Source organism: Phyllobates terribilis, unplaced genomic scaffold, assembly GCF_046119375.1.
Source record: "Phyllobates terribilis strain yellow unplaced genomic scaffold, ASM4611937v1 Scaffold_10__3_contigs__length_209671492, whole genome shotgun sequence".
NCBI lineage: Eukaryota > Metazoa > Chordata > Amphibia > Anura > Dendrobatidae > Phyllobates > Phyllobates terribilis.
The window spans coordinates 175,536,540-175,659,818 of NW_027362770.1; the positions used below are offsets into that span (position 1 = coordinate 175,536,540).

Here is a 123,279-nt window from a genome sequence, read left to right on the forward strand (position 1 = left end):
TCTGACTGATTAATTGAGTTTGTGGACAGGAGTCTTTTATACAGGTGACTATGTAAGACAGATGTCTTTAATGCAGGTAACGAGTTGATTAGGAGCGTCTTACTGGTCCTGTAGGAGCCAGAACTCATAATGGTTTGTAGGGGATCAAATACTTATTTCTCACTGCAAAATGCAAAAAAAATTATCTAGTTTATATAATGTGATTTCTTGATTTTTTGGGGATATTCTGTCTCTCAATGTTATAATTAACCTACTCTTAAAATTATAGACTGTTCCTGTCTTTGTCAGTGGGGACACTTACAAAAACAGCAAGGGGTCAAATACTTATTTCCTTCACTGTATATGGTTGTTTTGGCTTGTAATAAATATTACATGAATTGGATGGATTATTATTATTATCACACATTTGTGAAAGTTTTGCAAAAGAAATCACGCCGTACATACAGCCCGGAGGGCTCCTGGAGGCAGATAGGAGCCTGTGGCCTCTGTAGCCTCACACAAATCCCCGCAGGACAACATTTAACCCCTGCAGGTAAATAATTCATGAAATCAGTCTATTTCCCTCCGCAGGGAATCCTGAAAATGAGAGAAGTCAAGTGAAGGTGGAACGGGAACATTTTGTGGGGCGTTTATCGGTTTTGTGAGCAGAAATCATTCTGTTATCTCTATTCTGTACTTTATAGAAAGTTTCCACCTGGTAGAAAATTCTCAGTAATTGTAGGGTCTCGTGTCGTCCCCTCCGTGGTCTTGGATTTGCACATTTATATATATATAATAGAGGCAAAGACGTAATGAAAATTAATAATGCTGCCTATTTATATTTAAGAAATGCTTCCATAGAGGAACCATATAATCTGAACATACCGTACACATAACTAATGCTGCAATGTAGTAATTATAAGTTGTGCATACAATACACTAGTGCTACCGTACAGTACATATAAATAATGCCGCTATACTAAGCAGTATTGCCACCATGCAGTTGATATAGATAATATTGTCATTCTATATATATACAGCACACATAGATAATACTGCAATATAGTAAATATTAGTTGTGTATACAATACACTAGTCCCACCATACAGTACATATAAATAATGCTGTGATACTATACACTAATCCCACCACACAGTACATATAAATAATGCTGTGATACTATACACTAGTGCCACCATGCAGTACACATAGAAAATGTTGTCTTTTCATACATATAGTTAATGCCACCATGTAGTACACGCAGATAATGCCGCTCTATAATGCACATACCTAATGCCATCATGCAGTACACATAGATAATACCGCTCTATAATGCTCATACCTAATGCCACTATGCAGTACACATAGATAATGCCGCTATATAATGCACATACCTAATGCCACCATGCAGTACACATAGATAATGCTGCTCTATAATGCTCATACCTAATGCCACTATGCAGTACACATAGATAATGCCGCTATATAATGCACATACCTAATGCCACCATGCAGTACACATAGATAATGCCGCTCTATAATGCTCATACCTAATGCCACTATGCAGTAGACATAGATAATGCCGCTATATAATGCTCATACCTAATGCCACTATGCAGTACACATAGATAATGCCGCTATATAATGCTCATACCTAATGCCACTATGCAGTACACATAGATAATGCCGCTATATAATGCACATACCTAATGCCACCATGTAGTACACGCAGATAATGCTGCTCTATAATGCACATACCTAATGCCACCGTGTAGTACACGTAGATAATGCTGCTCTATAATGTACATACCTAATGCCACCATGCAGTACACGTAGATAATGCTGCTCTATAATGTACATACCTAATGCCACCATGCAGTACACGTAGATAATGCTGCTCTATAATATACATACCTAATGCCACCATGCAGTACACATAGATAATGCTGCTCTATAATGTACATACCTAATGCCACCATGCAGTACACATAGATAATGCTGCTCTATAATATACATACCTAATGCCACCATGCAGTACGCATAGATAATGCTGCTCTATAATGTACATACCTAATGCCACCATGCAGTACACGTAGATAATGCTGCTCTATAATATACATACCTAATGCCACCATGCAGTACACATAGATAATGCCGCTCTATAATGCACATACCTAATGCCATCATTCAGTACACATAGATAATGCCGCTCTATAATGCTCATACCTAATGCCACCATGCAGTACACATAGATAATGCTGCTCTATAATGTACATACCTAATGCCACCATGCAGTACACATAGATAATGCCGCTCTATAATGCACATACCTAATGCCATCATTCAGTACACATAGATAATGCCGCTCTATAATGCACATACCTAATGCCACCATGCAGTACACATAGATAATGCTGCTCTATAATGTACATACCTAATGCCACCATGCAGTACACATAGATAATGCCGCTCTATAATGCACATACCTAATGCCACTATGCAGTACACATAGATAATGCCGCTATATAATGCTCATACCTAATGCCACTATGCAGTACACATAGATAATGCCGCTATATAATGTACATACCTAATGCCACCATGTAGTACACGTAGATAATGCTGCTCTATAATGTACATACCTAATGCCACCATGCAGTACACGTAGATAATGCCGCTCTATAATGCACATACCTAATGCCATCATTCAGTACACATAGATAATGCCGCTCTAAAATGCACATACCTAATGCCACCATGTAGTACACGTAGATAATGCTGCTCTATAATGTACATACCTAATGCCACCATGCAGTACACGTAGATAATGCTGCTCTATAATGCACATACCTAATGCCATCATTCAGTACACATAGATAATGCCGCTCTAAAATGCACATACCTAATGCCACCATGTAGTACACGTAGATAATGCTGCTCTATAATATACATACCTAATGCCACCATGCAGTACGCATAGATAATGCCGCTCTATAATGCACATACCTAATGCCATCATTCAGTACACATAGATAATGCCGCTCTAAAATGCACATACCTAATGCCACCATGTAGTACACATAGATAATGCTGCTCTATAATGTACATACCTAATGCCACCATGCAGTACACGTAGATAATGCTGCTCTATAATGCACATACCTAATGCCATCATTCAGTACACATAGATAATGCCGCTCTAAAATGCACATACCTAATGCCACCATGTAGTACACGTAGATAATGCTGCTCTATAATATACATACCTAATGCCACCATGCAGTACGCATAGATAATGCCGCTCTATAATGCACATACCTAATGCCATCATTCAGTACACATAGATAATGCCGCTCTAAAATGCACATACCTAATGCCACCATGTAGTACACGTAGATAATGCTGCTCTATAATGTACATACCTAATGCCACCATGCAGTACACGTAGATAATGCTGCTCTATAATGCACATACCTAATGCCATCATTCAGTACACATAGATAATGCCGCTCTAAAATGCACATACCTAATGCCACTATGCAGTACACATAGATAATGCTGCTCTATAATATACATACCTAATGCCACCATGCAGTACGCATAGATAATGCCGCTCTATAATGTACATACCTAATGCCACCATGCAGTACACATAGATAATGCCGCTCTATAATATACATACCTAATGCCACTATGCAGTACGCATAGATAATGCCGCTCTATAATATACATACCTAATGCCACTATGCAGTACGCATAGATAATGCCGCTCTATAATGCACATACCTAAAGCCACCATGCAGTACGCATAGATAATGCCGCTCTATAATGCACATACCTAATGCCACCATACAGTACACATAGATAATGCCGCTCTATAATGCACATACCTAATGCCACCGTGCAGTACATATAGATAACGCCGCTATATAATGCACATACTTAATGCCACCATGCAGTACACATAGATAATGCCGCTCTATAATGCACATACCTAATGCCACCGTGCAGTACATATAGATAACGCCGCTATATAATGCACATACTTAATGCCACCATGCAGTACACAAAGATAATGCCACTATATAATGCACATACCTAATGCCAACATGTAGTACACGCAGATAATGCCGCTATATAATGCACATACCTAATGCCACTATATAGTACACGCAGATAATGCCGCTCTAAAATGCACATACCTAATGCCACCAGGCAGTACACATAGATAATGCTGCAATATAGTAAATATAAGTTTTGCTGTCACTGTATGCAACACACTGGTCCCACCCTGCAGTACATATAAATAATGCCGCTATACTATGCTCTAGTTTCAACATGCAGTTGATATAGATAATGCTATCATTCTGTACATATAGATAATGCCACCATGCAGTACATATAGATCATGCCACTATACTATGCACATACCTAATGACAAAATGCAGTACACATCGATTATGGCGCTATATAATGCACATACATAATGCCACTATGCATTACACATAGATAATGCTTCAATATAGTGCATAGAAGTTGTGCTGTCACTAATGCCAATATATAGTACATATATAAGTAATATGCCATACTTTACACATAACTAATGCCTCCTTACACATAGATAGCACACTTACATAATAGCCGTTTTATCAACACTATTAGCTGCTACCGAGTATTGCCATCTGAGTCGGCTAAAAATCATATGGCGCCATACTATACACAAAAACTAATATCCATAGATAATGCTGCCATACCGTAAACATACATGTTACTGCCATACTAAACACATAACTAATGGCACCATACAGTATAAGTAAATAATGCTGCTATACCGTTAACATAGGTAATACTGTCATATTGTGCACATAACTAGTGACACCATGCAGTACATATTAATAATGGTGTCATACGTTACATAAAACTATTGTCACTGCACTTTTACAGTTAAGTAATGTCATACATTATATATAATAATAAATCTGCCATACTGTACACTTTACTAATGCTACCATACACCTAAATAACAAACTCCTATAAGGATAGCCCCTCCATTTATAGCACTGACAGAGTAGTCACATTAATAGTGCCGTCATAGCAGGTAGTGTCTGCTAGTACAGAATAGTGCAGCCATTGAGGTGGGAGTCTCACTGAAGTGAATGGAGCTGAGCTGCAGTACCATACACAACCTGTGGACAGGTGTGGCGCTGTTATTGAAAAAAAAGGCAGGCATGTTTTTTTGAGAATGCATTCTGGGAGTTGTAGTTCTACATCAGCCTGAGGGGGGGGGGTTGATTCTGCCATTGCCCACTATCTGGAGGTAAAATATGGAGAAAAAAACGGAATCACTGTATGATTTGTGATCGGTATCACTGTGACACCTACAGGTAACAAGCGGTACTGCAAGACGTGTCTACACAAAGTGTCGCCATTCATCTGCACCCGCTTAGTGCCTCTCCTCACTGGGAAACTCCTCAGATGCCTCAATACACATGTGTCGGTCACCGATAATTCTTCTTTTCCACACTGGAGGTTTAATTACTTGTATCGTTCCCTGGTCTATACTGTGGTGGGAAACAGCATTTCAAAAGAGGAACTGCAGTGTAAAGAATGGAGGAGAGACAGCGTCTCTGATGTGAGCATTGTTATGAGGATCATATGCAATGCATCTTTTAACAATCGAGACTTACTGGCATAATCTTATTGCAGGAACCCATGGGGATGAGGTCTATTGTGCTATCTATCTTGACCACTAGTGGGAGCTCATGAGCAGCATTATGTATTATGGTGTTTTATCTCTACACAGTATGCAGTGAGCCCAAGTGGTGGCTGTATAAATCTGTATGTAGTGAGCTCCCCCTAGTGGTGATTGCAGAGTTGTATTATGTATCTACATCCATGCAGTGGATTTGGAGCTCTGTATTAGAAATACGGAGATACATCCTCCATGCAGAAATATTAACAAACTGATAAATGAAAACGCATCAGCTCTTTGATCTCTTTATCCATAAAGGGTGTCAGGAACGATATCGGGGAGATCACACAATATCCCACCGCTGCGGTCACTTTGTCAGGATTGTCAGGGATTCGCGCGCACACGATCCCGATTACTCACTACATAGCTATCGGCAAGCGAGCAGAAAGTGTATGGCGTACACACCTCCGGATTCCAATGCATGGAATATGTGTATATGCCCCCGTAAGGTCACTGCCAGCTACACGATAGCCCAATTAAGATTATTCGCTGCCACCACCGATCAGATTTGAAATACAATACAGGCCTGATCGGACGCCTGCTTTCTGGTAGCGTATGGCTTCGGGGATGGAAGAATTACAGGACAGAAGGAACAGACTATTACATTTTATATTTAATCCAAAAGGGAGGCAGTGTTTATGAAAAATATACAAAAGTTTTTACAAAAGGAGACAATACAACACAAGGGTATACAGTTACACAAAATAAAAAGGATTAATAGAAGATTACTAGACCGATCGCAGAGATGATTCAGTTTAGCTGGATGGGAGGCGCTTCAATTGATTTGACTGTTATCAAACGGGACCCCTTGCTTATAGAATATATACCATCTGGCAAGGAATATAGATCAATCTTCAGCTAGATCTTTTATGCCGAAGGGGGGACCTGCCCACACACTCCCCTGTGATGACCTCACATGGGGTGGGCTCTACCCTTCATGGTTTTATTAAAATATCTAACTTCTGCGATAACTCCTCGCTGGTTGATCGCAGAAGCTCGCAGGTGATGCTATATTTTTTATCACGAATTTACCTTTTTTTAGAGACTACACATGGCATAGCTGCTCTGTTCTTTTGGTACTTTTGCATTACAGCTCACGGGAAGGGCATACAGATTCAGAAAATATGCGTAATGTTCCTTAGCTGACCCTGCCACTAAAAATATGTGTCCCATTATTATCAGAAGTATAGAACTTCCGATATTCCATATTTCGTGTCGGTGCCGGCGAGACTGCAGATTTCTGTTGAGCAAATGGGGGGGGGGGGGGGAATTCTTTTGAAGCTAGGAACTTCATCCACTACATTCGTATGGTAATGACTTTGCCACCTCTGGCCTGTACTGCTATTTGCATAGAAGTATCAGGCCAAAGTGTCAGCTCTTCTTCCCTTGACAAATAGTATAGAAGGGGGGGATGAGGGGGTTTGGAGAAATTCTTAATATTTTGTATGACAGAGGGGTACACAAGGGGTGCTCCGTATTGCGGCTTGTATGATATTGGGGTCACACGTGCCGCTTTACTTCTCCCTAGATACCACGCAGCGGACCTCTCATTTCTTGCAGACCCAGATGTTATGGAGTTCGTTCGCTCTACTTGTCTCTGCTCAGCAACCAAGGGATTAAGATATTACTTGTGATCCCGGTTATTCTGGTAAGTACGCGGCTTAGCCTCAGTTTCCAAGAATTCAGAAATGCCTTCACAGCTTCTAGAATGCAAGATACGGAGTTTTGCGGAGAGATCTCGGAGCAGAGGCTTTTATTACGAGATTGATGAGGATGCAGAAGATACCGGGGGATTTCTGCTCCATACAATGACGCTCTATCTGGGCCATAAATGGGGCAATTATGTGTTATTCCTGCACAGACGTGTGATAATGGCTTTGTATCAGCGCCCCCGGCCGGTGTACATTGTGCTGCCTCAGCTCCTCCACATAAGACCTGTCCCCTATTGTCCTGTTCTCCATGTTTTATGGAGGAACGTGCAGCGGAGCTTTCTGCACACACACCGCACGACATGCATGGAGAGACGACTGACATCCTTAAAAGTTCCCGGCGAGCCCCAAAGAGCCAGGAACATACTGCCCTGTAGTCAGTGGGCCGCTCTGCTAGTGGCAGGGGTCCAGTGTGAGTGACAAGCTTGTACCATGTGTCCAGTGTGAGTGACAAGCTTGTACCATGTGTCCAGTGTGAGTGACAAGCGTGCACCATGTGTCCGGTGTGAGTGACAAGCGTGCACCATGTGTCTGGTGTGAGTGACAAGCGTGCACCATGTGTCCGGTGTGAGTGACAAGTGTGCGCCATGTGCCCGGTGTGAGTGACAAGTGTGCACCATGTGTCCGGTGTGAGTGACAAGTGTGCACCATGTGTCCGGTGTGAGTGACAAGAGTGCACCATGTGCCCGGTGTGAGTGACAAGAGTGCACCATGTGTCCGGTGTGAGTGACAAGAGTGCACCATGTGTCCGGCGTGAGTGACAAGTGTGCACCATGTGCCCGGTGTGAGTGACAAGTGTGCACCATGTGCCCGGTGTGAGTGACAAGTGTGCGCCATGTGCCCGGTGTGAGAGACAAGAGTGCACCATGTGCCCGGTGTGAGTGACAAGTGTGCGCAATGTGTCCGGTGTGAATGACAAGTGTGCACCATGTGCCCGGTGTGAGTAACAAGCATGCACCATGTGTCCGGTGTGAGTGACAAGCGTGCACCATGTGTCCGGTGTGAGTGACAAGCGTGCACCATGTGTCCGGTGTGAGTGACAAGCGTGCACCATGTGTCCGGTGTGAGTGACAAGCGTGCACCATGTGTCCGGTGTGAGTGACAAGCGTGCACCATGTGCCATGTGTCCGGTGTGAGTGACAAGCGTGCACCATGTGTCCGGTGTGAGTGACAAGAGTGCACCATGTGTCCGGTGTGAGTGACAAGAGTGCACCATGTGTCCGGTGTGAGTGACAAGCGTGCACCATGTGTCCGGTGTGAGTGACAAGCGTGCACCATGTGTCCGGTGTGAGTGACAAGCGTGCACCATGTGCCCGGTGTGAGTGACAAGCGTGCACCATGTGTCCGGTGTGAGTGACAAGTGTGCACCATGTGTCCGGTGTGAGTGACAAGTGTGCACCATGTGCCCGGTGTAAGTGACAAGTGTGCACCATGTGTCCGGTGTAAGTGACAAGTGTGCACCATCTGTCCGGTGTGAGAGACAAGTGTGCGCCATGTGCCCGGTGTGAGAGACAAGAGTGCGCCATGTGCCCGGTGTGAGTGACAAGTGTGCGCCATGTGCCCGGTGTGAGTGACAAGTGTGCACCATGTGTCCGGTGTGAGTGACAAGTGTGCACCATGTGTCCGGTGTGAGTGACAAGTGTGCACCATGTGCCCGGTGTGAGTGACAAGTGTGCACCATGTGCTAGGTGTGAGTGACAACTGTGCACCATGTGTCCGGTGTGAGTGACAAGTGTGCACCATGTGTCCGGTGTGAGTGACAAGTGTGCACCATGTGCCCGGTGTGAGTGACAAGAGTGCACCATGTGCCCGGTGTGAGTGACAAGTGTGCACCATGTGTCCGGTGTGAGTGACAAGTGTGCACCATGTGTCTGGTGTGAGTGACAAGTGTGCACCATGTGCCCGGTGTGAGTGACAAGTGTGCACCATGTGCCCGGTGTGAGTGACAAGTGTGCACCATGTGTCCGGCGTGAGTGACAAGTGTGCGCAATGTGTCCGGTGTGAGTGACAAGTGTGCACCATGTGTCTGGTGTGAGTGACAACTGTGCACCATGTGTCCGGTATGAGGGGCCCCTTCGGATGGCAGCAGTTTGTTGGGGGAGCAGGCAGGAGAGACCTGAAAATAGGGGGTTGCAGGCAGCAGAGACCCGATAATAGGGGGTTGCAGGCAGCAGAGACCCGATAATAGGGGGGTGCAGGCAGCAGAGACCCGATAATAGGGGGCTGCAGGCAGCAGAGACCTGATAATAGGGGGGTACAGGCAGGAGAGACCCGATAATAGGGGGGTGCAGGCAGGAGAGACCCAATGATAGGGTGGTGCAAGCAGCAGAGACCAGATAATAGGGGGGTGCAGGCAGGAGAGACCCGATAATAGGGGGTGCAGGCAGGAGAGACCCGATAATAGAGGAGTGCAGGCAGCAGAGACCCGATAATAGGGGGGTGCAGGCAGCAGAGACCCGATAATAGGGAGGTGCAGGCAGCAGAGACCCGATAATAGGGGGTGCAGGCAGGAGAGATCTGATAATAGGGGGTGCAGGCAGGAGAGATCTGATAATAGGGGGTGCAGGCAGCAGAGACCCGATAATAGGGGGTGCAGGCAGGAGAGATCTGATAATAGGGGGTGCAGGCAGGAGAGATCTGATAATAAGGGGGTGCAGGCAGCAGAGACCCGATAATAGGGAGGTGCAGGCAGCAGAGACCCGATAATAGGGGGTGCAGGCAGGAGAGATCTGATAATAGGGGGTGCAGGGAGGAGAGATCTGATAATAGGGGGGTGCAGGCAGCAGAGACCCGATAATAGGAGGGTGCAGGCAGCAGAGACCCGATAATAGGGGGTGCAGGCAGGATAGATCTGATAATAGGGGGGTGCAGGCAGCAGAGACCCCATAATAGGGGGGTGCAGGCAGCAGAGACCCGATAATAGGGGGGTGCAGGCAGCAGAGACCCGATAATAGGTGGGTGCAGGCAGCAGAGACCCGATAATAGAGGGGCGCAGGCAGCAGAGACTCGATAATAGGGGTGTGCAGGCAGGAGAAACCCGATAATAGGGGGGTGCAGGCAGGAGAGATCTGATAATAGGGGGCTGCTGGCAGCAGAGACCCGATAATAGGGGGTGCAGGCAGCAGAGACCCGATAATAGGGGGTTGCAGGCAGCAGAGACCCGATTATAGGGTGGTGCAGGCAGCAGAGACCCGATAATAGGGGGCTGCAGGCAGCAGAGACCTGATAATAGGGGGGTACAGGCAGGAGAGACCTGATAATAGGGGGGTGCAGGCAGGAGAGACCCAATGATAGGGTGGTGCAAGCAGCAGAGACCAGATAATAGGGGGTGCAGGCAGGAGAGACCCGATAATAGAGGAGTGCAGGCAGCAGAGACCCGATAATAGGGGGGTGCAGGCAGCAGAGACCCGATAATAGGGAGGTGCAGGCAGCAGAGACCCGATAATAGGGGGTGCAGGCAGGAGAGATCTGATAATAGGGGGTGCAGGCAGGAGAGATCTGATAATAGGGGGGTGCAGGCAGCAGAGACCCGATAATAGGGGGTGCAGGCAGGAGAGATCTGATAATAGGGGGTGCAGGCAGGAGAGATCTGATAATAGGGGGGTGCAGGCAGCAGAGACCCGATAATAGGGAGGTGAAGGCAGCAGAGACCCGATAATAGGGGGTGCAGGCAGGAGAGATCTGATAATAGGGGGTGCAGGGAGGAGAGATCTGATAATAGGGGGGTGCAGGCAGCAGAGACCCGATAATAGGAGGGTGCAGGCAGCAGAGACCCGATAATAGGGGGTGCAGGCAGGATAGATCTGATAATAGGGGGGTGCAGGCAGCAGAGACCCGATAATAGGGGGGTGCAGGCAGCAGAGACCCGATAATAGGGGGGTGCAGGCAGCAGAGACCCGATAATAGAGGGGCGCAGGCAGCAGAGACCCGATAATAGGGGTGTGCAGGCAGGAGAAACCCGATAATAGGGGGGTGCAGGCAGGAGAGATCTGATAATAGGGGGCTGCTGGCAGCAGAGACCCAATAATAGGTGGTGCAGGCAGGAGAGACCCGATAATAGGGGGGTGCAGGCAGGAGAGACCCGATAATAGTGGAGTGCAGGCAGGAGAGACCCGATAATAGGGGAGTGCAGGCAGGAGAGACCCGATAATAGGGGGGTGCAGGCAGGAGAGACCCGATAATAGGGGGGTGCAGGCAGCAGAGACCCGATAATAGGGGGGTGCAGGCAGGAGAGACCCAATAATAGGGTTCTGCAGGCAGGAGAGACCTGATAATAGGGGGGTGTAGGCAGGAGAGACATGATAATATGGGGGTGCAGGCAGGAGAGACCCGATAATAGGGGGAGCAGGCAGCAGAGACCCGATAATAGGGGGGTGCAGGCAGGAGAGACCCGATAATAGGGTTCTGCAGGCAGGAGAGACCTGATAATAGGGGGGTGCAGGCAGGAGAGACATGATAATATGGGGGTGCAGGCAGGAGAGACCCGATAATAGGGGGGTGCAGGCAGGAGAGACCCGATAATAGGGGGTGCAGGCAGGAGAGACCCGATAATAGGAGGCTGCAGGCAGGAGAGACCCGATAATAGGGGGGTGCAGGCAGGAGAGACATGATAATAGGGGGGTGCAGGCAGGAGAGACCCGATAATAGAGGGGTGCAGGCAGCAGAGACCCCATAATAGGGGGGTGCAGGCAGCAGAGACCCCATAATAGGGGGGTGCAGGCAGGAGAGACATGATAATAGGGGGGTGCAGGCAGGAGAGATCTCATAATAGAGGGGTGCAGGCAGCAGAGACCCGATAATAGGGGGTGCAGGCAGCAGAGACCCGATAATAGAGGGTACAGGCACGAGAGACCCGATAATAGGGGGTACAGGCATGAGAGACCCGATAATAGGGGGTGCAGGCAGGAGAGACCCAATAATAGGGGGTGCTGGCACGAGAGACCCGGTAATAGGGGGGTGCAGGCACGAGAGACCCAGTAATAGGCGGGTGCAGGCAGCAGAGACCCGATAATAGGCGGGTGCAGGCAGCAGAGACCCGATAATAGGGGGGTGCAGGCAGCAGAGACCCGATAATAGGGGGGTGCAGACAGGAGAGACCCGATAATAGGGGGTTGCAAGCAGCAGACACCCGATAATAGGGGGGTGCAGGCAGGAGAGACCCGATAATAGGGGGTTGCAAGCAGCAGACACCCGATAATAGGGGGTGCAGGCAGGAGAGACCCGATAATAGGGGGTGCAGGCACGAGAGACCCGATAATAGGGGGGTGCAGGCAGCAGAGACCCGATAATAGGGGGGTGCAGGCAGCAGAGACCCGATAATAGGGGGTGCAGGCACGAGAGACCCGATAATAGGGGGGTGCAGGCAGCAGAGACCCAATAATAGGGGGTGCAGGCATGAGAGACCCGTGCGCCGCCTCCCTGTCGTCCCCCCGCTGTACCCCCTCATTCTGTATTCCTTCTCTTCCTTCTGTTCTCTGACTTCTCTCATTTTACCCTTCATATTTCCCCGCACATTAATCCTCGGTTATGTGGCGACGTCCCGCTGATATAGGCGTCCTACTCTCATACGGTGGGTGTGCGAGGAACAATGGCGTAATGCGCTAAGTGGCGGTGGCGTTCCCCGGCGCGGTCTAAGTGGGCGATGGTGACAGAAGGGTACTGCCCCTTTAATTAAATTAATCCTGTTATAAAATGCTGCGGTAATTAATGCTTCCCCAGGTGACTGCGGGCGCAGACTCATTACACAGACATTAACCCCTTCATCCACCTGTCAGGGCTGGAAGACATCTGCTGACAGCGAGAGCCGCCCCAGGTGCAGCCCGGTGCTCACTAGCATCACAGGACGCCTAAAATACTCTGTGCTGCTCAGAGACCCTGCTCCTCTCACTGTGCAACCCCCAGTCTACCAGTGTGCTACCTACTGTGTGATCACCTGACACTACCACTGTGCGGTGCCACCTACTGTGTGATCACCTGACACTACCACTGTGCGGTGCCACCTACTGTGTGATCACCTGACACTACCACTATGAGGTGCCACCTACTGTGTGATAACCTGACACTACCACTGTGCTGCGCCACCTACTATGTGAAAACCTGACACTACCACTGTGCGGTGCCACCTACTGTGTGATAACCTGACACTACCACTGTGCGGCGCCACCTACTGTGTGATAACCTGACTCTACCACTGTCCTGCGCCACCTACTATGTGAAAACCTGACACTACCACTGTGCGGCGCCACCTACTGTGTGATAACCTGACTCTACCACTGTGCTGCGCCACCTACTATGTGATAACCTGACACTACCACTGTGCGGTGCCACCTACTGTATAATAACCTGACACTACCACTGTGCGGCGCCACCTACTGTGTGATAACCTGACTCTACCACTGTCCTGCGCCACCTACTATGTGAAAACCTGACACTACCACTGTGCGGCGCCACCTACTGTGTGATAACCTGACTCTACCACTGTGCTGCGCCACCTACTATGTGAAAACCTGACACTACCACTGTGCGGTGCCACCTACTGTGTGATAACCTGACACTACCACTGTGCGGTGCCACCTACTATGTGATAACCTGACACTACCACTGTGCGGCGCCACCTACTATGTGATAACCTGACACTACCACTGTGCGGTGCCACCTACTATGTGATAACCTGACACTACCACTGTGCTGCGCCACCTACTATGTGATTACCTGACACTGCCACTGCGCAGCGCTACCTACCACATAATAGCTTGACACTACCACTGTGTGGCGCCACCTACCACATAATAACCTGACACTACCACTGTGTGGCGCTACCTACTGTGTGATAACCTGACACTACCACTGTGCGGTGCCACCTACTGTATAATAACTTGACACTACCACTGTGTGGCGCCACCTACTGTGTGGTAACCTGACACTACCACTGTGCGGTGCCACCTACTGTATGATAACCTGACACTACCACTGTGCGGTGCCACCTACTATATAATAACCTGACACTACCACTGTGCGGTGCCACCTACTGTATGATAACCTGACACTACCACTGTGCGGTGCCACCTACTATATAATAACCTGACACTACCACTGTGCGGTGCCACCTACTGTATAATAACCTGACACTACTACTGTGCGGTGCCACCTACTGTGTGATAACCTGACACTACCACTGTGCGGTGCCACCTACTATGTGATAACCTGACACTACCACTGTGCGGCGCCACCTACTATGTGATAACCTGACACTACCACTGTGCTGCGCCACCTACTATGTGATTACCTGACACTGCCACTGCGCAGCGCTACCTACCACATAATAGCTTGACACTACCACTGTGTGGCGCCACCTACCACATAATAACCTGACACTACCACTGTGCGGCACCACCTACCACATAATAGCTTGACACTACCACTGTGTGGCGCCACCTACCACATAATAACCTGACACTACCACTGTGCGGCACCACCTACCACATAATAGCCTGACACTACCACTGTGTGGTGCCACCTACTGTGTGATAACCTGACACTACCACTGTGTGGCGCCACCTACTGTGTGATAACCTGACACTACCACTGTGTGGCGCCACCTACTATGTGATAACCTGACACTACCACTGTGCGGCGCCATCTGTGATAAACTGGTACTACCCCGGTGCCATTGAACAGAAGAGGCGTCTGGGATCAGGGAGTGTTACCAGACACTGGGGCCTTGTTGTTTTCTGCTGTTTGTGAATATTTGTGCCGCCGGGTGCATTATTCGGCTGCAGTGCCCTCAGCGCCCTCAGTGTCATCTCACTTATCCAAATTGTCCCATAATCTAACAATAAATCTGCTGATCAGAGATAAGGGGCCGCACAGTCTCACAAGGAGGAGAGGAAACTTTCCTGGAGAGAACTTGTGCACTTTGTCAGGTGCAGGGGCTCCACCTGCTGGTAGAGATGCAGATCTACATGGTCTCAGTTCCTGTTATATCTGTGTCTGGGAAATTGGCAATTGCCTCCCACAGATGCAGTTTGCTACAATGTATTAGTGTAGATATATTCTAGCATCCATGGCTCTCTGAGACTGAGTGGTTTACGCTCCAAGCAGTGGAGGACTTCTCAATAGTCATAATATATGAGCTGGGGCATTCGTAGAAATTATAGGGCCCCATAGTACGTAGCACATAGAGCTTCACCACATGCACTACCCTTCATGAAGATTATTATCCTCCAAGCCAAAAAATTATGTTTTTAAAACCTGAAAAATAATAAAATTCATACTGCATGCAGCCACCACTAGGGGGAGCTCACTGCATAGTTATGTATACTGCTTGTATGCATCCACCACTAGAGGGAACTCACTGCATAGGGATTAGGAATGTATACAGCTTGCCTGCATCCACCACTAGGGGGAGCTTACTACATAGGGATGTACTGCTCGGATGTAGCCACCACTGGGAGGATCTCAGTGCATTGAGTTGTACTGTATATAGCTTGCTAGAGGGAAGGCACTGCATAATGATGTATACTGCTTGTATGCAGCCACCACTAGGGGGAACTCACTGCGTAATGTTGTATACTGCTTGTATGCAGCCACCACTAGAGGGAGCTCACTGCATAATGATGTCTACTGTTTGTTCACAGCCACCACTAGGGGGAGCTCACTGCATAGGGATGTATACAGCTTGCATGTAGCCACCACTAGGGGGAGCCCAATGCATAATGATATATACTGCTTGTGTGCAGCCACCACAAGGGGGAGCTCACTACATAGGGACGTATACTGTTTGTATGTAACCAACACTATTAGGAGCTCACTGCATAATGATGTATACTGCTTGTATGCAGCCACCACTAGAGGGAGCTCACTGCATAGGGATGTATATAACATGCATGCAGCCACCACTAGAGAGAGCTCACTGCATAGGAATATATACAGCTTGCATGCAGCCACCACTAGGGGGAGCTCACTACATAGGGACGTATACTGTTTGTATGTAGCCAACACTAGGGGGAGCTCACTGCTTAATGATGTATACTGCTTGTATGCAGCCACCACTAGAGGGAGCTCACTGCATAGGGAAGTATACAACGTGCATGCAGCCACCACTAGAGAGAGCTCACTGCATAGGAATATATACAGCTTGCATGCAGCCACCACAAGGGGGAGCTCACTACATAGGGACGTATACTGTTTGGATGTAGCCACCACTGGGAGGATCTCAGTGCATTGGGATGTACTGTATGTGTGTTGCATGCAACCACGACTAGGGGAGGTCACTGCATAGTGATGTATACTGCATTGTCATGACAGGAAGCATTAAAGCAGTTTAATACCAAGGGCACTTATGTGCATCAGCAGTGATTCTTCCTTCTCAAAGTTGTTCTGTAGCAGCTGTGGTGCAGGACTGGTGAAAAGTAATTTTCCCTACTTTGACCACCAGGGGGAGCCCTTGTCAGGGCTCATAGTGTTCTCTCTCTGGCAGCAGAAGCAGAGGAGCTTCCATGCGTCCTGAGGATGGAGGAGCTGTCCAGGGCTGGAGGAGAAGCTGCTTTTCTGGAAGCTCTTCTGGGCTCACACGTCTGGTGCTGGCAGAGATCAGTGCCAGGATAAGATAATGCTGAGAGTCACAGCCAGGATTGTCCTGTCCCTGCAAACACCTGCCTGCCCCCAAATCATGACACAGACATCTATATGCACAAAGGTATAAAGCCAAAAATATACCCCTAGAGCCAGTACCCAGTGAACCACCGGTACCAGGATTCTAGAGCCAGTACCCAGTGAACCACCGGTACCAGGATACCAGAGCCAGTACCCAGCGAACCTCCAGTACCAGGATACCAGGGCCAGTACCCAGCGAACCACCAGTATCAGGATACCAGAGCCAGTACCCAGCAAACCACCGGTACCTGGATACCAGAGCCAGTACCCAGCGAACCACCAGTACCCAGCAATCCAACAGTACCAGGATACCAGAGCCAGCACCCAGCGAACCACCAGTGCCAGGATACCAGAGCCAGTATCCAGCGAACCACCAGTGCCAGGATGCCAGAGCCAGTACCCAGCGATCCACCGGTACCAGGATACAAGAGCCAGTACCCATTGATCCACCAGTACCCAGCAATCCACCAGTACCAGGATACCAGAGCCCGTACCCAGCGAACCACCAGTGCCAGGATACCAGAGCCAGTACCCAGCGAACCACCAGTGCCAGTATACCAGAGCCAGTACCCAGTGAACCACCAGTACCAGGATACCAGAGCCAGTAGCCAGAGATCCACCAGTACCAGGATACCAGAGCCAGTACCTAGTGATCCACCGGTACCAGGATACAAGAGCCAGTACCCATTGATCCACCAGTACCCAGCGAATCACCAGTGCCAGGATACCAGAGCCAGTACCCAGCGATCCACCAGTACCAGGATACCAGAGCCAGTACTCAGCGATCCACCAATACCAGGATACCAGAGCCAGTACCAACAGATCCCCCAGTACCAGGATACCAGAGCCAGTATCCAGTGAACCACCAGTGCCAGTATACCAGAGCCAGTACCCAGTGAACCACCAGTACCAGGATACCAGAGCCAGTACCAACAGATCCCCCAGTACCAGGATACCAGAGCCAGTACCTAGCGAACCACCAGTACCAGGATACCAGAGCCAGTACCTAGCGATCCACCAGTACCAAGATACAAGAGCCATTACCCATTGATCCACCAGTACCCAACAAACCACCAGTACCAGGATACCAGAGCCAGTACCCAGCGATCCACCGGTACCAGGATACAAGAGTCAGTACCCATTGATCCACCAGTAGCCAGCAATTCACCAGTACCAGGATACCAGAGCCAGTGGCCAGAGATCCACCAGTACAAGGATACCAGAGCCAGTACCCAGCAAACCACCAATGCCAGGATACCAGAGCCAGTACCCAGCAAACCACCAATGCCAGGATACCAGAGCCAGTACCCAGCGAACCACCAGTACCAGGATACCAGAGCCAGGGGCCAGAGATCCACCAGTGCAAGGATACCAGAGCCAGTACCCAGCAAACCACCAATGCCAGGATATCAGAGCCAGTACCCAGCGAACCACCAGTACCAGGATAGCAGAGCCAGTACCCAGAGATCCACCAGTACCAGGATACCAGAGCCAGTATCCAGCAAACCACCAATGCCAGGATATCAGAGCCAGCACCCAGCGAACCACTAATGCCAGGATACCAGAGCCAGTACCCAGAAAACCACCAGTACCAGGATACCAGAGCCAGTACCCAGAGAGCCACCAGTACCAGGATACCAGGGCCAGTACCCAGCGAACCACCAGTGCCAGTATACCAGAGCCAGTACCCAGCAAACCACCAGTACCAGGATACCAGGGCCAGTACCCAGCGAACCACCAGTACCAGGATACCAGAGCCAGTACCCAGCGATCCACCAGTACCAGGATACCAGAGCCAGTACGCAGTGATCCACCAGTACCCAGCGATCCACTAGTACCAGGATACCAGAGCCAGTGGCCAGAGATCCACCAGTACCAGGATACCAGAGCCAGTGGCAACAGATCCACCAGTACCAGGATACCAGAGCCAGTACACAGCGATCCACCAGTACCAGGATAACAGAGCCAGTACCCAGTGAACCACCAGTACCAGGATACCAGAGCCACTACCCAGCGATCCACCAGTACCATGATACCAGAGCCAGTGTCCAGTGAACCACTAGTACCCAGAGATCCATCAGTACCAGGATACCAGAGACAGTACCCAGCAAACCACCAATGCCATGATACCAGAGCCAGTATCCAGCGAACCACCAGTACCAGGATACCAGAGCCAGCACCCAGAGATCCTCCAGTACCAGGATACCAGAGCCAGTACCCAGCGAACCACCAGTGCCAGTATACCAGAGCCAGTACCCAGCGAACCACCAGTACCAGGATACCAGAGACAGTACCCAGCGATCCACCAGTTCCAGGATACCAGAGCCAGTACCCAGTAATCCACCAGTACCCAGCGAACCACCCGTAACAGTATTCCAGAGCCAGTACCCAGCGATCCATCAGTACCATGATACCAGAGCCAGTGTCCAGTGAACCACTAGTACCCAGAGATCCCCCAGTACCAGGATACCGGCGCCAGTACCCAGCGAACCACTAATGCCAGGATACCAGAGCCAGTACCCAGCGAACCACCAGTGCCAGTATACCAGAGCCAGTACCAAGCGAACCACCAGTACCCGGACACAAGGGCCAGTACCCAGCAAACCACCAGTACCAGGATACCAGAGCCAGTACCCAAAGATCCCCCAGTACCAGGATACCAGAGCCAGTACCCAGCGATCCACCAGTACCAGGATACCAGAGCCAGTACCCAGCAAACCACCAGTACCAGGATACCAGAGCCAGTACCCAGCGAACCACCAGTGCCAGTATACCAGAGCCAGTACCCAGAGATCCCCCAGTACCAGTATACCAGAGCCAGTACCCAGAGATCCCCCAGTACCAGGATACCAGAGCCAGTACCCAGCGAACCACCAGTGGCAGTATACCAGAGCCAGTACCCAGCGAACCACCAGTACCAGTATACCAGAGCCAGTACCCAGTAATCCACCAGTACCCAGCAAACCACCCGTACCAGTATACCAGTACCCAGCGATCCCCCAGTACCATGATACCAGAGCCTGTGTCCAGTGAACCTCTAGTACCCAGATATCCACCAGTACCAGGATACCAGAGCCAGTACCCAGCGAACCACCAGTACCAGGATACCAGAGCCAGTACCCAGCGAACCACCAGTGCCAGTATACCAGAGCCAGTACCCAGCGAACCACCAGTACCAGGATACCGGAGCCAGTACCCAGCAAACCACCAGTGCCAGTATACCAGAGCCAGTACCAAGCGAACCACCAGTTCCAGGATACCAGAGCCAGTACCCAGCGAACCACCAGTACCAGGATACCAGAGCCAGTACTCAGCGAACCACCAGTACCAGGATACCAGAGCCAGTACCCAGCGAACCACCAATACCAGGATACCAGAGCCAGTACCCAGAGTTCCCCCAGTACCTTGATACCAGAGCCAATACCCAGCGAACCACAAGTGTCAGTATACCAGAGCCAGTACCCAGCGAACCACAAGTACCAGGATACCAGAGCCAGTACCCAGCGAACCACCAGTACCAGGATGCCAGAGCCAGTACCCAGTGATCTACCAGTACCCAGCGAACCACCCGTACCAGTGTACCAGAGCCAGTACCCAGCAATCCACCAGTACCATGATACCAGAACCAGTGTCCAGTGAACCACTAGTACCCAGAGATCCACCAGTACCAGGATACCAGAGACAGTACCCAGCAAACCATTAATGCCAGGATACCAGAGCCAGTACCCAGCGAACCACCAGTGCCAGTATACCAGAGCCAGTACCCAGCGAACCACCAGTACCAGTATACCAGAGCCAGTACCCAGTAATCCACCAGTACCCAGCAAACCACCCGTACCAGTATACCAGTACCCAGCGATCCACCAGTACCATGATACCAGAGCCAGTGTCCAGTGAACCTCTAGTACCCAGATATCCACCAGTACCAGGATACCAGAGCCAGTACCCAGCGAACCACCAGTACCAGGATACCTGAGCCAGTACCCAGCGAACCACCAGTGCCAGTATACCAGAGCCAGTACCCAGCGAACCACCAGTACCAGGATACCAGAGCCAGTACCCAGCAAACCACCAGTGCCAGTATACCAGAGCCAGTACCAAGCGAACCACCAGTTCCAGGATACCAGAGCCAGTACCCAGTGAACCACCAGTACCAGGATACCAGAGCCAGTACCCAGCAAACCACCAGTACCAGGATACCAGAGCCAGTACCCAGGGAACCACCAGTACCAGGATACCAGAGCCAGTACCCAGAGATCCCCCAGTACCTTGATACCAGAGCCAGTACCCAGCGAACCACAAGTGTCAGTATGCCAGAGCCAGTACCCAGCGAACCACCAGTACCAGGATACCAGAGCCAGTACCCAGCGAACCACCAGTACCAGGATGCCAGAGCCAGTACCCAGTGATCTATCAGTACCCAGCGAACCACCCGTACCAGTGTACCAGAGCCAGTACCCAGCAATCCACCAGTACCATGATACCAGAGCCAGTGTCCAGTGAACCACTAGTACCCAGAGATCCACCAGTACCAGGATACCAGAGCCAGTACCCAGCGAACCACCAATGCCAGGATACCAGAGCCTGTATCCAGCGAACCACCAGTACCAGAATACCAGAGCCAGTACCCAGCGAACCACCAGTGCCAGTATACCAGAGCCAGTACCCAGCGAACCACCAGTACCAGGATACCGGAGCCAGTACCCAGCAAACCACCAGTGCCAGTATACCAGAGCCAGTACCAAGCGAACCACCAGTTCCAGGATACCAGAGCCAGTACCCAGCGAACCACCAGTACCAGGATACCAGAGCCAGTACTCAGCGAACCACCAGTACCAGGATACCAGAGCCAGTACCCAGCGAACCACCAATACCAGGATACCAGAGCCAGTACCCAGAGTTCCCCCAGTACCTTGATACCAGAGCCAGTACCCAGCGAACCACAAGTGTCAGTATACCAGAGCCAGTACCCAGCGAACCACCAGTACCAGGATACCAGAGCCAGTACCCAGCGAACCACCAGTACCAGGATGCCAGAGCCAGTACCCAGTGATCTACCAGTACCCAGCGAACCACCCGTACCAGTGTACCAGAGCCAGTACCCAGCAATCCACCAGTACCATGATACCAGAACCAGTGTCCAGTGAACCACTAGTACCCAGAGATCCACCAGTACCAGGATACCAGAGACAGTACCCAGCAAACCACCAATGCCAGGATACCAGAGCCAGTACCCAGCAAACCACCAGTACCAGAATACCAGAGCCAGTACCCAGCGAACCACCAGTGCCAATATACCAGAGCCAGTACCCAGCGAACCACCAGTACCAGTATACCAGAGCCAGTACCCAGTAATCCACCAGTACCCAGCAAACCACCCGTACCAGTATACCAGTACCCAGCGATCCACCAGTACCATGATACCAGAGCCAGTGTCCAGTGAACCTCTAGTACCCAGATATCCACCAGTACCAGGATACCAGAGCCAGTACCCAGCGAACCACCAGTACCAGGATACCAGAGCCAGTACCCAGCGAACCACCAGTGCCAGTATACCAGAGCCAGTACCCAGCGAACCACCAGTACCAGGATACTAGAGCCAGTACCCAGCAAACCACCAGTGCCAGTATACCAGAGCCAGTACCAAGCGAACCACCAGTTCCAGGATACCAGAGCCAGTACCCAGTGAACCACCAGTACCAGGATACCAGAGCCAGTACCCAGCAAACCACCAGTACCAGGATACCAGAGCCAGTACCCAGGGAACCACCAGTACCAGGATACCAGAGCCAGTACCCAGAGATCCCCCAGTACCTTGATACCAGAGCCAGTACCCAGCGAACCACAAGTGTCAGTATGCCAGAGCCAGTACCCAGCGAACCACCAGTACCAGGATACCAGAGCCAGTACCCAGCGAACCACCAGTACCAGGATGCCAGAGCCAGTACCCAGTGATCTATCAGTACCCAGCGAACCACCCGTACCAGTGTACCAGAGCCAGTACCCAGCAATCCACCAGTACCATGATACCAGAGCCAGTGTCCAGTGAACCACTAGTACCCAGAGATCCACCAGTACCAGGATACCAGAGCCAGTACCCAGCGAACCACCAATGCCAGGATACCAGAGCCTGTATCCAGCGAACCACCAGTACCAGAATACCAGAGCCAGTACCCAGCGAACCACCAGTGCCAGTATACCAGAGCCAGTACCCAGCGAACCACCAGTACCAGGATACCAGAGCCAGTACCCAGTGAACCACCAGTACCAGGATACCAGAGCCACTACCCAGCGATCCACCAGTACCATGATACCAGAGCCAGTGTCCAGTGAACCACTAGTACCCAGAGATCCATCAGTACCAGGATACCAGAGACAGTACCCAGCAAACCACCAATGCCATGATACCAGAGCCAGTATCCAGCGAACCACCAGTACCAGGATACCAGAGCCAGCACCCAGAGATCCTCCAGTACCAGGATACCAGAGCCAGTACCCAGCGAACCACCAGTGCCAGTATACCAGAGCCAGTACCCAGCGAACCACCAGTACCAGGATACCAGAGACAGTACCCAGCGATCCACCAGTTCCAGGATACCAGAGCCAGTACCCAGTAATCCACCAGTACCCAGCGAACCACCCGTAACAGTATTCCAGAGCCAGTACCCAGCGATCCATCAGTACCATGATACCAGAGCCAGTGTCCAGTGAACCACTAGTACCCAGAGATCCCCCAGTACCAGGATACCGGCGCCAGTACCCAGCGAACCACTAATGCCAGGATACCAGAGCCAGTACCCAGCGAACCACCAGTGCCAGTATACCAGAGCCAGTACCAAGCGAACCACCAGTACCCGGACACAAGGGCCAGTACCCAGCAAACCACCAGTACCAGGATACCAGAGCCAGTACCCAAAGATCCCCCAGTACCAGGATACCAGAGCCAGTACCCAGCGATCCACCAGTACCAGGATACCAGAGCCAGTACCCAGCAAACCACCAGTACCAGGATACCAGAGCCAGTACCCAGCGAACCACCAGTGCCAGTATACCAGAGCCAGTACCCAGAGATCCCCCAGTACCAGTATACCAGAGCCAGTACCCAGAGATCCCCCAGTACCAGGATACCAGAGCCAGTACCCAGCGAACCACCAGTGGCAGTATACCAGAGCCAGTACCCAGCGAACCACCAGTACCAGGATACCAGAGCCAGTACCCAGCGAACCACCAGTACCAGTATACCAGAGCCAGTACCCAGTAATCCACCAGTACCCAGCAAACCACCCGTACCAGTATACCAGTACCCAGCGATCCCCCAGTACCATGATACCAGAGCCTGTGTCCAGTGAACCTCTAGTACCCAGATATCCACCAGTACCAGGATACCAGAGCCAGTACCCAGCGAACCACCAGTACCAGGATACCAGAGCCAGTACCCAGCGAACCACCAGTGCCAGTATACCAGAGCCAGTACCCAGCGAACCACCAGTACCAGGATACCGGAGCCAGTACCCAGCAAACCACCAGTGCCAGTATACCAGAGCCAGTACCAAGCGAACCACCAGTTCCAGGATACCAGAGCCAGTACCCAGCGAACCACCAGTACCAGGATACCAGAGCCAGTACTCAGCGAACCACCAGTACCAGGATACCAGAGCCAGTACCCAGCGAACCACCAATACCAGGATACCAGAGCCAGTACCCAGAGTTCCCCCAGTACCTTGATACCAGAGCCAATACCCAGCGAACCACAAGTGTCAGTATACCAGAGCCAGTACCCAGCGAACCACAAGTACCAGGATACCAGAGCCAGTACCCAGCGAACCACCAGTACCAGGATGCCAGAGCCAGTACCCAGTGATCTACCAGTACCCAGCGAACCACCCGTACCAGTGTACCAGAGCCAGTACCCAGCAATCCACCAGTACCATGATACCAGAACCAGTGTCCAGTGAACCACTAGTACCCAGAGATCCACCAGTACCAGGATACCAGAGACAGTACCCAGCAAACCATTAATGCCAGGATACCAGAGCCAGTACCCAGCGAACCACCAGTGCCAGTATACCAGAGCCAGTACCCAGCGAACCACCAGTACCAGTATACCAGAGCCAGTACCCAGTAATCCACCAGTACCCAGCAAACCACCCGTACCAGTATACCAGTACCCAGCGATCCACCAGTACCATGATACCAGAGCCAGTGTCCAGTGAACCTCTAGTACCCAGATATCCACCAGTACCAGGATACCAGAGCCAGTACCCAGCGAACCACCAGTACCAGGATACCTGAGCCAGTACCCAGCGAACCACCAGTGCCAGTATACCAGAGCCAGTACCCAGCGAACCACCAGTACCAGGATACCAGAGCCAGTACCCAGCAAACCACCAGTGCCAGTATACCAGAGCCAGTACCAAGCGAACCACCAGTTCCAGGATACCAGAGCCAGTACCCAGTGAACCACCAGTACCAGGATACCAGAGCCAGTACCCAGCAAACTACCAGTACCAGGATACCAGAGCCAGTACCCAGGGAACCACCAGTACCAGGATACCAGAGCCAGTACCCAGAGATCCCCCAGTACCTTGATACCAGAGCCAGTACCCAGCGAACCACAAGTGTCAGTATGCCAGAGCCAGTACCCAGCGAACCACCAGTACCAGGATACCAGAGCCAGTACCCAGCGAACCACCAGTACCAGGATGCCAGAGCCAGTACCCAGTGATCTATCAGTACCCAGCGAACCACCCGTACCAGTGTACCAGAGCCAGTACCCAGCAATCCACCAGTACCATGATACCAGAGCCAGTGTCCAGTGAACCACTAGTACCCAGAGATCCACCAGTACCAGGATACCAGAGCCAGTACCCAGCGAACCACCAATGCCAGGATACCAGAGCCTGTATCCAGCGAACCACCAGTACCAGAATACCAGAGCCAGTACCCAGCGAACCACCAGTGCCAGTATACCAGAGCCAGTACCCAGCGAACCACCAGTACCAGGATACCGGAGCCAGTACCCAGCAAACCACCAGTGCCAGTATACCAGAGCCAGTACCAAGCGAACCACCAGTTCCAGGATACCAGAGCCAGTACCCAGCGAACCACCAGTACCAGGATACCAGAGCCAGTACTCAGCGAACCACCAGTACCAGGATACCAGAGCCAGTACCCAGCGAACCACCAATACCAGGATACCAGAGCCAGTACCCAGAGTTCCCCCAGTACCTTGATACCAGAGCCAGTACCCAGCGAACCACAAGTGTCAGTATACCAGAGCCAGTACCCAGCGAACCACCAGTACCAGGATACCAGAGCCAGTACCCAGCGAACCACCAGTACCAGGATGCCAGAGCCAGTACCCAGTGATCTACCAGTACCCAGCGAACCACCCGTACCAGTGTACCAGAGCCAGTACCCAGCAATCCACCAGTACCATGATACCAGAACCAGTGTCCAGTGAACCACTAGTACCCAGAGATCCACCAGTACCAGGATACCAGAGACAGTACCCAGCAAACCACCAATGCCAGGATACCAGAGCCAGTACCCAGCAAACCACCAGTACCAGAATACCAGAGCCAGTACCCAGCGAACCACCAGTGCCAATATACCAGAGCCAGTACCCAGCGAACCACCAGTACCAGTATACCAGAGCCAGTACCCAGTAATCCACCAGTACCCAGCAAACCACCCGTACCAGTATACCAGTACCCAGCGATCCACCAGTACCATGATACCAGAGCCAGTGTCCAGTGAACCTCTAGTACCCAGATATCCACCAGTACCAGGATACCAGAGCCAGTACCCAGCGAACCACCAGTACCAGGATACCAGAGCCAGTACCCAGCGAACCACCAGTGCCAGTATACCAGAGCCAGTACCCAGCGAACCACCAGTACCAGGATACTAGAGCCAGTACCCAGCAAACCACCAGTGCCAGTATACCAGAGCCAGTACCAAGCGAACCACCAGTTCCAGGATACCAGAGCCAGTACCCAGTGAACCACCAGTACCAGGATACCAGAGCCAGTACCCAGCAAACCACCAGTACCAGGATACCAGAGCCAGTACCCAGGGAACCACCAGTACCAGGATACCAGAGCCAGTACCCAGAGATCCCCCAGTACCTTGATACCAGAGCCAGTACCCAGCGAACCACAAGTGTCAGTATGCCAGAGCCAGTACCCAGCGAACCACCAGTACCAGGATACCAGAGCCAGTACCCAGCGAACCACCAGTACCAGGATGCCAGAGCCAGTACCCAGTGATCTATCAGTACCCAGCGAACCACCCGTACCAGTGTACCAGAGCCAGTACCCAGCAATCCACCAGTACCATGATACCAGAGCCAGTGTCCAGTGAACCACTAGTACCCAGAGATCCACCAGTACCAGGATACCAGAGCCAGTACCCAGCGAACCACCAATGCCAGGATACCAGAGCCAGTACCCAGCGAACCACCAGTACCAGAATACCAGAGCCAGTACCCAGCGAACCACCAGTGCCAGTATACCAGAGCCAGTACCCAGCGAACCACCAGTACCAGGATACCAGAGCCAGTACCCAGTGATCCACCCCTGCTGGTATTCCCCCAGTACCAGTATATAGTGCCATTATATAGAGACCTACCATAATTATTTGTCCCAAAACTGCCACAGTGCCAGTACACGGTGACCATATGTAGTGCCGGTATACAGTGACCTTCTGCCCCAGTGCCAGTAACTCAATATACAGTGACCCACCTGTACTGGCATTTTCCCAATTAGTCTTCACCTATACCAGTATATTTGTGCCCCAGTGCAAGCACAAGATGAAGAATTTATACTGGAATCTCTCAAATCCCAGTAGTGTTTGCCCCAGTACCAGTACAGCTTTCCCCGCTGTACTAATATTTGGTATCTACCCCATTACCAGTTACACATTTTCTGTAGAACCAGTATACCCACAGCTGTAGCTGAGGAAGTGACCCCCGGACACAGTGCAGACATATACAGTAGTGTATACAGATGTCAGGGTCAGACGTATGACACCGGAAACCTTAGTGTACACAGTCCTCTACTGGGACAACCTCATACTTCTATACACGTGAACTGCTCATCCTGACCCTCCTGGTTCATATGTGAGCAGAACAAGGTCAGGGGTGATTTCAGTCTCTTGAAGGAGATGTGGAAACTTTCCAATTCACTGACAGCAATCAGAGATGTTGAAAAGGCCTGTACAGCTGCTCAGCCTGGTCTCCCTGTTTCATGAATAGAATGCTAGATTTTCAGTGAAGACTGACACTGCAGAGAGAAGATGCATCAGGAGGGTTTTCTCAGGGAAGGTAGTGAGTGGGGGGGGGTATAAGGAGTAGCCCCAATTATAACACCGGGGTCATTCTTCCTCCACCGCCGGACTGATGGGAAACACTTCACATTTATCCCTAATGGCTGGAATTCCAGAGAAGCAGATAAACCGACGGAAGAAGGAGAAGATAATAAGAGCCAAAGTTATGGGAAGAATTTCCTGCATTTTCTTAAGTCGCTTTCAAAACCCAAATCATAATAATATGATGGAGAAGATCGTAGTTTATAACTTAAAGTGACAGTGTAATATTTAAAAAATAATAATAATAACAAGGGTTCTTAAAGGGGTTGTCTGCTGCGGATAATCCCTTTGTGATAGAAGAGTCTGATCAGCGGTTTTCCTATTGCTGGGATCACTAATGATCAGTTAAATCCTATGGGGAAACCAAACTGGAAGCGTTTGATCATTCTGCAGCACCCCCGATGGAGAAGTGAAGAATTACACCCCTGGGTCCTCCAGAGGGAATTTTTTTTTTTTTTGTTAAATATGGGTTTCATAACTTTCATCCCATGATTTTGGGTGTGGACCTCCGTAATCGCGCACATTCTGCCTTGTGGACTGATTATAAAGGGATTATAATGGATTATACTGGAACCCCGTCCAGAAGTGGAATTATTTATTATGGCTCAGAATTAAGGTCACTCGTTAACACCAAAAAATGGAGGGAAACTGTAAACAAGATATGACACTAGCCCACCAGGGATAGAACATCAGATCGATCACCGGACCACCAGGATGTGGGCATTGTATGGATCCCCAGGGACAGAACTATATACATACTAATGGCCAACAAGGACTAGGCTGTGTATAGCATTCAATGGCCGGTTGGTCTTGGAGTCACCAGAATACAGCTTATTTACCACTAGATCACCAGGCACCATGTATAGTATATAACATTCGAGCCGCAGGCATCGGGAACAGCACATGGCTTAAGATCATGATTGATGAAGCATGAAATATACCGCTGGCTAACTGGACACATTATATTTCCCACTAGACAACCAGGGCTAAAGCAAAAATACATAAAACTCTGGGCACATCATATTGCAGTGGGCCACCAGGACCTGAGTATGTAATATATCAATGGCTGATTAGGAAGTAAGCATAATATATCTTTCACTGGACAACCACTGGCCCACCAGGAGTAAATAGAGTTTGTACCACTGGATCATACAGTGTATATAATAGGTGCTGAGCATAGCACATGACCTTGGACCACTATAGACTAAGCATGTAGTATACCACTAGCTCACCAGGAACCAGGCACCTTATTTACCACCCGATTACCAGGTATAAAGCACAGTATTGATCATCGGACATTGTGTGTCTTATAGGAAAATCACTTCCAGTCACTGGTTACCACTTATGGCAATGGCTCACAAGGGAAAGGGCATATTTATTACCACTAGACCACCAGATCACATATAGTATTTACCCGTGAATCATTATGCACACTGAATACTTTGCAATGTGTAATTAGCAAAAAATGGACACCCCGGGGACTAGACATAAAATCTACTCCTGGTTCATCAGGGGCTGGGCATATTGTTTACCACTGTACTACCAGGGCTAAGACATTGTATATATCACAGGGTCACTACCATATGATATAATATTAAATTGTTAGGATTTGGCAAATAGCAATGAATCATATAAACTGGGCAGGGGACATTGCATTGATTCACCAAGATCTAGGCACATTACTTTCCACTGTACCACCAGGGATAAAAACCCAATATTCAATATTAAGACATATGTAGTATATACATTCAGTCACTAAGCACTGGGCAAAGCATATGGCAGTGGATCACTGGGGACTGTGCATTGAATATGTCACTGGCATAATAAACACCACTGTACCACCAGGATATAGTAAAACCCACAGAATCACTGGGCACTGTGTATAGTGTATAATATTAAATTACTAAGGTTTGGCTTATGGCAGTGCATGACAGGAACTGGGCAATGAATATAGTATTGGGCACATTATATTCCACTGTGCCACCAGGGATATAGCATACTATATACCACTGGGCACTGTGTATAGTATAGAATATTAAATTACTATGGTTTGGCACATTGCAGTGGAGCACAGGAACTTAGCAAGGAATATAGCATTGGTTCACCAATAATTTGGAAAATTACCTTCCACTGTACCACCAGGGATAAAACATGCTAGATGCCACAGAGTCTTTGGGCACGGTGTATAGTATATAATATTAAATTACTATGGTTTGGCACTTGACAATTGACAGAAACTTGGCAAGGAATATAGTATTGGTTCACCAGGGCCTGGGTACATTATATTCCACTGTACCACCAGGGATAAAATATACTAGATACTATAGAGCTGATGGGCATTATATATAGTATATAATATTAAATTACTGTGATATGGATCCAAGAAAATTGAAAAGGAATATAGTGTTGGTTTACAAAAAAAACTGGGCAAATAATGTTCCACTATACCACCAGGGATAAAACATACTAGATACTATAGTCACTTGGGCTCTGTGTATAGTATATAATATTAAATTAATATTATTTGGCATATGGCAATGGATCACAGGAACTGAGCAAGGAATATAGTATTCAACACATTATATTCCACTACACCACCAGGGATAAAAACATACTAGATACCACAGAGTCTCTGGGCATTGTGTATAACATGTTATATTAAATTACTATGACTTTACACATGACAATGGATCCAAGAAACTTGAAAAGGAATATAGTATTGGGCAAATGATGTTCCACTGTACCACCAGGGATAAAACATACTAGACACTATAGTCACCTGGGCTCTGTGTATAGTATATAATATTAAATTACTATTATTTGGCATATGACAATGGAGCACAGGAACTTGGAAAGGAATATAGTATTGGGCAAATGATGTTCCACTGTACCACCAGGGATAAAACATACTAGACACTATAGTCACCTGGGCTCTGTGTATAGTATATAATATTAAATTACTATTATTTGGCATATGACAATGGAGCACAGGAACTTGGAAAGGAATATAGTATTGGGCAAATGATGTTCCACTACACCACCAGGGATAAAATATTCAATCACCAAGGAGTTAGCACAGCATTTGATAGTGGATCCATTGGGACTATATATCAGTGGTACACCATGCATTGGGCACAATATATACCACTAGCCCACCAGGGGACACCGCAGTATATACTGAGGTGTATATAGTATGAACTCAGGTACAGAATCATGTATATAAGTGATGGTAAGCGAGTGGGCACAAGTGCAGGATACTGTATGTACCACTGACCACCAGGGACATTGGGAATTTGCTATGATGGGGGGGTGGTTTATTTTTGGGGGGATATATGGGATGGTGTCTGGGATCCTCCGGCTGTGGAGTTTTCACGTGCTGCATTCCTGACTCATTCCAGATGTATGAGGGGAAAAAAAAAAAATCTCCAGTCATAAGTCAAGACAAGTACAAGGAGCCTCAGAGATCCCAGAAGCCGACTACTGGAGAGAGGAGCTGCGCCCAGGAGGAAAGGGGAGAAGCCTCAGCCCAGAAGCTGCCCAGGTTATACCAGCACAGGTCATGTTCATCCAGAGCTGCCTGCTACTGCTGCTCTACAACTATGTAGATGCCAACTTCACCAGCAAGTGGCACCGAGGTGAGCGGGCGCGGGGTACCTATATGTTACCATTCACTGACAGCAAGCAGGAGAAATCAAAATATTAGTTACTGTACTTGCAGTCCTATGTAAATCCTGTGGCAAACTGCAAACTCAGTACCACTACGACACACAACAAACTCAGCTCTGCTATACCGTCCTTTGTGTTTAATGCATTGCCACCTAACAAGGCGGATTTATCCATCAGTAAAAGTTTGATGACTTTCCTGCTTTTTTTTTTTTTTCGAGATGTAGCAGAGCTGAGTTTGTAAAATGTTACCGAACTGTAGCAGTGATATTAAATTATGTCACCATTGGGGTTTTTTTTCCTTAGAGTTGCAGAAAAAACACTGTTACATATATTAGTACAAAGTGACTGATTCAGCTCTGCTACATCTGCTCATACTGGGCCTCCTGGTTCATGAACCACAATGCCAGAGCTGCTTTTTTTTGCTGGGTGCAGTAATGTCTTATCCATTAGACCAAGGAAACCCAGAATTATATTAGATGGGTAACTCTTAGTTTTCAATGACAAAGTCGGCTCTGCTATATCTGCTCATACTGGGCCTCCTGGTTCAGCAACCACAATGCCATAGCTGCTGAGCAGAGAAATGTCTTAGACCGATCTTAATTATCCATTAGACCAACGAAACCCAAAATAATATTAGACAGGTGACTTTTTGGTGCTCAATGACAAAGTCAGCTCTGCTACATCTGATCATACTGGGCCTCCTGGTTCATGAACCACAATGCTACAGCTGCTTTTTTTAGATGTTAATGATCTATTAGACCAAGGAAGCCCAAAATAATATTAGACATGTGACTTTCGGTGCTCAATGACAAAGTCAGCTCTGCTACATCTGCTCATACTGGGCCTCCTGGTTCATGAACACAATGACAAAGTCAGCTCTGCTACATCTGCTCATACTGGGCCACCTGGTTCATGAACCACAATGCCAGAGCTGCTTTTTTTTGCTGGGTGCAGTAATGTCTTATCCATTAGACCAAGGAAACCCAAAATAATATTAGACGAGTAACTCCTGGTGCTCAATGACAAAGTCGGCTCTGCTATATCTGCTCATACTGGGCCTCCTGGTTCAGCAACCACAATACCAGAGCTGCTGGGCGCAGTAATGTTTTAGATGTTAATTATCCATTAGACCAAGGAAACTCAGAAATATATTAGACGGGTAACTCCAAGTCGGCTCTGCTACTTCCGCTCATACTGAGCCTCCTGATTCATGAACACAATGCCAGAGTTGCTTTTCTTTGCTGGGTGCAGTAATGTCTTATCCATTAGACCAGGGAAACCCCAAATAATATTAGACAGGTGACTTTTGGTGTTCGATGACAAAGTCGGCTCTGCTACATCAACACAAAAAAAAAGAAACCCAAACCCATGGATTCACTTTGCAGATTTTTCTCATTTCCAGGCGGCGTCAGCTGGAATGTCGGGTTCATATAACTCACATCTAGCGCTGACATAAACTTGTGGCCGACGTCTATAATTAGTTTTTCAGAGAGAATATCGGGAAGAAACAAATCCATATTTCTGACAACCGTCCCATCCACCCCTCTAAATGGGTTCCGTCACTTTAAATGGGAGGACTGAAAAAAAATGAAAAACTGAAGAAAAAAAAAAAATTGTCCCTAAATATTCTTTTATCGTCTTGAATTAAAGGGACACTACACCTTTTTTTTTTCCAAATTCAGGTCCATGGTCTTAAATTAAAGGGACTCTACGCCTTTAATTCATATGCTGCGTATAGTCCGTGCAGGTCAAGTCCAGCCGCCTCTACTTCTGCTTCTTTTACTTTTTACAATGCATAAAACTTATATTGCTAAGTGGAAACTGTCAGCATGCTGCCTATGACAGCCAGGTGTTATTATTTAGTAGATTGAATGTATAGTGCGGTAAATTGGGGTGTATTTCTTTAATTAAAGGGGCAATTTTGACTTAATAGTCAATAATAATGCAAAATTGCCATATCGTACCTGTCAACAGCAACCTGCTGACGGTTTCCAGTCAGTTTATGAAAAAGAATTTAGGGGTAATTTTTTTTTGTTTTGTTTTGGGGGGTCCTACCTTTTTGGAAGACTCTATACATTACACAGAAAGCCCATTGATTTCAATTGTAAAGGTGCAATACCTGACTCGGCCTGTGGAGGCACTGTAGGAAAGTTGAGCACTTTTATGCAGTTAACTGAGCTTGTACGATCCCTTTAAGTAAAAATCCATCAATACTACCTGGCAGTCAGACATTTAATGCTTTCAATCACGGTCGTCCAACTGGCGGCCGTACAAGTCTTCACGCCGTCCCTCACTTGCACATGACATCACTGGATTCATAGGATCGGGGCTGGAAATGTTTATGTATGTATGTAAGAAGAAAATGAGATTTTCCATCTAATTCTTTAATATGTTCTTCTACCACTTTCCTCCAAACCTCTGCAAAGACATGATAAAATTCTGACTACCTGCAGTCACCACTAGAGGGAGCTCACTGCAGACTGATTATGCTCTTAAGCTCCCTCTAGTGGCGGCCAGCTGGAAGACAGAATGTTATCATTTGGAGCTATGAACCAAACTTAGTCACTTCTTTCTCCATGCTGCCATACAAGATACATAAATAACCCATACCATACACATACAGCAACCCACCATACAGTACCCCGGCCGTACACATATAAGGCTCATGCAGATCCAGCTCACTACAGCACCCGCGTAACAAGTGATGCCATTCACATGCCCACATCTACATCCCGGCCTCCAGGTACGATCACATCAGTCCTAAATACAACCATGTAGATGAGCACAATAAGTACTGGCGCCGCGGAGAACCAGTTGTGAGGAGAACCGGTGAAGAACATAATAAAGTCTCATAAGATTTCGCGTGGCAGAGATTTTCCAGCTCTAAATTGGTTTCAAAACTCTCTCTCCAGTCCAGAGTTTATCTACAGTTTCTTCCAACAATCGTGTTTTTCTCTCTTTGACTCCAGAATTGTGTTTTTTTTGCAGAAGTAACAGTATGGGGAGATGTCCTAGAACATCAGGAATCTTTTACAGGACATTTATTGTCACGGATTTAGACTTGAGTTGTAGAAGTCATTTGAGGACAACCCTACTGGGGAGGGTTAGTGGGACATATAGGGCTTTGCTAGTTCATTCTTTTGCTGCCTTTGACTACAATGAGGGTCATAGACTTAGGATTGAGCTTCTACCCATGCTTACATGGCTATAACTATGTGCATCATAAAGAACTATTTCTCAACTCTAGTCTTTAAACGCATTGAAAGGTTCTTCAGCAGTATCAAAAGATTGAACTTGATGGAGCACAACTGGGAGCTAAGTAAAAAAAAAAAGACCTCTAAGGACTTACAAAGATTACATAGCCTTGAAGAAAGTTAGTTTGATACTTGAGCATCGAAGAAAAGAAGAGCTGTGTCACCCTTGAGACTTAAAGAAGGGTGGTGTGACCTTCAAGTCTTGAAGAAGAGTGTTTGACCCAAGGTTATTAAACCTTGAAGAAAAATGATGTGATCTTCGAGCCTTAAAGAAGAATGGTGTGACACTCAGACTTTAAGAAGGGTGATGTGACTCTTGAATTTTGAAGAAGAATGGTGTGACCCTTGAGCCTGGAAGAAAAATAGTGTGGAACTCGAACCTTGAATAAAAATGTGTTGTGACCCTCGATCATTGAAGAACAGTGATGTGAACCCTGAACCTGCAACAAAGGTGGTATGACTCTTGAGCCTTGAAGAGGAGTGGTGTCACCCTCAAGTGTTAAAGAAGAGTGGTGTGAACAAGAGTGGTGGAACCCTCAGACATTGAAGAAGAGTGGCTTGACCCTCAGACATTGAAGAAGAGTGGCATGACCCTCAGATATTGGAGAAGAGTGGCGGAACCCTCAGACATTAAAGAAGAGTGGCGGAACCCTCTTACATTCAAGAAGAGTGGCATGACCCTCAGACATTGAAGTAGAGTGGCGGAACCCTCAGACATTGAAGTAGAGTGGCGGAACCCTCAGACATTGAAGTAGAGTGGCGGAACCCTCTTACATTCAAGAAGAGTGGCATGACCCTCAGATATTGAAGTAGAGTGGCGGAACCCTCAGACATTGAAGTAGAGTGGCGAAACCCTCAGACATTGAAGAAGAGTGGCGGAACCCTCAAACATTGAAGAAGAGTGGCGGAACCCTCAGACATTGAAGAAGAGTGGCGGAACCCTCAAACATTGAAGAAGAGTGGCGGAACCCTCAGACATTGAAGAAGAGTGGCGGAACCCTCAAACATTGAAGAAGAGTGGCGGAACCCTCAGACATTGAAGTAGAGTGGCGGAACCCTCAGACATTGAAGAAGAGTGGCGGAACCCTCAAACATTGAAGAAGAGTGGCGGAACCCTCAAACATTGAAGAAGAGTGGCGGAACCATCAAACATTGAAGAAGAGTGGCGGAACCCTCAAACATTGAAGAAGAGTGGTGGAACCCTCAGACATTGAAGAAAAGTGGCGGAACCTAAATTGAATAAGAGTGGCGTGGCACTTGGGCCTTAAAGAAGACAATAGTGGCGTGACCCACAAACCTTGACTTAAAGTGATGTTGCCCTCAATCCTTGAAGGAAAAAATGGTATAACTCTCATACAATGAAATAAAAAAAACAACCATCTGATGGGAGTGGACTGGTCCTTACCAGCATAATCTTCCATCATCCTATGACAGGAAGGTGTTATGTACAGTATGTTCATTATGGTGTTGCTAAGCTTCAAAAAAGAGAAGAGTGGTATGGTCCTTAAATCTTGAAGGAAAGTGAGTTGGATCTAAATCTTGAAGAAAAAAAAAAGAGTAGTGCAGTCCTCAAACCTAGAAGATAGAAAATATTGTTTGACCCTTCGAACTTTGAAGAGAAAATGGAAAAAGAGGTGTAACCATTGAGACTGAGAAGTTTTTTAATCTTAAGATTTGATGAAGTGAGAAGAGAACGGTGGGATGACCCATGAGCTTTGAAAAAGAGAAAGTAGTGATTCTAGCTCTTGAGTCTTGGAGAAAAAAGTGGTGTGATCTTTTACCCTAGAAGAAGAAAAGAATGATGGGACCTTCTCATCTTATTGAAGAACCTTTAGATGATGAAGAAAAGAACAACATTGTGACCCGTCAAGGAACTTGAGGCCAACTGGGGTGAATTGCCTTTTTTCATGCCCCATAGTGGCTGGAAAAGTTGCTTGGTCACAGTTGTATTACTTTGAAGTTTCGAGGCATGATACAAAAGCTAGAACAGGTCTTCCACCCATTAACCTATGACTTCACCTGGACAACACATGATTTACATCTCAGTTTATACAGTATTTTTTCCTATTTTGACATGGGTTCATCTGTTTGATGACTAGTGGCATGCTGTCATCACACCATTGTTCCCTCGACTTGAAGCACCACCACTGGACTGCGTCCTAGGAGGTCTGTAGGCCACCAAGACTGTTGGGTCCCATTGCAATTACTATCTTGGCAGTTCTTATAGTTACACCATCGCCATATCGGATATATATTATATTACAAGGAAATGCATCTGTGCTTTTGATATATTGTGTGTTTCTACCACATGTGCTGTATACAGATGTGGACTCGGATACAATCCAAACTTCACAGTTATCATGGTTGCCCCTGGTCACAACAACCTGTCGAAAAACCCATTAATGTGCAGATGTCATGTGACTCCATTCCTGGTATATTGGACAAAACCACCGCAGGTGTCCATATGGAACGTGTTCCCTCCACACTTGTGAAGTCTTCTGATCAAAGGCTACGTATGACGGCAGATTTATGTAATGGGCTATGATGACCGTGGACCCTGTCAATCCATATGCTGGGCACATGTGCTGACCTGTCCAACACACACGGTGTTAAGCTGCTGCCTTTTTGACGTCGTAGAGCTTCCGGCTGAAGCACATATGGGCCAATGATTACAAAACTACAACTTCCAGCATGCTTTACTGTTGACAGGGCATGCTGGTAGGCAGAGTCTTGAAACAGCTAGAAAGCCTAAGGTTGAGGAAAACAGCCACACATTATGAGAAGGGCTTGACTTCTTGGAGGTCGAATGACAGCTGCAGTGATCTCCAACCTGTAGTTCCAAAGCTGTTGTGAGACTACAACTCCCATCATGCCCTGAAACAACTTATAGTGCAGAGGGTGAGAGGTGTGCCTTCTATAGGGCCTGCGCTATGGGGTTGCTCATTGGATAGCTGCTCAGAACTAAACTATCATAGGGGTTACATGTAGTCTCCACTAGAGGAAGCTCACTGCGTACAGAGTTCAATGCCAGCTGTAAAAAAGACATATGCATTGAGCTCCCCCTAGTGGTGGCTGCATGCAGGCAGAATTGTATCTTCCATACATTGTGAAAATCAATGTGGCAGGAATTTGGTTGCAAAGTGAAGTAAAAATGCTATAAATCAGTTTATTCATTGGTCTGGTGCTCAGTAGAATCAGAAAGTCAGATATATTTACTCTTACATATTACTAATACTAGGGAACAGGAGAATATACCGGGAAATGCGAGCCCTTTGATCAACATGTGGCTTTGATTATCAGAGGCAATGTTCAAGTAGATCTAAGCTGCAGTGAATTAAATACAGAGCCGCATCAAAGACGCTTATAATAGAGGAGCGTGGAGGTCAGCACTAAATAAAGCATAACCCCTGTAATATGACAACCGTAGCGATCAGACACGGAGAAGGCAGGATCACTGCCTATGAAAAACTTTCTTATAAACTATGTGTTTCAGTTACTTATAATTTTCAAGATCTCTGCTTGCTGTCAGTGAATAATTAAACCCAGAGTTTCAAACTCTTTAAAGAACTAATATTTCTCACAGTAAGGGAGTTGTCACAATTGTATCCGGTCTGGACTTATCAGTAGCACAAATCAGTGTCCTGTGCTTAAAGTTTGCAACAAAGTATCATAAAACTGCAAAAGGAAGACAAAATCAACCTTTATATGTCCCCAAGATCTCCAGCAGAAGGAGCATTTATTTATTCACATGATTGGGTGATTCACGTGCCCATGGCGGTGCCCAAAGTTAGTAAACTTCCTGTAACATTATAGGTGTCTTTGCATTGTGACATGCCAGGGTTTGGGTAAATATACTATTAAGAAAATGATTAAAAAAGACTTATATGTAAGGGGAACTTTGTTGGTGCCCTCCCACTTCCTGACAGCTGGATCAATAGAGGGGAGCAAACTCCAAAGGACAGGATTCAAGCAGGTATGGGAGTGCAGGCATAAAAACATCTGCAATGGCTGCTACTACATTCGAGGGGGTTTGAAATGGGGTCTTGCACTTCCCAGAGTCGTACCCCTAATTAGGTTGCTGTGAAGACATAGGGTGCCTAATAGAAACTTTTCCCAATTCTTGTAGCTGCGCCCCCTGGTGTTCTGTATGATGTGATGCCCCATTACAGGAGGTGCCCTCACATTGTTGGCATGATCCTGTTCAATGGGTGAAGCTGTTAGATACCTGTGTAACTCCAAACCGGGAATCTGGCAGGACAAACTGAAGACAATGACCTGAAATGAACCAGAGAAGACAAGAAGTACACTGCTGAGGAGGTGGTAGATGGCGGTGAGATGTGCGGCACTCACGGGGTCTGGGCAAAAAGAGGTTAATAACAGGCCAGCCGGACTTTTTCCATGGAATCATGTGGGGAGACCCCTGGCAGGGAGCGTACAATGACCCCAGTTAGCTGCGTCTCCACCCAGTAACACACTGACCGGCTTCTTTCAGGACGTGGTCGTGCCTGTGGTCGCTGCCAGGATCCGTAAATGTATTTATAACACACTGGCACCAGTCACAGCTCTCTGGGTGAGGTTTGGAAATGTGACATTTGCTCGCTGACTCACACCTCCTTTTTATGGACTCTAGTAGTAATTTTAGGATTGCCATTTATAGGTTAGTGAATCGACAACTTTTTACAGCGAATCGACCACTCCTGACATCATAAAGGGGGACCCCTGATCAGGACTCCCATCTATAAACCAAAACCAAAGTAGTGGACAGCTGTAAAGACAGACATCCCGAGCTGGAGACTCGGTGAAATATGTACTATATGGCCTGCTATTTATGTGAATGGCCACGGTGTAATACCACATTTTCTCTAGCAGTGGCCACTGTTAGGAAAATAGACAGTAGTCTGCAGCCTCTCTCAGTGATTGCAGCTGATCAGGGTTACAATTGGCTGATTGAAAGTGGCTCAAGGAATAGAAGGAACTAGATGGGACAATCCCTTTAATTATCACTATCTTGTCCATTATAGAAAATTATCAGAATGGCAGGTCGCAGCTGACAGTGGTAACACCCCTTGAGAAAGAGATAACATACTACGTGAAACGCGCGTCGGGGTACTGTCTTAGCCACCACTGTCAGCTGCTACCTGCCACTCACCCTTGGTAAGGATAAAATCCTCCTTTTTATGCCTTTTGTTTATGGTCTATTTTGACCCTACATGGTGTAGTAGCACCTTTACTATGGGCTTTGGCTTACCTGCCTTGATCTGTGGGATCCTCCTTACCTGCCCTGCACTTTGCTTTTTACTTCTATTAATTGGTGGGAGTGTGGTGTGTTAAGTTTGACACCTGTTCATTAGACTGTCATGCTATTTACTAAACAAATGTTTCTGTAACTTTCTAATTTTTTCAAGAACTAATAAAGATGTGTTTTTATACCTGTTTAACTCCGTTTCCTCCCAGTTTATTAATGACTTATAGGAGTTGGTACTATCTGGTGATTTATGGCACTCCTTGGTCCTTTCTCACCGCATTTTGAGTACGTTATTGGCCTATCCTGTACTCATTATACAGTGTATACACACTCAAGTTTTACATGTCCAATATACACAGCCAAAATACATAGTAGTTACACCGCCCGCTCCACCCCCGCGACACATTCCAAGACCCTCGCCAGGACGCCGCTATATGGAGTCAGGATGTGATACATTTATATAACTCCATACAACGCCTATAATAGTTCTACATTTCCTTCTATATAGTGATGGAGCATGATGGTATAACCTGGGTATCTCCTGTATATAATTATACATGTACAGCTGGTATAACCTGGGTATCTCCTGTATATAATTATATATGTACAGCTGGTATAACCTGGGCATCTCCTGTGTATAATTATATATGTACAGCTGGTATAACCTGGGTATCTCCTGTATATAATTATATATGTACAGCTGGTATAACCTGGGCATCTTCTGTATATAATTATATATGTACAGCTGGTATAACCTGGGCATCTCCTGTATATAATTTTATATGTACAGCTGATATAACCTGGGTATTTCCTGTCTATAATTATATATGTACAGCTGGTATAACCTGGGCATCTCCTGTATATAATTATATATGTACAGCTGGTATAACCTGGTCATCTCCTGTATATAATTCTATATGTACAGCTGGTATAACCTGGGCATCTCCGGTATATAATTATATATGTACAGCTGGTATAACCTGGGTATTTCCTGTCTATAATTATATATGTACAGCTGGTATAACCTGGGCATCTCCTGTATATAATTATATATGTACAGCTGGTATAACCTGGTCATCTCCTGTATATAATTCTATATGTACAGCTGGTATAACCTGGGCATCTCCGGTATATAATTATATATGTACAGCTGGTATAACCTGGGCATCTCCTGTATATAATTATATATGTACAGCTGGTATAACCTGGGTATCTCCTGTATATAATTATATATGTACAGCTGGTATAACCTGGTCATCTCCTGTATATAATTCTATATGTACAGCTGGTATAACCTGGGCATCTCCTGTATATAATTATACATGTACCGCTGGTATAACCTGGGCATCTCCTGTATATAATTATATATGTATAGCTGGTATAACCTGGTCATCTCCTGTATATAATTCTATATGTACAGCTGGTATAACCTGGGCATCTCCTGTATATAATTATATATGTACAGCTGGTACAACCTGGGCATCTCCTGTATATAATTCTATATGTACAGCTGGTATAACCTGGGCATCTCCTGTATATAATTATATATGTATAGCTGGTATAACCTGGGCATCTCCTGTATATAATTATATATGTGCAGCTGGTATAACCTGGGCATCTCCTGTATATAATTATATATGTACAGCTGGTATAACCTGGGCATCTCCTGTATATAATTCTATATGTACAGCTGGTATAACCTGGGTATCTCCTGTATATAATTATATATGTACAGCTGGTATAACCTGGGCATCTCCTGCATATAATTCTATATGTACAGCTGGTATAACCTGGGTATCTCCTGTATATAATTATATATGTACAGCTGGTATAACCTGGGCATCTCCTGTATATAATTATATATGTGTACAGCTGGTATAACCTGGGCGTCTTCTGTATATAATTATACATGTACAGCTGGTATAACCTGGGCATCTTCTGTATATAATTATATATGTACAGCTGGTATAACCTGGGCATCTCCTGTATATAATTATATATGTATAGCCGGTATAACCTGGGCATCTCCTGTATATAATTATAAATGTACAGCTGGTATAACCTGGGTATCTCTTGTATGTAATTATATATGTACAGCTGGTATAACCTGGGTACCCCGTGTATATAATTATATATGTACAGCTGGTATAACCTGGGTATCCTCTGTATATAATTATATATGTACAGCTGGTATAACCTGGGTATCTCCTGTATATAATTATATATGTACAGCTGGTATAACCTGGGTATCTCCTGTATATATATATATATATATATATGTGTACAGCTGGTATAACCTGGGTATCTCCTGTATATAATTATACATGTACAGCTGGTATAACCTGGGTACCTCCTGTATGTAATTATATATGTACAGCTGGTATAACCTGGGTACCTCCTGTATATAATTATATATGCATAGCTGGTATAACCTGGGTATCTCCTGTATATAATTATATATGTACAGCTGGCATAACCTGGATATCTCCTGTATATAATAATATATGTACAGCTGGTATAACCTGGGTATCTCCTGTATATAATTATATATGTACAGCTGGCATAACCTGGATATCTCCTGTATATAATAATATATGTACAGCTGGTATAACCTGGGTATCTCCTGTATATAATTATATATGTATAGCTGGTATAACCTGGGCATCTCCTGTATATAATTATATATGTATAGCTGGTATAACCTGGGTACCCCCTGTATGTAATTATATATGTACAGCTAGTATAACCTGGGTACCTCCTGTATATAATTATATATGTATAGCTGGTATAACCTGGGCATCTCCTGTATGTAATTATATATGTATAGCTGGTATAACCTGGGCATCTCCTGTATATAATTATATATGTACAGCTGGTATAACCTGCGTACCTACTGTACGTGCAAAAGGTATAAGTTGTATATAGAGGTATGTATTTTGCTGGTATAACCTGGGTATCTCCTGTATATAATTATATATGTACAGCTGGTATACCCTGGGTATCTCCTGTATATAATTATATATGTACAGCTGGTATAACCTGGGTATCTCCTGTATATAATTATACATGTACAGCTGGTATAACCTGGGTACCTCCTGTATGTAATTATATATGTACAGCTGGTATAACCTGGGTACCTCCTGTATTTAATTATATATGTATAGCTGGTATAACCTGGGTATCTCCTGTATATAATTATATATGTACAGCTGGCATAACCTGGATATCTCCTGTATATAATAATATATGTACAGCTGGTATAACCTGGGTATCTCCTGTATATAATTATATATGTATAGCTGGTATAACCTGGGCATCTCCTGTATATAATTATATATGTATAGCTGGTATAACCTGGGTACCCCCTGTATGTAATTATATATGTACAGCTAGTATAACCTGGGTACCTCCTGTATATAATTATATATGTATAGCTGGTATAACCTGGGCATCTCCTGTATATAATTATATATGTACAGCTGGTATAACCTGGGTACCTCCTGTATATAATTATATATGTATAGCTGGTATAACCTGGGTACCCCCTGTATGTAATTATATATGTACAGCTAGTATAACCTGGGTACCTCCTGTATATAATTATATATGTATAGCTGGTATAACCTGGGCATCTCCTGTATATAATTATATATGTACAGCTGGTATAACCTGGGTACCTCCTGTATATAATTATATATGTATAGCTGGTATAACCTGGGTATCTCCTGTATATAATTATATATGTACAGCTGGCATAACCTGGATATCTCCTGTATATAATAATATATGTACAGCTGGTATAACCTGGGTATCTCCTGTATATAATTATATATGTATAGCTGGTATAACCTGGGCATCTCCTGTATATAATTATATATGTATAGCTGGTATAACCTGGGTACCCCCTGTATGTAATTATATATGTACAGCTAGTATAACCTGGGTACCTCCTGTATATAATTATATATGTATAGCTGGTATAACCTGGGCATCTCCTGTATATAATTATATATGTACAGCTGGTATAACCTGGGTACCTCCTGTATATAATTATATATGTATAGCTGGTATAACCTGGGTATCTCCTGTATATAATTATATATGTACAGCTGGCATAACCTGGATATCTCCTGTATATAATAATATATGTACAGCTGGTATAACCTGGGTATCTCCTGTATATAATTATATATGTACAGCTGGCATAACCTGTATATCTCCTGTATATAATAATATATGTACAGCTGGTATAACCTGGGTATCTCCTGTATATAATTATATATGTATAGCTGGTATAACCTGGGTATCTCCTGTATATAATTATATATGTATAGCTGGTATAACCTGGGCATCTCCTGTATATAATTATATATGTATAGCTGGTATAACCTGGGTATCTCCTGTATATAATTATATATGTATAGCTGGTATAACCTGGGCATCTCCTGTATATAATTATATATGTATAGCTGGTATAACCTGGGCATCTCCTGTATATAATTATATATGTATAGCTGGTATAACCTGGGCATCTCCTATATAATTATATATGTACAGCTGGTATAACCTGGGTATCTCCTGTATATAATTATATATGTACAGCTGGTATAACCTGGGTATCTCCTGTATATAATTATATATGTACAGCTGGTATAACCTGGGTATCTCCAGTATATAATTATATATGTACAGCTGGTATAACCTTGGCATCTCCTGTATATAATTATATATGTACAGCTGGTATAACCTGGGTACCTCCTGTATATAATTATATATGTATAGCTGGTATAACCTGGGCATCTCCTGTATATAATTATATATGTACAGCTGGTATAACCTGGGCATCTCCTGTATATAATTATATATGTACAGCTGGTATAACCTGGGCATCTCCTGTATATAATTATATATGTACAGCTGGTATAACCTGGGCATCTCCTGTATATAATTATATATGTACAGCTGGTATAACCTGGGTACCTCCTGTATATAATTATATATGTATAGCTGGTATAACCTGGGCATCTCCTGTATATAATTATATATGTACAGCTGGTATAACCTGGGCATCTCCTGTATATAATTATATATGTACAGCTGGTATAACCTGGGTACCTCCTGTATATAATTATATATGTATAGCTGGTATAACCTGGGCATCTCCTGTATATAATTATATATGTACAGCTGGTATAACCTGGGCATCTCCTGTATATAATTATATATGTACAGCTGGTATAACCTGCGTACCTACTGTACGTGCAAAAGGTATAAGTTGTATATAGAGGTATGTATTTTGCTGGTATAACTTGGGTATAAGCGCCAGGAACAATATATACACTGCACAACCTGTTCTTTTGTACCCACAGCTGTGTTTTTTCCATCCGCCCATCGTGTGCGTCGTTCTTCGGCTGAGTTCCTGGACCCCGTTTTTCAGATGTCCCTGCCGGAGGTGGAGCTGCTGTATGAGGTCAGTGGAAAATCTATAGATTCTTTCCAGGATGGGCCAATGACAGGGAACGTCTTATTATACGCATTGCTGGGGCAGCGCAGGCTGATCGGGCTCAGAGGAAGACCTTCTCCGAGGAGATGCTGCAGTTTACATTACATATGTAGTACAGCGGCCTCCAGGATAGTCACTCAGCTTTCCCAGACACCGGATGGGTAAATATGTCTATCTGTGTAGTGAGCTGGCAGCGTGGTGCATAAGTAGCCCAACCAGGCCAGGTAATGTACCAAAAAATGAGAACAATCCAGCCCATGTGGATAAAAACTTCTTCACTGTTTTATTTCAGCAGCATTTTTAAAAATCAGAATACATGAGCAATATAAAACATGTTCAGAAAAAAATCAATGCATTAACAACATATTTGGGACATTTACTTGTTGTCCACCTTTGGGTGTCATTTTTTTTTACTTAAGTCCATGTAATTGAGGCTAACAATAATTTTTTAAATTGGGTTTTATTAAATATTTTGCACGGTTTGTCTTCTATAGCCTGTGCTGCACTGTCTATTGCTGACTGCAGAATGAGTTAACTAACAATCTGTCAGTGAGCTCAGTTTGACGGGCTGACAGTTGAGTTTGTAGCTCTTTAGTCTATTTTTTTCTGAGCTCCTCTCATCTGTTTTATGATCACGGACCATTAATGCATCAAGAGAACCACCATCAGTACATGAATACATCACCAAAATCATCAGTACATGAATATATCACCAGAACCACCATCAGTACATTCATACATCACCAGAATCATCAGCACATGAATATATCACCAGAACCACCAACAGTACATGAATATTTCACCAGACTATGACCTAGTTTAATTACTGTCAGATAGCAGAGGTGAATCTAGGTTTTCCTGCACCTGGGGCAAAAATTTAGTTTAGCACCCTGTCCTATATACATCTTAAGCAGTTTGAGTAGTTGTCATGTGACTGAGCATATGTGATTTTCACACTTACAGTCACATGCCGAATAGTTGCTTTTCCTAATTCTCTCAATTTTCCGTGAAGAACTATAGCCCCTGCTTCATTGAGAGAAGCAGGTAGAGAAGCTAGGTGACATGTGACCATAAGTATGAAAATTACATATCAGTGGTCATGTGAAGACCGCTGGAACCAGCAAGCAGAGCCAAATCCTAAAACTGACTGTATTACATGCTGTTGGGATTTGGCTACAGTGCTGAATTTTATAATTAATGAACACAACACGACACAATACTTTATTAATGTAGCCATGTATCATGCTATCTGACAAGTTATGGATTGCTACATGTGCACAGAATCAGAACTAACAGTACATGAATGCATCACCAGAATCACCATCAGTACATGAATATATCATCAGAACCTCCCGTCAGTACAGGAAAAATCACCAGAACCACTAACAGTATATCAATATATCACCAGAACCACCATCAGTACATGAATATATCACCACAATCACCTCAGTATATGAATATATCATCAGAATCAGAATTACTATCAGTACATCAAAATATCAACAGAACAACCATGAGTACAGGAATACAACCAACAGTACAGACATACAGCATCACAACCACCATGAGTACATGAATACAGCACCAGAACCTCCAACAGTGCATAAATTCATTACCAGAACCACTAGCAGTACAGCAATACATCACCAGAACCACCAACAGTACAGAAACACAGCATCAGAAACACCATCAGTGCATGAATATATAACCCAGAACCACCAGCAGAAAATGAATACATTCCCAGAACCATCATCAGTATAGAGATACAACACCAGAACCACCATCAGTACATGAATACATCACAAGAACCACCATCAGAACTGGAATATATCAACAAACTTAGTATAGCTTTAACGCTGGTGAGTGTGGATCCACTGCGCCAAGGGCCGGGCTTACTCTGGAGGGGGGTGACAAAATGTATACTGGGTCTTCACTAGGGCCTCTGATTGTGAGGATAGGCAGGGCTGCTGTGGACCATACAGGAACCACAGTACGGATGAGATGTACTGTAGTCGGGATCACAAATAAACATTTACCTCCAGATGCCTTATAGGTGACATCTTCTCTAATTGTAGTCATTCACTTTTTTTTCTTCTCTATCTTGTCCAGATGTCATGAGGATTTTTCATATCCACAGCTCTCCTCTGCAGACTTCTCCAGTTTTGTGCAGCACATCCCGATACATTGCCCTTAAAAATAAGTGTCATTATAATGTCCCTGCATAGAATTATCTGCCCTACGCTGTGCCCCTGAATAATTACTCCCTGCACAAAATATGACCCCCACACTGTCCTTCCCATTGTACATGGTCTCCACGCTGTCCTCTCCTATAAAATATTACCTCCACACTGTATGCCCTTATGAACTATAACCACAACACTTAGCGCCCTTATTAGCTATAACTACCACACTGTCCCAACCTTAAGTGTCCCCCACCACGCTGCCCCCTTTCTATACTTGGCCCCCTATTCACACTGTCTTATAACACTAAGTCCCCCTTATACTGCCCTTTCTCTATACTGTGCACCCTCCTCACACACACCCTCCTGCTCTGCATATTGTCTGTCCCTTGCTGTGCCCTCACACTGTCTCCTCACATTTCCCCTCTCTATACTGCTCCCCTACACTACCCATTTTCTATACTGTGCCCCCTCACACTCTCCTCGCATACTGTCCCCTTACAATCCCCCATATTGTCACCTGACTCTTTACTCCCCATACTGCCCCTCTCACTTTCTTTCATACTGTCGCCTTACACTTCCCCCCATACTGGGTCCCTTTACACTGTTTATATTGATACTGTGCCCTCACACTTTTCACCCCCTTACTGTCCCCTTACACTTTTCACCCCCATACTTCCCCCCATACTGCACCTTCATACTGTTCTCCCCCTTATACTGTCCCATCACACTTTTCTCCCCCCATACTGTCTCCTCACACTTTTTTCCCCCATACGGAAAAGAGCCGAGTCCCACTCCCAGAGGGCGGCAAAATGCCGCCACATTAGGAGGCCGAACGACATCCCTTGCCAGCTGCGCCAGGGGAAAATGCCCCATCTGCCCACCCAGATGCGCCCCTTGCGATAAATATTGAGATGGGTAAATAAATATTAGATAGATAGATGCGTAGATGCATAAAAAGATAGACATATCGATATATTTTTAAAAAATAAAGTAAATCCTATCCTTCTTCTAGTTCCTATCTACTGGAGTCCACATTGACCAGGATGACCGGCTGACTCTCCTGGACCCGGAGTTGTCTTCTCTAAGGAAGGCCTCCACCTTTGATGTTGTGTGCAATGATGTAATTCCAAAGTCGATATCTGAGATCCTCCGATTGGGAGATAAATTATCTCAAGTTCCTGGACCCCTAAAGATTGAGGACTTTGAGAGGACACTCCTGACCATGGCCTACGGGGCCCTGAAGACATCCCAGACAGAAAATAGACATCAGCAGAAGTTCTGGATGCAGAGCCTCACCAAGCTCTTCGTAGCCCTGAGGAGAGACTTGATGTTTCCATACAATAGGGGGAGTCATCGCTGAGTCGGGGGGTCTTCACCATCCTCCCCACTGAGCCCTGCATGTTATCATACCCCCACCAGTATATCAGAGAATGTTATTTATTGTACTTAATGCAATGCAGATAGATCCACAGACTGCAGAGAAGTGTCCAAAATGGTCCATGGTCACATCAATGACTGATGACAAAACACTGAAACCAAAGGCATTTAAGGGGACTAAACGGCCTTGTACAATTACGGCACTGTATATGAAATGCCACCTGCTACCACTCTATCTGCACAGCGTGGGAAGCGCAGGAACATCCCAAAATTTTAATAAGAGACCCACACCCAGAGCTGTATTCGCAGTTCTGCAGGCTTCAGAAGCAAATAGCTTGTCCTGGTGTTTTTCATTCTGAGAAGTTTCATCTATACACCTGGTATTGTACAGACCTGATGACTAGCTTAGAAAAACAACTAGCGGAATAGGGAGTACTGCTCTGGAGTATAATACAGGATGTAACTCAGGATCAGTACAGGATCAGTAATGTAATGTATGTACACAGTGACTGCACCAGCAGAATAGTGAGTGCAGCTCTGGAGTATAATACAGGATGTAACTCAGGATCAGTACAGGATAAGTAATGTAATGTATGTACACAGTGACTGCACCAGCAGAATAGTGAGTGCAGCTCTGGAGTAAAATACAGGATGTAACTCAGGATCAGTAATGTAAAGTATGTACACAGTGACTGCACCAGCAGAATAGTGAGTGCAGCTCTGGAGTATAATGCAGGATGTAACTCAGGATCAGTAATGTAATGTATGTACACAGTGACTGCACCAGCAGAATAGTGAGCGCAGCTCTGGAGTATAATGCAGGATGTAACTCAGGATCAGTACAGGATCAGTAATGTAATGTATGTACACAGTGACTGCACCAGCAGAACAGTGAGTGCAGCTCTGGAGTATAATACAGGATGTAACTCAGAATCAGTACAGGATCAGTAATGTAATGTATGTACACAGTGACTCCAACAGCAGAATAGTGAGTGCAGCTCTGGAGTATAATACAGGATATAACTCAGGATCAGTAATGTAATGTATGTACACAGTGACTCCACCAGCAGAATAGTGAGTACAGCTCTGGAGTATAATACAGGATGTAACTCAGGATCAGTAATGTAATGTATGTACACTGTGACTGCACCAGCAGAATAGTGAGTGCAGCTCTGGAGTATACTAAAGGATGTAACTCAGGATCAGTAATGTAATGTATGTACACAGTGACTGCTCCAGCAGAATAGTGAGTGCAGCTCTGGGGTATAATACAGGATGTAACTCAGGATCAGTACAGGATCAGTAATGTAATGTATGTACACAGTGACTCCAACAGCAGAATAGTGAGTGCAGCTCTGGAGTATAATACAGGATGTAACTCAGGATCAGTAATGTAATGTATGTACATAGTGACTGCACCAGCAGAATAGTGAGTGCAGCTCTGGAGTATAATACAGGAGGTAACTCAGGATCAGTACAGGATCAGTAATGTAATGTATGTACACAGTGACTGCACCAGCAGAATAGTGAGTGCAGCTCTGGAGTATAATACAGGATGTAACCCAGGATCAGTAATGTATGTACACAGTGACTGCACCAGCAGAATAGTGAGTGCAGCTCTGGAGTATAATACAGGATGTAACTAAGGATCAGTAATGTAATGTATGTACACTTTGACTGCACCAGCAGAATAGTGAGGGCAGCTCTGGAGTATAATACAGGATGTAATTCAGGATCAGTACAGGATCAGTAATGTAATGTATGTACACAGTGACTGCACCAGCAGAATAGTGAGTGCAGCTCTGGGGTATAATACAGGATGTAACTCAGGATCAGTAATGTAATGTATGTACACAGTGACTGCAGCAGCAGAATAGTGAGTGCAGCTCTGGGGTATAATACAGGTTGTAACTCAGGATCAGTAATGTAATGTATGTACACAGTGACTGCACCAGCAGAATAGTGAGTGCAGCTCTGGAGTATAATACAGGATGTAACCCAGGATCAGTAATGTATGTACACAGTGACTGCACCAGCAGAATAGTGAGTGCAGCTCTGGAGTATAATACAGGATGTAACTAAGGATCAGTAATGTAATGTATGTACACTTTGACTGCACCAGCAGAATAGTGAGGGCAGCTCTGGAGTATAATACAGGATGTAATTCAGGATCAGTACAGGATCAGTAATGTAATGTATGTACACAGTGACTGCACCAGCAGAATAGTGAGTGCAGCTCTGGGGTATAATACAGGATGTAACTCAGGATCAGTAATGTAATGTATGTACACAGTGACTGCAGCAGCAGAATAGTGAGTGCAGCTCTGGGGTATAATACAGGTTGTAACTCAGGATCAGTAATGTAATGTATGTACACAGTGACTGCACCAGCAGAATAGTGAGTGCAGCTCTGGAGTATATCAAATTCTCAAAAATCAACCTTCCCTTTAATTGGAATTCATTCATTATCTACTCAGTATTTGTGTCGCTGATAAACATTTGGATGAAGCCTTATACTGTGGCTACTCGCAGACTTCAGTCCCATCACATGACACAAGATGCATCTGGATAAGATCCTATGATTTGCTTATTCCTTATTTTAGGCTTGTTAATCGAGTGAATGAAAAGTTGTCGATTTATGGAAACATCAGTCTCTTAACTGCCGGACTATTGCAGCACAGACGTCTCGTGTGGCCCACAGCCTTGTTCTGCATTGTTTTATCCTTTTAATAAAATTTTTCTAGCTGTTGCCTCCATCTTTTCTTGTGATCCCAGGTTTTCTAAGCAGGCTGTCCAGAAGCAGATGTATAGAGGAGAGCGTTCACTTTGTGGTGACTAATGTAGGGGAACATTGCATTGTGACACTGAGAAGTGTCAGAAAGGAGTTTCGGGTTCATTTTACCCCCATTATACAAATGGTCACTTATTTCCTTTTTCTCATCCAGTTATTGGATGATATTATAATAATAAGTAAGTGTAGAGTGCCCCCTGGTGGGTGTTGGCTGCAATCATACTAACTAGGCCTCATTTATCAAAACTGTTGTCCATAGCAACCAATCACAGCACAGCTTCCATTTTTTAAACAGCTCAGTTAAAATGAAACCTGCTCTGTGATTGGTTGCTATGGGAAATGAAAGTAAAATGAAACCTGCACTGGTTGCTATGGAAAATAAAGACCGTTTTGATAAATCTGCCTCATTGCAACTAAAAATCTAGAGTCGTGAACATGATCGTATTCTCCAAAAAAATAATCAATAATATGGAATCCTATTTTTTACTTTAAAGCAGTTGTCTGCTACTTTCATATCATCCATATAGAGTGGACAACCCCTTTAAGCATTGTTATGGGGTACCTCCATCCCTATTAACACCCCTCTCTAGTCAGAACTAAAGCTAGAATTCTGCTAGGTTAGGCTATGCCCACGTAATCGGGGCTATTGTTAGTCAATGGGGTTCGTCCAGTGGATCCCCATTCTTGGGTCCCAGAAGCGAGACCCCCATCTATCAAACTGCACACCCTGTGAATAGTCTAATTCAGGTCCCTTCAGCGGGATTTTTAACTCATCGAGAGGTTTTTTGTTTTTTATCCATTTTTTAAGAGTTTTTTTTTTTTTTTTCTGTTTATCTTTTAATAATTTGTTTTGCAGTACTTTTTTTTCTCTCTCGTTTTCTTAGGCTTTTTTGGTTGTTCATTTTATATTTTTTTTTAATTTTTTTAGTTATTTTTCAATTATCTGTTTTAGGTTGTCCATTTTTACTTTTTATTCTTTTGCTTTCTTAGGTTATTATAGTTTCGTTTGCCCATTTAGTTTGTTTTTTTTTTTTAGGTTTTTAAGGATTTTTTCTTATTACTTTTTATTACTTTTTTAAGGTTGTTACATTTATTTCTCCTTTTTTTTATTTTTCACTTTCTTATTTTTAAGGTTATTCATTTCCTTTTAGTTTTTTCTTCTTTTGCTTTTTTTTTTAGGTTGTGTTTTTCGACGTCTATTTTATTTCAATTTTGGTTTTGTTTGTTTTTTTCCTCTTCTGTATTTTTACATCTTTTATAGGTTTATCGCTTTTTTTTATTGTTGTAGATTTATTTTGTTTATTTTTTCCTCTTTTACATTTTTACATCTTTTATAGTTTTATTGTTTTTTTATTTTTGTAAGTTTATTGTTTTTAAGTTGTCCATTGCTTTAGTTTTTTTCCTGTTTTCTTAGGTTGTATCTTTTAGGTTGCACATTTTTTTATTTTATTTTAGGTATTTTTCCCTCTTTATTCTTTTGTTTTCTTAGGTATTGTTTTGGTTGTCCATTTTTTTAGGCTTTCCCTTTCTTTCTATTTCCTATCATTTACACTTATTAAGTTGTAACTTAATATTCTGAAAAACTAAATGGCAAGATCCAAAGTCCATTATATATAGTTTTTGTTTTCATTTTTTTCCTCTTATGTGTATTTTTAATTTTTTTAGGTATACCACTGTATTTTATTTTACTTATTCTTTTTACTTTTTTTAGGTTACTAATTTTTTTAGGGTTTTCTTTTATTATTTTTCTTCTTTTTTAGATTGCCCTTTTATTGCATTTTTTGTTTAGAATTTCCACTTTACTATTATTTACATTACATTATTTATTATTATTTAATTACTTGTTGTAAATTGTCCATTTTTACAGGTTTTACTTCTTTTGGGTTTTTATTATTATTTAAGGTTATTTTTTTACTTTTTTTACTTTTTCTCTTTTTTATTTTAATATAAAATATAAACTTATAAAAAGTTGTAAAGTAATATACTAAATCTGCCACGAAGCTAGAAAACTCAAAGTCCAGACCGCCACGCCACGTTCCTTTCCATACATTAAGGGAGCACTTAATTTAGGATTATGGGATTTTTTTTTTGTTTTTTAATCCCTAAGAATAGTAACCTTGACAATGTATTTAGCGAAATACTAACAAGTGCCACCTAAGTCACAGAGTTTGTGGGGGAGAAATGAGTGAAGGATTAATGGGCGTCACAGGATTTCTGGAAGAGGGAGACTTTAGAAGAAAATCCATCAGCAAACCTTCATGAGTTTGGACAGACGCCTGTTCTGCTACCACCGGACCAGGATGGCAGGGGTGTGGACCCAATTAATGCAATCCAAGAACCTGGTCCTGGTCATCTCCATCCCCCTTCTACTGCTTCCCCTTCCCCTTCTGCACCCCAGCAGTGTAAGTATCACAGGACTTAATACCAATTTTTGCTACGAGGGATCACGACCTCTGCACCCCCAAACCATGACAGCAATAAGGGGGCACATAATCAGGTGCTTCACCAAAACAAAGAACGGGACAACAATGGGGACAACATTCTTCTAGGGACACTTTGGTCAACACTGATATGAGGCCATCCTGATGGAACTGTTATGCGGGTATTATAGATGGTACCATTATAGGGGTATTGCGGATGGCACTGTAATGGGGGTATTGTGGATGGCACTTTTATGAAGGTGTTATAGATGATACTGTTATGATGGTATTGTGGATGCCACTATTATGGGGATATTACGGATGGCACTGTTATGAAGGTATTATAGATGGCATTATTAGGAGGATATTATGCTTGCCACTGTTTTAAGAGAATTGTGGATGGCACTGTTATGACGTTTTTGTGAATGGCACAGTTATGGAGACTCTGTGGATGGCACCGTTATGGGGACCCTGTGAATGGTACAGTTATGGGGACATTATTTATGGCACTGTTATGGGGACATTGTAGATGGCACTGTTATGGGGACATTGTGGATGGCACTGTAATGGGGACATTGTGGATGGCACTGTTATGGGGAAATTGTGAAAGGCACTGTTATGGGGACATTGTGGATGGCACTGTTATGAGGAAATTGTGAATGGCACTGTTATGGGGACATTGTGGATGGCACTGTAATGGGGACATTGTGGATGGTACTGTAATGGGGGCATCGTGGATGGTACTGTAATGGGGGCATCATGGATGGTACTGTAATGTCGCATTGTGGATGGCACAGTAATGGAGGTGTTGTGGATGGAACTGTAATGGGGCCATTGTGGATGTAACTGTTATGGGGACATTGTGGATGGCACCGTAATGGGGGCATTGTGAATGGCACTGTAATGAGGGCATTGTGAATGGCACTGTAATGGGGGCATAGTGAATGGCACTGTAATGGGGCATTGTGAATGGCACTGTAATGGGGGCATAGTGAATGGCACTGTAATGGGGCATTGTGAATGGCCCTGTAATGGGGCATTCTGAATGGCACTGTAATGGGGGCATAGTGAATGGCACTGTAATGGGGCCATTGTGAATGGTACTGTAATGTGGCCATTGTGAATGGCACTGTAATGGGGGCATATTGGATGCCACTGTAATGGTAACACTGTAACTACTACTGTAATGGGTAGCATATTGAATGCCACTTTAATGGCGACATTGTGGATGGCACTGTAATAGGGGCATATTGGATGGCACTGTAATGGGGGCATATTGGATGGCACTGTAATGGGGGCATATTGGATGGCACAGTAATGGGGGCATAGTGAATGACACTGTAATGGGGGCATAGTGAATGGCACTGTAATGAGGGCATTGTGAATGGCACTGTAATGGGGACATATTGGATGGCACTGTAATGGGGCATATTGGATTGCACTGTAATGGGGGTATAGTGAATGGCACTGTAATGCAGGCATTGTGACTGGCACTGTAAAGGGGGTGTACTGGATGCTCTTGTGGATAGAACAGTAATGGAGGCATTGTGGATGTCACTGTAATGGGGGCATTGTAGATATTGTAAATAGCCCTGTAATGGGGACATTGTGGATGTCACTGTATTGAGGGCATTGTGAATGGCACTGTAATAGGGGCATATTGGATGCCACTGTAATAGGGACATTGTGGATGGCACTGTAATGGTTACATTGCAGTTGGCACTGTAATGGGGCATAGTGGATGGCACTATAATGGGGGCATATTGGATGGCATTGTAATCGGGGCATATTGGATGGCACTGTAATGGGGGCATATTGGATGGCACTGTAATGGGGCATAGTGAATGGCACTGTAATGGGACATATTGGATGGCACTGTAATGGGGACATAGTGGATGGTACTGCAATGAGGGCATAGTGGATAGCACTGTAATTGGGGCATATTGGATGGCACTGTAATGGGGCATAGTGAATGGCACTGTAATGGGGGCATAGTGGTTGGCACTGTTAACACTGATTCCCTTTCGGCTGACCATACATGGCCATTTATAATGACCCAATATTACAACTAAGTGAGAATTGGTTATGCCTCATTGATATTACAGTCCTGAATGGTGATACATCTCATCTCCCGTCCATGGTTGTCCATATATCATCATTAACTCCTTATGTTTTTGACCCGTAATTGTGTATTTTTCAGTCTCCCAAAAAAGTTTTTTTCATCTTTTTTAGGAATCTTCCTGCGCCTACGTCCTCATAGTCACCGCCGTCTATTGGGTGTCGGAGGCCGTTCCCCTTGGAGCTGCTGCCTTGGTTCCTGCTTTCCTCTTCCCACTTTTTGGAGTCCTAAAATCTAGTGAGGTCAGATATATTCAGTGCACTGATTATGTCATGTTTAATCATATTTCTTAGGCGTTTTTTTTCCTCTCGCAGTGTAAAGAGTGACCCCCTCTCTGGAGGACTCAACATGACCTTCTATGACATAATCCCCATATGTTTGAATGGACACTGTGTAATACCACACCTCTCCAGTAGAGGCCACTGCAGAAGAAAGTATTATACACTGCTCAAAAAAATAAAGGGAACACTTAAACAACACAATGTAACTCCAAGTCAATCACACTTCTGTGAAATCTACCTGTCCAGTTATGAAGCAACACTGATTGTGAATCAATTCCTCCTGCTGTTGTGCAAATGGAACAGACAACTGGTAGAAATGATCGGCAATTAGCAAGATACCCCCTATAAAGGAGCGGTTCTGCAGGTGGTGACCACAGACCATTTCTCTGTTCTCATCCTTTTTGGCTGTTGTTTTGGTCACTTTTTCATTTTGCCATTGCTCTCACCCCTAGAGGTACAGTAGCATGAGGCGGTGTTTGCAGTACAACCCACAGAAGTTGCTCAGGTAGTGCAGTTCATCCAGGATGGCACATCAATGCGAGCTGTGGCAAGAAGGTTTGCTGTGTCTGTCAGCATAGTGTCCAGAGCATGGAGCAGATACCAGGAGACGTGGAGGGGGCCGTAGGAGGGCAACAACCCAGCAGCAGGACCGCTACCTCCGCCTTTGTGCAAGGAGGAACAGGAGGAACACTGCCAGAGCCCTGCAAAATGACCTCCAACAGACCACAAATGTGCATGTGTCTGCACAAACGGTTAGAAACCGACTCCATGAGGGTGGTATGAGGGCCCGACGTCCACAGATGGGGGTTGTGGTCACAGCCCAACACCGTGCAGGACGCTTGGCCTTTGCCACAGAACACCAGGATTGGCAAAGTCGCCACTGGCGCCCTGTGCTCTTCACAGATGAAAGCAGGTTCACACTGAGCACATGTGACAGACGTGACAGAGTCTGGAGACGCCGTGGAGAGCGATCTGCTGCCTGCAACATCCTTCAGCATGACCAGTTTGGCAGTGGGTCAGTAATGGTGTGGGGTGGCATTTCTTTGGTGGGCCACACAGCCCTCCATGTGCTCGCCAGAGGTAGCCTGACTGCCATTAGGTACCGAGATGAGATCCTCGGACCCCTTGTGAGACCATATGCTGGTGCGGTTGGCCCTGGGTTCTTCCTAATGCAGGACAATGCCAGACCTCATGTGGCTGGAGTGTGTCAGCAGTTCCTGCAAGAAGAAGGCATTGAAGCTATGGACTGGCCCGCCCGTTCCCCAGACCTGAATCCGATTGAGCACATCTGGGACATCATGTCTCGCTCCATCCACCAACGTCACGTTGCACCACAGACTGTCCAGTAGTTGGCGGATGCTTTAGTCCAGATGTGGGAGGAGATCCCACAGGAGACCATCCGCAACCTCATCAGGAGCATGCCCAGGCGTTGTAGGGAGGTCATACAGGCACGTGGAGGCCACACACAATACTCAGCCTCATCAGGAGCATGCCCAGGCGTTGTAGGGAGGTCATACAGGCACGTGGAGGCCACACACAATACTGAGCCTCATCAGGAGCATGCCCAGGCGTTGTAGGGAGGTCATACAGGCACGTGGAGGCCACACACAATACTCAGCCTCATCAGGAGCATGCTCAGGCGTTGTAGGGAGGTCATACAGGCACATGGAGGCCACACACAATACTCAGCCTCATCAGGAGCATGCCCAGGCGTTGTAGGGAGGTCATACAGGCACGTGGAGGCCACACACAATACTCAGCCTCATCAGGAGCATGCCCAGGCGTTGTAGGGAGGTCATACAGGCACATGGAGGCCACACACAATACTCAGCCTCATCAGGAGCATGCCCAGGCATTGTAGGGAGGTCATACAGGCACGTGGAGGCCACACACAATACTCAGCCTCATCAGGAGCATGCCCAGGCGTTGTAGGGAGGTCATACAGGCACGTGGAGGCCACACACAATACTCAGCCTCATCAGGAGCATGCCCAGGCGTTGTAGGGAGGTCATACAGGCACGTGGAGGCCACACACAATACTCAGCCTCATCAGGAGCATGCCCAGGCGTTGTAGGGAGGTCATACAGGCACGTGGAGGCCACACACAATACTCAGCCTCATCAGGAGCATGCCCAGGCGTTGTAGGGAGGTCATACAGGCACGTGGAGGCCACACACAATACTCAGCCTCATCAGGAGCATGCCCAGGCGTTGTAGGGAGGTCATACAGGCACATGGAGGCCACACACAATACTCAGCCTCATCAGGAGCATGCCCAGGCATTGTAGGGAGGTCATACAGGCACGTGGAGGCCACACACAATACTCAGCCTCATCAGGAGCATGCCCAGGCGTTGTAGGGAGGTCATACAGGCACGTGGAGGCCACACACAATACTCAGCCTCATCAGGAGCATGCCCAGGCGTTGTAGGGAGGTCATACAGGCACGTGGAGGCCACACACAATACTCAGCCTCATCAGGAGCATGCCCAGGCGTTGTAGGGAGGTCATACAGGCACGTGGAGGCCACACACAATACTCAGCCTCATCAGGAGCATGCCCAGGCGTTGTAGGGAGGTCATACAGGCACGTGGAGGCCACACACAATACTGAGCCTCATCAGGAGCATGCCCAGGCATTGTAGGGAGGTCATACAGGCACGTGGAGGCCACACACAATACTCAGCCTCATCAGGAGCATGCCCAGGCGTTGTAGGGAGGTCATACAGGCACGTGGAGGCCACACACAATACTGAGACTCATTTTGACTTGTTTTTAGGACATTACATCAAAGTTGGATCAGCCTGTAGTGTGTTTTTCCACTTTAATTTTGGGGGTGACTCCAAATCCAGGCCTCCATTGGTTAATAAATGTGATTTCCATTGATGATTTTTGTGTGATTTTCTTGTCAGCACATTCAACTTTCTACAGAACAAAGTATTCAATGAGAATATTTCATCCATTCAGATCTAGGATGTGTTATTTGAGTGTTCCCTTTTTTTGATCAGTGTATGTATATGTATGTATATATATATATATATATATATATATATATATATATATATATATATATATATATACACAGTACAGACCAAAAGTTTGGACACACCATATCATTTAAGGATTTTTCTATATTTTCATGACTATGAAAATTGTACATTCACACTGAAGGCATCAAAGCTATGAATTAACACATGTGGAATTATATACTTAACAAAAAAGTGTGAAACAACTGAAAATATGTCTTATATTCTAGGTTCTTCAAAGTAGCCACCTTTTGCTTTGATGACTGCTTTGCACACTCTTGGCATTCTCTTGATGAGCTTCAAGAGGTAGTCACCGGAAATGGTTTTCACTTCACAGGTGTGCCCTGTCAGGGTTAATAAGTGGGATTTCTAGCCTTATAAATGGGGTTGGGACCATCAGTTGTGTTGTGCAGAAGTCTGGTGGATACACAGCTGATAGTCCTACTGAATAGACTGTTAGAATTTGTATTATGGCAAAAAAGCAGCTAAGTAAAGAAAAACGAGTGGCCATCATTACTTTAAGAAATGAAGGTCAGTCAGTCCGAAAAATTGGGCAAACTTTGAAAGTGTCCCCAAGTGCAGTTGCAAAAAACATCAAGCGCTACCAAGAAACTGGCTCACATGAGGACCGCCCCAGGAAAGGAAGACCAAGAGTCACCTCTGCTTCTGAGGATAAGTTTATCCGAGTCACCAGCCTCAGAAATCGCAGGTTAACAGCAGCTCAGATTAGAGACCAGGTCAATGCCACACAGAGTTCTAGCAGCAGACACATCTCTTCAACAACTATTAAGAGGAGACTTTGTGCAGCAGGCCTTCATGGTAAAATAGCTGCTAGGAAACCACTGCTAAGGACAGGCAACAAGCAGAAGAGAATTGTTTGGGCTAAAGAACACAAGGAATGAACATTAGACCAGTGGAAATCTGTGCTTTGGTCTGATGAGTCCAAATTTGAGATCTTTGGTTCCAACCACCGTGTCTTTGTGCGACGCAGAAAAGGTGAACGGATGGACTCTACATGCCTGGTTCCCACCGTGAAGCATGGAGGAGGAGGTGTGATGGTGTGGGGGTGCTTTGCTGGTGACACTGTTGGGGATTTATTCAAAATTGAAGGCATACTGAACCAGCATGGCTACCACAGCATCTTGCAGCGGCATGCTATTCCATCCAGTTTGCGTTTAGTTGGACCATCATTTATTTTTCAACAGTACAATGACCCCAAACACACCTCCAGGCTGTGTAAGGGCTATTTGACCAAGAAGGAGAGTGATGGGGTGCTACGCCAGATGACCTGGTCTCCACAGTCACCAGACCTGAACCCAATCGAGATGGTTTGGGGTGAGCTGGACTGACCGAGTGAAGGCAAAAGGGCCAACAAGTGCTAAGCATCTCTGGGAACTCCTTCAAGATTGTTGGAAGACCATTTCCGGTGACTACCTCTTGAAGCTCATCAAGAGAATGCCAAGAGTGTGCAAAGCAGTCATCAAAGCAAAAGGTGGCTACTTTGAAGAACCTAGAATATAAGACATATTTTCAGTTGTTTCACACTTTTTTGTTAAGTATATAATTCCACATGTGTTAATTCATAGTTTTGATGCCTTCAGTGTGAATGTACAATTTTCATAGTCATGAAAATAGAGAAAAATCTTTAAATGAGAAGGTGTGTCCAAACTTGTAGTCTGTACTGTATATACAGTGCATTGTGAAAGGATTTGGCCCCCTTGAACTTTTCTACCTTTTGCCACATTTCTGGCTTCAAACATATAAAGATATAAAATTCTAATTTTTTTTAATCAAGTCTCCGTATAAATGCACCTGCTCTGTGATAGTTTCAGGGTTCTGTTTCAAGTGCAGAGAGCATCATGAAGACCAAGGAACACACCAGGCAGGTCCGAGATACTGTTGTGGCGAAGTTTAAAGCCGGATTTGGATACAAAAAGATTTCCCAAGTTTTAAACATCTCAAGGAGCACTGTGCAAGCGATCATATTGAAATGGAAGGAGTATCAGACCACTGCAAATATTCCAAGACCCGGCCGTCCCTCTAAACTTTCATCTCGAACAAGGAGAAGACTGATCAGAGATGCAGCCAAAAGGCCCATGATCACTCTGGATGAACTGCAGAGATCTACAGCTGAGGTGGGAGAGTCGGTCCATAGGACAACAATCAGTCGTACACTGCACAAATCTGGCCTTTATGTTAGAGTGGCAAGAAGAAAGCCATTTCTCAAAGATATCCATAAAAAGTCTTGTTTGAAGTTTGCCACAAGCCACCTGGGAGACACATGAAACATGTGGAATAAGGTGCTCTGGTCAGATGAAACCAAAATCGAACTTTTTGGCCACAATGGAAAACGATATGTGTGGCGTAAAAGCAACACAGCTCATCACCCTCAAAACACCATCCCCACTGTCAAACATGGTGGTGGCAGCATCATGGTTTGGGCCTGCTTTTTTTCAGCAGGGACCGGGAAGATGGTTAAAATTGATGGGAAGATGGACGGAGCCAAATAAAGGACTATTCTGGAAGAAAACCTGTTGGAGTCTGCAAAAGACCTGAGACTGGGACGGAGATTTATCTTCCAACAAGACAATGATCCCAAACATAAAGCAAAATCTACAATGGAATGGTTCAAAAATAAACGTATCCAGGTGTTAGAATCGCCAAGTCAAAGTCCAGACCTGAATCCAATCGAGAATCTGTAGAAAGCTGAAAACTGCTGTTCACAAACGCCCTCCATCCAACCTCAATGAGCTCGAGCTGTTTTGCAGGGAAGAATGGGCAAGAATTTCAGCCTCTCGATGTGCAAAACTGATAGAGACATACCCCAAGCGACTTGCAGCTGTAATCGCAGCAAAAGGTGGCACTACAAAGTATTAACTCAAGGGGGCCGAATAATATTGCACGCCCCACTTTTCCGTTTTGAATTTGTTAAAAAAGTTTAAAATATCCAATGAATTTCGTTCCACTTCACGATTGTGTCCCACTTGTTGTTGATTCTTCCCCAAAAAATTAGAATTTTATATCTTTATGTTTGAAGCCAGAAATGTGGCAAAAGGTAGAAAAGTTCAAGGGGGCCAAATACTTCCACAATGCACTGTATATTCTTGTACATAGGGGGCAGTATTATAGTAGTTATATTCTTGTACATAGGGGCAGTATTATAGTAGTTATATTCTTGTACATAGAGGCAGTATTATAGTAGTTATATTCTTGTATATAGGAGCAGTATTAAAGTAGTTATATTCTTGTACATAGGGGCAGTATTATAGTAGTTATATTCTTGTACATAGGGGCAGTATTATAGTAGTTATATCCTTGTACATAGGGGGCAGTATTATAGTAGTTATATTCTTGTACATAGGAGCAGTATTATAGTAGTTATATTCTTGTACATAGGGGCAGTATTATAGTAGTTATATTCTTGTACATAGGAGCAGTATTATAGTAGTTATATTCTTGTACATAGGGAGCAGTATTATAGTAGTTATATTCTTGTACATAGAGGCAGTATTATAGTAGTTATATTCTTGTATATAGGAGCAGTATTAAAGTAGTTATATTCTTGTACATAGGGGCAGTATTATAGTAGTTATATTCTTGTACATAGGGGCAGTATTATAGTAGTTATATCCTTGTACATAGGGGGCAGTATTATAGTAGTTATATTCTTGTACATAGGGGGCAGTATTATAGTAGTTATATTCTTGTACATAGAGGCAGTATTATAGTAGTTATATTCTTGTATATAGGAGCAGTATTATAGTAGTTATATTCTTGTACATAGGGGCAGTATTATAGTAGTTATATTCTTGTACATAGGGGGCAGTATTATAGTAGTTATATTCTTGTACATAGGGGGCAGTGTTATAGTAGTTATATTATTGTACATAGGGGGCAGTATTATAGTAGTTATATTCTTGTACATAGGGGCAGTATTATAGTAGTTATATTCTTGTACATAGGAGTAGTATTATAGTAAGTTATATTCTTGTACATAGGGGCAGTATTATAGTAGTTATATTCTTGTACATAGGAGCAGTATTATAGTAGTTATATTATTGTACATAGGAGCAGTATTATAGTAGTTATATTCTTGTACATAGGAGTAGTATTATAGTAAGTTATATTCTTGTACATAGGGGCAGTATTATAGTAGTTATATTCTTGTACATAGGAGCAGTATTATAGTAGTTATATTATTGTACATAGGAGCAGTATTATAGTAGTTATATTCTTGTACATAGGGGGCAGTATTATAGTAGTTATATTCTTGTACATAGGGGCAGTATTATAGTAGTTATATTCTTGTACATAAGGACAGTATTATAGTAGTTATATTCTTGCACATAGGAGCAGTGTTATAGTAATTATATTCTAGTACATAGGGGGCAGTATTATAGTAGTTATATTATTGTACATAGGGGCAGTATTATAGTAGTTATATTCTTGTACATAAGACCAGTATTATAGTAGTTATATTCTTGTACACAGGGGCAGTATTATAGTAGTTATATTCTTGTACATAGGGGGCAGAATTATAGTAGTTATATTCTTGTACATAGGAGCAGTATTATAGTAGGTATATTTTTGTACATAGGGGCAGTATTATAGTAGTTATATTCTTGTACATAAGGGCAATATTATAGTAGTCATATTCTTGCACATAGGAGCAGTGTTATAGTAATTTTATTCTAGTACATAGGGGCAGCATTATAGTAGTTATATTCTTGTACATAGGGGGCAGTATTATAGTAGTTATATTCTTGTACATAGGAGCAGTATTATAGTAGTTATATTCTTGTACATAGGGGGCAGTATTATAGTAGTTATATTCTTGTACATAAGGGCAGTATTATAGTAGTCATATTCTTGCACATAGGAGCAGTGTTATAGTAATTTTATTCTAGTACATAGGGGCAGTATTATAGTAGTTATATTCTTGTACATAGGGGGCAGTATTATAGTAGTTATATTCTTGTACATAGGAGCAGTATTATAGTAGTTATATTCTTGTACATAGGGGGCAGTATTATAGTAGTTATATTCTTGTACATAGGGGGCAGTGTTATAGTAGTTATATTCTTGTACATAGGGGGCAGTATTATAGTAGTTATATTCTTGTACATAGGAGCAGTATTATAGTAGTTATATTCTTGCACATAGGATTAGTATTATAGTAGTTATATTCTTGTACATAGGAGCAGTATTATAGTAGTTATATTCTTGTACATAAGAGCAGTATTATAGTAGTTATATTCTTGTACATAGGGGCAGTATTATAGTAGTTATATTCTTGTACATAGGAGCAGTATTACAGTAGTTATATTCTTGTACATAGGGGGCAGTATTATAGTAGTTATATTCTTGTACATAGGGGCAGTATTATAGTAGTTATATTCTTGTACATAAGGGTCAGTATTATAGTAGTTATATTCTTGCACATAGGAGCAGTATTATAGTAGTTATATTCTTGTACATAAGAGCAGTATTATAGTGGTTATATTCGTGTACATAAGAGCAGTATTATAGTAGTTATATTCTTGTACATAAGAGCAGTATTATAGTAGTTATATTCTTGTACATAAGAGCAGTATTATAGTAGTTATATTCTTGTACATAGGGGCAGTATTATAGTAGTTATATTCTTGTACATAGGAGCAGTATTACAGTAGTTATATTCTTGTACATAAGAGCAGTATTATAGTAGTTATATTCTTGTACATAGGGGCAGTATTATAGTAGTTATATTCTTGCACATAGGAGCAGTATTATAGTAGTTATATTCTTGTACATAAGAGCAGTATTATAGTGGTTATATTCGTGTACATAAGAGCAGTATTATAGTAGTTATATTCTTGTACATAAGAGCAGTATTATAGTAGTTATATTCTTGTACATAGGGGCAGTATTATAGTAGTTATATTCTTGTACATAAGAGCAGTATTATAGTAGTTATATTCTTGTACATAAGAGCAGTATTATAGTAGTTATATTCTTGTACATAGGGGCAGTATTATAGTAGTTATATTCTTGTACATAGGAGCAGTATTACAGTAGTTATATTCTTGTACATAAGAGCAGTATTATAGTAGTTATATTCTTGTACATAGGGTCAGTATTATAGTAGTTATATTCTTGCACATAGGAGCAGTATTATAGTAGTTATATTCTTGTACATAAGAGCAGTATTATAGTGGTTATATTCGTGTACATAAGAGCAGTATTATAGCAGTTATATTCTTGTACATAAGAGCAGTATTATAGTAGTTATATTCTTGTACATAAGAGCAGTATTATAGTGGTTATATTCGTGTACATAAGAGCAGTATTATAGTAGTTATATTCTTGTACATAAGAGCAGTATTATAGTAGTTATATTCTTGTACATAAGAGCAGTATTATAGTAGTTATATTCTTGTACATAGGGGCAGTATTATAGTAGTTATATTCTTGTACATAGGAGCAGTATTACAGTAGTTATATTCTTGTACATAGGGGGCAGTATTATAGTAGTTATATTCTTGTACATAGGGGCAGTATTATAGTAGTTATATTCTTGTACATAAGGGTCAGTATTATAGTAGTTATATTCTTGCACATAGGAGCAGTATTATAGTAGTTATATTCTTGTACATAAGAGCAGTATTATAGTGGTTATATTCGTGTACATAAGAGCAGTATTATAGTAGTTATATTCTTGTACATAAGAGCAGTATTATAGTAGTTATATTCTTGTACATAAGAGCAGTATTATAGTAGTTATATTCTTGTACATAGGGGCAGTATTATAGTAGTTATATTCTTGTACATAGGAGCAGTATTACAGTAGTTATATTCTTGTACATAGGGGGCAGTATTATAGTAGTTATATTCTTGTACATAGGGGCAGTATTATAGTAGTTATATTCTTGTACATAGGGGTCAGTATTATAGTAGTTATATTCTTGCACATAGGAGCAGTATTATAGTAGTTATATTCTTGTACATAAGAGCAGTATTATAGTGGTTATATTCGTGTACATAAGAGCAGTATTATAGTAGTTATATTCTTGTACATAGGGGTCAGTATTATAGTAGTTATATTCTTGTACATAGGAGCAGTATTATAGTAGTTACATTCTTGTACATAGGGGCAGTATTATAGTAGTTATATTCTTGTACATAGGGGGCAGTATTATAGTAGTTATATTCTTGTACAGAGGAGCAGTATTATAGTAGTTATATTCTTGTACATAGGGGGCGGTATTATAGTAGTTATATTCTTGTACATAGGTGGCAGTATTATAGTAGTTATATTCTTTTACATAGGAGCTGTATTATAGTAGTTATATTCTTATACATAGGAGGCAGTATTATAGTAGTTATATTCTTATACATAGGAGCAGTATTATAGTAGTTATATTCTTGTACATAGGAGCAGTATTATAGTAGTTATATTCCTGTACATAGGAGCAGTATTATAGCAGTTATATTCTTGTACATAGGGGGCAGTATTATAGTAGTTATATTCTTGTACATAGGGGCAGTATTATAGTAGTTATATTCTTGTACATAGGAGCAGTATTATAGTAGTTATATTCTTGTACATAGGAGCAGTATTATAGTAGTTATATTCTTGTACATAGGGGGCAGTATTATAGTAGTTATATTCTTGTACATAGGGAGCAGTATTATAGTTGTTATATTCTTGTACATAGGAGCAGTATTATAGTAGTTATATTCTTGTACATAGGAGCAGTATTATAGTAGTTATATTCTTGTACATAGGGGGCAGTATTATAGTAGTTATATTCTTGTAATCACAGCAAAAGGTGGCGCTACAAAGTATTAACTCAAGGGGGCCAAATAATATTGCACGCCCCACTTTTCAGATTTTAATTTGTTACAAAAAGTTTAAAATATCCAATAAATTTTGTTCCACTTCACGATTGTGTCCCACTTGTTGTTGATTCTTCCCCAAAAAATTAGAAATTTATGTCTTTATGTTTGAAGCCAAAAATGTGTCAAAAGGTAGAAAAGTTATATACACACAGTACAGACCAAAAGTTTGGACACACCTTCTCATTTAAAGATTTTTCTGTATTTTCATGACTATGAAAATTGTACATTCACACTGAAGGCATCAAAACTATGAATTAACACATGTGGAATTATATACTTAACAAAACAGTGTGAAACAACTGAAAATATGTCTTATATTCTAGGTTCTTCAGGCTATGTGCCCATGATGCAGAAATGCTCCGGATTTTTTCCTGAGCGTTTCTGCATCTCCCTGGCAGAAAAAAACGCATGCTGGTTGACAAGCGCTTTTAGCATCACTTAGAAAGTGCTTGTCAACTTGGTCACACTATATAAATCCATGCAAACAGCAACCGGCAACCAGCATGGATTTATATAGTGTGACCGAATGTAAAAAAATAAATCTATACTTACCCTCCGATGGCCCGCGCTGGCTTGCTTCACCGTCCCGGCTGCCGGCAGCGGTGGATTGAAGGACCTACCGACGTCAGCGTCGCGTGACCAATCACATGACTCTGATGTCAGCACAGGTCCTTCATTCCATCGTGAAGTGCCGGGAAGAAAGGAGGAGTGCAGCGGGGGCCGCAGGAAGGTAAGTATATATTTATTTTTTATTTTATTCTTTTTTTACAGCTTTTTTAATGGTACCCGGGTGTGGATGAGACTCTCCTCTCCTCTCCACCCGGGTACCATCCACACATTAGAACGCGCCAATTATGCAAGTACAGATGCAGTCTTGCGGAATTGGCGCATTCTAATGCAAGTCAATGGCGGTGAAAACGCAGCGCTTCCGCAAAATAATTGGTAATGCTGCGTTTTTTTCCGCAATGATAATCCACAGCGAAAATTTCCGCAGCATGTGCACAGCACATGCGGATTATCATTGGGAACATGGCAGGCCTTCTACCAAGCGTTTTTAATGCGTTTACGCAGCTGCAAAAAGGCTGCAGAAACGCATTAAAAACGCATCGTGGGCACACAGCCTCAAAGTAGCCACCTTTTGCTTTGATGACTGCTTTGCACACTCTTGGCATTCTCTTGATGAGCTTCAAGAGGTAGTCACCGGAAATGGTTTTCACTTCACAGGTGTGCCCTGTCAGGGTTAATAAGTGGGATTTCTTATAATGGGGTTGGGACCATCAGTTGTGTTGTGCAGAAGTCTGGTGGATACACAGCTGATAGTCCTACTGAATAGACTGTTAGAATTTGTATTATGGCAAAAAAGCAGCTAAGTAAAGAAAAATGAGTGGCCATCATCACTTTAAGAAATGAAGGTCAGTCAGTCCGAAAAATTGGGCAAACTTAGAAAGTGTCCCCAAGTGCAGTTGCAAAAAACATCAAGCGCTACCAAGAAACTGGCTCACATGAGGACCGCCCCAGGAAAGGAAGACCAAGAGTCACCTCTGCTTCTGAGGATAAGTTTATCCAAGTCACCAGCCTCAGAAATCGCAGGTTAACAACAGCTCAGATTAGAGACCAGGTCAATGCCACACAGAGTTCTAGCAGCAGACACATCTCTTCAACAACTGTTAAGAGGAGACTTTGTGCAGCAGGCCTTCATGGTAAAATAGCTGCTAGGAAACCACTGCTAAGGACAGGCAACAAGCAGAAGAGACTTGTTTGGGCTAAAGAACACAAGGAATGAACATTAGACCAGTGGAAATCTGTGCTTTGGTCTGATGAGTCCAAATTTGAGATCTTTGGTTCCAACCACCGTGTCTTTGTGCGACGCAGAAAAGGTGAACGGATGGACTCTACATGCCTGGTTCCCACCGTGAAGCATGGAGGAGGTGTGATGGTGTGGGGGTGCTTTGCTGGTGACACTGTTGGGGATTTATTCAAAATTGAAGGCATACTGAACCAGCATGGCTACCACAGCATCTTGCAGCGGCATGCTATTCCATCTGGTTTGCGTTTAGTTGGACCATCATTTATTTTTCAACAGGACAATGACCCCAAACACACCTCCAGGCTGTGTAAGGGCTATTTGACCAAGAGGGAGAGTAATGGGGTGCTACGCCAGATGACCTGGCCTCCACAGTCACCAGACCTGAACCCAATCGAGATGGTTTGGGGTGAGCTGGACCGCAGAGTGAAGATAAAAGGGCCAACAACTGCTAAGCATCTCTGGGAACTCCTTCAAGATTGTTGGAAGACCATTTCCGGTGACTACCTCTTGAAGCTCATCAAGAGAATGCCAAGAGTGTGCAAAGCAGTCATCAAAGCAAAAGGTGGCTACTTTGAAGAACCTAGAATATAAGACATACTAGATGGTGGCCCGATTCTAACGCATCGGGTATTCTAGAATATGTATGCGGCCGACCGGGCGCAATCAGCACAACGTTGTTTAAATTTGGCGCCAAAATCGCTGATAGGTCACGGCCGGCAACTACGACCAATCAGCAGAGCGGTGTTTAAACTTGGCGCCAATCAGCGATTTTGGCGCCAAATTTAAACAACGCTCTGCTGATTTGTCGCGGCCGGCGGCCTCGACCAATCAGCAGAGCGGTGTTGAAATTTGGCGCCAATCTTGCTGATTGGTCGCGGTCGGCCGGCGGCCACGACCAATCAGCAGAGCGGTGTTTAATCTTGGCGCCAATCTCGCTGATTGGTCGCGGCTGGCGGCCGCAACCAATCAGCAGAGCGATGTTTAAATTTGGCGCCAAAATCGCTGATTGGTCGCGGCCAGCGGCCTCGACCAATCAGCAGAGCGGTGTTTAAATTTGGCGCCAATCTCGCTGATTGGTCACGTCTGGCGTCCACGACCAATCAGCAGAGTGTTGTTTAAATTTTGCGCCAATCTCGCTGATTGGTCGCGGCTGGCAACTGCGACCAATCAGCAGAGCGCTGTTTACATTTGGCGCCAATGTTGCTGATTGGTCGCGGCTGGAGTCCGCAACCAATCAGCAGAGCGTTGTTTAAATTTGGCGCCAATCTCGCTGATTGGTCGCGGCTGGCAACCGCGACCAATCAGCAGAGCGCTGTTTACATTTGGCACCAATGTCGCTGATTGGTCGCGGCTGGAGTCCGCGACCAATCAGCAGAGTGTTGTTTAAATTTGGCGCTAAGCTCGCTGATTGGTCGCGGCTGGCGTCCGCGACCAATCAGCACAGCAGTGTTTAAATGTGGCGCCAAGATCGGTGATTGGTCGCGGCCGCTATTTAAATGTGGCGCCAAAATCGGTGATTGGTCGCGGGCAGCAGCCACGACCAATCAGCACAGCGGTGTTTAAATTTTGCTCCAAGATCACTGATTGGTCGGGTGCGGAGACCGCGACCAATCAGCAAATCGTATTGGTGAGGACCGGGGAGCGGAATCGTATTGGTGAGGACCAGGGAGCGCCGCTGCCTGTGCGGCTACTTCCGCTGCGAGAAGCCGGGACATGAGCGACTGCTCGCAGCAGAAGTATCCCGACCCGCAGCGCCGGTCCCTGGTCCTCCCTTGACACCCTAGCCGCATGGAGGTCAGCGTCGCCGGCGGTCGGGAGATGAGCGCCTCGCGCAGGTCATCTCCCGGCTGCATCGCCGCTGAGCTCCGTCCCGCAGATGAGCCGCTAACGGCCGCCATCTTTTTTCAGAAATCCCGCGGCGCTGATTGGCCGCTGCCGGACCAATGAGTGACGCGGGATTTCCTGGACAGACAGACAGACAGAAAGACAGACAGACAGACGGGATAAGACAATTATATATAGAGATTTTCAGTTATTTCACACTTTTTTGTTAAGTATATAATTCCACATGTGTTAATTCATAGTTTTGATGCCTTCAGTGTGAATGTACGATTTTCATAGTCATGAAAATACAGAAAAATCTTTAAATGAGAAGGTGTGTCCAAACTTTTGGTCTGTACTGTATATATATATATATATATATATATATATATATATATATATATATATATATATATACATACACATTATAATTAGGAATTACCCAGGATGCATTTCTAGTTGTGGAATATGATGGCCGGAATTGATAATATGGAATTCTGGCAATGTTCTGTAGATCTGGCGACTTCTTTGTTCCAGACAGATCTCGACCCCAGGTTTTTGGCCTTGTTCCCTCATGTTTCCAGCTCCACAGATGAGATGATTAAATCCAGCTACCTCTGCGTAACCTCTGCCAAGATTCCCAGTCTAAACAATGTCATAAACCATAGAATTATATTACCCAGAATGACATGCAAGAAAAGTATACAAATAATGGGGTCAACTGAGGGGGGGGGGGGGGCACAAAAATGTGAGCGTATAGCTGGGTTAGATAAAAGCAGGTGGAGAACCCTTGGCAAAACTAAAGAACACCATGGAATAATAAAGCCATATAGTTCCTATATACAAATGTGCTGCACTATAAAAAGCATCTAATTTGCAATATAAATAAAAGCGCCATATGGTGCCAATGTAATAATGAACACCCTTTGCTGTAGAGGAAACATTATAGTGCTGTACAATGCCCAACTAATAATGGATGACATTCTTTGTAGCTATAATAGCATCCATAATACACAGATAATACCGCCATAAAGTGCATAATGCAGCTATGCACCGTGAGTGATCTGTGATGAAGGTATTGACAATAATCCCACCCACAATATACACTTTTAATTAATGTTCTGCTATTTTTAAAGCTATTATAGAAAAATAATGGCGCTATATAATGTCAATGTAATAAAGAACCGTTTTCAATTCAGGCATAATACCGCCCCTATAACAAAGTGTCATTTAATATGTTGGCGCTACATAAATAAAAATGATTATTATTATTATTATTATTAATGTCAATGTAATAATAAATGAGTTTCTATGCAGAGTTAATACGATTTGTAGCACAGTGTTATACAGTGCCCAAATAATACCGCCATAAAGTGTATAATGCTGCTATACAACATCAATGAGAATTGCGCTGGTAACTTTGGCATTCAGACTAACGCCAGCCCTAAACACACCATACATTCACACACATATATTTTCAATCAATGTGCTGAATTATTTTTATTTAATGATGTATGAATAATAGCGCCATATAACATCAATGTAATAATGCAAAGATAATACTGCCCATCAGTATAGAGACATATACAGTGGGTGCGGAAAGTATTCAGACCCCTTTACATTTTTCACTCTTTGTTTCATTGCAGCCATTTGGTAAATTCTATAAAGTTTTTTTTTTTCTCATTAATGTACACTCTGCACCCCATCTTGACTGAAAAAAAAACAGAAATTTTTGCAAATTTATTAAAAAGAAAAACTGAAATATCACATGGTCATAAGTATTCAGACCCTTTGCTCAGTATTGAGTAGAAGCCCCCTTTTGGACTAGTACAGTCTTCTTGGGAATGATGCAATAACTTTTTCACCCCTGGATTTGGGGATCCTCTGCCATTCTTCCTTCGCAGATCCTCTCCAGTTCCATCATGTTGGATGGTGAACGTTGGTGGACAGCCATTTTCAGGTCTCTCCAGAGATGCTCAATTGGGTTTAGGTCAGGGCTCTGGCTGGGCCAGTCGAGAATGGTCACAGAGTTGTTCTGAAGCCACTCCTTTGTTATTGTAGCTGTGTGCTTAGGGTCATTGTCTTGTTGGAAGGTAAACCTTCGGCCAAGTCTGAGGTCCAGAGCACTCTGGAAGAGGTTTTCATCCAGGATATCTCTGTACTTGGCCGCATTCATGTTTCCTTCAATTGCAACCAGTCGTCCTGTCCCTGCAGCTGAAAAACACCCCCATAGCATGATGCTACCACCACCATGTTTCACTGTTGGGATTGTATTGGGCAGGTGATGAGCAGTGCCTGGTTTTCTCCACACATACCACTTAGAATTATCACCAAAAAGTTCTATCTTCATCTCATCAGACCAGAGAATCTTATTTCTCATATTCTGGGAGTCCTTCATGTGTTTTTGAGCAAACTCTATGCGGTCTTTCATATGTCTTGCACAGAGGAGAGGCTTCCATCGGGTCACTCTGCCATAAAGGCCCGACTGGTGGAGGGCTGCAGTGATAGTTGACTTTGTGGAACTTTCTCCCATCTCCCTACTGCATCTCTGGAGCTCAGCCACAGTGATCTTGGGGTTCTTCTTTACCTCTCTCACTAAGGCTCTTCTCCCACGATTGCTCACTTTGGCTGGACGGCCAGATCTAGGAAGACTTCTGGTGGTCCCAAACTTATTCCATTTAAGAATTATGGAGGCCACTGTGCTCTTAGGAAGCTTGAGTAATACAGAAATTCTTTTGTAAGCTTGGCCAGATCTGTGCCTTGCCACAATTCTGTCTCTGAGCTCCTTGGGCGGTTCCTTTGAGCTCATGATTCTCATTTGGTCTGACATGCACTGTGAGCTGTGAGGTCTTATATAGACAGGTGTGCGCCTTTCCAAATCAAGTCCTATCAGTTTAATTAAACACAGCTGGACTCCAATGAAAGAGTGGAACCATCTCAAGGAGGATCACAAGGAAATGGACAGCATGTGACTTACATATGAGTGTCTGAGCAAAGGGTCTGAATACTTATGACCATGTGATATTTCAGTTTTTCTTTTTTAATAAATTTGCAAACATTTCTACATTTCTGTTTTTTTCAGTCAAGATGGGGTGCACAGTGTACTTTAATGAGAAAAAGATGAACTTTTTAGAATTTACCAAATGGCTGCAATGAAACAAAGAGTGAAAACTTTAAAGGGGTCTGAATACTTTCCGCACACACTGTAAAATCAGTGTAATAATAAATGGTTGTGCAGAGATAATATCATCCTTAATATAGTGCACAAATAATACTGTCATAAAGTGCATATGATATCAAAGTAATAATAAACACATGTTAATGAAAAGATAATACCGCCTAACAGTATAGTGCATGTAATGTCAATATAATAATGAAAGATGTACAGAACCAATGACATCCATAAGTAAATGCCATACAGTGCACAAGTTATACTGCTATATACAGTCAATGAGCAATGTACAGATCACATAGTCACCGAGACACCACATCCAAACACAGACATTTCAATCAACGTGCCGCATTAATTTTTTTTTATTATGTACAAATAATGCCACCATATAACATCAATGTAATAATGAAACCTTTAAATAAAAATATAATACTGCCCAACAATAAAACACCATATAATTCCACTGTCAAAATTAATGCCATAAAATGTATCATACTGCTATACACTGCACAAATAATAGCACCATATAACATCAGTGTAATAATGAGACACTTATATCGCCGAGGTAAGACCAGGACTGTATATAGCCACTTATATTGCCACGGTAAGACCAGGGCAGTATACCTCTTACCTCGGCAATATCAGTTGCTCATTATTACACTGATTCTATATGGCGCTATTATTTGTACAGTGTATAGCAGTATGATGCTCTTTATATAATATCAATGTAATAATAAATGTCTTTATTTTATAAATTTATTTTAGATTATTTGTCTTTTGTTATTGTTTTCTCCTCATGAAGAGTGCCATATAGTGCACAAATAATAGTGCCGCAGTATGCATATTGAGATTATATACTGTCAATGAGCAGGGTGTTAGTCTAGCTTTGAGGGGGTGATGGATTTTTGAGGATTCCTACTCCCCACGGCCATGAGCAGCAATATTCTGTAATGTACAAAGAGAACTTGCGGAATCTGAAAGAGAAGGCAGAGAATTAGTTTGCAGAAGTTTTCCTTCCTCAGTGGGGCGGCAGACGGATCATGGAAAACAATGCAGCCTTTCAGCTCCAGGCCACGGGATTCCTGCCCACCAGAATAAGAAGTTTTTTATTAGAAATAGCTACCCATGTATTGTGGGGAGGGGGAAGCTGGTAATGAGGTCATCTCAGTGGGGCAAAGGTGGCACGGTTGGCACCAAGGTTACGAAGGTGCCCCGTAGGGCCGTATTCTCTGTTCTAGGGTGTTTTACATCTGCTTTACGGTGTAATTATTCCATAATTGCATCATTTATGGCCAGTGAGAGAAGAATTTCCTACGTAGGCAAATGAAAAACTCCAAAGGACATATAGATCACATGCAAAAATATATAATAATAAAGCATAAAGTCCAAGAACAGAACATATCAATGGATAAAGGAGTCAGTTCAATAGCCCTGCCTTCCTCCATCATTACGTCTGTAACCATATGTCCTGTTCCAAACTCAGTAGGCATTTCCTAATGGCGGATCTGAAAGTTTAGAGTACAGTGGGCGTTTTCTACTTCTGCAGCTGCAAGTTCAGAGCCCAGTTGGCGTTTCCTTGTTGTGGAGCTGCAAGTTCGGAGCTCAGTGAGTATTTCCTACTTGTTCAGCTGCAAGCTAAGAGTTCATTGGGTGTTTCCTACTTGTGGAGCTGCAAGTTCAGAGCTCAGTGACGTTTCCTATTTGTGGAGCTGCAAGTTTTTAACTCAATGGGCATTTCATACTTGTAAAGCTACGTTCAGAAGTCATTGGGTGTTTCCTACATTTGGAGCTAAAATTTCAGTGATCAGTGGACACTTCCTACTTGTAGAGCTACAAGTTCAGAGCTCACTGGGCATTTCCTATTTTAGTAGCTGCAAGTTCAGAGCTCAGTGGGAGTTTCTTACTTGTGGAGCTGCAAGTTTAGGTTCAGTGGACGCTTCCTACTTGTAGAGCTGCTAGTTTAGAGCTCACTGGGCATTTCCTACTTGTGGAGCTGCAAGTTTAGGGTTCAGAGGACGCTTCCTACTTGTAGAGCTGCAGGTTCAGAGCTCAGTGGGCATTTCCTACTTTTGAAGCTGCAAGTTCAGAGCTCAGTGCAGTGGATGCTTCCTAAGCAATACTATGTAAGGTTCATATGATGTTAATGTATATCCCTGTTATTTCAGCACTATATATACTATGTTGTGTTGGCACTATATGGCACTTTTATGTTTTTACTGTAAGCACTACTATATAGGTCCAATAAATCCTTTATATATATCCCTGTTACTTAGGCACTATATCTGGTTTTTACTTTGGCATTGTATGGCACTATTATGTGTTTACCGTAAACATTACTATATAAGGTTCATATGGAATTAATATATATCACTGTTACTTAGCCACTATATCTCTATGTTGTATTGGCACCATATAGCACTAATATGTGTTCACTGTAAGTACTACTATGTACAGTCTATATGATGTTGACATATATCACTATTACCTGAGCCTTATATTTTGTTATTACTTTGGCACTATATGGCACTGTTATATATTCACTGTAGTCACTACTATGAAGTATCTATGTGGTACTAACATATATCGCTATTATCTGGGCTTGTTGTTACTTTAACACTGTATGGCACCATTATATGTTTTCTGTTAAGACTACTATGTGGGGCTTTTGTCACTGTTATTTGAGCACAATGTGTCATTATTACTTTGGCACTGTATGGCACTATTATGTGTTCACTGTAAGCATTTCAGTGTATTGTGCTAATGTATATCACTTTTACTTGGTCACTATATATCATTTTTACTTTGGCACTCCATGGCACTATTATGTATTCACTATAGTCACCACTATGATGGGCATTTTATGCTGGTACTTTGGCACTATTATGTGTTCACTGTAAACACTACTATGTAGTTTCTGACTGATGTTAATATACATCATTGTTGCTTGAGCATCGTATCTCATTTGTACTTTGGCACTGTATGGCACTACTATGTAAGGTATGAATAGAATTAATATACCTCTGTTACTTTGGCATTATACAATATGTATGTTTTTATGATGGCACTATTATGTGTTGACTGTAAACACTACTGTATAGGGCATGTATAGTGTTACCATACAGTACAGACCAAAAGTTTGGACACACCTTCTCATTTAAAGATTTTGCTATATTTTCACCAGCAAAGCACCCCCACACCATCACACCTCCTCCTCCATGCTTCACGGTGGGAACCAGGCATGTAGAGTCCATCCGTTCACCTTTTCTGCGTCGCACAAAGACACGGTGGTTGGAACCAAAGATCTCAAATTTGGACTCATCAGACCAAAGCACAGATTTCCACTGGTCTAATGTCCATTCCTTGTGTTCTTTAGCCCAAACAAGTCTCTTCTGCTTGTTGCCTGTCCTTAGCAGTGGTTTCCTAGCAGCTATTTTACCATGAAGGCCTGCTGCACAAAGTCTCCTCTTAACAGTTGTTGAAGAGATGTGTCTGCTGCTAGAACTCTGTGTGGCATTGACCTGGTCTGTAATCTGAGCTGCTGTTAACCTGCGATTTCTGAGACTGGTGACTCGGTTAAACTTATCCTCAGAAGCAGAGGTGACTCTTGGTCTTCCTTTCCTGGGGCGGTCCTCATGTGAGCCAGTTTCTTTGTAGCGCTTGATGGTTTTTGCAACTGTACTTCGGGACACTTTCAAAGTTTTCCCAATTTTTCACACTGACTGACCTTCATTTCTTAAAGTAATGATGGCCACTCGTTTTTCTTTACTTATCTGCTTTTTTCTTGCCATAATACAAATTCTAACAGTCTGTTCAGTAGGACTATCAGCTGTGTATCCACCAGACTTCTGCACAACACAACTGATGGTCCCAACCCCATTTATAAGGCAAGAAATCCCACTTATTAAACCTGACAGGGCACACCTGTGAAGTGAATGTATAGTGTTACCATATATCACTGTTCCTTTTGCACTATATGGCACTATTTTGCATTCACTGTCAGCATTACTATATAGGGTCTGTGAGGTGGCATTATTTATTGCCATTTTGACTTTTAAAAGTTTTTTATGCCGGGATTGGTATATGTAATCACTGCCCAAATCTGATATTCTGCACTATATGGCGGTATTATTTAGCATTATTAAGATATTTTCACTAAATATAAGGGATGAAACATGGGAAATAGCTGAAATGGGGAAGAGTTAACTCCATTTTTCAGTTTCAATTACTTTAAATCTATTTTTTTTTTTTTTTGGTCTCTGGATGAAAACACTGAACGCTTCTATTCATTGACAGGAAGCAGATATCTTAAAAATGGTGAAAAATTGAAAAATAAAGTTTTTTAGAAAGTTATATAACTAGAGTGAGGATTTGGGGGGGTATAACTGTAGAAGTAGGGGGGATAATGTCACCCAGGCGTGAAACTCATCAAAAAAGGGGGCGTAGCTTGACAACTTCACCCAAAGAATATTGGTTGTCAGTGATGAAAGTGCCGCCACTCCAGCGTAACTGATACATGAGGATTGTGTGTTTTGGATGCAGTTACGTAACTCCACTCCACCGCCAACTGACTAAATATTAGCAGATTGGCGTCTGGGGTGTTAATGATGGCGGCGATCCATATAAGTGAACAGACTTCTACATTCTTTGCTCTTTTTTCACATATGGTCCCACATTTTTTTTCCGCCTTGGAAGCTTTTACCGGCAAACATAAAATTTATTCTTCTCACTGATCACAAGATTCAGTTAAGATAATGGATTTCTGATGTCTGAAAAATTCAGGATCCAAGAGAAATCACAATTTCTCCAACTGCCACACTACACATGCGACTTTACCTGCAACTGGACTACCAACTCAATAAGCAACTAGTCACATCAGGCGGCAGCGGTACTGACTACCAAAAATCTTATTTTTAAAGTCCCGTGTGTACAAAATCAATTTAGAAATATTGTAATACCCATATCGACCACTAGATGACAGCACAAATAAACCAGGACTCTCTCACCTTACAGCAGCTGCAAAGTAGATTGTTCAAGATCCTAGAACACTGGATTGCATGAAAAACAAAAGCTTTTTGTCCAGATGTGTAAAAATCGCTTTTTGTCACACTTTTGCAATAATTTTGATAGGCATCACTGTATTAAAAAAGAGATTTATGGCAATTTTCTATACAGGTGGCAGCAGAATATGTGAAGAACACAACACTACTACTCATGGGGGTCATCTGCTTGGCAGCTTCGGTAGAAAAATGGAATCTTCATAGGAGAATTGCTCTAAGAATGGTCATGGTGTCTGGAGCCAAACCGGGAATGTAAGTATGTGCAAAAACTGCTATAACTGCTATAATACTGCCCCCTATGTGCAAGAATATAATTACTATAATACTGCTCCTATGTACAAGAATATAACTACTATAATACTGCCCCCTATGTACAAGAATATAACTACTATAATACTGCCCCTATATACAAGAATATAACTACTATAATATTGCCCCTATGTACAAGAATATAACTACTATAATACTGCCCCCTATGTACAAGAATATAACTACTATAATACTGCTCCTATATACAAGAATATAACTACTATAATACTGCCCCTATGTACAAGAATATAACTACTATAATACTGCCCCTATGTCCAAGAATATAACTACTATAATACTGCTCCTATGTACAAGAATATAACTACTATAACACTGCCCCCTATGTACAAGAATATAACTACTATAATACTGCCCCTATGTACAAGAATATAACTACTATAATACTGCTCCTATGTACAAGAATATAACTGCTATAATACTGCCCCCTATGTACAAGAATATAACTACTATAATACTGCTCCTATGTACAGGAATATAACTACTATAATACTGCCCCTATATACAAGAATATAACTACTATAATACTGCCTCTATGTACAAGAATATAGCTACTATAATACTGCCCCTATGTTCAAGAATATAACTACTATAATACTGCCCCCTATGTACAAGAATATAACTACTATAATACTGCCCCTATGTACAAGAATATAACTACTATAATACTGCCCCTATGTACAAGAATACAACTACTATAATACTGTCCTTATATACAAGAATATAACTACTATAATACTGCTCCTATGTACAACAATATAACTACTATAATACTGCCCCTATGTACAAGAATATAACTACTATAATACTGCTTCCTATCTACAAGGATATAACTACTATAATACTGATCCCTATGTACAAGAATATAACTACTATAATACTGCCCCCTATGTACAAGAATATAACTACTATAATACTGCTCCTATGTGCAAGAATATAACTACTATAATACTGCTCCTATGTACAAGAATATAACTACTATAATACTGCCCCTACATACAAGGATAAAAATACTATAATACTGCTCCTATGTACAAAAATATAACTACTATAATACTGCCCCTATGTAGAAGAATATAACTACTATAATACTGCTCCTATGTAGAAGAATATAACTACTATAATACTGCCCCTATGTACGAGAATATAACTACTATAATACTGCCCCCTATGTAAAAGAATATAACTACTATAATACTGCCCCTATGAACAAGAATATAACTACTATAATACTGCCCCCTATATACAAGAATATACCTACTATAATACTGCCCCTATGTACGAGAATATAACTACTATAATACTGCCCCCTATGTAAAAGAATATAACTACTATAATACTGCCCCTATGAACAAGAATATAACTACTATAATACAGCCCCCTATGTACAAGAATATACCTACTATAATACTGCCCCTATGTACAAGAATATAACTACTATAATACTGCTCCTATGTACAAGAATATAACTACTATAATACTGCCCCCTATGTACAAGAATATAACTACTCTAATACTGCCCCCTATGTACAGGACTATAACTACTATAATACTGCCCCCTATGTACAAGAATATAACAACTACTAGATGGTGGCCCGATTCTAATGCATCGGGTATTCTAGAATATGTATGCGGCTGACCGGGCGCAATCAGCAGAGCGGTGTTTAAATTTGGCGCCAAAATCGCTGATTGGTCGAGGCCGGCAACCGTGACCAATTACCAAAGCGGTGTTAAAATTTGGCGGCTATATAGCAGATTGGTCACGGCCGGCGGTCGCGACTAATCAGCAGGGCGGGGTTTAAATTTGGCGCCAATAATGCTGATTGGTCGCGGGCAGCGGTCTCGACCAATCAGCAGAGTGTTATTTAAATTTGGCGCCAATAATGGTGATTAGTCAAGGCCGCGACCAATCAGCAGAGCGGTGTTTAAATTTGGCGCCAATAATGCTGATTATTTGCGGCCGGTAACTGCGACCAATCAGCATAGCGGTGTTTAAATTTGGCGCCAATATCGCTGATTGGTCGCGGCCGGCCACCGCGACAAATCAGTAAAGCGGTGTTTAAATTAGGCGCCAATAATGCTGATTAGTCGCGGCCGGCAAACGCAAACAATCAGCAGAGCGGTATTAAAATTTTGCGCCAATATCGCTGCTTGGTCGCGGCCGGCCACCGCTACCAATCAGCAGAGCGGGGTTTAAATTTGGCACCAATACTGCTGATTGGTCGCGACCGGCGACCGCGACCAATCAGCAGAGCGGTGTTTAAATTTGGCGCCAATCTCGCTGATTGGTCGAGGTCGGCTGGCGTCCGCGACCAATCAGAAGAGCGTTGTTTAAATTTGGCGCCAATTTCGGTGATTGGCCACGGCTGCCGTCGGCGACCAATCAGCAGAGCGTTGTTTAAATTTGGCGCCAATCTCGCTGATTGGTTGCGGCTGGCGTCCGCGATCAATCAGCAGAGCGTTGTTTAAATTTGGCGCCGATCTCGCTGAATGGTCGCAGCTGGAGTCCGCGACCAATCAGCAGAGCATTGTTTAAATTTAGCGCCAATCTCGTTGATTGGTTGCGGCTGGCAGCCGCGTCCAATCAGCAGAGCGTTGTTTAAATTTGGCACCAATCTCGCTGATTGGTCGCGGCTGGCGTCGGCGACGAATCAGTAGAGCGTTGTTTAAATTTGGCGCCAATCTCGCTGATTGGTCGCTTCTGGCGTCCGCAATCAATCAGCAGAGCGCTGTTTAAATTTGGCGGCAATCTCGCTGAATGGTCGCGGCTGGAGTCCGCGACCAATCAGCAGAGCGTTGTTTAAATTTTGCGTCAATGTCGCTGATTGGTCGCGGATGGCAGCCGCGCCCAATCAGTAGAGCGTTGTTTCAATTTGGCGCCAATCTCGCTGATTGGTTGCGGCTGGCGTCCGCGCCCAATCAGCACAGCAGTGTTTAAATGTGGTGCCAAGATCGGTGATTGGTCCAGGGGATCGTCCGCGACCAATCAGCACAGCAGTGTTTAAATGTAGCGCCAAAATCGCTGATTGGTCGCGGGTAGCGTCTGCGACCAATCAGCACAGCAGTGTTTAAATGTGGCGCCAAGATCGGTGATTGGTCGCGGTCGCTATTTAAATGTGGCGCCCAAATCGGTGATTGGACGCGGGCAGCGGCCGCGACCAATCAGCAGAGTGGTGTTTAACTTCAGCGCCAAGATCACTGATTGGTCGTGGGCGGAGAGATCGACCAATCAGCGAATCGTATTGGTGAGGACCGGGGAGCGGAATCGTATTGGTGAGGACCGGGGAGCGCCGCTGCCTGTACGGCTACTTCCGCTGCGAGAAGCCGGGAGATGAGCGACTGCTCGCAGCAGAAGAATGCCGACTCGCAGCGCTGCTCCCCGGTCCTCCCTTCCGCATAGATGTCAGCGCCGCTGCCTGTACAGCTACTTCCGCTGCGAGCAGCTGGGAGATGAGCGACCGCTCGCAGCAGAAGTATCGCGACCCGCAGCGCCGCTTCCCGGTCCTCACTTCCGCATGGAGGTCAGCGGCGCCGGCAGTCGAGGTCCTTCTGCTGCTACCGGCCGGGAGATGAGCGCCTCGCGCCGGTCATCTCCCGACTGCATCTCCGTCCCGCAGATGAGCCGCTAACGGCCGCCATCTTTTTTCAGAAATCCCGCGGCGCTGATTGGCCGCTGCCGGACCAATGAGCGACGCGGGATTTCCAGGACAGACAGACAGACAGACAGAAAGACAGACAGACGGGATAAGACGATTATATATATAGATAATACTGCCCCTTATGTACAAGAATATGACTACTATAATACTGCCCCCTATGTACAAGAATATAACTACTATAATACTGCCCCCTTTGTACAAGAATATAACTACTATAACACTGCCCCTATGTACAGGAATATAGCTACTATAATACTGCTTCCTATGTACAAGAATATAACTACTATAATACTGATCCCTATGTACAAGAATATAACTACTATAATACTGCCCCTATGTACAAGAATATAACTACTATAATACTGCTCCTATGTACAAGAATATAACTACTATAATACTGCTCCCTATATACAAGAATATAACAACTATAATACTGCTCCTATGTACAAGAATATAACTACTATAATACTACCCCCTATGTACAAGAATATAACTACTATAATACTGCCCCCTATGTACAAGAATATAACTACTATAATACTGCTCCCATGTACAAGAATATAACTACTATAATACTGCTCCCTATGTACAAGAATATAACTACTATAATACTGCTCCTATGTACAAGAATATAACTACTATAATACTGCCCCTATGTACAAGAATATAACTACTATAATACTGCCCCTATGTACAAGAATATAACTACTATAATACTACCCCCTATGTACAAGAATATAACTACTATAATACTGCCCCCTATGTACAAGAATATAACTACTATAATACTGCTCCTATGTACAAGAATATAACTACTATAATACTGCTCCCTATGTACAAGAATATAACTACTATAATACTGCTCCTATGTACAAGAATATAACTACTATAATACTGCTCCTATGTACAAGAATATAACTACTATAATACTGCCCCCTATGTACAAGAATATAACTACTATAATACTGCTCCTATGTACAAGAATATAACTACTATAATACTGCTCCCTATGTACAAGAATATAACTACTATAATACTGCTCCTATGTACAAGAATATAACTACTATAATACTGCCCCTATGTACAAGAATATAACTACTATAATACTGCCCCTATGTACAAGAATATAACTACTATAATACTACCCCCTATGTACAAGAATATAACTACTATACTACTGCCCCCTATGTACAAGAATATAACTACTATAATACTGCTCCTATGTACAAGAATATAACTACTATAATACTGCTCCCTATGTACAAGAATATAACTACTATAATACTGCTCCCTATGTACAAGAATATAACTACTATAATACTGCTCCTATGTACAAGAATATAACTACTATAATACTACCCCCTATGTACAAGAATATAACTACTATAATACTGCCCCCTATGTACAAGAATATAACTACTATAATACTGCTCCTATGTACAAGAATATAACTACTATAATACTGCTCCCTATGTACAAGAATATAACTACTATAATACTGCTCCTATGTACAAGAATATAACTACTATAATACTGCCCCTATGTACAAGAATATAACTACTATAATACTGCCCCCTATGTACAAGAATACAACTACTATAATACTGCTCCTATGTACAAGAATATAACTACTATAATACTGCTCCCTATGTACAAGAATATAACTACTATAATACTGCTCCTATGTACAAGAATATAACTACTATAATACTGCTCCTATGTACAAGAATATAACTACTATAATACTGCCCCTATGTACAAGAATATAACTACTATAATACTGCACCCTATGTACAAGATTATAACTACTATAATACTGCACCCTATGTTCAAGAATATAACTACTATAATACTGACCCCTATGTACAAGAATATAGCTACTATAATACTGCCCCTTTGTACAAGAATATAACTACTCTAATACTGCTCCTATGTACAAGAATATAACTACTATAATACTGCCCCTATGTACAAGAATATAACTACTATAATACTGACCCCTATGTACAAGAATATAACTACTATAATACTGCTCCTATGTTCAAGAATATAACTACTATAATACTGACCCCTATGTACAAGAATATATCTACTATAATACTGCCCCTATGTACAAGAATATAACTACTATAACACTGCTCCTATGTACAAGAATATAACTACTATAATACTGCCCCTATGTACAAGAATATAATTACTATAATACTGCCCCTATGTACAAGAATATAACTACTATAATACTGCCCCTATGTACAAGAATATAACTACTATAATACTGCCCCTATGTACAAGAATATAACTACTATAATACTGCCCCTATGTACTAGAATATAACTACTATAATACTGCGCCCTATGTACAAGAATATAACCACTATAATACTGCCCCCTATGTACAAGAATATAACTACTATAATACTGCCCCCTATGTACAAGAATATAACTACTATAATACTGCCCCCTATGTATGTAAATATGAAACAATTTTCGTGAATTTTCGATAGATAAAAAATATCTCTGCGACCTTTGCTTTTCCTCCAGGTTGTTAATGTGCTTTATGTGCTGCACTGCTCTGCTATCCATGTGGCTTTCTAATACGTCTTCCACTGCTATGGTGATGCCCATTGTTGACGCAGTTCTGCAGCAGCTGACAAGTGCTGAAGAGGAGCATGAGGGAACTGTAGTCAATGGCTCTATTGCATCGGAAAATACACAGCAGAAAGGTCACCTACATATCTAAATCTCTACATTTTTATTATCTTATACCTCTGCAGATACCTCAACAATTCCTTTAACCCCTCCACCATACTAGACCACCAACCTATCCTTGACATTGCCATGTTGCCCCTGTATATAACAAAGCTGCTACCCATAAAAGCCCCCAACTGAGGTCTCCAAGTTCTCCAGTGATGGAAGAACAATAATAGCATCTATGACTTTAATTTCATATATCTGGACCTTATATTAAATTCTCTGAAATAATTTTGGGTTTTGCAGGTGGAAAGGAGAAGCAGAATCCACCTTCAATTGAACTAATATTCATAAATGAGGAGTAAGTAGAACTCAACAGATGAATCACAATAAATGTAAAATGTTTATGAGCACTCATCATAAGCAAAATTATTTTAGGCTTGTTACAATGTATCTGGAACAGTTCAATGCTTGTATGGCTGTTAGGCCAGAGCTCAGTGAGCATTTCCTACCTGTGGAGCTGCAAGTTTAGTGCTCAGTGGGCGTTTTATACTTGTGAAGCTGCAAGTTCAGAGCTCAGTTGGTGTTTCCTCATTGTGGAGCTGCAAGTTCGGAGCTCATTGAGAGTTTCTAACTTGTTGAGCTGCAACTTAAAAGTTCATTGGGTGTTTCCTACTTGTGGAGCTGCAAGTTCAGAACTCAGTGGATGTTTCCTACCTGTGGAGCTACAAGTTCTAAACTCAGTGGGCAGTTCCTAATGGCGGATCAGAAAGTTTAGAGTTCAGTGGGCATTTTCTAATTCTGCAGCTGCAAGTTCAGAGCTCAGTTGACATTTCCTATTTGTGGGGCTGCAAGTTCAGAGCTCAGTTGACATTTCCTATTTGTGGAGCTGCAAGTTCAGAGCTCAATGAGTGTTTCCTACTTGTTGAGCAGCAAGTTAAGAGTTTATTGGGTGTTTTCTACTTGTGGAGCTGGAAGTTCAGAACTCAGTGATGTTTCCTACTTGTGGAGCTGCAAGTTTTGAACTCAGTGGTCATTTCATACTTGTTGAGCTACAAGTTTAGAACTCATTGGCTCTTTCCTACATTTGGAGCTGAAAGTTCAAAGATCAGTGGAAACTTCTTACTTGTAGAGCCACAAGTTCAAAGCTCACTGAGTGTTTCCTACTTTTGGATCTGCAAATTCAGAGCTCAGTGGGAGGTTCCTACTTGTGGAGCTGCAAGTTCAGAGTTCAGTGGGTGCTTCCTACTTGTAGAGCTGCAAGTTCTTAGCTCAGTGGGCATTTCTCACTTTTGAAGCTGCAAATTCAAAGTTCAGTGGATGCTTCCTAGTTGTAGAGCCGCAAGTTTCAACCTCAGTGGGTATTTCCTACTTGTGGAAGTGCAAGTCCAGAACTCAGTGGGTGTTTCTTAATTTTAGAGCTGCAAGTTCAGAACTCAGTGGGTGTTTCCTACTTGTGGAGCTGCAAGTTCAGAGTTCAGTGGACGCTTCATACTTGTAGAGCTGCAAGTTCAGAGCTCAGTGGGTGTTTCCTACTTTCAAAGCTGCAAGTTTAGAGCTCAGTGGACGTTTCCTACTTTTGGAGCTACAAATTCAGAGCTCAGTGGACATTCTCTCTGAAATAGTTCTTACTTTACCCTGTAGCCTCTATACCTGTATTGTCTACAGATGTCTCTACAGTGCTCAGGAGGAGTTTATAAGGAAGCAGGGTAATAAATATATGACTGTACGCTAAGACTAAACACAGGGGGTGTTTTTAGTCTGTAAACATGAGGAAGAATCAACCTGAACCACATAGGTCTGCATAAAAGCTGTATACACCAAATTATCCTACATCTTTAATCAGGATTATTTGCAAATATGCTTCCTTTTTTCAATGCATTAGCAGCAATGCATAAGAAATAATTAACAATTATTTGGATGTGCCTAGTTCAATGTACTCAGGCATTGCACAATGGACACTGAGTATAGGGGGGAGGACTTATAGGGCATATAAAACTGCTAAAATCTTAATTAAATCCATATGATTAATTATATTTCAGGTAAATTGATAAAATACTTCACATATACTTTTGTATTCTAGAGCAACAGCAAAAGATCTCAGCAAACTCATACAAAGCAAGGTAAAACTACTGCTATATAATATCAGCATAAGGAGGGTGGATATACAGGGTGTCGTCGCCCTGATTGATCTTGATATATTTCTTTCTTTTCTACCAGCAGAATCTGAATGGTGTTCATATGATTGCCAACCCAATGAGAATTGTGAAGCCCCCAACTAATGGGCAGTCGCTTCCTCAGGTAGGACAATGCAGTCTCCTAAAGGCCGCACACAGAGACCCTATAGCGTATGGTACAAGAAATGTAATCCTAGTAATATATTCATTATCCTTCATAGACTCAGATTCTCGTTCTTCCATCCACTGAATCCAAGGACCCAAAGACACAAGGAAAATATAGATCTAAACACGACCATATGATCTGCAAGTGCCTGTCACTAAGCATCTCCTATGCAGCGACCATTGGTGGCCTCACAACAATTATTGGGACCTCCACCAGCCTCATTTTTCTAGAGCACTTTAAGAAGTAAGAACTGGAGGTGTTCCCCCTATTATGTCAATGTGCAAGTAAATAACTATTATAATATTGCCATATGCATACAAAAATATAACTACCATAATACTGCCCCCTATGTACAAGAATATAACTACTATAATACTGCTCCCTATGTACAAGAATATAACTACTATAATACTGCCCCTATGTACAAGAATATAACTACTATAATACTGCTCCTATGTACAAGAATATAACTACTATAATACTGCCCCTATGTACAACAATACAACTGCTATAATACTGCCCCTATGTACAAGAACATAACTACTATAATACTGCTCCTATGTACAAGAATATAACTACTATAATACTGCCCCTATGTACAACAATACAACTGCTATAATACTGCCCCTATGTGCAAGAACATAACTACTATAATACTGCTCCTATGTACAAAAATATAACTACCATAATACTGCCCCCTATGTACAAGAATATAACTACTATAATACTGCTCCCTATGTACAAGAATATAACTACTATAATACTGCCCCTATGTACAAGAATATAACTACTATAATACTGCTCCTATGTACAAGAATATAACTACTATAATACTGCTCCTATGTACAAGAATATAACTACTATAATACTGCCCCTATGTACAAGAATATAACTACAATAATATTGCCCGCTATGTACAAGAATATATCTACTATAATACTGCCCCTTATGTACAAGAATATCACTACTATAATACTGCCCCCTATGTACAAGAATATAACTACTATAATACTGCCTCCTATGTACAAGAATATAACTACTATAATACTGCCCCCTATGTACAAGAATATAACTACTATAATACTGCCCCTATGTACAAGAATATAACTACTATAATACTGCTCCCTGTGTACAAGAATATAACTACTATAATACTGCCCCTATGTACAAGAATATTACTACTATAATACTGCCCCTATGTACAAGAATATAACTACTATAATACTGCCCCCTATGTACAAGAATATAACTACTATAATACTGCCTCCTATGTACAAGAATATAACTACTATAATACTGCCCCCTATGTACAAGAATATAACTACTATAATACTGCCCCCTATGTACAAGAATATAACTACTATAATACTGCCCCCTATGTACAAGAATATAACTACTATAATACTGCCCCTATGTACAAGAATATAACTACTATAATACTGCCCCTATGTACAAGAATATAACTACTATAATACTGCTCCCTATGTACAAGAATATAACTACTATAATACTGCCCCCTATGTGCAAGAATATAACTACTATAATACTGCCCCTATGTACAAGAATATAACTACTATAATACTGCCCCTATGTACAAGAATATAACTACTATAATACTGCCCCTATGTACAAGAATATAACTACTATAATACTGCTCCCTATGTACAAGAGTATAACTACTATAATACTGCCCCCTATGTACAAGAATATAACTACTATAATACTGCCCCTATGTACAAGAATATAACTACTATAATACTGCTCCCTATGTACAAGAGTATAACTACTATAATACTGCCCCTATGTACAAGAATATAACTACTATAATACTGCCCCTATGTACAAGAATATAACTACTATAATACTGCCCCTATGTACAAGAATATAACTACTATAATACTGCTCCTATATTCAAGAATATAACTACTATAATACTGCTCCTATGTACAAGAATATAACTACTATAATACTGCCCCTATATACAAGAATATAACTACTATAATACTGCCCCTATGTACAAGAATATAACTACTATAATACTGCCCCTATATACAAGAATATAACTACTATAATACTGCCCCTATGTACAAGAATATAACTACTATAATACTGCCCCTATATACAAGAATATAACTACTATAATACTGCCCCCTATGTGCAAGAATATATCTACTATAATACTGCCCCTATGTACAAGAATATAACTACTATAATACTGCCCCTATGTACAAGAATATAACTACTATAATACTGCCCCTATGTACAAGAATATAACTACTATAATACTGCTCCCTATGTACAAGAGTATAACTGCTATAATACTGCCCCTATGTACAAGAATATAACTACTATAATACTGCTCCTATGTACAAGAATATAACTACTATAATACTGCTCCCTATGTACAAGAATATAACTACTATAATACTGCCCCCTATGTACAAGAATATAACTACTATAATACTGCTCCTATGTACAAGAATATAACTACTATAATACTGCCCCTATGTACAAGAATATAACTGCTATAATACTGCTCCTATATGCAAGAATATAACTACTATAATACTGCTCCTATGTACAAGAATATAACTACTATAATACTGCCCCTATATACAAGAATATAACTACTATAATACTGCCCCTATGTACAAGAATATAACTACTATAATACTGCCCCTATATACAAGAATATAACTACTATAATACTGCCCCTATGTACAAGAATATAACTACTATAATACTGCCCCTATATACAAGAATATAACTACTATAATACTGCCCCCTATGTGCAAGAATATATCTACTATAATACTGCCCCTATGTACAAGAATATAACTACTATAATACTGCCCCTATGTACAAGAATATAACTACTATAATACTGCCCCTATGTACAAGAATATAACTACTATAATACTGCTCCCTATGTACAAGAGTATAACTACTATAATACTGCCCCCTATGTACAAGAATATAACTACTATAATACTGCTCCTATGTACAGGAATATAAGTACTATAATACTGCTCCCTATGTACAAGAGTATAACTACTATAATACTACCCCCTATGTACAAGAATATAACTACTATAATACTGCCCCTATGTACAAGAATATAACTACTATAATACTGCCCCTATGTACAAGAATATAACTACTATAATACTGCTCCCTATGTACAAGAATATAACTACTATAATACTGCCCCTATGTACAAGAATATAACTACTATAATACTGCCCTTATGTACAAGAATATTACTACTATAATACTGCCCCTATGTACAAGAATATAACTGCTATAATACTGCTCCTATATACAAGAATATAACTACTATAATACTGCTCCTATGTACAAGAATATAACTACTATAATACTGCCCCTATATACAAGAATATAACTACTATAATACTGCTCCTATATACAAGAATATAACTGCTATAATACTGCTCCTATATACAAGAATATAACTACTATAATACTGCTCCTATGTACAAGAATATAACTACTATAATACTGCCCCTATATACAAGAATATAACTACTATAATACTGCTCCTATGTACAAGAATATAACTACTACAATACTGCTCCTATGTACAAGAATATAACTACTATAATACTGCCCCGTATATACAAGAATATAGCTACTATAATACTGCCCCCTAGGGACAAGAACATGAAACTGAATACATATTTTATTTATTTATTTATTTTACTCACTTATATAGCGCCATTAATTCCCCATCGCTTTACAGACATTATCATCGCTGTCCCCATTGGGGCTTACAATCTACATTCCCTATCAGTATGTCTTTGGCGTGTGGGAGGAAACCGGAGAACCCGGAGGAAACCCACGCAAACACGGGGAAAACATACAAACTCCTTATTAAATTAAATTTTTGCTCCCATTGCAGTCGGTACCCGGATGCTGAGGTTGTGAACTTTGGTACCTGGTTTGTGTTTAGTTTACCCATCACGGTCATCGTCCTGTTTCTGACCTGGGTCTGGCTGCATTGGTTATTTCTTGGCTGCAAGTAAGTGACAGTCTGAGACTAGAGGACAATATTTGGCCCATTTTTATATGTGTTGTCATTTATGATTTGGACTTTATTAAATCTTTAGTTTTAGGGAAACCTGTTCACTCAGTAAGAAGAAGAAGACCAAACAGGAGGAGTTGTCAGAGCGACGCATCCAGGAGGAATACGAGAAGCTGGGGAAAATGAGGTACGAGATTAGCTAAACACATGGCATCAAAAGTCATCGAAAAATATTTTAAAGATAAGACCATTAACATAGAATACTATTTCTCATGTGAATTAGAGACCTTCAATACCAAACACAATCAGAGGAGGAGCATGACTACCAGAGCTATAAGGTTACTATGTGTAGTTGCAGTCAGTGCTATAAGGTTACTATGTGTAGTTGCAGTCAGTGCTATAAGGTTACTGTGTGTAGTTGCAGTCAGTGCTATAAGGTTACTGTGTGTAGTTGCAGTCAGTGCTATAAGGTTACTGTATGTAGTTGCAGTCAGTGCTATAAGGTTACTGTGTGTAGTTGCAGTCAGTGCTATAAGGTTACTATGTGTAGTTGCAGTCAGTGCTATAAGGTTACTATGTGTAGTTGCAGTCAGTGCTATAAGGTTACTATGTGTAGTTGCAGTCAGTGCTATAAGGTTACTGTATGTAGTTGCAGTCAGTGCTGTAAGGTTACTGTGTGTAGTTGCAGTCAGAGCTATAAGGTTACTGTGTGTAGTTGCAGTCAGTGCAGTAAGGTACTGTATGTAGTTGCTATAAGTGCTATAAGATTACTGAGTGTACATGTAATCAGTGTTATAAGGTTCCTATGTGTAGATGCAGCCAGTGTTATAAGGTTATTGTGTGTAGTTTCAGTAAGTGTTATAAGGTTACTATGTGTAGTTGCAGTCAGTGCTATAAGGTTACTGTGTGTAGTTGCAGTCAGTGCTATAAGGTTACTGTGTGTAGTTGCAGTCAGTGCAGTAAGGTACTGTATGTAATTGCTATAAGTGCTATAAGATTACTGAGTGTACATGTAATCAGTGTTATAAGGTTCCTAATGTGCAGCCAGTGTTATAAGTGTAACGGGTCTGGGAGGCGGAACCTCTGAGCTACTATACAAGGGGGCGGTCCTTGTAAGGGAGCGGGTGGCGACCAGGCAGGCAGTCACAGCAGGTGACCGGGACAGTCTCTAGAAGAACGGGCAGGAGGTCACGGCAAGTGACCGGGGCAGTCTCTGGATGAACGGGCAGATGGTCACGGCAAGTGACCGGGGCAGTCTCTGGGTGAACGGGCAGATGGTCACGGCAAGTGACTGGGGCAGTCTCTGGGTGAACGGGCAGATGGTCACGGCAAGTGACCGGGGCAGTCTCTGGGTGAACGGGCAGATGGTCACGGCAAGTGACCGGGGCAGTCTCTGGGTGAACGGGCAGATGGTCACGGCAAGTGACCGGGGCAGTCTCTGGGTAAAGGGTTGGTACGACCTGTGGCGGCTGATGGTAGACGTGAGCTCCCAGGTGAGCAGGCGAGAGTCTCTGGATAAACGGGTGGTCACAGCATGTGACGGCGGAGCCTCCAGGAAGACCAACAGACAGGCGGCAGATGAGCGCTCCCAGGTGAGCGGGCAGAAGTCTCTGGACAGGCGGGTGGTCACAGCACGTGACGGCAGAGCCTCCAGGTAGGCTAGCAGACAGGCAGCAGATGAGCGCTCCCAGGTGAGCGGGCAGGAGTCACTGGACAGGCAGGTGGTCACAGCACGTGACGGCAGAGCCTCCAGGTAGGCTAGCAGGCAGGTAGCAGATGTGCGCTCCCAGGTGAGCGGGCAAGCTGGTCCATAGACAGACTGACAAGAGTTGGAAGGCAGACCGTCGGACCTCAGGCAAGCAGGCAGGTAGTTGATGTGCGCTCCCAGGTGAGCGGGCAAGCTGGTCCTTAGACAGACTGACAGGAGTAGTAAGGCAGACCGTCGGACCTCAGGCTAGCAGGCAGGTAGCAGAATATCAGGCAGGAATAAGACAGCAAGCTGGCAGGAATCTGGCAGGTATCTGGCAGGTAACTGGCAACGGGACCTGAGGGCTGAAGCAGAGTAGTGAACAGTGCAACAACATTGCTCGGGCACCTCCATTTTGGAGGAGGTGCCTTATATATGGTGAAGTCCTCCGGCCATTGGCCGGGGACTCCTTAGGACGGCGCGCGCGGCCCCTTTAAGAGGGAGGGAGAGCGCGCGCGCGCGCCCTAAGCACAGTGGCCGGGAAGGAGCGCGCGCTGCCAGCAGAGCGGGAGGAGGACGCCGGGCACGGAGCAGAGAGGTGAGGGGAACAGCGTCCCTGCCTAGCAGAGGGCAGGGACGCCGGCGCTACAGTACCCCCCCCTTTAGGCCCCCCCTTTTTTAGGCCAGACAGAAATTTAGCAAGGATGAGAGGGGCATGGATGTTCTCCCGGGGCTCCCACGTTCTCTCCTCAGGACCAAACCCCTTCCAATCTACTAGAAAAAAGGTCTTTCCTCTTACCCTTTTGGTGGCAAGAATGTTCTCTACCTCAAACTCGTCCTCAGCAGAAACCGGAGCAGGAGGCGTGCCTGTAGACTTGGAAAAAGAGTTAAGTACCACAGGTTTGAGGAGAGATACATGGAAGGAGTTAGGGATCCGTAAGTTGGCCGGGAGTTTCAATTTATAGGCCACCGGGTTGATCTGACTGATGACCTCCAGAGGACCGATGAACCGAGGCCCTAACTTGTAAGAAGGTATCTTGAGTCGGACATATTTAGATGAGAGCTAGACTTTATCTCCAGGACGAAATTGTGGAGGATCCAGGCGTTTTTTGTCAGCGTGTCTTTTCATCCGTTCGGACGACTGAAGGAGTGCGGATCGGGTACTCTCCCAAATGGAGGAAAATTTGCTAACGAGAGATTCCGCAGCCGGGTTGTCCACAGAGGTGGAGACAGGAAAAGGAATCCGAGGATGCTGACCGAAGACTACAAAAAACGGGGATTTGGAGGAGGATTCGCTCTCGTGATTGTTATAAGAGAACTCGGCCCATGGTAGGAGATCCACCCAGTCAGAATGGTGGGCATTAACGAAGTGCCGGAGGTAACTGGTCAGGTTCTGATTGATCCGCTCCACTTGACCATTGGACTGTGGGTGGTAAGCGGAAGAGAAGTCCAGGGTGACGTCTAGCAGTTTACAAGTGGCTCTCCAGAAGCGTGAGGTGAACTGTACCCCACGATCCGACACGATGTGGAGGGGCAGGCCATGAAGACGAAAGATGTGACGAATAAAGTCTTTCGCTAGCTCGGGTGCAGACGGGAGGCCTGGCAGGGGAACGAAATGAGCCATCTTGGAGAAGCGGTCAGCGACCACCCAAATGACCGTACAACCGGCAGAGACTGGGAGGTCAGTTATAAAGTCCATTGCTATATGCTGCCAGGGGGCAGCAGGTACAGAAAGCGGAAGGAGGCGACCGGCTGGCAGATGTCTCGGAACCTTGTTGCGGGCGCAGGACACACAGGCAGAAAGAAAGTCTATTACGTCCTTGTGCAGGGTAGGCCACCAGTAGTGCCGGGTAATAAGCTGGAGGGTCTTTTTCTGACCGGCGTGGCCAGCCAGTTTAGACGAGTGACCCCAGTGAAGGATCTTCTCCCGATCAGGTACTGATACGAACGTCTTTCCGGGAGGGAGACGATTTAGACTCACGGGAGCCACCTGCATTACTCTGGCGGGATCGATGATGTGTTTCGGATCTTCCTCGAGATCAGACACCAGAAAGGATCGAGACAAGGCGTCCGCCTTGACGTTTTTGTCAGCCGGGCGAAAATGAAGAACAAAATCAAAACGAGCAAAAAACAAGGACCACCGGGCTTGGCGCGGGTTAAGTCTCTGGGCATGCTGGAGGTAAGCCAAGTTCTTGTGGTCAGTGTAAATTATTACCGGGTGAAGAGCCCCCTCGAGCAGGTAACGCCACTCCTCCAATGCCAGTTTGATGGCCAATAACTCTCGGTCTCCTATGGAATAATTGCGTTCTGAGGAGGAGAAGAGTTTAGAGAAGAAGCCGCAAGTTACCATCCTCCCGGAAGATGATTTTTGAGTAAGTACCGCTCCGGCTCCAGAGGAGGAGGCGTCAACTTCCAGGAAGAACTGCTTGTTGCCGTCCGGGCGATGCAGCACCGGGGCGGAAGAGAAGGCCTGTTTTAAGGAAAGAAGGCCTCCTCTGCTTCGGGCGGCCACTCTTTGGGATTAGTACCCTTACGGGTGAGCGCGGAAATTGGGGCAGTCCGGGAAGAGAAGTGCGGTATGAAGAGGCGGTAGTAGTTGGCGAAGCTCAGGAACCGCTGAATGGCCTTCAACCCCTCCGGTCGAGGCCATTTCTCGATGGCAGACAGTTTCTCTGGATCCATTCGTAGGCCGGTCTGAGAAATAATGTAGCCCAAAAACGGAAGCGAGGTCTGCTCAAAGAGGCACTTCTCGTATTTAGCGAAGAGGTGATTCTGCCTGAGCCTGAGCAGGACCTGACGAACGTCCCTCCGGTGAGTCTGGAGATCCGGAGAGAAGACCAAGATGTCGTCCAGGTACACCACTACGCAGGAGTAGAGAAGGTCCCGGAAGATGTCATTGACCAACTCTTGAAAGACGGCAGGAGCGTTACAGAGACCAAAGGGCATTACCAGATATTCATAGTGGCCGTCCCGGGTGTTGAATGCCGTCTTCCATTCATCCCCCTGACGGATACGAACCAGGTTGTACGCCCCACGGAGGTCCAGTTTGGTGAAGATTCTAGCCCCCCTCAGACGATCAAATAACTCCGGAATGGGCGGAAGGGGGTACTTATTCTTCACCGTGATCTGGTTAAGGCCTCTATAGTCTATACAGGGACGGAGAGAGCCGTCATTCTTTTTGACGAAAAAGAAGCCTGCTCCCGCCGGGGAGGTAGATTTCCGGATGAATCCCCTGGCCAGATTCTCCTCAATATATTCGGACATCGACCGGGTCTCAGCAGCGGATAATGGATAAATACGCCCACGGGGAGGAGTAGTACCAGGTAACAGGTCGATAGGGCAGTCGTATGGTCTATGAGGGGGTAGTGTCTCTGCCTCCTTTTTATTAAAGACATCAGCATACGACCAATAAGGAATCGGAAGTCCAGGTAGATTAGCTGGGGTAGGAGAAGGACGGACGGGATGGACGGGAACCAGACAGGTCTTATGGCAGTCCTGTCCCCAGCGAAGGACTTCTCCGGTCTGCCAGTCAAGCACGGGTGCATGTCTCTGGAGCCAAGGTAGACCTAGCAAGAGGGCGTGAGAGAGTCCAGGCAGAACATGAAAGGAGATACTCTCAGAATGCAGCATTCCCACCTGCAGAGTAATGGATTCGGTGATGAGTTGGATGGGGCGTGGTAAGAGACCCCCATCCACGGCAGCAACAGACAAGGGTACAGCCAGAGGTTTGGTGGGGATGCGGTATTTCTCTACCAGGGACTGTGAAATAAGATTCCCGGCTGCTCCAGAGTCAAGTTGGGCTAGTTCGAAAAAACGGTTCTCCCCGCAGACAATTGAGACTGACAGCAGCAGAGATGGAGAGGATTTATTCTTGTCTAGGTCGACCTCTCTGAGCGAACCTAGACACAGGCGTTTCCCGACCTCTCAGGGCAGGCACGGATCCGGTGCTCCTTACTGCCACAGTAGAAGCAGCTCCCCTCGGCACGGCGTAAGTCCTGACGGGTTTTGACCATCTTGGTCTGGTCGACCTGCATAGGCTCAGGAGAGTGTACCTGGGTAGAGACGGATTTCTGAAAAGTAGGAGCTAGACGTGGAAACCTCCTCTCACGGGTGACCTCTTTGGCACGCTCCTGGAACCGTAGGTCAATCCGGGTGGCAAGAGTTATTAGGTCATCGAGAGTGGTAGGAATGTCCCGACCGGCAAGTTCATCTTTAATACGGCCGGACAGACCCTCCCAGAAGACGGATACCAGAGCGTCGTTATCCCAGGCCAGCTCCGAGGCAAGGGTACGGAACCGTATGGCATATTGGCCCACGGTGAGACTTCCCTGACGGAGGCGTAGCAGTGATGATGCGGATGAGGTCTTCCGTCCGGGTTCGTCGAAGACTTTCCGGAAAGCCATGAGAAAGGCAGGCAAGTCGGACACCAGGGGGTCTCCTCTCTCCCATAGAGGATTTAGCCAGGCCAGGGCCTCCCCGGTGAGATGGGACATGATGAAGGCAATTTTGGCCTGGTCGGAGTTAAACTGGTGGGACAGGAGTTCAAAGTGCAGGGTGCACTGATTTATGAAGCCCCGAGCCTGGGCGGAGTCGCCTCCGAAGCGAGGAGGTGCAGAAAGCCGGGGTCCGGGGTAGGATACCATGGTATTAGTGGACAGCGGAGCTGCCGGATTGCGAGTCATGGCACTGGCGGAGGTTGCTGGCGGAGCAGTCAGAGTGTCCATGCGAGAATTGACATTCCGCAGGTGACCCAGGATGGACTCCTGTTGGGACCTCTGACGGGACAGTTCATGACACAGGTCCGAGAGCAAGGGAGCTTGGGTGCCACCGGGTTCCATGGCCCGAGCAAACTGTAACGGGTCTGGGAGGCGGAACCTCTGAGCTACTATACAAGGGGGCGGTCCTTGTAAGGGAGCGGGTGGCGACCAGGCAGGCAGTCACAGCAGGTGACCGGGACAGTCTCTAGAAGAACGGGCAGGAGGTCACGGCAAGTGACCGGGGCAGTCTCTGGATGAACGGGCAGATGGTCACGGCAAGTGACCGGGGCAGTCTCTGGGTGAACGGGCAGATGGTCACGGCAAGTGACCGGGGCAGTCTCTGGGTGAACGGGCAGATGGTCACGGCAAGTGACCGGGGCAGTCTCTGGGTGAACGGGCAGATGGTCACGGCAAGTGACCGGGGCAGTCTCTGGGTAAAGGGTTGGTACGACCTGTGGTGGCTGATGGTAGACGTGAGCTCCCAGGTGAGCAGGCGAGAGTCTCTGGATAAACGGGTGGTCACAGCATGTGACGGCGGAGCCTCCAGGAAGACCAACAGACAGGCGGCAGATGAGCGCTCCCAGGTGAGCGGGCAGAAGTCTCTGGACAGGCGGGTGGTCACAGCACGTGACGGCAGAGCCTCCAGGTAGGCTAGTAGACAGGCAGCAGATGAGCGCTCCCAGGTGAGCGGGCAGGAGTCACTGGACAGGCAGGTGGTCACAGCACGTGACGGCAGAGCCTCCAGGTAGGCTAGCAGGCAGGTAGCAGATGTGCGCTTCCAGGTGAGCGGGCAAGCTGGTCCATAGACAGACTGACAAGAGTTGGAAGGCAGACCGTCGGACCTCAGGCAAGCAGGCAGGTAGTTGATGTGCGCTCCCAGGTGAGCGGGCAAGCTGGTCCTTAGACAGACTAACAGGAGTCGGTAGGCAGACCGTCGGACCTCAGGCTAGCAGGCAGGTAGCAGAATATCAGGCAGGAATAAGACAGCAAGCTGGCAGGAATCTGGCAGGTATCTGGCAGGTAACTGGCAACCGGACCTGAGGGCTGAAGCAGAGTAGTGAACAGTGCAACAACATTGCTCGGGCACCTCCATTTTGGAGGAGGTGCCTTATATATGGTGAAGTCCTCCGGCCATTGGCCGGGGACTCCTTAGGACGGCGCGCGCGGCCCCTTTAAGAGGGAGGGAGAGCGCGCGCGCCCTAAGCACAGTGGCCGGGAAGGAGCGCGCGCTGCCAGCAGAGCGGGAGGAGGACGCCGGGCACGGAGCAGAGAGGTGAGGGGAACAGCGTCCCTGCCTAGCAGAGGGCAGGGACGCCGGCGCTACAATAAGGTTATTGTGTGTAGTTTCAGTAAGTGTTATAAGGCTACTATGTGTAGTTGTTATCAGTGCTATAAGATTACTAAGTATAATTATAGTTAGTGCTGTAAGGTTACTATGTATAGTTGCAGCCGGTGCGGTAAGGTTACTATGTTTCATTACAGTCAGTGCTATAAGGTTACTAAGTGTAGTTGCAGTCAGTGTTGTAAGAATATATGTAGTTGCTTTCAGTGCTGTAAGGCTATGTGTAGTTGCTGTTAGTGCTGAAATAATTACTAAATGTAGTTGCAGTCAGTGCTGTACGGTTACTAAATTTAGTTGCAGCCAATGCTGTAAGGTTACTAAGTGTAGTTGCTGTCAGTGCTGTAATATTACTAAATTTAATTACAGTCAGTGCTGTAAGGTTACTAAAAGTAGTTGCAGTCTGTGCTATAAGGTTATGTGTAATTGCAGTCAGTGCTGTAAGGTTACTATATATAGTTGCAGTCAGTGCTGTAAGGTTATTAAGTGCAGGTGCAGTCAGTGCTGTAAGGTTATTAAGTGCAGGTGCAGTCAGTGCTGTAAGCTTATTAAGTGAAGGTGCAGTCAGTGCTGTAAGGTTATTAAGTGTATTTGCAGTCAGTGCTGTAAGGTTACTATATATAGTTGCAGTCAGTGCTGTAAAGTTACTATATATAATTGCAGTCAGTGCTGTAAGGTTATTATGTGTAATTGCAGTCAGTGCTGTAAGGTTATTATATATAGTTGCAGTCAGTGCTGTAAGGTTATTAAGTGTAATTGCAGTCAGTGTTGTAAGGTTACTATATATAGTTGCAGTCAGTGCTGTAAAGTTACTATATATAGTTGCAGTCGGTGCTGTAAGGTTACTATATATAGCTGCAGTCGGTGCTGTAAGGTTACTATATATAGTTGCAGTCATTGCTGTAAGGTTATTAAGTGCAGGTGCAGTCAGTGCTGTAAGCTTATTAAGTGAAGGTGCAGTCAGTGCTGTAAGGTTATTAAGCGTATTTGCAGTCAGTGCTGTAAGGTTACTATATATAGTTGCAGTCAGTGCTGTAAAGTTACTATATATAGTTGCGGTCAGTGCTGTAAGGTTATTATGTGTAATTGCAGTCAGTGCTGTAAGGTTATTATATATAGTTGCAGTCAGTGCTGTAAGGTTATTAAGTGTAATTGCAGTCAGTGTTGTAAGGTTACTATATATAGTTGCAGTCAGTGCTGTAAGGTTATTAAGTGTAATTGCAGTCAGTGCTGTAAGATTACTATGTCCAGTTGCAGTTACTGTAAACATATTATGTGTGACTGTAATCAGTGCTATTTAGGACTAATATTTTTAGTGACCACAGAAGCAAAAGCTCAAGTCATGAATTTTTCCCATATTTCAGCATTTGTATTTCCTTTTGTAGTTACCCAGAAAAGGTCACTGTCTTCTTCTTCATCCTGATGACCGTGCTCTGGTTTACACGGGAACCTGGGTTTGTTCCTGGTTGGGAATCACTATTTGAAAAGTAAGATATTAAAAATGAGAATAGAGTCTATTGCTTTCTGTTATCAGCCATTTGAGCCTGACTGTAGTAGTTTATACCATTCGGCTCCCTTAGGCTGCAGCCTTGCTCGCCAATTCTACCATCTGCTTCTGTTTCAGGAATGGTTTTAGGACGGACGCCACGGTGTCAGTGTTCCTCGGATTCCTTTTGTTCCTGATTCCATCTAAGAAACCTCAATTTTCCTGCGTTAGAAAAAGGGAGTCAGGTGAGAACTCTCTTAAGAAGTGAAAAGGCTGGCACTGCTAATGAGGGCAATGTGTATGTGGGCACGCCCTGGCTAGCACTGCTAATGAGGGCAATGTGTATGTGGGCACGCCCTGGCTGGCACTGCTAATGAGGGCAATGTGTATGTGGGCACGCCCTGGCTGGCACTGCTAATGAGGGCAATGTGTATGTGGGCACGCCCTGGCTGGCACTGCTAATGAGGGCAATGTGTATGTGGGCACGTCCTGGCTGGCACTGCTAATGAGGGCAATGTGTATGTGGGCACGCTCCTGGCTGGCACTGCTAATGAGGGCAATGTGTATGTGGGCACGCCCTGGCTGGCACTGCTAATGAGGGCAATGTGTATGTGGGCACGCCCTGGCTGGCACTGCTAATGAGGGCAATGTGTATGTGGGCACGTCCTGGCTGGCACAGCTAATGAGGGTAATGTGTATGTGGGCACGCCCTGGCTGGCACAGCTAATGAGGGCAATGTGTATGTGGGCACGCCCTGGCTGGCACTGCTAATGAGGGCAATGTGTATGTGGGCACGCCCTGGCTGCCACTGCTAATGAGGGCAATGTGTATGTGGGCACGCACTGGCTGGCACTGCTAATGAGGGCAATGTGTATGTGGGCACGCCCTGGCTGGCACTGCTAATGAGGGCAATGTGTATGTGGGCACGCCCTGGCTGGCACTGCTAATGAGGGCAATGTGTATGTGGGCACGCCCTGGCTGGCACTGCTAATGAGGGCAATGTGTATGTGGGCACGCTCCTGGCTGCCACTGCTAATGAGGGCAATGTGTATGTGGGCACGCCCTGGCTGGCACTGCTAATGAGGGCAATGTGTATGTGGGCACGCTCCTGGCTGCCACTGCTAATGAGGGCAATGTGTATGTGGGCACGTCCTGGCTGGCATAGCTAATGAGGGCAATGTGTATGTGGGCACGCCCTGGCTGGCACAGCTAATGAGGGCAATGTGTATGTGGGCATGCCCTGGCTGCCACTGCTAATGAGGGCAATGTGTATGTGGGCACGCCCCTGGCTGGTACTGCTAATGAGGGCAATGTGTATGTGGGCACGCCCTGGCTGGCACTGCTAATGAGGGCAATGTGTATGTGGGCACGCTCCTGGCTGCCACTGCTAATGAGGGCAATGTGTATGTGGGCACGCCCCTGGCTGGTACTGCTGATGAGGGCAATGTGTATGTGGGCACGCCCTGGCTGGCACTGCTGATGAGTACAGTGTGTATGTGGGCACGCCCTGGCTGGAACTGCTAATGAGGGCAATGTGTATGTGGGCACGCCCTGGCTGGCACTGCTAATGAGGGCAATGTGTATGTGGGCACGCCCTGGCTGGCACTGCTAATGAGGGCAATGTGTATGTGGGCACGTCCTGGCTGGCACAGCTAATGAGGGTAATGTGTATGTGGGCACGCCCTGGCTGGCACAGCTAATGAGGGCAATGTGTATGTGGGCACGCCCTGGCTGGCACTGCTAATGAGGGCAATGTGTATGTGGGCACGCCCTGGCTGCCACTGCTAATGAGGGCAATGTGTATGTGGGCACGCACTGGCTGGCACTGCTAATGAGGGCAATGTGTATGTGGGCACGCCCTGGCTGGCACTGCTAATGAGGGCAATGTGTATGTGGGCACGCCCTGGCTGGCACTGCTAATGAGGGCAATGTGTATGTGGGCACGCCCTGGCTGGCACTGCTAATGAGGGCAATGTGTATGTGGGCACGCTCCTGGCTGCCACTGCTAATGAGGGCAATGTGTATGTGGGCACGCCCTGGCTGGCACTGCTAATGAGGGCAATGTGTATGTGGGCACGCTCCTGGCTGCCACTGCTAATGAGGGCAATGTGTATGTGGGCACGTCCTGGCTGGCATAGCTAATGAGGGCAATGTGTATGTGGGCACGCCCTGGCTGGCACAGCTAATGAGGGCAATGTGTATGTGGGCACGCCCTGGCTGCCACTGCTAATGAGGGCAATGTGTATGTGGGCACGCCCCTGGCTGGTACTGCTAATGAGGGCAATGTGTATGTGGGCACGCCCTGGCTGGCACTGCTAATGAGGGCAATGTGTATGTGGGCACGCTCCTGGCTGCCACTGCTAATGAGGGCAATGTGTATGTGGGCACGCCCCTGGCTGGTACTGCTGATGAGGGCAATGTGTATGTGGGCACGCCCTGGCTAGCACTGCTGATGAGTACAGTGTGTATGTGGGCACGCCCTGGCTGGAACTGCTAATGAGGGCAATGTGTATGTGGGCACGCCCTGGCTGGCACTGCTAATGAGGGCAATGTGTATGTGGGCACGCCCTGGCTGGCACTGCTAATGAGGGCAATGTGTATGTGGGCACGCCCTGGCTGGCACAGCTAATGAGGGCAATGTGTATGTGGGCACGCCCTGGCTGGCACTGCTGATGAGTACAGTGTGTATGTGGGCACGCCCTGGCTGGAACTGCTAATGAGGGCAATGTGTATGTGGGCACGCCCTGGCTGGCACTGCTGAGGGCAATGTGTATGTGGGCACGCCCTGGCTGCCACAGCTAATGAGGGCAATGTGTATGTGGGCACGCCCTGGCTGGCACAGCTAATGAGGGCAATGTGTATGTGGGTACGCCCTGGCTGGCACTGCTAATGAGGGTAATGTGTACGTGGGCACGCCCTGGCTGGCACTGCTAATGAGGGCAATGTGTATGTGGGCACGCCCTGGCTGGCACTGCTGATGAGGGCAATGTGTATGTGGGCACGCCCTGGCTGGCACTGCTGATGAGTACAGTGTGTATGGTAGTGCTCTATGGATGTCACTGCTAATTATATAAGTGGCACTTTATGCTAATAAGGGGTGGGGACTCAACCATGTCTGGCACTGATGATAAGGGTACTGTGTATGAGGGCAACCTCTGGCTGGCACTGTTAATTATAGCACTCTGTAAAAGGGCACTTTATGGCTGGCAATGTTAATGATGGCACTGTGTATGGGGCCATTGTGTATCTGGGACAGTCTATGGCTTGCACTGTTAAGAAGGGCACTGTGTATTAGGGCACTCTCTGGTGGGCACTATTAATGAAGGTACTGTGTATGGAGGGAACTCTAATGAGGGCACTGCGTAAAGGAGCACTCTATGGCAAGCAATGTTAATGAGGGCACTGTGTATGAGGTCGTTGTATAATAGGGCACTCTCTGGTTGGCACTTTTAATGAAGGTATTGTGTATGGAGGGCAATCCCCTAATGAACGCACTGTGCATGGGAGAACACTGTGACTGGCACTGTTCATAGAGGCACTATTGATGGGAGCACTCTGTGACTGGCACTGTTCATAGGGGCACTATTGATGGGAGCGCTCTGTGACTGGCACTGTTCATAGGGGCACTATTGATGGGAGCACTCTGTGACCGGCAGTGTTCATAGGTGCACTATTGATGGGAGCACTCTGTGACCGGCAGTGTTCATAGGTGCACTATTGATGGGAGCCCGCTGTGACTGGCACTATTGATGGGAGCACTCTGTGACTGGCACTGTTCATAGGGGCACTATTGATGGGAGCACTCTGTGACCGGCAGTGTTCATAGGTGCACTATTGATGGGAGCCCGCTGTGACTGGCACTATTGATGGGAGCACTCTGTGACTGGCACTGTTCATAGGGGCACTATTGATGGGAGCACGCTGTGACTGGCACTATTGATGGGAGCACTCTGTGACTGGCACTGTTCATAGGGGCACTATTGATGGGAGCACTCTGTGACTAGCACTGTTCATAGGGGCACTATTGATGGGAGCGCTCTGTGACTGGCACTGTTCATAGGGGCACTATTGATGGGAGCACTCTGTGACTGGCACTGTTCATAGGGGCACTATTGATGGGAGCGCTCTGTGACTGGCACTGTTCATAGGGGCACTATTGATAGGAGCACGCTGTGACTGGCACTATTGATGGGATCACTCTGTGACTGGCACTGTTCATAGGGGCACTATTGATGGGAGCACTCTGTGACTGGAACTGTTCATAGGGGCACCATTGATGGGAGCGCTCTGTGACTGGCACTGTTCTTAGGGGCACTATTGATGGGAGCACTCTGTGACTGGCACTATTGATGGGATCACTCTGTGACTGGCACTGTTCATAGGGGCACTATTGATGGGAGCACTCTGTGACTGGCACTATTGATGGGATCACTCTGTGACTGGCACTGTTCATAGGGGCACTATTGATGGGAGCACTCTGTGACTGGCACTGTTCATAGGGGCACTATTGATGGGAGCGCTCTGTGACTGGCACTGTTCTTAGGGGCACTATTGATGGGAGCGCTCTGTGACTGGCACTATTGATGGGATCACTCTGTGACTGGCACTGTTCATAGGGGCACTATTGATGGGAGCACTCTGTGACTGGCACTATTGATGGGATCACTCTGTGACTGGCACTGTTCATAGGGGCACTATTGATGGGAGCACTCTGTCACTGGCACTATTGATGGGAGCACTCTGTGACTGGCACTGTTCATAGGGGCACTATTGATGGGAGCACTCTGTGACTGACACTGTTCATAGGGGCACTATTGATGGGAGCGCTCTGTGACTGGCACTGTTCATAGGGGCACTATTGATGGGAGCTCTCTGTGACTGGCACTGTTCATAGGGGCACTATTGATGGGAGCGCTCTGTGACTGGCACTGTTCATAGGGGCACTATTGATGGGAGCGCTCTGTGACTGGCACTGTTCATAGGGGCACTATTGATGGGAGCACTCTGTGACTGGCACTCTTCATAGGGGCACTATTGATGGGAGCCCTCTGTGACTGGCACTGTTCATAGGGGCACTATTGATGGGAGCGCTCTGTGACTGGCACTGTTCATAGGGGCACTATTGATGGGAGCACTCTGTGACTGGCACTGTTCATAGGGGCACTATTGATGGGAGCGCTCTGTGACTGGCACTGTTCTTAGGGGCACTATTGATGGGAGCACGCTGTGACTGGCACTATTGATGGGATCACTCTGTGACTGGCACTGTTCATAGGGGCACCATTGATGGGAGCGCTCTGTGACTGGCACTGTTCATAGGGGCACTATTGATGGGAGCACTCTGTGACTGGCACTATTGATGGGAGCACTCTGTGACTGGCACTGTTCATAGGGGCACTATTGATGGGAGCGCTCTGTGACTGGCACTGTTCATAGGGGCACTATTGATGGGAGCACTCTGTGACTGGCACTGTTCATAGGGGCACTATTGATGGGAGCGCTCTGTGACTGGCACTGTTCTTAGGGGCACTATTGATGGGAGCACGCTGTGACTGGCACTATTGATGGGATCACTCTGTGACTGGCACTGTTCATAGGGGCACCATTGATGGGAGCGCTCTGTGACTGGCACTGTTCATAGGGGCACTATTGATGGGAGCACTCTGTGACTGGCACTGTTGATGGGAGCACTCTGTGACTGGCACTGTTCATAGGGGCACTATTGATGGGAGCGCTCTGTGACTGGCACTGTTCATAGGGGCACTATTGATGGGAGCACGCTGTGACCGGCAGTGTTCATAGGGGCACTATTGATAGGAGCTCTATGTGACTGGCACTGTTCATAGGGGCACTATTGATGGGAGAGCTCTGTGACTGGCACTGTTCATAGGGGCACTATTGATGGGAGCGCTCTGTGACTGGCACTGTTCTTAGGGGCACTATTGATGGGAGCACGCTGTGACTGGCACTATTGATGGGATCACTCTGTGACTGGCACTGTTCATAGGGGCACTATTGATGGGATCACTCTGTGACTGGCACTGTTCATAGGGGCACTATTGATGGGAGCACTCTGTGACTGGCACTGTTGATGGGAGCACTCTGTGACTGGCACTGTTCATAGGGGCACTATTGATGGGAGCGCTCTGTGACTGGCACTGTTCATAGGGGCACTATTGATGGGAGCACTCTGTGACTGGCACTATTGATGGGAGCACGCTGTGACCGGCAGTGTTCATAGGGGCACTATTGATAGGAGCTCTATGTGACTGGCACTGTTCATAGGGGCACTATTGATGGGAGCGCTCTGTGACTGGCACTGTTCATAGGGGCACTATTGATAGGAGCTCTATGTGACTGGCACTGTTCATAGGGGCACTATTGATGGGAGCGCTCTGTGACTGGCAGTTCATAGGGGCACTATTGATGGGAGCGCTCTGTGACTGGCACTGTTCATAGGGGCACTATTAATGGGGGCGCTCTGTGACTGGCACTGTTCATAGGCGCACTATTAATGGGAGCGCTCTGTGACTGGCACTGTTCATAGGGGCACTATTGATGGGAGCACGCTGTGACTGGCACTATTGATGGGAGCACTCTGTGACTGGCACTGTTCATAGGGGCACTATTGATGGGAGCGCTCTGTGACTTGCACTGTTCATAGGGGCACTATTGATGGGAGCACGCTGTGACTGGCACTATTGATGGGAGCACTCTGTGACTGGCACTGTTCATAGGGGCACTATTGATGGGAGCGCTCTGTGACTGGCACTGTTCATAGGGGCACTATTAATGGGAGCGCTCTGTGACTGGCACTGTTCATAGGGGCACTATTGATGGGAGCACGCTGTGACTGGCACTATTGATGGGAGCACTCTGTGACTGGCACTGTTCATAGGGGCACTATTGATGGGAGCGCTCTGTGACTGGCACTGTTCATAGGGGCACTATTGATGGGAGCACTCTGTGACTGGCACTGTTCATAGGGGCACTATTGATGGGAGCGCTCTGTGACTGGCACTGTTCTTAGGGGCACTATTGATGGGAGCACGCTGTGACTGGCACTATTGATGGGATCACTCTGTGACTGGCACTGTTCATAGGGGCACCATTGATGGGAGCGCTCTGTGACTGGCACTGTTCATAGGGGCACTATTGATGGGAGCACTCTGTGACTGGCACTGTTGATGGGAGCACTCTGTGACTGGCACTGTTCATAGGGGCACTATTGATGGGAGCGCTCTGTGACTGGCACTGTTCATAGGGGCACTATTGATGGGAGCACGCTGTGACCGGCAGTGTTCATAGGGGCACTATTGATAGGAGCTCTATGTGACTGGCACTGTTCATAGGGGCACTATTGATGGGAGAGCTCTGTGACTGGCACTGTTCATAGGGGCACTATTGATGGGAGCGCTCTGTGACTGGCACTGTTCTTAGGGGCACTATTGATGGGAGCATGCTGTGACTGGCACTATTGATGGGATCACTCTGTGACTGGCACTGTTCATAGGGGCACTATTGATGGGATCACTCTGTGACTGGCACTGTTCATAGGGGCACTATTGATGGGAGCACTCTGTGACTGGCACTGTTGATGGGAGCACTCTGTGACTGGCATTGTTCATAGGGGCACTATTGATGGGAGCGCTCTGTGACTGGCACTGTTCATAGGGGCACTATTGATGGGAGCACTCTGTGACTGGCACTATTGATGGGAGCACGCTGTGACCGGCAGTGTTCATAGGGGCACTATTGATAGGAGCTCTATGTGACTGGCACTGTTCATAGGGGCACTATTGATGGGAGCGCTCTGTGACTGGCACTGTTCATAGGGGCACTATTGATAGGAGCTCTATGTGACTGGCACTGTTCATAGGGGCACTATTGATGGGAGCGCTCTGTGACTGGCAGTTCATAGGGGCACTATTGATGGGAGCGCTCTGTGACTGGCACTGTTCATAGGGGCACTATTAATGGGGGCGCTCTGTGACTGGCACTGTTCATAGGCGCACTATTAATGGGGGTGCTCTGTGACTGGCACTGTTCATAGGGGCACTAATGATGTGAGCGCTCTGTGACTGGCACTGTTCATAGGGGCACTATTAATGGGGGTGCTCTGTGACTGGCACTGTTCATAGGGGCACTATTAATGGGGGTGCTCTGTGACTGGCACTGTTCATAGGGGCACTATTAATGGGGGTGCTCTGTGACTGGCACTGTTCATAGGGGCACTATTAATGGGGGTGCTCTGTGACTGACACTGTTCATAGGGGCACTATTAATGGGGGTGCTCTGTGGCTGGCACTGTTCATAGGGGCAGTATTGATGGGAGCACTCTATGACGCTTTGTCTTATTGGTAACACTCTCCTGATCTTTGCCCCTAGGACAGGGTGAGAACAACGAAGAAGATGGACCACACCTGGGAGGACCCATGTTGACTTGGCACGAATTCCAGACGCACATGCCCTGGGAGATCGTGGTGCTGGTTGGAGGAGGCTACGCCCTGGCTGCTGGGTGTAAGGTAAGATTACTCAGAATAAGGAGAAACGGCAGCTGGTAATGAGTGCATGACCAGGAAGAGTTGTCATAGGGTCAGAAGCACCTTAATGCCTCTGCCTGTCATTGGTGAAATCAATGCCTCATAATTTAGCGCTTCATATTCCAAGTCATGGCAGGACCAGTTTTATAGAAAATGAAGCCCAAGGGAACAATCAAATAAGGCCTAACACCACCCCACTCATGATTTCTACAGTTATTCTCAGAATTTAATATCCCTGGTGGTCAAGAGGTAGTGAATTGGTTCACTGTAAAATCACTGGCACTTTGTAGTAGAGAAATGATTCATTTTAAAATCCCTGGTGGTCTAGGAGTAGTGGAATATTTTTTTTTAATCCCTGGTGGTCTAGGGGTAATGAAATAGTTTATTGTAAAATCCCTGCCACCTACGGATAGTGTAATGGTTCACATTAAAATCCCTAATAGTCTATAGGTTATGAAATGGTTCATTGGAAAATTCCTGGTGGTCTAGGGGTAGTGAAATTGCTTATTGTAAAATCTCTGCTAGTCTAGGGTGAAATGGTTTATTGTGAAATTCCAAGTAGACTATGAGTAGTGGCATGGTTCATCGTAAAACCCCTGGTGGTCTAGGGGTAGTAAAATGGTTCTTTGTAAAATTCCTGGTGGTCTGGGGGAAGTTAAATAGTTTATTGTAAAATCCCTGGTGGTCTAGGGGTGGTGAAATGGTTTATGGTAAAATCCCTGGTGGTCTAGGGGTGGTGAAATGGTTTATGGTAAAATCCCTGGTGGTCTACGGTTAGTGAAATAGTTTATGGTAAAATCCCTGGTGGTCTAGGGGTGGTGAAATGGTTTATGGTAAAATCCCTGGTGGTATAGGGGCGGTGAAATGGTTTATGGTAAAATCCCTGGTGGTCTAGGGGTGGTAAAATGGTTTATGGTAAAATCCCTGGTGGTCTAGGGGTGGTAAAATGGTTTATGGTAAAATCCCTGGTGGTCTACGGTTAGTGAAATAGTTTATGGTAAAATCCCTGGTGGTATAGGGGCGGTGAAATGGTTTATGGTAAAATCCCTGGTGGTATAGGGGCGGTGAAATGGTTTATGGTAAAATCCCTGGTGGTCTAGGGGTGGTAAAATGGTTTATGGTAAAATCCCTGGTGGTCTTCTGTTAGTGAAATGGTTTATGGTAAAATCCCTGGTGGTCTACGGTTAGTGAAATGGTTTATGGTAAAATCCCTGGTGGTCTAGGGGTGGTGAAATGGTTTATGGTAAAATCCCTGGTGGTCTAGGGGTGGTGAAATGGTTTATGGTAAAATCCCTGGTGGTCTAGGGGTGGTGAAATGGTTTATTGTAAAATCCCTGGTGGTCTATGTGTAGTGAAATGGTTTATAGTAAAATCCCTGGTGGTCTACGGTTAGTGAAATGGTTTATGGTAAAATCCCTGGTGGATTAGGGGTGGTGAAATGGTTTATGGTAAAATCCCTGGTGGTATAGGGGCGGTGAAATGGTTTATGGTAAAATCCCTGGTGGTCTAGGGGTGGTAAAATGGTTTATGGTAAAATCCCTGGTGGTCTTCTGTTAGTGAAATGGTTTATGGTAAAATCCCTGGTGGTCTACGGTTAGTGAAATGGTTTATGGTAAAATCCCTGGTGGTCTACGGTTAGTGAAATGGTTTATGGTAAAATCCCTTGTGGTCTATGTGTAGTGAAATGGTTTATAGTAAAATCCCTGGTGGTCTACGGTTAGTGAAATGGTTTATGGTAAAATCCCTGGTGGATTAGGGGTGGTGAAATGGTTTATGGTAAAATCCCTGGTGGTATAGGGGCGGTGAAATGGTTTATGGTAAAATCCCTGGTGGTCTAGGGGTGGTAAAATGGTTTATGGTAAAATCCCTGGTGGTCTTCTGTTAGTGAAATGGTTTATGGTAAAATCCCTGGTGGTCTACGGTTAGTGAAATGGTTTATGGTAAAATCCCTGGTGGTCTACGGTTAGTGAAATGGTTTATGGTAAAATCCCTTGTGGTCTATGTGTAGTGAAATGGTTTATGGTAAAATCCCTGATGGTCTACGGTTAGTGAAATGGTTTATGGTAAAATCGCTGGTGGTCTACGGTTAGTGAAATGGTTTATGGTAAAATCGCTGGTGGTCTAGGGGTGGTGAAATGGTTTATGGTAAAATCCCTGGTGGTCTACAGTTAGTGAAATGGTTTATGGTAAAATCCCTGGTGGTCTACGGTTAGTGAAATGGTTTATGGTAAAATCCCTGGTAGTCTACGGTTAGTGAAATAGTTTATGGTAAAATCCCTGGTGGTCTAGGGGTGGTGAAATGGTTTATGGTAAAATCCCTGGTGGTCTACGGTTAGTGAAATGGTTTATGGTAAAATCCCTGGTGGTATAGGGGCGGTGAAATGGTTTATGGTAAAATCCCTGGTGGTCTTCTGTTAGTGAAATGGTTTATGGTAAAATCCCTGGTGGTCTACGGTTAGTGAAATGGTTTATGGTAAAATCCCTGGTGGTCTTCTGTTAGTGAAATGGTTTATGGTAAAATCCCTGGTGGTCTAAATGGTTTATGGTAAAATCCCTGGTGGTCTACGGTTAGTGAAATAGTTTATGGTAAAATCCCTGGTGGTCTAGGGGTGGTGAAATGGTTTATGGTAAAATCCCTGGTGGTATAGGGGCGGTGAAATGGTTTATGGTAAAATCCCTGGTGGTCTTCTGTTAGTGAAATGGTTTATGGTAAAATCCCTGGTGGTCTACGGTTAGTGAAATGGTTTATGGTAAAATCCCTGGTGGTCTACAGTTAGTGAAATGGTTTATGGTAAAATCCCTGGTGGTCTACGGTTAGTGAAATGGTTTATGGTAAAATCCCTGGTAGTCTACGGTTAGTGAAATAGTTTATGGTAAAATCCCTGGTGGTCTAGGGGTGGTGAAATGGTTTATGGTAAAATCCCTGGTGGTATAGGGGCGGTGAAATGGTTTATGGTAAAATCCCTGGTGGTCTTCTGTTAGTGAAATGGTTTATGGTAAAATCCCTGGTGGTCTACGGTTAGTGAAATGGTTTATGGTAAAATCCCTGGTGGTCTAGGGGTGGTGAAATGGTTTATGGTAAAATCCCTGGTGGTCTAGGGGTGGTGAAATGGTTTATGGTAAAATCCCTGGTGGTCTAGGGGTGGTGAAATGGTTTATTGTAAAATCCCTGGTGGTCTATGTGTAGTGAAATGGTTTATGGTAAAATCCCTGGTGGTCTACGGTTAGTGAAATGGTTTATGGTAAAATCCCTGGTGGTCTACGGTTAGTGAAATAGTTTATGGTAAAATCCCTGGTGGTCTAGGGGTGGTGAAATGGTTTATGGTAAAATCCCTGGTGGTCTACGGTTAGTGAAATGGTTTATGGTAAAATCCCTGGTGGTCTACGGTTAGTGAAATGGTTTATGGTAAAATCCCTGGCGGTCTAGGGGTGGTGAAATGGTTTATGGTAGAATCCCTGGTGGTCTAGGGGTGGTGAAATGGTTTATGGTAAAATCCCTGGTGCTCTAGGGGTAGTGAAGGGGTGTATTGTAAAATTCCAGATGATATAGGGGCCCAACAATTGCTCATTGTAAAATCCCAGGTCATCTAGGAGGTAGCAAAATGGTTCATTTTAAATTCCCTGGTGGGCAAGTGTTTTATTTTTTGGTTTCTCTGTCAGACCTCCGGCCTCTCCACGTGGATCGGCCGTCAGATGGAGTGTCTGAGCAGCCTCCCGTCCTGGGCCGTCAGCCTCCTCGCTTGTATTCTGGTGTCGGCAGTGACGGAGTTCGTCAGTAACCCGGCCACCATCACTATATTCCTGCCCATCCTCTGCAGCCTGGTGAGCAATAGCCCAATGTGAATGACGGGCAAAAAAAAAAAAACCTAAAAATTCCACTCTCTATGGACGACTCCTGACTTTGTTTTTCCCAATCCTACAGTCGGAAGCTCTTCATATTAACCCTTTATACACGCTGATTCCGGTCGCCATGTGCATCTCGTTCGCTGTGATGTTACCAGTGGGGAACCCCCCGAACGCCATCGTATATAACTACGGGCACTGCCAGATCAAAGACATGGTAAGAGGAGGAAACAAATCTCTGCTTGTCGTCGCGGAATGGAAATATCCATCACAACCAGCAGCTGACCTCCTAAACGGGCGGCAGATCCACCTAAAAAAAACTATTTAGCTAAATCCCAGCCGGCCTAGAGGTAGTGAAATGGTTCATTGTAAGATCCCTTGCAATGAACCCGCGACCAATCACCGATTTGGGCGCCAAATTTAAATATCGGCCGCGACCAATCACCGATCTTGGCTCCACATTTAAACACCGCTGTGCTGATTGGTCGCCGACGCTGGGCGCGACCAATCACCGATTTTGGCGCCACATTTAAATAGCGTCCGTGACCAATCCGCACAGCGGTGTTTAAATGTTGAACCAAGATCGGTGATTGGTCGCGGCCGATATTTGAATGTGGCGCCCAAATCGGTGATTGGTCGCGGGCATCGCCAGCGACCAATCAGCGATTTTCAACACAAATGTCCGGACTTTTGTAACACGATGCGGATACTGTGGGGACATCAGCGGCTAGGGTGTGAAGGGAGGACCGGGGAGCGCCGCTGCGGGTCGGGATACTTCTGCTCCGAGCGCCCGCTCATGTCCCGGGTTCTCGGAGCGGAAGTATCTGCACAGGCAGCGCCGCTGACATCCATGCGGCTAGGGTGTGAAGGGAGGACCGGGGAGCGGCCGCTATTTAAATCTGCCACACAAATCGGTGATTGGTCGCTGTCTTGGCCCGCGACCAATCACTGATCTTGGCGCCAAAGTTAAACACTACTGTGCTGATTGGTCGCGGGCGATATTTAAATTTAGCGCCCAAATCGGTGATTGGTCGGGGTCAGCGCCCGCGACCAATCAAGCACATTGGTCACCGATTTGGGCGCCAAATTTAAATATCGGCCGCGACCAATCACCGATCTTGGCTCCAGATTTAAACACTGCTGTGCTGATTGATCGCGGCCGATATTTAAATTTGGCGCCCAAATCGGTGATTGGTCGGGGTCAGCGCCCGCGACCAATCAAGCACAGCGGTGCTTAAGTTTTGCGCTAAGATCAGTGATTGGTCGGGTCCGAAGACCGCGACCAATCATCGAATCGTCTTGGTGAGCAACGGGGAGCGGCGCTGCCTGTGCGGCTACTTACGCTGCGAGAACCCGGGACATAGCGGGCGCTCGCAGGAGAAGTATTCCGACCCGCAGCGCCGCTCCCCGGTCCTCCCTTGCGCATGGAGGTCAGCGGCGCTGGCGGTCCTTCCGCTGCTACCGGCCGGGAGATGAGCGCCTCGCGCCGCTCATCTCCCGGCTGCATCTCTGTCCCGCAGATGGGTCCGGCGGTCGAGGTCCTTCTGCTCTTGCCGGCCGGGAGATGAGCGCCTCGCGGCGCTCATCTCCCGGCTGCATCGGCGCTCAGCTCCGTCCCGCAGGTGAGCCGCTAACGGCCGCCATCTTTTTTCAGAAATCCCGCGGCGCTGATTGGCCGCTGCCGGACCAATGAGCGACGCGGGATTTCCTGGACAGACAGACAGACACACAGACAGACGGGATAAGACGATTATATAGTAGATGTAATGACAGCCATCTCCCCAGTGCCTTTACCTGACATGCAGCCCCATATCATCAATGACTGTGGAATTTGCATGTTCTCTTCTTGCAGTCATCTTTATAAATCTCATTGGAACGGCACCAAACAAAAGTTCCAGCATCATCACCTTGCCCAATGCAGATTCACGATTCATCACTGAATATGACTTTCATCCAGTCATCCACAGTCCACAATTGCTTTTCCTTAGCCCATTGTAACCTTGTTTTTTTCTGTTTAGGTGTTAATCATGGCTTATGTTTAGCTTTTCTGTATGTAAATTCCATTTTTTTTAGGCGGTTTCTTACAGTTCGGTCACAGACATTGACTCCAGTTTCCTCCCATTCATTCCTCATTTGTTTTGTTGTGCATTTCCTGTTTTGGAGACATATTGCTTTATGTTTCCGGTCTTGACGCTTTGATGTCTTCCTTGGTCTACCAGTATGTTTGCCTTTAACAACCTTCCCATGTTGTTTGTATTTAGTCCAGATTTTAGACACAGCTGACTGTGAACAACCAACATCTTTTGCAACATTGCATGATGATTTACCTTCTTTTAAGAGTTTGATAATCCTCTCCTTTGTTTCAATTGACATCTCTCGTGTTGGAGCCATGATTCATGTCAGTCCACTTGGTGCAACAGCTCTCCAAGGTGTGAGCACTCCTTTTTAGATGCAGACTAACAACCAGATCTAATTTGATGCAGGTGTTAGGCTATGTGCCCACGTTGCGGACCTGAAGCATATTTTTTACGCTTCTCCCTGGCGGAAAAATCGCATGCGGATATTACATGCGGTTTTCCCGCCAGGTAGAAGCGTTTGTGGGGCGTCTTTGCATGCATTTCCGCATGCGGGTTATCAAGCACTTCTCCAAGCATCACTTGGAAAAGTGCTTGACAACTTGTTCAGAATGGTAAAAAATAAAAAAATAAACTTTATACTCACCTTCTGATGCATCCTCTGCCCCGTCCGGAGTCTTGAGCGGCTCACGCTGTTGTGTGCAGGACCTGCGGTGACGTCATTGAGTCATGTGGTGGGTCACATGACTCAATGACGTGGCAGGTCCTTCAGACAACAGCGCGACGGAGGGAAAACATCGGAAGATAAGTATAAACTTTATTTTATTCTTTTTTTTACAGGTTCTTTGGTACCCAGGTCTGGATGAGAGTCTCCTCTCATCCAGACTTGGGTACCATCCGCACATTGATTCCGCTGCGCTTCCGCAAAATTAATGAACATGCTGCGGATTTTTGACCGCAGCATATATGCTGCGGAAAAATCCGCAGCATGGGCATTGACATTGCGGAATGCCATTGGGGACCATGGGGTGCGGATATACATGCGTTTTTCAAGCGTTTACGCTGCGGAAATTCCGCAGCATATACGCTTGAAAAACGCTACGTGGGCACACAGCCTTAGTTTTGGAAATGAAAATTTACAGGGTGATTCCATAATTTTTTCCTCAGAATTGAGTGATTCCATAATTTTTTCCCTCTGCTCGGTCTGAAAAAAATTACCCTTACTGAGTACCACATTTTTTTTCTTGATTTCTTTTAGTGTTTCTTAAAGCCCTAAAGTTGCCATTTGAAATGACTTTAGTTTTGTGCCATGTCTGTGATCTGCTTTTTTTCAACAACATTAAACAACTGAATGAACATCCTCCGAGCCCGGTGATTCCATAATTTTTGCCAGGGGTTGTATATGGAAATTCGGGCTAAAAAAGTTGCACATTTTGTACTCTAGTCACAACTAAAGCTGCATTCAAATGTGTTTTGGGAACCGTTTCCTGACCGCAGGCAGAGCAAGTAGTCAGTATGTAGAGCAAGGTCCGCAGACCACCTTTTGTCTGACCGCAAGGGGAAGCAATTTGGGAAGGGAGCCCTTTTATCAGTCGGTGCAGACCCTGAACCAGCAGGAGATGCATGGTTCTGCAGCCTGACAGCAATTTAAAAAGGCAGCAGAATTTTGAATGCAGCTCTGACTGTGACTGGAGCACAAGATGACATTAGTACTAATCATTTCTTTCTTTTCTCCCCCAGGTGAAAGCCGGTCTGGGAGTGAACGTGATCGGTCTGGGCATCATCATGGTCGCCATTAACACGTGGGGCATCAGCCTCTTCCAGCTGAACACTTTTCCGGACTGGGCCATGATCCAGAACAGCACTCTGCACTTGTGATCCTGAGGGTTTGGGGGGGGGGGGGGGTCGACACTCTGAACTTTCGGAAGGGGGCAGGAACATGGAGGCAGGAAACCAAACTTTGCACCAAAGGACTTCTATATGAAGGATATATTTAAAGGGGCAGCACCTCGCTTTGGACAATCCCTCCTCATAAGCCCCTGCTCGAGACCCTCTATACTTGGCCTAGAATTATATAGCCCCTTACAACTATGGAAGCTCCTGATCGGAAACCAAATCTTCTCCACCTGTAAATACTCTTAATAACCCCCAGGGTGAATATTTATTGCAGTACTTCGATGGTACAGACCCGGTCAATCATTGCGGGCTTAAAAATTAATAAGAGAGCGATGCGCATGCGCAACGACTGTCTCTTCATTGATGTTTGCTCAGAAATGTTGTGCCTCGTATAGAAAATGATGGAGATGAGCATACGCGCCCTCCTGTCTATTCCTGCTTGCCTAGTAATTTTTGGACCACCTATAAAAGTTAATGAAGAGATGAGTATGCTCGCCCTCCTCTCTATCCCTGCTTGCATAGTAATTTATGGACCATCTATAGAATTTAATAAAGAGATGAGCATGCTCGCCGTCCTCTCTATTCCTGCTTGCCTAGTAATTTTGGTACCGCCTATAGAATTTAATGAAGAACTGAGCATGCGCGCGCCTTCCTCTCTATTCCTGCTTGCATAGTAATTTATGGAACGCCTATAGAATTTAATGAAGAGATGAGCATGCGCGCCCTACTCTCTATTCCTGCTTGCCTAGTAATTTTGGGACCACCTATAGAATTTAATGAAGAACTGAGCATGCGCGCCTTCCTCTCTATTCCTGCTTGCCTAGTAATTTTGGGACCGCCTATAGAATTTAATGAAGAACTGAGCATGCGCGCCCTCCTCTCTATTCCTGCTTGCCTAGTAATTTATGGACCACCTATAAAATTGAATGAAGAGATGAGGAGGCGCACCCTCCTCTATTCCTGCTTGCCTAGTAATTTTTGGACCTCCTACAGAATTTAATGAAGAGATGAGCATGCCAGCCCTCCTCTCTATTCCTGCTTGCCTAGTAATTTATGGACCACCTATAGAATTTAATGAAGAGATGAGCATGCGCGCCCTTCTCTCTATTTATGCTTGCCTAGTAACTGTAGTAGCGCCTATAAAATTTAATGTAGAGATGAGCATGCGCGCCCTCCTCTCTATTCCTGCTTGCCTAGTAACTGTTGAACCGCCTATAACATTTAATGAAGAGATGAGCATGCGCGCCCTCCTCTCTATTCCTGATTGCCTAGTAATTTATGGACCACCTATAAAATTTAATGAAGAGATGAGCATGCCCGACCTCCTCTCTATTCCTGCTTGCCTAGTAATTTTGGGACCACCTATAGAATTTAATGAAGAACTGAGCATGCACGCCTTCCTCTCTATTCCTGCTTGCCTAGTAATTTATGGACCACCTATAGAATTTAATGGATGAGCATGCGCGCCCTACTCTCTATTCCTGCTTGCCTAGTGATTTTGGGACCACCTATAAAATTTAATTAAGAAATGAGCATGCGCTACGTCCTCTCTATCCCTGCTTGCCTAGTAATTTATGGACCTATAAAAGTTAATGAAGAGATGAGCATGCGCGTCCTCCTCTCTATTCCTGCTTGCCTAGTTATTAAATTTTATAGGCGGTCCATAAATTACTAGGCAAGCAGGAATAGAGAGGAGGGCTGGCATGCTCATCTCTTTATTACATTTTATAGGCGGTCCATAAATTAAGAGATGAGCATGCGCACCCTCCTCTCTATTCCTGCTTGCCTAGTAATTCTTGGACCTCCTATAGAATTTAATGAAGAGATGAGCATGCCAGCCCTCCTCTCTATTCCTGCTTGCCTAGTAATTTTGGGACTGCCCATAGAATTTAATGAAAAACTGAGCATGCGCGCCCTCCTCTCTTTTCTTGCTCACTTATCAATTTTCTCAGATGCCTCACAAATTAATAGAGGTGCGAATGTGCGGCCAACTCTCTATTCCTGCTTGCTCTGTCATTCTTAGCACGCCAATTGAAATGAGTAGAGAATTGCGCATGCACAGCCCGCTCTACTTTCCCGCTTGCTTAGCAATTATTGGCCATCCCATAGAAATGAATGGAAATGCACCGACGCGCTTGTCAATGTTTGGAGCGCTAATGGAAATGAATAGAGAGCACAGAGTATGCATGCCCACCTCTCAATTTCTGCTTGCTTGGCAATTTTTGAATCTGCTATAGAATTTAACAGAGATATGCGCATGCGCGGCCATTACTCCATTCCTGCTCGCTTACCAATTTTTGGAGCTCCCAGAGAAATTAATGGAGAGATGCGCGCCCTCCCCTCCTGCTCGCTTAGCAATTTTCTGGACTGCCTCAGAAATGAATAGAGATGCACATGTACGCCACATGTCTATTCCTGTTTGCTCTGTCATTTTTGGAGCTGCAATCTAAAGCAGTAGAGAGCTGCGCATGCATGACTCCCCTCGTTCCTGCTTGCTTAGCAATTATTGATAATTCCATAGAAATTATTCCATTCCAGATTGGCAATTTTTGGAGCTCTAATTGAATAGTGAGTGCAGCGTATATGCGGTCACCTTTCCATTGCTGCTCGCTTAGCAATTTTCTGAGCTGCCTCATACATGACTAGTAAGATGCGCATGCGCGGCCACCTTTCTACTCCTTACTCTGTAATTTTTGGAGCTACTATAGAAATAAGTGTAGCGAGCTGCATATGCTTAGCCTCTTCAGTCCTGCTTTCTTAGCAATTTTTGGAGCTCCTATTGAAATTAACTGAGAGGTGCGCATGCGTGGACACCTTACTCGGCAATTTTTGGAGCTTTCACAGAAATTAATGCAGACAGCAATGTATGTGCGGCCTCCACCGAATTCCCGCTTGCTTAGCAATTTTCCAAACTGTTGTAAAAATGAATGGCAACAAAATGCACATGCGCGGCCACCTCTTCGTTCCTGCTTGCTTAGCAATTTTTGGAGCAACTATAGAAATTGATGGAGAGATGCGCATGCGTGGCAAGTCTTGTATTTTTTTGGAAATCAATAGACAGCAATGTGTGCATGGCCACCTTTCCATTACTGCTTGCTTAGCAATTATTGGTGCTTTTTTAGAAATTAATGGAGAGATGCGCATGCATGGCCAGCTTGCTCAGAAATTTTTGTAGCTTTCATGGAAATGAATACAGACAGCAATCAATGTGCGGCCTCCACCAAATTCCTGCTTGCTTAGCAATTTTCCGAACTATTGTAAAAATGAATGGCAACAAAATGCGCATGCGCGGCTACCCCTTCGTTCCTGCTTGCTTAGCAAGCGCCTATAGAAATTGATGGAGAGATGCATATGCGCAGCAATTTTTGGAGCTTCAATGGAAATCAATAGAGGCAGCAATTCACGTGGATTCCTACTCGCTTAGCAATTTTTGGAGCGATGCGCATGCGCGGTCACCTTGTTTGGCAATTTTTGGAGCTTCAATGGAAAGGAATAGAGACGGCAATTCACGTGCAACCTCCTCTCCATTCCTGCTTGCTTAGCAATTTTCCGAACTACCGTAAAAGTAAATGGCGACAAAATGTTCATGTGCGGCCAACTCTTCATTCCTGCTTGCGTAACAATTTTTGGAGCGCTTGTAGAAATTGATGGAGAGCTGCGCATGCGCGGCAATTTTTGGAGCTTTAATAGAGACATCAATGTACATGTGGCCATCTCTGTATTCTTGACCACGTCTGATGGCGACCATTTCTCGCGATTTATGTGACCCCTTGTAAACATATGGAAACAATTCTTTTTTTGGCTGGCTTTAACGTCCAGTCACATTTTTGCTGGCTTCCTGTCTTTTTTGGGGGGATCTACATCTCCTTTGGGAGTGGGAGCTAATAGGAAACCAGAAGAATTTTGAATGCAGCTCTGGGTGTGAGTAGAGTATAAGACATGACGCAAGTCCACATAATTACTGCAACATTATTAATAATTCTCAGTATTAAAAAATATATATTGCGTAACATTTTGTAAACCTTCACATTACACACACGACTGTAATTAAATGTAAATTACGAGCCCTCGGGCTACTGTTGAAAATTGACATAAAATAAGACGAGGTAAAGACCAGCCCCATTCACTTATATAGAGATGTAATACCAAAAATGGCCACATGGACAAAAGTGGCGCTGTTTTTTGAGAAATCAATGAATAATGTCCCCACGTTGCATTTATGAAGCAGAAAATTTCTGCTGCATAAATGCAAGTCCTCTCCTGGAAAAACGCATGCGGAATTCCGCACGCGTTTATCGCGCATTTTTCGCGCGTTTATCACGCGTTTTCCACATGCGGAATTGCCTTGCGTTTTTTTATGCATTGAACAAAGGCAATTCCGCTTGCGGAAACGCAAAATTAAATGACATGCTGCGGATTTTTGAACGCGGCATAAACGCTGCGGAAAAATCCGCAGCATGTGCATAGAACTTGCGGAATCCCATTGGGGATCATGGGGTGCGGATTACCAAGCATTTTACAAGCGTTT

At 44.9% G+C, this 123,279-nt stretch overlaps 2 protein-coding genes and 1 long non-coding RNA gene across 3 annotated transcripts; 2 read left to right on the plus strand and 1 right to left on the minus strand.

Moving 5' to 3' along the window:
• The first annotated feature begins 31,866 nt into the window (after window positions 1-31,866).
• On the plus strand, window positions 31,867-52,441 carry FAM180A (family with sequence similarity 180 member A). Its single transcript, XM_073650190.1, has 3 exons — window positions 31,867-32,099; window positions 45,999-46,099; window positions 49,328-52,441. The coding sequence occupies exons 1-3, from the start codon at window positions 32,024-32,026 to the stop codon at window positions 49,673-49,675; spliced, it is 525 nt and encodes a 174-aa protein (XP_073506291.1). The 5' UTR covers window positions 31,867-32,023; the 3' UTR covers window positions 49,676-52,441.
• A 2,229-nt stretch (window positions 52,442-54,670) lies between these two features.
• On the plus strand, window positions 54,671-120,405 carry SLC13A4 (solute carrier family 13 member 4). Its single transcript, XM_073650191.1, has 16 exons — window positions 54,671-54,885; window positions 57,136-57,264; window positions 80,180-80,316; window positions 86,591-86,772; window positions 87,047-87,101; window positions 88,824-88,863; window positions 88,964-89,041; window positions 89,139-89,326; window positions 93,003-93,122; window positions 93,211-93,312; window positions 102,294-102,395; window positions 102,533-102,639; window positions 110,783-110,919; window positions 114,598-114,759; window positions 114,860-114,997; window positions 118,596-120,405. The coding sequence occupies exons 1-16, from the start codon at window positions 54,742-54,744 to the stop codon at window positions 118,731-118,733; spliced, it is 1,959 nt and encodes a 652-aa protein (XP_073506292.1). The 5' UTR covers window positions 54,671-54,741; the 3' UTR covers window positions 118,734-120,405.
• LOC141164702 (uncharacterized) lies at window positions 92,822-102,651 on the minus strand. The gene is made up of 3 exons (XR_012250935.1): window positions 102,473-102,651; window positions 102,298-102,384; window positions 92,822-93,298 (listed from the first exon to the last, which is right to left on the minus strand). It is a non-coding gene; the product is annotated as an uncharacterized lncRNA (long non-coding RNA).
• Window positions 120,406-123,279: the final 2,874 nt, after the last annotated feature.

Bases quoted from the DNA above. Each gene is read 5' to 3' on its own strand.
- FAM180A (XM_073650190.1), top strand. From the start codon at position 32,024: ATGTTCATCCAGAGCTGCCTGCTACTGCTGCTCTACAACTATGTAGAT. The intron at 32,100-45,998 runs GTGAGCGGGCGC...TTGTACCCACAG, and splicing joins CACCAGCAAGTGGCACCGAG to CTGTGTTTTTTCCATCCGCC. The intron at 46,100-49,327 runs GTCAGTGGAAAA...TCCTTCTTCTAG, and splicing joins AGGTGGAGCTGCTGTATGAG to TTCCTATCTACTGGAGTCCA.
- SLC13A4 (XM_073650191.1), top strand. From the start codon at position 54,742: ATGAGTTTGGACAGACGCCTGTTCTGCTACCACCGGACCAGGATGGCA. The intron at 102,640-110,782 runs GTGAGAACTCTC...CTTTGCCCCTAG, and splicing joins CGTTAGAAAAAGGGAGTCAG to GACAGGGTGAGAACAACGAA. The intron at 114,760-114,859 runs GTGAGCAATAGC...CCAATCCTACAG, and splicing joins TGCCCATCCTCTGCAGCCTG to TCGGAAGCTCTTCATATTAA.